Source organism: Centroberyx gerrardi, chromosome 22 (assembly GCF_048128805.1).
Source record: "Centroberyx gerrardi isolate f3 chromosome 22, fCenGer3.hap1.cur.20231027, whole genome shotgun sequence".
Classification (NCBI taxonomy): Eukaryota; Metazoa; Chordata; class Actinopteri; order Beryciformes; family Berycidae; genus Centroberyx; species Centroberyx gerrardi.
In genome coordinates, this window is record NC_136018.1 from 16998871 (window position 1) to 17143049 (window position 144179).

General features: G+C 46.5%; 3 protein-coding genes across 3 annotated transcripts; 2 read left to right on the forward strand and 1 right to left on the reverse strand.

Annotated features, from left to right (window-relative positions):
- The first annotated feature begins 2003 nt into the window (after nucleotides 1–2003).
- On the forward strand, nucleotides 2004–18245 carry LOC139914259 (kinesin-1 heavy chain-like). The gene is made up of 26 exons (XM_071902525.2): nucleotides 2004–2132; nucleotides 6712–6799; nucleotides 6935–7008; nucleotides 7114–7218; nucleotides 7327–7375; nucleotides 7599–7654; nucleotides 8216–8303; nucleotides 8868–8992; nucleotides 9540–9644; nucleotides 10191–10336; nucleotides 10466–10614; nucleotides 11611–11810; nucleotides 12832–12900; nucleotides 13265–13471; nucleotides 13597–13740; nucleotides 13996–14184; nucleotides 14561–14678; nucleotides 14933–14985; nucleotides 15131–15240; nucleotides 15333–15434; nucleotides 15528–15588; nucleotides 15694–15765; nucleotides 16564–16668; nucleotides 16785–17001; nucleotides 17731–17863; nucleotides 18239–18245. Exons 1-26 carry the CDS (start codon nucleotides 2004–2006, stop codon nucleotides 18243–18245), a joined length of 2901 nt encoding a protein of 966 aa, XP_071758626.2.
- Nucleotides 18246–27451: 9206 nt separating this feature from the next.
- LOC139914256 (rho GTPase-activating protein 12) lies at nucleotides 27452–74619 on the forward strand. The gene is made up of 19 exons (XM_078291546.1): nucleotides 27452–28126; nucleotides 62492–62764; nucleotides 64372–64512; nucleotides 64710–64790; nucleotides 66051–66176; nucleotides 67250–67324; nucleotides 67902–67976; nucleotides 68419–68480; nucleotides 68592–68673; nucleotides 68938–69060; nucleotides 70174–70278; nucleotides 70393–70491; nucleotides 70650–70752; nucleotides 70876–70995; nucleotides 71270–71368; nucleotides 71948–72025; nucleotides 72290–72424; nucleotides 73014–73119; nucleotides 74006–74619. Exons 1-19 carry the CDS (start codon nucleotides 27452–27454, stop codon nucleotides 74178–74180), a joined length of 2733 nt encoding a protein of 910 aa, XP_078147672.1. The 3' UTR covers nucleotides 74181–74619.
- Nucleotides 74620–91755: 17136 nt separating this feature from the next.
- Nucleotides 91756–143646, reverse strand: LOC139914257 (zinc finger E-box-binding homeobox 1). The gene is given in 9 exon segments (XM_078291311.1): nucleotides 91756–92796; nucleotides 92798–93591; nucleotides 94443–94623; nucleotides 95829–97579; nucleotides 98068–98173; nucleotides 98830–99032; nucleotides 100234–100395; nucleotides 105744–105899; nucleotides 143539–143646. Coding segments are annotated over 9 exon segments (3540 nt in total). The 5' UTR covers nucleotides 143597–143646; the 3' UTR covers nucleotides 91756–92667.
- Nucleotides 143647–144179: the final 533 nt, after the last annotated feature.

The window sequence follows — 144179 nt, forward strand, 5'->3', positions numbered from 1 at the left end:
CTTTCAAGATGAGCTTGGTCAAATTAAGCTTATCAGAAAAAAAAATGGCCTGCAAGTTTCTCCAGAAATGAAAATCCTGTGATTTCAGCACTATCCTGTGCTGAAATCAGTTATACAAAGAAAGAAAGTCTTGCCTTTTCTCCTCTAAACCAAATCGGACAATTAAGAATGTTTCTGGTGTTCAAAAACCTGGCTTTAGGTCAGTCCAGCAGAGTTTGAACAAGTAAAAGGATAAGCACAAAATTCTGGCCAGGAAGTTTGGATTAGAAATAGATACAGTACTTTGATTTCCATGAAAATGACTCTTGTGTCTTGAAACTTTGTCTCCAGGCGAAATCTTTAAGAAATATAGGCGTGTAAAGCCATGCAACATTTCTCAGGCACACCACTTCTCAGTCCTCAGGATAAATATCTGATTTCCAACTGAATCACAGTCAGCCTTCACCAGTGTGCTGCTGCTCAGGCTTCCTGTAGTGATTTCCTCTGGGTTGCTGCAGGCTACAGCACGAGCCACAGAGACACACACGTGGAGGTCTTGAGATAAATCTGTTGAGCTCAGATCCTGCAATGACAAGAAGGGAGTACTGGGAAGTGTACAGGACAAACATGTGTGGAGGGGAGGATGGTAGGAACAGCTCACAGGTCCTCCGAGGCACATCAAGATGTTCATTATTACTTCGATTTATCCCTCACAGGAACACACACACACACAGATCGTTTGCAATCCAATTCATTGTGAATAATCCATGTAAAACAATCCTCCTTCAAAACAACAGGGGGCTCTTATATCCAACAATCTCATCTACTGTATCACTATAAGTAATATGAAACCAACAAACACAAAGCAGAAGAAAGTGGCACAGAATATAAATATCACAGTTTCTGAGCCCCATATCAAACAAGAGCAGGTGTAGTCTGCATAGGCTACACTTACACAGATATACTTTTATTATGTAAAATATATAGATTGGGTAACATGGTTGCCAACAGACCGGATGACAAAAAGACAATTTGCCCACAGGGATCAACAAAGTATCACATTATTATTATTTAGTTATACTTCCATCAGCTGTCCCATAGATGTGACTAAGCTATTTCACACATGCGTTCTGCTCAGCTGACATGTGCCCTGCTCATCTGATCTGATGTATCAGTCAGACCCGCCCTGCCCACAGCTGAACTTGGAGTTTCCCAGCCATTTTACTCATCCATTCACTTCTTTCATCTGTGCATGACAGTGACTGCATTGCAAACTATCTCCTCTTCGTTGGATTTTCTCTTTTTAGATGTAAACCCGTTGAACACAGAAGATTCTCTGTACTATATTGTTTCTCAAATAATCTTCCTCATCTTTGAGTATCATCATCCTGGATTGTTCTAGCGACTGATGATCAGCGGTGCTGACGTCACCTTACTCGGTCGGACCAATGTCAAGCTAGCCATAACAAAAAAATAAAACATCCGGTCAGATTTTTCAAAGTAAAACCCTTATTCACGAACATAGGTTGCAACAGTTTTTATAATGAGTATACAAAGTCCGCTCATAGCGCAATAGCTTTCACTGGGAAGCTATTATTATAAGCTATTATTTTACAGCTGTAGTTTCACTGTTTGACACGTTTTTTTGTTGCCAAATTTTATTTTGAAGGCAAGATCGCTTAACTTCCGGCTTGATTCTGCCTAACTTGACGCAGCTGCACGTCGGCCGGTGGTCCGATGCGCTGCAACTGTCTGCTTCAGAGTCGGGCGGTGCAGCAGGTGCACCAGCATGACTTTAACATCTAATAGAAATTATTCAGTTTTTGCAGTTGTAAATATTTTTGAGGACTGTTCGAATACATTTTCCCGAGTCAGGTGAAACTGCAGCCGTGCACCAACTCACCAGGGCCCAGGGGCGCGGTGTCCCGTTTGCCTCCTACCGGACGCTCCCGACTTTGTCGCTTTTGTAGCTGTCAAGATCTGGACCGGCGGACCGACTCCTCCATCCACCCTCAGCGGCGAAGATGGCGGACCCCCCGGCGGAGTGCACTATCAAAGTGATGTGCCGTTTCAGGCCGCTGAACAGCTCCGAAGTGGCCCGAGGAGACAAGTACATCGCGAAGTTTCAAGGGGACGAGTGTGTGCAGATTTCGGTACGTTAGTTAGTTCATAGCACTAGGACAGACTGAACTCAGCGGTCCAGTTGTTGCGTTTAAGTTAGTAGCCAGCACTTTTCATTCAGATAGATGTCCAGCTAACGAGAGATAGCCTTGCCAGTGAAAGTCAAATTTGCACAAAATTAGCTACCCAATTGTCGATGTGTATAGTTGTATTATAAAGCGGATAGTTGTGGTCCTTAGTTCTGATTGGCTGAGTCACAGTAAACACACACCTGTGACCGCAGAACAGCTAACTGAAATATTGATGCATTAACCCCAAAATAGCTCTCATAACTGTACGTACAAGCAGCCACTTTGTTTAGGTACTGTTCCAGAGCTGTATTGATTGGTGGAAGGCTTAATTATTATCGAGTAAAATCAAATAATTTATTGAACATTTGCGCTAAATTTGCCGGTTCCTGGGACACATGACCAACACCGGCGTACATCACCTGCCGACGCCTTTGCAAATAAACTTGGTTGTAACCTAGCCCCGAAAGAAATCCCACCAATATGCAAAAATCTGGCAATTTGTTGTGGCTTTGCTTATCGGCAAACGTATATGGAGGACCACAAGTGTCACGGAAATAGTAATAAAGCATTTCATTAATTAATAACTAATTGTACAATAAAAATAGGCATTAATAAATTTCTTTACAAATTAATTTATTAATCTATGAATAAATAGACTAAATTACAAAGTAATTCATTATTTGATATTTTAATGGGCAATAAAAAGAGGAATTATAAAAAGAATTTACAAATGAAATATTAATCCATCAATAAATAGTTCAAATTAAAAAGGGATTTACAAAAACAACCATAAAACAGTCAATCAAGTACATCATTTAAAAATACATTAATGAATTCATAAATAAATAATGGAATTTAAAAATCTATTTGAAAATGCAGTTTAAAAAGAGAAATAAATAACTGGATTCACAAATTGAATTAGAATACAGATTTTAATCAGGCATTTAAAAGGGCAATTTCCTTTCCCATTTGCATTTCCATTTCCCCGCTGCTTTTCCTTTTCCTTTTCCTATTAGCTATTCCATTTGCTTAGTCATTTAGCTTCTCCTTTTAGCCTCTCCATTTAGCCTTTCGTGACACTTTGGGCCTTGCGCTGGTAAAACTAGGTAAAACAATGCAAATTAGCCATGGGATGTAACAAGCTCTCTGATTGGCTGTCACCTGACATGTCATATGCAGATGTATGACATGGATGTGGGAAGGAGAAGGTAACCAATCAGAGAGCTTGTTACATCCCATGGCTATAGCCACTCTTCAATTTGGCATACATATAATATACCAAGCACAATTTACTTTTTACTTGGTTCGCCTGTTACCCTTTCAATCCTTTTACACGAAACATACACAGTGGAAGCCTGGAGCGAGCCATGTGAACCAATTCTAAAATTGAAATTTTATTGAAAGTATTGCTGATTGGTGGGTTATTTGTATACCGAACTAAAAAGTCGTTTCTAGTGATTCAGCAAAGGTCGTACTGTGTCAGGTATGTACTTCTGCCGAAAAGTAGTGCCACTACATTGCCAAGTTATTGAATGGAGTTTGGCTTGAGGGTCTCTCCATGCAACAGAATGGAATTTATCGGGGTTGTAACCTAAGATGTCAACCTTTGTTTTGTGTGAATGAATGAAATAGCTAGCTAAAGAAGCTATGAGATAATCACAAATGTCTTTGGTGGGACTGTTCATTAATACATCCGCCATGGACCGCTGGCTTCCTGTCAGGAGCCTTTTCCTCATGGTGGTTATGGCCCATTTGATGGAGGTTTTAGTTTTATGACATTCATTAGCGCCAGACATGAGACTTGTTTTTTTTATGCTTGGTTCATGGATGCCCACACATGCTCATAAGTGATAGTGGCTGATGCATATAAGTAACGGAAAAGTAGGAATGTATTGTTCCCTGTGGAAAATTATAAACTCCTCCAGCTGTTCGTGACCATTGAAAATTAGAAGGATGAATGGCTGCTTTCTTCAGAAGTACTGACTTCCTTACATAGGCCTAGTGATAACCAATTGCTTCTAACGCAAAGGGTTGATGAAGCACTGCTAAACCAGCATTAGACTAGGTCATCTGATTTTTTTTTTAATGCAGTTAGTAAAAGTAACACAAGGGCTCTTAATAGTCGAAACCCACTTCCCAGTCTTGATCTCTAACATCATTGAGCTGGTAATCCCACTGTTACCATCGCATACCCTCATATTGCACATATCAGATACTGACCCTGATGTGTAATCTTTGGAGATAGGGGCTCTTTGTGCGTGTTTGTAGTGCTTTCCCATAATCTGACATAATACGTTTCAGCTGTTTCAAATGTGTTCAGTTGTGCCAAGGAGTAGCCTAATAACTGGACTGTACAGTAGACAGCCTGGCACGCAGAGACAAATCGACTAGTTCATCTCTCACTCACCTACAGGACACTGCTGCTGAGGTAATGGCATCAACACTTGGTGAGTCTGGCTGGCAGCAGGGATAGGGACAACGTCTAAATGCAGATTCTCCGGGAAATGGAAATCTGATGAAGTCAGTTCCTCCATCTGAGATGAAATGCTTATCCCTGCTTCTACATTGGGCACTGCTTTGGGACCAAACCTATCAAAAAATGACTCTACTTCCGCGAGAGGGTTGAAGGAATTAATTTTTGCTGCATAGCATTTGCACCTTGTCTCATATTTTGGTGACTATGGGGGAGGCATACAAGCAGATTCAACAGGTCAAGTCTGTGTAGAGTTTGTAACGCCCCACAAACCGGCAGCTCTTCTGATTTACCTTGGATACACAGTGCCACAACAACTTTTGAGACCTGGGTTTTGGTGTGTTTCACAGCATCTGAAGAGCAACCTGCCAATCATCCAAATCCCAACAGTAATTAGCTGTACAGATAGTGATGTAGACAGAGTGGGCAGTGTAGCTTCACACCAAAATAACCTGACCTCCATGAAGAAAGTGTTGGAAAGTCTGATTCTGACTGATTAAGGAGAACAAAGCTGCATCTAACTGATGAAATGAGTCTGTTTTTAATCTTTAATTGCATTTACAATTTGTAAACTACTTTATTTGTTTATTTGACAGGGACAGTGCACAATATAACATATTGCACCAGAGTATAGCCAGAGGCTAAATTGCATATGTATACAATAATACAAAGCATAATAAATACAGTAATACAAACCACATTAACTAATACACTATACAATAATTGTAATGCACTGTTCAACCTGTAAAGTGCAAAATCCATTCATATAAATACACTATAATATGCTAAAAATAAACAATGTAATATAAAACAAAATCTCACAGTATTTCACCAATATGATGACTCAGTTATCGAAGATGGGCTTGATAAGAACAGAGTCTGTTGACTTCTTTGTATTTGGTGTCAGTGATTATCATTATAATTTCTTTTTGGCTAGTCTTTGGCTCCAATTCATTTAGTTGCATTTGAAGAACTTCTATCACCATGTAAATGTCATCCAATATGAAAGAGTTATGCCTGTTGATATGTTGTGTAGCAGCCAGTGGGTTTGACAATCAGGCATCCATGCAGGCTTTTATTCTCTCATGTCCCATGTGTCCAGGTCTCCTTAGGTGAAAGCTCTATATGAGAAAATTGTGGAGGCATAAGAAATATGTCACTTGCTCTGTCTTGTCAGTCAGGTGGATTGTCTGCCATGTGATATACAACTATCTATTCTTCTCAGAGCGCCCCTTTACACCTGCCATTGACAGTCATCTTGTATCCAGATTGCATCGAGATATGATATGACTTAACTGGGTTACATTTACACCTGCACATTTAAGTCTGATGCCTCACCAAAACATACATTTCTGTAATATGTACATACTTAAAAATTGACAAAAATGACTTGTGTCATTTGTTCTCCATCTAGAAGTGCATTTTTGACAAGTATGTTATTGTCTGAGCTGTCTGCCATCTGTCTTGATTTGCATGCACTTTCAGGTTGGAAGGTTTATTTCCATCCACCTCCGGAGCTGGTTTGGATGATCGGGGAGAAACGGAGGCAGAATAGCCAACGTAATGTTCTCCAATCAATCAATGGACAATTCTGTGCCATTTCCTAAGCCACACAAAATGAGAAGGGGGTGTCTGATTCAGCTGGTAGTGATTCATATTGGCTTCTGGTAAATGAATTGTCTGGATTGCTTCTCTGATGACCGGCCAGCAAAGAGTTTGCATTTTAAAAATACACAGACAGAGACAGGACGTCTTGGCCAGACTTGTTGCTGTCTCAGTTTATTACATGCTGATTGTCTGAACTGGGAAAAGTGAGACAACAGTTTGACTTCCAATAAAACCCTTAGGTTCCATCAGTGGACAAACCCAACTATCCTGCACTGTCTGGAACTAAATGGCCTGGCTATGAGTGAGAGGGTTTTTCTCCTGGTTTTGTAAGATGATGGTAGATATATATTCTGGACCATGTTGTGAGTGCCCCACCTGTCTAGTTAATGTCTTGCAGGTTAACATAACTTACCAGCCATTGGTTTGTTGCTCACCACTGCCACCCCTTCTCCTCTGCAGGGTAAACCGTACCACTTTGACCGTGTGTTCCAGTCCAGCACCACTCAGGAGCAATTCTACAATGCTGTCGCTCAGAAGATTGTCAAAGGTAAGCTGTAGATTACAGATGTGGTCTCACTGACTGACCATGCATAGCTCTGGAGCTTATGTAATGTTAGGCTAAGGAAATACTCTTACAGCACAAACCCTCGATATTATGTCTGTTGTCTTTGTCTGTACTCAGATGTCCTGGACGGCTACAATGGGACAATATTTGCCTATGGGCAGACATCATCTGGCAAAACGCACACAATGGAGGTAATATAAGATAATGTTGTGTTTTCTAATGCATATAATTACAATGAATGAAAATGTTCTGTACTAGCTGCTCTATACCATTTTTTTAATCTTTCTCTCATAAAGGGGAAACTCCATGACCCGGAAATGATGGGGATCATTCCCAGAATTGTTCAAGACATCTTCAACTACATTTATTCCATGGATGAGAACTTGGAGTTTCATATCAAAGTATGCCATTATTAGTAACCTCCTAAACTGGTGCTCAAATGCTTTTAACTGGCAGCGAACACAAGTCATAATGTAGGCAAAGTCTAATTAGAGGCTTCTGCTTTGCAGGTTTCATATTTTGAAATTTATTTGGACAAAATCAGGGACCTATTGGATGGTATGTATTGTTTTTCTTGTGGCTTGTTACTGTTGTCCTTCAGTTTCTTTGAATGTTGATGTACAGGCTATTCCCAATACAACAGGTCCAAACAACATGTTTCCTCCAGACTGAAGTCTTCTCTCATGCTGTCAGCAGTAGTACACCTGAATTTGTGGAATTTGTCACAAGAAGAACCACATGTTTAATCAACTCGATTTTTACTCTCTCTTTTCCTCCACAGTAACAAAGACCAACCTTTCAGTACATGAGGACAAAAACAGGGTGCCCTATGTCAAGGTGAGGCACATGGTGAATTAAAAGACCGTAACAATGATGTCACATGGCCAATGTCATGTTGAGCTTGTGGAAAATTTGATGTTGAACATGATTCAACGCAGCCATTCCTAAACTCTTTGAGGTGCAGCATTTATTCTGATTAACCCTGAGGTTCCTCAGCAGAATCGCACAGTCACAAGAAACAAGTTTGTCCCAGACAGTTATAGACATAATATGTTATTGTCCATAAGAGACACAACTGTGACCTGTAGGATGAGAACTACTAGTATGTTGCATAACCTGCTCAATGAAGACTTCTTTCACATTCCATTGGATGTACAATCACTACATCTATTGGAACATGAACCATGGTTCATATTGGAATGCCAATTCCACCATGAATTTGCACACAAAGAGCGAGAAGATTAGAGAGAATATTAATAATAAATACTAAGAATTTCTCCCCTCCCCCTTTTGAAAGCATCAGCCTTATATAGCATGGTTTACTCCCCAGATACTTGTCCCTTTGTAAAGCCGGCCGATTGAAAACAGTGGTTCCTTGTGCTGTGCATGTATCCCCAGGGGTGTACCGAGCGTTTTGTGTGCAGTCCTGAGGAGGTCATGGACACCATAGACGAAGGCAAAAACAACAGACACGTGGCCGTCACAAGTGAGTAGCTACACTGAGCGCCTTCAGTGCTGCTGCCTCTCATGGGTTCAGCCTCACCGGGTCTCCTGACCGCGTCCAGGCTCTCATCAGCCACGGAGCTATCTGTGCTAAACAGGCGAGGCGTCGTCCGCTGAATGAATTTCGCGGCGGCGAAGTAAAAATAAACGTGGGTCTTTATGCCTGCTTGCACACTGGCTCCATAACTTTCCCGTGATGCCGCTTGGTATTACTTTTCCCGGAAATCTGGCAGGACTTTAAACTCTCTGGTGCATCTTCAGATTATCTTGGATTTCATAACACTTGTTTGTATCTCATTTGTGTAAAAATCTGTTTAAGACAGGAAAGCATATTGCCATTGCTCAGACAAAAACACTGTGTTGATTTTGATCATTGATAAACTTCATGTAGCTATTGAAAAACTCAGTGAGATTTCATTGATGTTGGTACACACATATCTGTTTTCAATAGCATACTCATTTCTATGATTAGCAAAATGGCTAACTGGTGTGTGTGTGTGTGTGTGTGTGTGTGTGTGTGTGTTGTGCGTGCACATGTGCGTCTCAGACATGAACGAGCACAGTTCCAGAAGTCACAGCATCTTCCTCATCAACATCAAGCAGGAAAACACTCAGACTGACCAGAAACTCACTGGCAAGCTCTACCTCGTCGATCTGGCTGGCAGTGAAAAAGTACAAGACTCTCTCTCTCTGTTTTTGCCCAACCTTTTCATTTGAGTTCTGTTATTGCTGGTTACAGCCATGGAATTAATGTGTTATTTTATTTAAGTACAACAATTGTCCGCCCCTTGGCCACCAGAAGCACAGTTGGCCTGCCACTGTATTGATAACTTTGATAACGAAGCTTCATGAGCACCCTGCTGCTGCTTCTTCGTTTCAGCTAGGGACACCACAGTAATCTGTCCATCAATATATGCTGCTGATGAGCCGAGGATAGCACTAAGCTCAGGTTGGCAAAGCTTTAACATGCTTTGTCAACCTTCTTTTCCTAAGATCTTTTTGTTGCCCGATAGATTATTCACCTCCCCACATTTTCTTTGTTGTTATTTGACTGTTTTGGAGAGTTATGACCAGATTGTGATCCGATATCAGTTGCGTAGTGTAATCCTCTTAAGCATCGTTTCAAATGCTATGATCTGGTTCCAGGCTTATCATGATATCTGTTTTGTGTTTGGCTTGTTCTCATCTGAAATGTGTGTGTGTGTGTGTGTGTTTGAAGGTGGGTAAAACTGGAGCAGAGGGCACAGTGCTGGATGAAGCCAAGATGATCAACAAGTCCCTGTCGTCACTGGGAAACGTCATTTCAGCTCTGGCAGAGGGCTCGGTGAGATAGTTACCAACCTTCCTAAGAGAAACTGTAACGGGGGGGGACAGTCTGAGATTTGGGAAGGTGTGTTTATAGATTGGGAGTGGACAATGCAGAATATTGTGTAAGCATTGGTGCCTGTGTAAGAGGTTTCTAGCGTGGTTGGTCCCATGCTACCTTCATAGTTGTCATTGTCCCTTTTAACTTCCACGTTAAATAGCTAGAGGACAGATCCAGCAGCTGTAATTAGGGTTCCCACAAAGGTCTGGAAAATATGGAAAGATATGGAATTATTTTGGTGAAATTATTTTGAAAATTTCCCTTAAAAAGTCAGACGTATAAACCAATGATTAAGTTATTTAGTTTATACGTCTGACTTAAATTAAAGTCTTGAAAAGTATGTCAAATGTATAGGAATCCTGTATAATACTGTGGCAAATGAACGTTATAGCTGTAAAATAAAGCCTGGAAATATTCATGGCGACATTAATCTCATTTCACAGTAGAAATAGCATGTTGGCCCAATAGACTCTGGGCTAATTTGTGCCACTTTTCCTCTGTCAGACCTACGTGCCGTACAGAGACAGCAGGATGACCAGGATCCTGCAGGACTCCCTGGGAGGGAACTGCCGGACCACCATGGTCATCTGCTGCTCGCCCTCCGCTTTCAACGAAGCCGAGACCAGGACCACACTCCTGTTTGGACAGAGGTATACAGTATACATACACACATACTCTCTCTCACACACACACACACACACACACACTATAAACTGCTGCTGCCGATACAGTCGAAACAGATTGTATTTTTCTCTTTTCTCACTTTTCTGTCCCACTAGGGCGAAGACCATCAAGAACACGGTGAGTCTGAACGTGGAGCTGACGGCAGAGCAGTGGAAGAAGAAGTGGGAGAAGGAGAAGGAGAAGAACAAGACCCTGAAAAGCACAGTCACCTGGCTGGAGAACGAGCTGAACCGCTGGAGGAGCGGTGAGAAACATGTCACAGTTTTATTATTTGCCATTTCAATGATTTTGTGTGGGTCAAACGGTTCCTCTGCAGGTCTGGAAATGTATGGGAAAGGAATATCACTTCCATATGGTACAACGTTTAGGTAGAGCACAAAAAGTCCTTGTCCCAATACACACACATGAAGACATATAGACCCGCTGATATTTCATATATTGTGTTATGTGTTGTCAAGAATAATCCTTAGCTAATGGGTCATGTGGCCTACTTGATAGTCATATTTCCCAGCCTCTGTCAGTATATATTATATTGAAATCCGACAAACTTTCCAACCCAGTCAGCACAACATATTCTGGGAAAAAGTGTGGTATTTTGAAATGGGAAGACGTGTGGGAACTCTGGTTTTAATCTCTTTTAGTCTCTCATGTGCTGATTGCAAATGAAACGATGAGTCCAACTGGTGATTGGCGAACTCAGTTTGGTTTGTCACAGTTTGGATAAGACATGGTTGAAGGACCTGCCAGGTCTCTCACTGATGAGAAGTAGCATCTCGCAGTCAAGCTCCCACATGTTCTTGTCATAGTGCATTACGGCTGAATCACACTGCTCCTATTTTGGGCTTCACCAGGATATGGTCGGCTTGTGGCATGGGAACCAAAGAAAGAGTCCTTTGTTTTCAAGATCCATATTGGCCATGCAATAAAGAATATTGCTATTGTTCTCCAATTCAAAATCTTCGCATGATCATGCCTAATACTAATTTTAGATTTCAGGGCTTGTGATTAGTTGTCCAGCATGTTTATTGTGTAGCATGTATTGTAATGTTTCCACCTTATGGGGATGAGTTGATATGAGGTCTAGAGTTAGATTTCGTGCCAGTTTTGACAGAATGACTTGTGTATCAACTTTTCCCTGACCCGTTTGCTGGTGAGATCAAAAGTTACCAGGAAAAGAGGAATGTGAGAATATTCAGTTCCAGTCTCTGACCCATGCTCTTTTCTCTGCTGCCCCCTGCAGGAGAGAATGTGCCGGTGGCTGAGCAGTTCGACAAGGAGAAGGCCAAAGCGGAGGTCCAGGCCCTGGACAATGTGCTCAACAATGACAAGACGGCGCCCTCGCCTGCCGCCACCAGCCTCCCTGGAGTCAAACTCACCGACGCCGAGAAACAGAAATGTGAGGCAGAGCTGGCCAAGCTCTACAAAGAGATGGATGACAAGGTGAAGAGGCCTGTACAGTCCACACTGTGGTTTAGTCAGAGAACTTCTGTTATATGGGCAAATTGCTTGTCTTTGGACCTCTGACATCCTCTAAAAAGTGTCCGTGGTTTTTTGCAGTTTCTTGGGTGCTTTCACACCAAGTATGTTTGGAGCGGTTTATTCAAACTCTGGAGCGTTTACTCCTTGAGTTTGGTTCATTTGAGCAGGTGCCATTCAAACTCGGGGGGGCACTAACTAGCCACGTTGAGACGCCTGAAAATGCAGGTCTTGGTCATCTTCCAAGAGAACTGCAATGCGGTTTGTTAGGAGTGAGAACGAAATCCAAACCAACTACAGGAATTTACACCATAACACTGACTAAACAAACCAAATACAAAAATGCTACAAAGTAAACTTTCCTGCTTTGATTTGGACCAAAGAAAATGAACTGTAGGTGTGATCACACCCTTAATGGCATACTGTCCTCTCCTCACCTCACTCTCAGAATGCTAGACATGCTCTTTCAAACACCATTGAATTGATTTGTATTATCTTTGACAAGTTGAACCCATAAATGCAGAGGACCAAAAGCTTTGAAAAAGACATAGTTTGCAATGACGTGAAAAACAAAAGGTATTTATCTGAGTTTTTAATGCACCTTACCACCAACATTTGGACAGGTATGCTAATATTATGGTGTTAACATTAACTACATTTGTAACTATATTGCTATGCGATCCAATGGGATACTCCCAAAATATGATCCTAATTGCTCGCAATGCCACTTTTGGCCAGCAGATGCCGTGGTTGGATGCTGTATTTAACATTGCTTTGGTCTGAATGGAAATAAACACATGAATGGTGTGTTTTTTTTTATTTTATAGGATTTTCCAGTCAAGACGAGGGCGTTCTGTGTTTTGAAGGCCATGACTATAAAACACTACGGGGAAACCATTCATTCACGAACACTAATCTCTCTCTTTTCCTCTCTCACACATCCCTCGCTCCCTCCTGCCATCCTTCCATCCTTCCCTTTCTCCAGGACGATGAGATCAACCAGCAGTCTCAGTTGGTGGAGAAGCTGCAGCAGCAGATGTTGGACCAGGAGGAGGTAAGCCCCCCCGCCGCCCCGCAGCCCTCCAGCCCTTCCTGTTAGCACAGGCCCAGGCTGACGACTGTTAGCAGACCATTAGCGCCCCTGCAGGAGAGCAAGCTCCCACAGCAAGCTCAGGGAAACGGGGGAACCTTACGAGATTAAACACATGAGGGTTTTATTTAAATAGAAATGTGTTTTGTGGATGCTGATGCTGTTTTTAATGGGGAACATAGTTTGGGTAAACTGTTACGTAGCAAATGAAAGATCTTGAAAGCACCACCACACATCGTCTTTTTTGCCTTTTCTCCCCCTTCCAACTCGATCACATGACACTGAACATCACTTTCTTATCTCCTGCGCTCCCCATCCTCGGCTGTAGCTCCTGGCCTCGTCGCGCCGAGACCACGACAACCTGCAGACGGAGCTGAACCGGCTGCTGGCGGAGAATGAAGCGTCCAAGGAGGAGGTGAAGGAGGTGCTGCAGGCGCTGGAGGAGCTGGCCGTCAACTACGACCAGAAGAGCCAGGAGGTGGAGGACAAGGCCAAGGAGTTCGAGGCCCTCAGTGAGGAGCTTAACGAGAAGTCGGTGAGCGGATATAAAATCGGCTTCATTTTTAGTCGTTCTGGATCCATTGGGAAATCATGGCACAAGTGCGAGTACTCCATTTATGTTTTAAGTTAGGTACTAACTTGTGTTTTCGCCCCCACCAGAGTTCCTTGGCCTCCATCGACTCAGAGCTCCAGAAGCTGAAGGAGATGACCAACCACCAGAAGAAGAGGGTCACTGAGATGATGTCATCACTGCTCAAAGACTTGGCTGAGATAGGCATCGCCGTGGGAAGCAAGGACATCAAGGTTGTTATGATATGAGCTTTAGGGTTTCAAGAGAACGGGACTCATGTCCAACTCACGTTAACACATACTGACTGCCATTTTTGTAATGTTCCATTTTGTGGCTGCTTTTGTCCAAACTGCCTTACAGTACCACAATTGCATACATTCTTCGTATAAGGCACGCAAGTGGGAATCAACCCTTGGCAGTGATTTTCCAGGTGCAGAAAACATACTTCTTCTTGGGCCTGACTGCTCTTCTTTTTTCCGCCGCCTCAGCAACAAGAGAGCAGCGGCCTGATCGACGAGGAGTTCACAGTAGCCCGCCTCTACATCAGCAAGATGAAGTCGGAGGTGAAGAGCATGGTGAAGCGCAGCAAGCAGCTGGAGAGCACCCAGACCGAGAGCAGCCAGAAGATGGAGGAGAACGAGAAGGAGCTGGCCGCCTGCCAGTTACGCATCTCCCAGGTAACTGCTGGGTTTTTTCCCACCTCTGCCTTTGCCGTCATGGATACTGTCACCATAGTGACAAATGTGGTGGTTAATTAAAATGGCAGACCATGTGGCCGTCAATCAAAAGGCAGCTTTAACAAGTTGATGGGTCTCTCTCATTCTCTCTCAGTTGATGGGCCAGTTTCTCATTCAAAGATTAGTCTTTGTCTTCGAATGGAGAATTCCTGTTGCCATGTCTAACTCGTTCTGGGTTTAGGAAAGCCGTCTTTGGAGTTTGAACTGTGTGAGCTTTAATCACAAGTGACAGTATTATTGCTCTGGGTGCATTTGCATCATGTTATCTCCATCCCCCTCTCTTTTCTTTCTTTCTCTTGCCTCTCTCGGTGCGCAGCATGAAGCGAAGATCAAGTCCCTGACGGAGTATCTCCAGAATGTGGAGCAGAAGAAGAGACAGCTGGAGGAAAACGTGGACTCGCTCAATGAGGAGCTGGTCAAGATCAGCGCCCAAGGTGAGCACAACTCACCATTACATTACTGTACAAGTGGTTTTCTTGCCCCTGTAGTTCAGCACCAAGACAGTTGTGATTTTACATGTCAGTAAATGCTTGTGTTTTCCAAATCAAAAGCTTTCAATGCTAATTCAAGATGATACAACTGTAAGAATTGACTGTTGGTTTAGAAATTATTTTGTTTTTGCAGATTTCCATAGGCTTTAACAGTGTCCTCAGAATGCTAGCACCACTTATTTTCTCTGCCCTTCCAGATAAAGTCCATGCCATGGAGAAGGAGAAGATTCAATCTGCCAATGAAGTCAAGGTACAGCTAAGATCTGCTCTGTCCCTTCAGTTTTGAACATGTGACAAAACAAGGAACTAGTTATTAAGTGAATTGAATCTCTCTTTGGTGCCAGCTTGAAATGACCATGACATTACTGACCAGTTGCATGCTTCCCTCTCCTCAGGAAGCTGTGGAGAAGCAGATCCACTCCCACAGAGAGACCCATCAGAAGCAGATCAGCAGCCTGAGAGACGAGCTGGACAAAAAGGAGAAACTCATCACTGAGCTGCAGGAGTAAGACACCCAACACTTTTCCCTCTCTAATTAAACTTCACTTATGAACTGACACTAACCGGCGTCTCCCCCCGTCTCCTCTGTGTGTCCAGTCTGAACCAGAAGATCATGCTGGAGCAGGAGAGGCTGAGGGTGGAGCACGAGAAGCTCAAGACTGCCGACCAGGAGAAGAGCCGCAAGCTGCAGGAGCTCACGTACGTATCACTTATATCATCTTTCTGACAAACTACAGGTTGTTCCCCAGTGAATGTGCTCTGGTGGAGTAACATCAATTTCTGTGTCCGCAGGGTGATACAGGACAGGAGGGAGCAGGCCCGACAGGACTTGAAGGGACTGGAGGAGACTGTGGTGAGTTATTGGCGAGTGCATTTAGATCTGTATTCAGTTAATGTCTACATACGCGTTTGTGTGACACTCTACTTCTCTGAGTTGGTTTTCCCTGCCTTCACACAGGCCAGAGAGCTGCAGACGCTCCACAACCTGAGGAGGCTGTTTGTCCAAGACTTGGCCACCAGAGTCAAAAAGGTAAAACACACAGATAAGAGTTTGAGTAGTTCAAGACACAGCAGCGTCTCGCACAAAAGATCTTTGCTCCACCGCCGGCCTTTTGCAGCAGTAGAATATAATTTATCATGATGCTATACTGTATGTATCTACATATCCTACTGTTAACTGGAAGCTGCTAATGACGCAATATTTCTGAAATCACCACCCAATTGCCTCATATTGTAATTGAATCTGTTTTTGTGCGTCTCTGGTATAATATCACATGAGCCCTTCTTGCCCTAACCACAGTCATTACCTGCAATGAGACAAATGCCCCCGTATGTCTTTCATCCACCGGCTGCACTCCATTTAATTTGCACCATGCTGAAATTTTAATGAATCCGGGGGAAGACAAAAAAAACAAAAACGTCTGCAATAAGTAGGCCATCTGATTCTTCAAAGGTAGCAGCTGTAAATAAGGGATCCAAACTCCTCCTGCCCTCAGGCTGGGTCTTGATGAGATAAGCTACGACAAACCAGGCTTTGCTGGATCGGAGAGATAATGTCTCTCAGAGTCACACCCATCCAAATTCTGCTGCTTATCGCCTCTTTTAGTCGCAAATGGGATGCTTTGGCTTGTGGGGTTTTTGGTTACACACGTCCGTTAAATCTCTTTAAATACAGACACCCGGGTGGGTCGTTTCATAGATAAGAACTAAATGCAGTGAATGAGGATATTGGAGAATTGATAAATGAGTGGAGTGGTAAAACCTGGATTGATATCAGTGTGTTGATAGGTGTTATATGGTGTTAAAGCTGTGTGTTGTGTGTGAGCAGAGTGCTGAGATGGACTCAGAAGACACAGGAGGCAGCGCCGCCCAGAAACAGAAGATCTCCTTCCTCGAGAACAACCTGGAGCAGCTCACCAAAGTTCACAAGCAGGTAAAAACCACCTGAACCTAGAAGTGAGTTTCAATCGCTTTGGTTACACCAGGCTACATCCTCTCCCTCTCCTCTCCCTCTCTCCCTCTTTCTATCTGGTATCTATCTTCCTTTAGCTGGTGCGGGACAACGCTGACCTTCGCTGCGAGCTGCCCAAACTGGAGAAGCGCCTGCGGGCCACGGCCGAGCGGGTCAAAGCCCTGGAGGCGGCCCTGAAGGAGGCCAAAGAGAACGCCGCTCGTGACCGCAAGCGCTACCAGCAGGAGGTGGACCGCATCAAGGAGGCCGTCAGGGCCAAGAACATGGCCAGGAGGGGACACTCGGCTCAGATCGGTCAGTGGAGACACACACACACACACACACACACATACAAGGATGTATCATATCCTACCTTTGTGAAGATACATTGAAAGAATCTTCTAATAGACAGGATTTCCCACACAGGTATAGAAAGCCTGAAAATGTATGGAAAATGATTTATAGGTCATTTACAGGTCTTAATAAATTTGGAAATTTCACAAAGAAAAAGTATGAAAAATATGCACAGAACTTCTCACATATCTCACATATCGTCGCTGTCGGGTGAAAACTTTCTCCCAAACTATCTCCAAAATGTCAGCTTTTCAGGAACTAAGAAAAACAGTCCTGATCTTAGCTTGACCACCATGCATTTTTTGAGTTTATCCAGTGGGGGTTTGAAAGGATTTCATGAACCCAAACAGTGTAGAATTTTCCCAGCTCACAGAAGGCCATGAAATCCTTAAATTGAAGCCAAACCATGAACATCCCAAAAACTGGAGTTACAAAGTTTTCACATGACAACAGCAATATTATATTTGTTGCTGTGAAGAATAATCTCCGTCTACAGAGTGACACTGTGTAGCTAATGGGGGCTGAGCAGTATGACTATCAGCATAAATCATATTGAACTTCAAATTCAAAACCAGTCAATAAATAAAAGTATGTAATTTTGAAATTAAAATTGCATAGATGCCCCCAAACAGTGATGTCTTACCATCTGACTGTATGTAACCCATGCTGTATTTGTGTGTGTGACCCCAGCCAAGCCCATCCGCCCGGGCCAGCAGCCCGTTGCCTCTCCCACGCACCCCAGCGTCAACCGGGCCAACGTCTTCCAGAACAACCAGCCTGTTGGCATCAAGGGAGGAGGCAACAACAAGCAGGAGAAGACTGGGTACTCTCCACACTTTATATCATGTTCTCATCAGGTTGCCATTGCTGCCTTATTACAGCTTGATGCAACAACTTTGTTGAATACTCTGTTCTGATTGGTCAATGGAGGCATTCTAGGACTGCTATTTCTTCCGGTTTCCTTATTGCTCAGTTAAGAGTGAGAACCTGCTTTGCATCCGGGTCTTGATTCAACCTTATTTTGCAATAATGACCGGCTTCCTGTACATTATCTCTTACTTAACAGCTTATGGATATAAATAGACAACGTTTGATTAAATATGAGTGTGCTTATGTGGAAAAAAGTCCTACAAGTATGGTTTGTCATTTTATCTGTTTCCTTAGTTTCACTCTGTTTCTCATCTGTCTTCCCCCACAGCTGCTGAAGATGGAACATATTCACTGACACAAGAAGCAAAGATCACCCAGAGAAGTTCGCATTCCTCAACAATGAACTTTCACATGGAACCATTCTTCTAATATCGAAGTGTGTGTATATAGTAAAACATATTTGTATATCTAAGGCCTGGGTTGTGCAGTTCCTCTTTCAAGCTTTTGGTTTTCCAAGCAACAAGAAAACACTGCTGCCCTGGCAACCGACTAAAGTTAACACATCAAGTATCACATTTTTTTTTTTTTGTCAATTACTTCCTAAGATGTTAGCCTGCACTGTGCCAAGGTGAATGTACCCATCAGGGTGTCAGATGAACAAAGGCGAGATAATGGCACTAACAGGAGGACAGACCTTGATGGAAACTCCCTGCCTTATTGTACAGTTAAGAGCACCGGCCTTGTTTCTCTTATCTTTGTATTTAATATTTCTTTCGGAGGATTTCTCTGGTTGTAGCACAGCTTTTGGAACATGCACTGGTTGATACATTTTGGTAAAAATGTGAAGCAAGTTGCAGATGTTAAAAAAAAACACGCTTTTTGCTGAAACACTGGCAAATGGCGCTGCTTTATATCACATCATCACATCCAAAAGATTCTGTCAATGTACTGTATTATAGAAACAATAACGGCTGAGCTGCATCGTAAGCTAACCAGTATATCTGTACAGTATATTATGCAAGTTGCACAGTTGGAATGCAACGCCTGTCCTGTCCCATTGGGTGGTCATGCCTTCACTGTGTGGATCATGTACTGGGACAGTTGAACCATGAAAATGTCCAGTCTCACAGGACAGGGACATCTTAGTAAGACTCTGCTGCCTCTGCATCATCATTATGTCCGAATGACTGTGATGATCTGATGTATTTAACCTCCTCACTGTGGTTGAAAATCATGTTTAACAAAGTTTCTGCTGGGTGAGGAAGAACATTTCACTCCACTACACCTATAGACCAATACTGAGTTTGTCTTTTTTTTTGTTTTCCTCTTCCAGTCTATGCACATCCTGCCTTTCTGTGCCTGTGTGGTTGTTTTTTCAGTTCCTTTATCAGCTGTTCATTTCCTTTCTTTGCCACTATTTCAAAAAGTCAGCTACTCCTCCGCTTCCCACAGACTGTTTGACATCGGAACAACACTCTTGTCTCTTATTTTTGTTGGGATTGGCTTAGGGCAAGCAAGGAGGTGGGAATTGATGTCTTGTGTTTTTTCTTTCCACGCAGTCACATTATCCATTAGAGCGTCATTCTTCCACACTACAGTAGGTAGATAGAAATGTTATTTATTACTGGCTGGCTGCAGGCAAGAGTTGGAGATCACTTGTATTAGCCTTTTTTTTTTTTTGTGTACCCTTATTGAGATGGACATGTTTGTATTTACCATAAGAAACTGGATGATTGTTGCCCTGTTTTAAATAGTAGCCTTAGTGCTCCTGACTAACACTGAGCGAGTGCAATATTGACACATTATTGTGAAGATTAACTAAAAAGCCTCAGTCCAGAGGTGGGACCTGCTTTTAAAACAACTCAAATTTACTAAAATGAAAACATGTCGACAAAACTGATCCATTATATTTTTCTTTTTTCATTTCACTGAACTTTGAAGTTAACCTAAAGCACTTTGAAATGTATCTCCGAAACGAGCCTGTCGCTGACAACCTCTCAAATATTGATTGTGCTTTCCGATAACAGAAAACGAATGTATCACTGGAGTTATTTCTGTGTCTAACTTAAGGTTGAGAACTCACTGAAAGGATTGTCTGAGTGCCTGGGCGGTTTGTCCGGGCTGCAGCAGCACTGCACATGTAACTGTTAAGAGACACTGAGGGTTTGCATTGCAGTGTATTTCCACAAGTGCTTTCTGTAGCTTTCGTCCTCAAGTTCTTACCCTCGAGATGATACCAATAAAGTCTCAGAGAGAAACCTTGCTGTGATGCTTTATTTTTAGGATTTTGTAGTTTGTATGTATTTTGTATGTTAGTGTAATGCCAAATAAGGCAGCAGAATGAAGCAGGAATATGAGTCTATAGCATTGTCTAAAACAGTGGTTCTCAGCGTGGGGTCCGGGGACCACCAGGGCTCCTTGAGGGGGTTCCAGGGGGTCCCCAGCAAATTGATGAATTGTTAAACTTCACCATTATTTAATTTACAAGAAGTTATCACAATTAGAGAATGTAGAAGAATGACTATTTTGATCATGGTTTCACTGTTATCTCTCTACCTACAATACAGATAGTCATGGCATTCTGGACAAAATCAGATCTAACAATAAGAATTTTCTCAGATTTGGGTCCAAGAGACAAAATCTCATCAAATGGGGGTCCGTGGCCTTAATGTGGACTAAATTAGTGGTCCTTGATATGAAAAAGGTTGAGAATCACTGATCTAAAACACTGCTGCATACTAAACACTAGTTATTTCAAGGTTCCCACAGGCCTTTGAAATCCTTGACACTTTGTGGATTTGAGAAAAATAAAATAAGGCCTCAGAAGTTTTTGAAAGTGAATGGATGGCCTTGAAAGTACTTGAGTTTTAATGAAAATATAGCAACCAAATTCATCAATATGCCTCAGCTCTCTGTCTCTGAATGATTTCACCATGATTTCTTGACAAGATCATAAGTAGATTTAACCAATTCCATGTCTCACCCCTAAACATGTCAGTGTTGAGTAGAAAAATAGACCTTGAAAGTGATTAAAAAGTCCAGGTGGATGTGGGAACCCTGTTATTTCTCATGCCATATTCTAGTCCACATCATCTGTTGACTGCCTCTCACTTCCCTCCTGACACCAGCAGGGTGTGCTTTTAAATAAGTTCTATTACACAATGAGAACTGATATGATTAAAATACTGTCTGGGAGTTCATACATAATTCTGAAATGTAAACTTGCAGTTTTATTGCCTGCGGCAAATCCCCTGCCCCTATAGACTGAATCTATTCCATGCAAGACTTAACTGTATTCCTGGATCATCTGAACGCTAAATCATTCATGATCCTGCTTGCACAGTGAAGCTCCCTGCTGTTAGGACCAGATAGAGCTGGGCTATAATGAGGGAAGGGAAAATCATCTTTACATGTTTATCCCCAACATTTGATCATGTTTTACAGCTAAAACAGTGGGGAAATGAAAATCCAATCTAATGATGAGATTAATAATGAGAAGAAAATGTATGTTTGGAGGGGACTTGGTGTGTTTACATTCAGAGGAGGCTCAGGAGAATAGTGGCAGACAGAGGCATGACAGATGATATATTTTCAGATGTAATATTTTCAGACCCCCAAAATAGACACATTAGCTAGGCCATGGAAACACATTTAATAAGATTTTGCCTAGGAATTCCCATATAAGAAGATTTTTTTAATGATGATTTGTAATTGCGTTGTATGACTGTCTATATTGTATGTGTGGGCGATAATAGGGTGAAACAATAGATTAAGATAGTCATTCTTATACATTCTACAACAGGGATCATTTCTAGTCAATTAGCCTATAGTGAAATTAAAACTATTCCTCATTTTGCTGGGGACCCCCTGGAACCCCCTCAAGGACCCCTGGGTGTCCCCGGACCCCAGCTTGGGAACCACCGAGCAGTGAGTTGTTGGACCGGGAGGGGGCAGGCCGGCAGCGGGGCTCTGGACGCCGTCTATCAGCGCTGACAGACGGGCGGGGTGGCAGCGACAGACCGACCGCGTCTGCTGGGAGAGACCAGAGCTGCGTCAAGCGAGCGACAGACAGACAGACTGATAGCGGAAATTAGTTGACATGGCCTTCAAAATAAAAGCGTAAACTTTGTCAAATTAATTAAATAATTAGATTAGATCACTAGATTAAATATGGATTGAAACTATGTATTAACTATAGCTGTAAAAAATATGACACATTATGTATTAATCTGGATGACTTCACAGGACTGGAGCTCCCATTCAATAGCCTTTGGGAACAATTTTGCCTGCATTGTTATATCTTAAAATGGGCTTAGTAGACATCCTTCCAAGTTGTCATATATGAGTTTTATATATGTAAAGCATCTTAATGTAATTAACTGTAAGACAAGATGAGACTTTAATGATGCCTGTGGGGAAATTGGGTCACTGCAGCAGCAAATAGTAATAGAATACAGCAAAAAAAAAAAAATAGAATATAAATAAGAATATAGCAAATGGAGGTTATATAAACATATATAAACCGACAATTTCAACACCAGAACATGTTAACTATAATGTATGGGGAAATTAGTGAGCCAAATGGAGGATAAATGCAGGATATGCATAGGTTTATTCATATGGCTGTGAATACATGCCGGGAAAATGACTTTTTTTTAACTAGCAAATTTACTAGTAGCAAATTTTATACAAACCCACCCTCTCCTCTCTATTCCCCCAAAAGCCCTCCTTCCTTCAACAACCCTTAAAGTATTCACTTTCAAAGTAAAATATTAACAGTACAAAAAAGTAATTTACAAAGTAAGCGAGACTGGCACATATGGAATGATCATTAAAAGGAAAGAAATGGCTTTAAAAACAATTATATTTTAATTTCCTGCACACCACTACTTATGTCGAATATTTACTTTCACTTAATTGGTACTTTATTTTAACCCCTGCCCCCTTCAAAACAAGGAAAACTGCAACGCTCGTCAATAAGGAGTTTTACTTTGAAAGTTCTGACCGGAAGTGCCTTGAGTTTTTGGGTCTAGCTTGACAGCGCGGCAGCGAGGCGGGGGATTGCGAACAGACGGACTGACTGGAGCTCTGCAGACTCTCCGGGAGCAGCCGACACTGAAATAGGTGGGAAAAGTTCCGTCTTAACTAGCTCGCCGGTCGACACGGAGCGAGGAGAGACACAATTCGGGGTTTTTGAGGTTAGTATGGGTCATTTTGTGTCGGGGTTTCCCCATCGTTTGGTCACTGAGAGGCTATTGGTTTCTTTCGGAGTTACTTTGTTGCCATGCACGCTGTTGCAAATCGGAGGAGGGCTTGTATCCGAGTGAACCTGCAATGCTTTTGTCCGAGCGCGTAGGCGCTGGAAATTGTCACAACATTGTCTTCCAGCGGTTTAAGTGAACCAAATCAGTAATAACACCGTTGTTTTATGATGCTAGGTTGGTATTTTTCCAGCCGATTTAACATTCCACGTGACAGGTTCAGTGTGTGTGTGCTGGTTATCTGGCAATGCACCTTATAGATTTGTTCCAGCTTATTTTCTTGCGGTGTGTTTGCTCTTAACATTCGCCCCGTGAGCAGCATGTTCAGCGGGGTGTTTTCCAGCGGGCATGTCGCTGCCCTTTCTCGGTCCTGGGAATCCTCGGTGATGCCGAGGCAGAGTCCCCTTTGTTGTAAATGCATATGGATTAAACTCTTTTGTGTTGTGTTTTCTGCAGTCTATTTAGGGCTGCTAGCCGAGGGACCCTGCCCCCCACCTATAGTTCCCCTCCAGCAGGCCAGCACCCCTCCACCCCACCCCAGGCATGCTCTGCCCCCCCCGCCTCTTCCCATCCCCACGGTTTATAGAGCCAAGCTGCTTGTTGTTGTCAGGGGTTTTTTGCATTACATAATTTGAAAACTACAGTGTTTTTCATGCAATGCATATAAACCTATGGCAGTGAATACCCACACAGATGAGTTGAAATGCAGCAGCAGCAGCAGCACATGTCTGGATGGATGCTCGGCCACATCTGTTTTGAATGAAGCACAGGGACAAAGGCAGTCCGAGTCTCGGGTGTTTTGCTACAGTGGCTGGCCAGCAGATGTATGCAGACAAAACCCCAGGTCGTGATCCCTACCTGATGTTTACTCTGATCTCTCTGTGAATGCTATTTTTGACTAGTATGCTTCATGATGATCCATAATGCCTGTATGCAATTCAGTGTAGGTGTATTTTTAACTTCATGGCATGGATTTCTATCTTCTTGCTTGTCATACAACAGCAGCGTTTCAAAGAACCCCCAGGATAGAAATGCATAAGATTTTATCCCAAGGAGCCCCATCTGAGAAGAGTTTTGTTGTTGGTTGGGACTTTGCATAGAATTGCACAACTGTCTACAAATCAACTGGAATCAAATTGTATTTATGTAGCACATTTCATATGACAGTGTAACCCAAAGTGCTTTACAAACATGGTTAGAAATAGTTCAGGGTCATGGAAAAGAAAGGCAGTAACAGAAACAAGATAACCAACATCATGAAGGGACGCAAGAACAAGAGTAAGTAAAGTTTAAAAAGTATGGTTAAAGAAGTTGAAGGCGATTGATGGTTATTTTAGAAAGTCAAGAGAAAAGAGAATTGCACTAATCTATTCTACTTCTTATAAAAGCATGGACTAGATCTATAGGTGTCTAGGTGGGAAGGCAACAGTGGAAACACTAAAACCCCCCAAATTGTCATAGTGATACATTCTCTCATTGTCTAGTGAATGAAATAAATGGCAGTTCAACTTCACTATTATTTTGCTGGGGGTCCCCTCAAAGACCCCTGGAGGTCCCACTGATACAGACTATCGAGCCCCAAACAGCATCTGTAAGGCTAAGGAGAAGGAGGATTTGACTGTTGGAGTTGGACCAGGCGGACAGAAAGACGGACAGTATAGCTGTTCAGTCTGCGCGGTGCTGAGCCGCGCCGCTCTAAGTGGCACACTTTGATTTTCCACAGAGCAACAAGTTGGCCGGAGCGCTCCTCCGAGACTTTTCACTTTTATTCTGGCTCCATGCAGCGAGGGGAATTCGTTTGCAGTGAAACTCACTCTCTCAGGTCCTCTGCCAGAACTCTGCAGAAATAAAAGACAAGCACGCCAGTTCAGAGAGAGGAAGGAAGGCGGAGGGGGTGGGGGGGGGGAGACCGAGCGGAGCTGTAAGTCTTCGCTATATTGTGTCTGAGCAGTCGGTCTTAATTTATGGTTAACGGTAGTTTTTGTCAAAGTGGGGTGACTCAGTTGTGGGCCGCTGCCAAGGTGGATGATGTAATGCTTGATCTCCAGCCTCCTGTCTGGCTTTTGAGGTTCCTCTGGGTTTTATTGATACACTGGGATGTAAATTATGTTAATGCCGCACTCCATAAACAGAGAACCTGAAGTCAAATTGATATGCCTCCAAAAAGTTTGAGTTTGAGTTCAGCGGCATCTAATGTTGATAGTGAGATTTAGTTATTTGATGATTTAACGTAATAACCTTGCTTAGTTTGAACTGCTGCTTTGGCAATCCAAGGACTTTTAATGATGACGCTGTCTTATGCAGTTGTTGGTGTATTTTTTAGACCATTAATCTTTAGGATAAGTGTCTCCACTTTTAGATGCTTATGGTATGAAGAGGGCAGTCGCCGGGTGACCCAACAGATAGAGCTATCTTTAACAAACTCACTGCATGACGTTCTCACACTCCTATCACAGAAAATGCAACACACTGGCGCTTGTCATGCCACTTACAAGAGGCTTTATCCTGTATCTGAGAACGCAGTAGTCATGCAGCCACCCAAACATCGTACCAGAACCACAGTCCATTTAATGAGGTGTGTAACTAGCTGCAGAGTCGTAAAGTCATGGTGAGGAGGTAGAGACTGTTGCTATCATGCTACACCGCTGATACTACAGTTATCATGTGTGTGTGACTGAAGCTTTGGCAGACGCTGGTCCCCTGACTTCATGTCTCTGCCACTTCTGGCGATGGTGTGAACTGTGGATTGGGGGAGGGAGGGGGGGTGACATGGGGATGCGTGACTGATTCCCAGTACTCGTACAAATACACACACACACACACAGACACACACAGACATAAATCAGACGCTGACTGTCTTCTGAGAGACAGTCATTCATAAAGGCTTGGATGTGTGTGTTGACATCATGGATGAGGCTTCTGTTGGGACAGGCCCAGAGTACTGTCAGGCACACACACACTGAAAGCTGGGGCATTACGTAACGCTGTGTGTGTGCTTTATAGTGTTGGAACAGATAAAACAGAAACTACTTAAGACCATTGTGAATTTGCAGCCCATCTCCTCATGTCTCCCTCTGCCCCTCTCTCATCTCTCACCCCGGCCCAGACGGCTCTCACCGCCGTAAATCTATTCTGGGTGTGTAGCTGTCAGTCTGCCTCTGAGGTTGAGAGTGTGTGTACATATTCCTTTACATGAGGAGGGAGCCCCTTATAGATTCAGCGGCGTGTTCTCACGCCTCGCTAAAAGCACCTGCTTTTACCGCCTCCGCTTCCAGGATGTCAGTCCGAGCCGGCTGCTATTTCAGGGAGGAAGAAAGAGAATTTGATATGAGGGAGTCGCGGCACGGCAGCAGCTCCTCTGCGCCGGGCGAGCCCCGGACCCCGGATGAAGTGGTATTTTTAGGTTAAACCGACGAGGGGACACTCTCTGACAGACAGATCAATGACAGGCCATCTCCTCATCCCAAAACAAACCCAGCAGGACCGGGGAGGGCCCAGCTGTCCTCTGACTCACATACACCGACTGACCTATCAGAGCTCAACACGCATATTGGGAGCATAGTTTCCATCCCCTGCTCTATTTTTTAACGGTTTCTAACTGTATTAATGAATAATGATGCAAAACTGCAGTGCAGGACGGTACGAAACAAAAAAAAACTTGATTTTTGGTCTCTTAGGGAATTGAAGCTCCAGGGAGCCCAGTGTCTCCGCTGTTGTCATTGGATCGCATGCAGGATCAGTGTGTGTGGTCGCGCTGTCGTCACCTGTGGCTCCGCAGAGGGTGGGTCAGGTTACCGAGGTGGATATCCTATGTGGTCGCATCGGTTACCACAGCAGTCGATGTTGACTGTGTGTTGTGGGTTTCGGTAATCAGAGGGAGGAGTTGCCCCACGGTGTTCTCTCGACTCACTGATACAGTATGACTGTCTGGAAATAGTTCATGTCATAATGTGAGTTAGGCTGTGTGTGTTACGGCAGTAATGGTAATTAGGTGAGTAATAAGGTGGGATTTGTAAGGCTGAAAGCTTTGTACCATGTGTTGAGTGCTCATGGAATGGGAGTGTGTTTGTGTGGTTTGGTGTGTGTGTGTGTATGTTCAGTCTGTGCTCAAGGGCTTGTGCCTTCAGTATCTTGAGAATGTAGCTTGTGACGTCTAACTAAAACAAAACACCCTGTCTCTCTCCTCTCCTGCAGCAGTTCCCCAGTCAGACATGAGGATCCCTCCAGGCCTGGGTCGCTGAGCAGCTGAGGTCAGAGTTCAAACGGTCCTTCCAGCAGTCATGGCAGACAGAGAGGGGCCCGTCGCCCCGGGCCAGGTCTACATCGAGGTGGAGTATGACTACGAGTACAAGGCCAAGGACAAGATGGTGGCCATCCGCCAGGGAGAGTGCTACATGCTGGTGAGGAAGACAAACGAAGACTGGTGGCAGGTGAGGAAGGAGGAGGGCACTAAGGCTTTTTACGTGCCGGCCCAGTATGTGAGGGAGGTGCGCCGGGCGCTCATGCCCCCCCAGAAGCCCACTCCGAGGGCCAAGCCCACCGTTCTGGATATCTGCCGGGCGTCCAATGAGAACCTCAACAGGCCCCAGCAGGAGATGTCCAGCTTTGGGCGTCCATCGCCGTCCTCCACCCCGTCACCGTCCTCTGACCGAGTCACGCCACCCGCTCTGCCCAAGGACGCTAACCAGAATGTGGGGAGTCCGCATCACTGCAAGGTGGTGGCCGAGCTGGTGCTCCTCCACAACAATAACAACCATCACCATGCCAATAACTCCACGTTGCCACGGACACGGGCGGACTCGCCCCCGCCCAAAGTGGGGAACAACCACAACAAGAGTCCGGACAGTGACCAGACCCCCCCACCGGGCGACCTGCCCGGGGAGGGGTCCAACAAGCTCCGCAACGACTCCGAGTCAGGGGACGACTTGAGCAGCAGCTCCACAGAACACATGCAGGTAGGAGAGGCTGCTGGCTTAGTCCGTTTGGAAATGCCATACCTGCATTATCTGCTTCACTTGTCACCACAATCCCATGAACTGGGCTTTTGTGCAATCCTCAATAATTTAAAGGAATAGTTCACTCCAAAATGAATGAATTTCCATTTTAGGGTGAATTATTCCTTTAAACACAGGAAATTGGCTGAAAGTTTATGCTTTGCTTTGCAATAGAATGGAGTGGGGGATTCTTCGTGAGCACCACTGGTTTCATTCTCGTCTTTGTCTTTCTCCCGTTTTTCTCATTCCTTTCTCTTGTCTGACTCTACGTTTATTCCCCACTCTACACTCATTTCACCCAATTCTGCTGGGACGGCTGCAGATAACCGTCCTCGCCCACCATCAGATTCTGTCATTTCAGGTGTTGAGCGATTGCACGTTCCTCTGTCACTGTCTCCTGCAGAGCTGGATTCATTCATCAGCCCCCGTGGAGAGTGGCCTGTTTTATTCCACCACACTGCCTCAAACACTTTTTTGCCTCATTTGCCAGATTTGACAAGAGCAGCAACAATTGCAGGTGCTTATTAAAATCCTCTGCCGTTGCCCTTGAAGGGGAATTCGCCTGGCTGGTGCAGATGTGTGTGTTTTTTTGGGGCAGGGCGGCTGTTGCAGTTGGGTCATTAAAGACTAAATGGTCTGTTCACGGCTCCACTGCTTAATGGAGGGTTCTGTAATTGAGAGTCTTCAGGTGGGTTTAATGTGAGGAATGGTGAAAAACAACCGTTTGGTTATGTAGCATTGGAGAGCTGCTGTCGGCTCTGATTTTGCTTTTTAGACGTCCTGATGTCCTTGTGTTACAGGAATGTGAGCAAAGTTTTTACTCATCCGGATCAGTGCTTTGAGGCAGATTATCTGTGCTAGGGGTTGCTTGCTTGGTATCTGTATAGCGACCAAGCCCTATTTAGAGATCGATTGAAGCCTCAGACCACATCATTCTAGGACAGAGACCCGACTCGAACCTCTTGATGCCCCCTGATGGAAAACTGAAAATGAATTCTCCCCCTCCCTCCGTCTACCCTCCACCTTCCATCCCCTAGATTGATAACTCGGGCCTCCTCCCACCTCCGTGATATCTCTCTCATCACCCAGCACCAGCAGAACGGGTAGAAGGCCAGGAACCGGGGCTTATCCTCCCTCGTCTGCGGCGGAGGTCGATCAAAGTGTAAAAAAGGAGGAGGAGGAGAGATCCAGAGAGCGTGAACCTAAAAACGCAGAGGCTCTGCCGTCTGATAAGCGCCGAGCCATTTTTGGGGTGGCTGTATCCAGGCAGGGTCAGCTTGTTTGAAGGCTCCAACTGCTGCTTGTGCTCTTTGTTCCACAGGCAGTCGCAGCCTCCTCCACCATGGAGCTGAACAAAGAGAGACGGGCTTGAATAGAAACTAGGTCATATCTGCCGAGGATCAGTCTGTAGCCCCCAGTCGCCCCGCCGTGGGGACCAGTGTGCGCGAGCGAGAGCGTGTGCGAGTGTGAATGCCATGTGCGATGCACCATGTGGACTAAAGGAAAGTGAGAATGGAAGCCCACTAACACAGTTTACAAATTTTAGACCCCATACGCAAGACGGCTAAATCTTCTTGGGTCGCAATTGAAATATCTCCAAACCCCTTTCTTGGGGGGTGGAGAAAGATCCTTTTCTGCGCTGCCGCCCGCTTTCACCAACCTTTTTTGAATTAATTTCACGCCTGTCAAATCACATGGGCCAAAATAAACACACATTTCGGTCTCGGGCATTTACATTTGCATGGGCGGTATTTTTGCCAGGCTACAGTCGTGGCGGCGGGGCGGATGAGGAGCAGACAGCAGACGTGATCCAGCCAAACTCCTGGTGAACCGCGGTGCCGGGGTCGCAGGGGCAGGTGGAGCCCCCCCCCCCCCCCTCTCTCTTTGTGTCTTTGTGGTCTTGTGTTAGTTTTTCCTGTTTGGCCGGTTGCCAGGCAAGCGAACGGACCCTGCAGAAAACCAATTCTTTTAACTCCCCTACTTCCACTCCTTCCTGTCATTGCTCCGGTGCAAGGCAAATTATGTCTGTGTGTGAGAGAGAGAGAGAGAGAGAGAGAGGATCCATCTGTGACAATGCCCCAGTGTTTTTTTTGTGAGAATTGATGCTGAAACAATATTACTGCCCATTTGCCTTTTTCTTTTTCCCTTTCCTTCGTCCTCCAAAGCCATCCTCCCTCAATCTCTTCCCTCCTCCGCAAAGTCAGGTCTCACTCTGTAGGGGAGAGAAGGAGCCGATGGATGGATGGATGTGTGAGAGGGATTTGTCAGTGACAAGCCTGTGCTCGAGTGCCAGCTGGTCGCCTCTAATTGATTTGATTTGATCACTGGGTGATGGTTATCGCCTCTGTTCTTTCTGCTCTTTCCCTATGTAATTTGCTTATCTCTGGGGCTCTGGCAACGGGCGAGGCTGACGGTCCGCATTTCTCGCCCTCCCCGACACCACGAGGGTTCGCTGGGTTTGCTGGCACAGCCGTCCCTCTGAATCCTATTTAGTTACCAAGTCTCTCCCCCCCCCCCCCCTCCCCACTCCTCTAAAAGCACAGCTCCTATGCTCTTAAGGGATTGACAAAATAAACCTCTTTTCCTCACTTCTCAAGAACCTGGCATTGGGATAGAGCGGTGTTTATTTTCTTAAAAGAACGTGGCAAACCGTATGATTTAAAGCCTGTTTTTCACTTAAACACATTGGGTTTCTCCATGGCCACGCTGTTTTTAAAACGCCACTGTTTTTAAAACGCCACTGTTTTTAAAACGCCGCTGCTTTGCCTATTTTAAAATTCAATTTAAACATGACCATGAAAAGTCTATCGCTACAAGGACCCTTTTTGTTTGTTATTTTTGGAGGTTATTTTGAAATACTTTTACTCATAACTTCCTGCAAATGGAGTAAGTAGAGCCTAAGTAGTAGAGACTTTGCGAAAACAACTGTTTTGATGGGGAAAAATTGTCTTTGCTTTCCAAAGCGCAGGGACTTAATGAGTGGATGAAGGCTGATCTGTGGGATCGTGTGAGAGGCCAGATTATTGTTTTCCTCCTCGGAGATGTGTCACAGAGCGGGAGATGCGGTGGCCCTGGATGTGTTTGTGTCTGTGGCTTTTGCGCTCTGGAGCCAGCGGGCCGCCCTGCGCTCACTTACTGTCTGATTATAATGATGTTTGACCTTCAGAAGCCCCGCGCCCCGCCTTGATACCGCCGCACACAATGAAGCACGAAACACCGCCGGCACCTCCCCTCTTCTTTCTCGAATCTAACACGCTTATTTGTTCAACTCGGTCAAATATAGAACCTCGCAGCTCGTTGTGTGCGGCTAATAAAACCACTAAGTCCCCTGAGATTACAAGCCGTATCAGTCACCCCCCCCCCCCCTAAAATAAACCGTGTTCCAGTATCACATGTCTCGTCCTGCCTTAAAGATGCTTATAGCTGCTGTGACATAACTGGCTTGTAAATGTATCCGGACTGATTCTGCGGAGGGAGAAAAAAAGGAAACAGCTGAGTTGAGGCTAGAGTCTACGTTTCCCTGTCTCTCTTGGCCTGCTGTGTGGTCTTGGGTAACATGCTGGCTCGCTGGCAGTGCCTGAAGGAGGGGTGGGGGGGTGGGGGGGGAGTTGTGGGTGTTGTGAGACATGGACAAAGTGAGAAGGCCCTGGGCTGTGACAGAGCCGCTGTAGCCCTGTGGGACGACAGGCGAGGCGGGCAAGACGGAGACCCGGGGACAGGAGGCCAGACAGACACGTTTTCATGTTTGGGTGAATCTGGAGATTAGGAGCAGCCTGTGAGCCGCAAACCCACCGCATGGCTGCTGCGTTAAGATGAACGACTTGAAAGAGCAACGGTACATGGTCACCATTAAAGATGGAGGAGAGCATTAAAACTGAATGCCTTATACTGTCTGAGCGTCTGTCGAACGACTTAAATGAATTGTTCATTGTGCGCTGTTGTTTTTCTGCTGTGAGCGACTTACGCACACAAGGCCATGTGTGTGCCCTTTCGCTCGCTTCTGCTAAGTTGTATGTTTTCTGACTTGCGCAACGGAGCAAAGGTTGTGAGTGTGTATCAGGGGCTTAGCAGTGTATTGAAATAGACTGCTGTGTGTGTGTGTGTGTGTGTGTGTGTGGGGGGGGGGGGGGGGCAGGGAAAATAGCAAGACACCCCTGAGCGTACCTTGAATATGGCTTCAGCCAAAGGTTTGGGCAATTCACTGCTTTAGTGCCAGCTATTTTGGTGCAGTGAATGGATCATTAATGGCCAATGACGTCTTTTTCCCAGACACAGCAGAATGTGTGCATTGTTCATATAAAGCAGCACTGGTGAGAACTGTCCTTTGTGCCTCAGAAAGCTTTTTTGTCTCACCTTGTTGCTCGAGGGTCCTGGGAAGCTCTTCAGTTTACTGTACAAAAAAAACGACCTGCTCCTAAACATCAGAGCACCACAATAACCTACTAATTACATGTTCTGTTAAATGGATTCCCCGCCACGGAGTCTAAAATTCAAACGAGCAGCACAGCGCTCTTTACAACAGCCAATTTTCAAATAAGCTGAAATCTTTGAAGTAAGTACAAGAAAGTGCATGCTCTTATTACATAATGACCTTGTAAATACCACCGAATATGAGTGTAAGCGGTGCTGTAAAGTGAAGTGCAACCTCCTCCTGTCTGCTGTGCCCCGTAATCTGGAGCTGTGCCGAGAGTCTTACTCCCCGGCCGGCTGAAAAGGAGGCCCCTGCTTGTTTTCCAGTGCATACTTGGCATTCCTGCCACAGTGCCTACACACACACGCGCACACACACACACACGCATACAGTGAGTCGACCGGCTGGCTAAGTCAATGAAGGTCTGCTTTCCCCTCAAAAGTGAAGCGCTGGACCTCTCCTAATCTAATATTAAACCTGAGCAAATACCGCATCAGCGGTGTTCATGTGATTGTCTCTCTCTGTTTGTGTGTCTTGCTTGCCTTACTTTCTCATTCTCTTTTCCCTGTCTGGGCCTCTAGTGAGCTTCTAGTTTCTCTTCTACTTTCCTCGCTCGCTCTGTCTCTGCTGCTTCCTCTTCTGCTGGCGTCATATTCCCCTCTGCCCACCTGTCTCTCTCCTCAGCCATCCTTATTGAATGATTGTTGTCAGATGTGGTCTAAGTGAAGGCCAGCACAGCGGCGAGGAAACCCGGGGCTCCCGGTCGGCAGGCCAACCTGCGAGGACCTTTCATCCCCCTCCCTCCATCCTGATCCGTGCTCCTGCGGTACGACAAGAGGATTAAACCAAGCAAGCCCCCGGGGGCTGAGCCTTCAAGACGACCACAAGAGCCGAGGTTGACGAATCAGTCTCCGGGTTAGGGAAAAATCGTGTCTGTTTTGTAATGTCCGGGATTTCTGCTTTTAATCCTTCCCGTGAGGTATGGAGGAAGGATGGGAGAGGAAGGACGGTTCTTGAGTGCCGAAGTCCCTCTTCCCCGCTTTCTCACCGTTTAGGGTTAAGTGGTAGATTCTAGGGCTAGACCAATATCTTTGGATCGAAGCTGCGGATCATGCCCCAAAAATACAATTCAGTGTTTACCCCAGTATTTAATTCTTGGCAGGGTGGAAGGCCCTCTGAAAAAGATACCTAAACTCTCCACTGACTCTCCATACTAATGAAATTCTGGTGGGGTAGCAGCTCCTTGATGCAGGGCAGGGCAGGTTTCATGGCAGATTGCCACTGCTGAAGCCGGTCGAGTAAAATCCTCTCCCGACTCCCACACCACACTGGAATGATAATTCTGCACCATCTGAAATAAATCTAATTATAATAGTAAAAGCATCGCTAGCTGCGGTCAGGGAGGAACCTCCATCATATCGGTGGTGGACGACATGACTGGCCAGTATCTGACATTTAATAAAAGGCCAGTGTCAGCCTGACATATTGGTCAAACCCCAGTGGATTCTCAGATCCTCTCCAGTGTGTTTCAGTAGTAAAAATAGATGAAGGCAAAGCAAACACAATTGCAGGGAAAAACCTGTCGCAACCTTGCAGCTCTACCAAGGTACATGAATCAAAGTGAACTGTGGACAATGAAATTGTTCAGCTACTCTTGGAACAACAGACAAAACTTCTATGCTAAAAAATACTGTTTTTCTACTGTAAGAGCCTTCATCTCCTGTAACTGAAGAGCACAGCTGACCGAGGAGAGACTCTTGCAATTCAAGCCCTCTCTCTCTCTCTCTCTCTCTCTCTCTCTCTCTCTCTCTCTCTCTCTCTCTCTCTCTCTCTCTCTCTCTCTCTCTCTCTCTCTCTCTCTCTCTCTCTCTATCTGCTGTATTGGTTTCCTCTCTCCCCTTCGGCGTCCACAGTGCCGCTCTGCCTATCAGCTTGTGATGCAGCGTGGCATTTATTCACCCAGCGGACGACCGGGATACATCACCTATTTAATTTGCTCACTCCCCCCCCCCCCCCCCTCTCTCTCTCTCTCTCTTTTTCTCACTCCATTGCTCACTGCCGTTTATTCAGTCCCTCCCCTGTCGGCCACTCTCTCTCTCTCTCTCTCTCTCTCTGGGCTTGGTAGCATAGTTCACTGGACTGGGACAGCATGTACCCAGAGGAGAAGGTAAGAACGCCTGGCCGGCCCTACCTTTTTGTTTCAGCAGCGATTTCCCTTGGCCCTCCTGCTCCTTCTTCTTCTTCTTCCCTCCCTCTCTCATCTTGTGTAGCTGCTAAGCCCCGCCTATCAGCCAAACACCCCGCTACCCTCTTTCCTCGATTTCCTGACTCTCACTACAGGCATCATCATTGCTGTCTCATCAGTCCGATGCGACTTACAATGAGAAGGATGCTTGGACAGGACACACGTTCGTCTGGGACACTCCTGGTTCCAGGGCGATTTCTCCCTCTAGCCCCTCTGACATTTAGACTTGAACGATTCAGACCGACAGCCCCAACTGTTGTTTATGCTGCTTATGTGTTTGATATGGTGTCGGGCACGTGTGGGTGTACTCATGTAGGCTTTATTTAGCAAGTAACTTTACTGACCCCCGCTGCGCTATAAGCCACAGAGGTCCGTGTTTGCATACAAGCGAGGATGCTCAGGGCGCCGGGCTCTCATTGCACGGTTACATAACCGATGCTGGCCGTGTCCGGAGTCTTTTAAACAGCTGGTACTCACTTTCCCCCAGCGGCCTCCTGCTCTGGGTGAGCGGGCAGGTCAAGCTATGCTTACAGTCGAGCCACTGAGGACAGCGATCACAGCCTGGAAACCTATTCCCCCCCAATATCCCACGCAGAGCTGTCTGTGTTATGAGACGCGTGTGGCTATTAGCATGATGACAGTGAAGTCATTTAGATATCATGTTCCGGCCATAAAAGCGTTTTTGGCCCCGGCTGCGTTAAGCGGTGCTTTTTTTGTGTTGTGTGCCATGTTTTCCCGATTTCTCCTATTACCTCTGAATCCACCTTGGGGGATCGGAGTCAGCAGAGCACTAAAGTGGAGCGCCGTTGCTCCCCACAGTGCTTGGCTTTGTGTTTCTTTCCCTCTCCGTTGCAGCTTCCCTCTTCTTTTTTTGCCCACGCTGGTGTTTAGGCTCCGCAGAGACTGACTCAAAATTTGAAAGGTTGCAGCAAAGCATGCTTCAGAGGTGAAGGTTCCTCTTGAAATGGTTCTCTTTTGTTTCTCATGTCGCTCCAATATACTGATTTTTCAGCCTAGTATGTGAGTAAAGTGATTAACAGTGTTGCATGTAAACTCATAAAGGGTCCTGTGCAGCCTGTTCTCTGAGAAATGAGTCTTTTTTCGGAAGAAATCAAATTGTAACTCAGGCAAATCTAATCCTTTGTGTGTATTATGTCTTGTCTTGCACCTTCTTGTCACACTCTTGTCTTCATTTATTGGCTACTTGGGCTTATTGTGCTCTGTCTTTGTAGATTATAGCTTGTATCACTCAAGGATAACATTCAGTGTAACAATACAGCACATTACTGCAGATCAAAGACAACATTTGGGAACCATCCGGTGTTTCTCTGCTCATCTCGCTGCTTTCCTCAGGAGGGGCACTGCCGGCGCTGGTTGCCAGTGTGTAGGAGGACCGGTGGAAGCATCGGAGCGTGGGCGTCTTTGAGCATCGAGGGGCACATATTGTCTCTGTCATATGCCATTGTTAATGTTAATTACCCAGCGTGGCTGCCAAGGAGACGGGATCAACCCTGAATTGAACAGTGCAGAAATATGAACTGCTAGCTGCCGTCTTGCCAGAGGTCATTTACTGTGAGGTGGAGGGGAGATTGGAATTGGTCTGTCACCATCTATCAGATCGGAGCAGCAGCTGCTGGTGTCTGTCTGAGTGTGCAGGGTTGTGGTACGGTGTGGAGGAAGTACTGAGGAACAGTGTGTGTTTTAGCCTCTGCTTTCTGTCAATTACCTTGCGCTGTTCCGTGTATTGAACTCCTGTCAATGGAGTGATGGACATTTGTTTTACTGATGGATGTGCCTTTGTGTTTTATGGTCATCAATCATGTGTTTGTAGATAGGAGGGGCTCTGCTGCTCCTACCAGTCCTGTGCCCAGTCCAGGCCCGTGATTTTTACCGCTGAATTGACTTTCCAGAGACTCTCAGCGTTTTTGTCCTCAGAACTTTCCACCGGCTGCTGTCGCTGAAGAGAGATGCTGCTCTCAAAAAAACAAACAAAGAGGATACAGAGAGAGGGCACGCTATTACTGTGGATCAGTCTAGATACTTCTGCCAGCTTTACAGTTCTGTGCCCAAACAATCATTTCAAACGGCAAACCACAACAATCCAATTTTAACACAGCATCAACACACATCCTGGATAATTGTACCCAGAGGGGCTCGCAGCTCGGCAGGGGGTCCACCGACCAAGCTCTCCCTTTTGGGGATGCGCTGCCAATAGATATCACTGTACGTTCACTCAAAGCTGGCCAGGAATAGCTCACCGATAACACGGAGACACTAGGAGGCAAGGCTGATATGTGTCCTCGCAGCTCTCTGGTACAAGGAAGAGACTTCCAAGGCCACAAGTCGACAGTGTCCTTGCGTTTGATTGGCAGAGAGACACTTCCCAGTGTCCATTAATGAAATGGATATGCCAGTGGTAACGGATGTCTCAGTGTTCCCTTCATGCTCCGGCGGCTCCGCAACGCCATTGGCTGGTTTGATCACCTCCTTGTCTGGTTGATTGACAGCTTGTTGATTATTCTGTCAGGGAGGGATTATAGAGTTTCAGTCATAACGCATAGACCAGCTAGCCTCTTAATGCAGAGGCAGCGAGGGAGAGTGTTGGGAAGTAGTGATGCTGTAAAATGTTGTTCAGTGTTTATTTGGCTTAAGGAATTACTTTAGTGGGTAAGACTTACAGCAGTTTCAAGGTTTGTGTATGTTTTGGGATGTTTTTGTCAGCGTGTATGCATAAGATTTATTATGAATTTAAACCCTGCAGGCGTTCTGAAGCTGTAAACAGGGAAAGGGTCCTTCAGGAGGCTGCTTAGTGGTTTCATGTTTCTCTCTCTGCCATCGCCATTTCACAGTTCTTTTTTTCTCATTTTGTGTGGTGCTTGGTCCAGTCAGCGTTGGCCATATTGAATAGAAGCAAAAAACACAAATATGTGTGTGTGTGTGTGTGTTTGTGTGTGTGTGTGTGTGCCAGTGGTCTTCCTCTAACTAGTGGTTTCATTATTACAAAGAGCTCACACCTGACCCGGACTCTCCAGAGCTTCATTTAGAAAGCAAGTAACGTTCCTCAGAGCTGAAATTCTTATTGAAGAAGTCAACACAGGAATTGGATTGTCTAACTCTTGATATGTCAGGTACGCAGGTTGACCTGATTTAATTTCTAGACCAGACGGGGGGAAAATTAGAGGCCTAATTTAGGATTATTGATCAGGACTCATGATCATCTAAAGGTAGCCTGCAGACAATATTTGCTATATAAATCATTGCCAAAATGAACTATGACACTAACCATCATTGCTACAGTACTGAATACAGTAGTGTCCTGTTCTCCGTGCTGTCTTATAGGCCTTTGTGAGCTGCTTTCTGTTGGCATAACTCAATATTTCCCCTCCCTGCTTCTTGTGATGCGTTCCATACCAGTTCTTCAACCCATTAATTCAGTAATTGGGACCAATTCAAAACAATGCAGATCATACTGAATTCAACAGTGACAGTTGTATGTTTCTGCATGCGTTAAATTGTGTCATCACAACTAATCTCACTGAGGTATATTAATGAGACAATCCTTCATGTTGCATCTTTTAAGAGGCTAGCTGGTCTCAGATCAGCACTCCTGTTCTGGAATACGCCCAGTTTTACATAACCTACTTACAGAAAGACAGACGTGGTAATTCTAGCTGGATGAAATGCTCTGACAGAGTATTAGGAAATTGAGGAGATTACCCAATTTAATACAACACGATTAATTAATTAATGCCATGATTAAAACATAATTGGCTAAGCCTCTCTCACTCTTCCTGCAGGCTGCTGCTACTCTTTCCCTCTCTGTTTTGCCTCTCGGGGGGGCAGGCAGTGATTGCTATCTGCCGGTAGACCTTACATAGACTAAATCCATTCTGGTAATGTATCCACAGTGGAAGGACATTAGATAGCTGACCTCATTTGACCCCAGTGCTGCTCACCATCTGCTCAGACAGACCCAGGCACAGCACAGTGATGCTTGTTTACATAGACCTAGCTGACCCTGACTTCTGTGCAATCCTTTCATGTCATTTCCCCATTAGAAGCAGTGTTTCAGTGATTTTTCTTCAGGGGGGTTGGTAGGTGGCGTTGGTGGGGCGGGCCGCCCCTCCAAGGAAATAGTAGGGGAAACAGTGAGAAGTGTGTCAGTTTGACTATGCTGACTGGGAATTAACCTTATTCCCAACAGTTCTCACATTCGCTAGCAATCTAACTAGCTTACTAGCTTACTAGCTAGTTCACTACTAGCTTGCTACCAACACTATTTTGGCAGCAAGATAGTCGGCAAAATATCTTACCTTAAAATGTGAACCTATTTTCCTTCGGGTTCTTGAGATCCATTTGTTTCTCATCCATTTGTTTCAGTAGGGAATGATAAATGATGATAAATGTCTGATTGTTTGTATGATGTGTATTGGTACAGAGCAGCAGATACGTTCAAAACAGCCGGCGTGTGAATAAGGTGCATTATGGTGGTGCGTCTCTTGACTTGCCAGACTAAGCTCTTGATGCAACAGGCCATGATGAAGGTCAGTTGTCTGAGTGCAATGTACTTGCAGTTTCAGTTCCCTCTGTTGACAGCCACTGTTACTTTCTATATGAGTCTATTGTTTGGGGGCCATCAGCAGATAAGCCAATGTGTAGTATGCATGCTACACCAAAGTGTTTGTGGGTTTTTTTCCCCGATGAAGGGACTACTTAGAACATTGTTTTGTATGGATTAGACTAGTAAGATGGGCCAGGCCGGAGTGCGATAATCATCTAAAAAGTGCTATGGGCTTTATGGGTAAGCTTCACGCACCAGTAACTGTAGGACAGAGGGGCTTACAGGTCAGGCCAAGCCTGGACAGACAACCCCCGCTTTTGTACACACACACACACACACACGCACTAGAATGCAATCTTCTTAACATATCTGGATTAAGGGGTTGTGTTGTGTACCGTACATTCCTGGGTTACCCCACCCATCCCCCCCAAACTCCTGTTCATCCCATACTAACATGTTCCAACATTTCTCATCTTGGTGAACAATGTGTTTATGCGCTCTGTGCTGATGGGCTTGACCCTGATTTGTGGGGGAAAAAAACAAAATCCTCTCTCTCCAGCACCAGGTCTAATGTACCCTTGATTCCCCAAGTCGGTTAGGGTGCCAGACGTCTGTAAATGTTTACTTTAGGACGAGTGCGAGAGGGCATTGGGTTTGTAGATCTGTTTAGTTCCATGTCGTCGTTGTTACTCAATTCACAGAGTCCACCCTCCGTATTTGTGTCTCTTCCCTCAAGCCCCTGACATTAATTGAAAGGCGGGTAATCTGTCTTTCTTAGCATTAGGGGGGGTATGTGGCGGCTGTGTGGCCCGGGAAAGGACCCCCTCCCGGTGGCCAATAGAGGTTCGTTGTTGATCCGCCAGCCAATCCCCAGGCTCTCAAGCCCCTATTGATCTGAACTGAGTGGGTGTTTGCAACCATGGTGACATATTCAAATCAGACAGCAACCACTCCAGCGCCTTTTGGTTGTGGTGCTTTGGCTATGTTTAGTATTGTTTGTCTGTGATGACGTCTGAGAATGATGTCAAAGGGTTAGGAGGAAACCACTTCACACAGAGATCCTTAAATTAGCTTTGATGCATCATCTAAAAGGGAATAAGAGGGGAACTGTTATTAATTTTGAGCAAAGGCGTGAGTGTCTTTCAGGCATGCTCCATGTTAGAGATGGGATATACACTGAATGCACAAAATAATTAGGGACGCTCTTTTCATGAAGTCCACTGATGAGGTGAATCCAGGTAAAAGCCATTATCCCTTATTGATTTCCCTTATTTAATCTCTACCAATCACAAAGGAGGAGATGTAGATAAAGAAAAGCAAACAAGTTAGAAAAGGATTTTTAAGATTTGAGACAATTGAGATGTGGACTGTGCAAAAGGGGCTGTAACTCGGTATCAGAATTTTTCTCAGTAGAAAAAACTCTGGCAGTATATTGCCATTCTAGCCACAATATTACCCAACAAATCCTTGATTTGGCCACTGCAACATTTGGAGATCCTGAACTCAAAAGTCTGGCTGCATTTCCAGATCCCTGTCAGCAAACGGCACCAGGTCTCATCCCAGCTCCTCTGGACCCATTTCTACATCTCTGTGCCCATTTGGGCCCTGGTCCAGTGTCCCTTTGTTACTCCCACGGGTGCTGTGTGCCAGGGTTCCCTCTCAACCCACCGACCCAGTGTTCACTACTATCTTCCAACCCAGCAGCACCCATTCTCCAGACCCCTCTCACTACCACTCAGCAGGACAGCACCGCCTCACGGTTCCAGGTTACCGGGCGCCCTAATTCCTGCCCCGCTCGGCACCGACTCCACCGATGGATCGTGGAACATTTGGCAGACAGAGTTGTCTTTACGTGCCATGGCTGGCGGGGCAAGACAATAGCAGCATTCTCACCGATGTGGCAAGACATGCCCGGTGGAAATTGAATTGCCTTCTACAGAAGCGGCTCTATGACAACCAATTACCCGACCAAGACCCTTTACGGGTCACTTAGAGGACGAGAGAGAACAAGGCTGTCCGCTTGGAGATGTTAGAGCCTGGGAAAGTGTGGCTGTTTCTGACAGCATTGAGGAATTTGTGGTTGTACTTTCGAACCGTGTGTTTTTTACCTGGAATCTATGGCATTTTGTTCAGAAAAACAAAGAAATGAAAATGACAAATGCATCAGCTGTCTTGCATTTTGATTTTTCATACCATTAGACTCTTATTTCAAGACACATGCAGGACAGGTTGTGGGATTTTGCTGAATCTGAAATCAATATGCGCTGCTTGCGGCAGGCATTGCATGGTGGATCAGATCAGCCAGAATACATTGACGGTGTAAATCAGGAGGTGGCAGGCAGTCAGAGGGTTCAGCATGTGGTCATGTTTTCAGTGTGACAGGCGGGTCGGTGGCCAGCTGATGATGTGGTTCCTTTTTTCTAAAGACCCCAGGCATGTGACTGGGCAGTATAGATGACAAGGCAGGCCCTCTCTCTGGCAGAGACTGTGCAGAACAATGGCTTTACAGTGGCTGGCCTGCTACTGGAACTTTTCTCTGGATGGATAGAAAGAGGGATGGGGGGCATGGAGGGGGGGTTGCTGGCCAGCTTGGCAGTCTCTGGGTAGTGGGCTGAGTGACCCATGACCCATATGAACGGGACACAATGCCACAATGCGTCTCTCTGTCACTGTGCCTCCGCCCCCAACCCCGCAACACGCACGCACACACACACACACATTCAAACACCCTGAGTCATGGTATGTGGGCTAATGGGTGCATGGGCTAGAGATTTAAATATGTCCTTATAATTGTGTGTGGCTCAGTTGCTCATTTTCCCATATTTGTTTGTCACTGTCACCACAAGGCCGTGGTCCTTAAGAATCACATTCGGGATGAGACACTTCACTCCTCTATACCTGTGAGCAATCAACCTTCATCACAGTTTACAGCACTTGAGAAAATCAATCTGTTCTTTATCGAGCAGTATCTACTTAAAGGAATAATCCAACATTCTCGTACAAATAAATGCCCGTTTCGCTACTCTATCACCAATTGATGGAACATGATCGTGATTCAAACTACACCCAGTTTATGAAAGCATCTGATGTGATGCATCTTACGTTTCTGGCAGCAACAGTGGTTTGAAATAAATGGAAGAAGAGTTGTGTAGTTGATTGTGATAGCCACCATGGCTGAACAGACAAAGAAAAGAGCGCCACCTACAGAAACTCAAACTTCATCAGCAGAAAATCCAAGAAAAAAGACGTCACAGTACTGGACACACTGTTTGATTGACAGGTGATCTCTGGGAAGTGCAGTGCAGAAACACCACAGTGATGAGCACTGGGCAACAAAGATGTGACCAAAAACAAAAAACATGGATCTTGTGGATTGCCACTAAAATTAAAAGCTGTACAAGTTGTATTATTGTGAAAATGTAACATTAATTTACAAATCAGATTCAGAAAGTGGGACTGTACAGAATCTGAACTTTCTCTATTGTTAATATGTATGGCATGATCAAATGTAAACACTACATCAACATAAAGTCACCCCACAGTGAAAGGTTCTGGTGGGTCTGCATAGAGTGGGATATGTTTCCTGCCATGGCTTTGTATTGAAATCTCCTTAGAGGGTTAGGAATATTCAAATTGCTAGCTATGATTCTGTGAAATCACCTTGCATTGTGATGGCCTTTTCTGTTTTAATCGTAGCTATGTCTTCCAAGATGATGACAATTCCCTTATCCATAAAGCAGGGGTCACCCTCCTGTGGTTTGAGCAGCAGGATAATGATGTTCATCATATACCGACACCTCTAGAATGAGATATGATACTACTCCAGCTTTTATGGCAGATTGTTGAGTGGTGTCTAAGATGGTGCTTTTTTCCATCATTGTACACTTGTAGGGGCTCAGATGATCAGCCCTGATCAATATGTTGACATGTAGTGAGAAACATAAACCTTAGCCTCTAGGTGATGAGTGGGCCTGAGCCAGGAAAACCCCCCACTCACACCCCCACAGAGCCACTGAGTGATGTCTTGATGCCGTATTTTTCCCATTTCATTATTCCATCCCCTGTACCAACACAAGCTAGTTCCCATCCACATAATTTGTTCTGCTAGGCCTCAAGCAGCGCTACTTTGTAAATACGCTCACGCATTTATTGTAAAGAATGAATCCCATTACGTTTGATGAAGACTGGCAGAATGGAATTCAGCAGTGTTGTAAATATGTCGTTTTGTCGAATTATTATTTTCCTCGTAAATCCCTACTATGCCTTCCATGAGGCGAGGAGATGGAATGAGTTGTCCTAAACACCCGCTGTGCTCTGGATTCACACTCTCTCTCTCTCTCTCTCTCTCTCTCTCTCTCTCTCTCTCTCTCTCTCTCTCTCTCTCTCTCTCTCTCTCTCTTCCTCTCTCTCTCGCACTCCCTCTCTCTGGTGAGGTAATTCCATTTTCTCTTTGTAGAGGAGCTGTGTATGCGGCGGTTGCCTCCATAGGGGGTCTCCGCTATCAGCCTCTCCCAGCCCAGATGTGCTGTTACTGTCTGCTGGCCTCCAAAACAACCGGCTCCCTCCATCCTCTCCCTCCCCTCCCTCCCTCAGGCTTCCCCTCCCATCCCTCCCTCCTCCTTTTAGCACTGATCTCTCTACTCAGTAAATGTCACCACAGCTGTTAATCTTATGCGATAATAATAATGATTAAAAGACATTTATTGTGTCTGCTTTCTGCGTACAGTAATCGCTATTATATCAGGTATCTTACAGATCTTTTAATAATAATAATAATAATCTTTATTTGTATAGCGCTTTTCAAAACAAAGTTACAAAGTGCTTTACAAAACATGATAAAAGAGTACAACATACTCAGGAGTCCAACATTGTCATAAATAAGATAAAAATAAATAAAACATGAAGCATAGACACCAAATAAAACAAAGTTTATAATAAAAGTAATAAGATAAAAGTGATAAAAATAAATGAAAAACAGACAGAAATACTGTAAATACTATGAAAAAGCCTTCCTGTAAAAGTGGGTTTTAAGAAGCGATTTAAAAGAATGCAATGACTTTGCTAGCCTAAGATCCTCAGGGAGGGAGTTCCACAGCTGCGGGGCTCGAACAGCAAATGCCCGATCTCCTTTTGTGACAAGGCGGGCTTTTGGAACATTCAGGAGGGTCAAACCTGAGGAACGCAGGCAGCGACTAGGCTCATATGGAGCTAATAAATCTAAAATGTAAGTAGGAGCAAGGCCATGTAAGGCTTTAAACGTAATCAGTAAAATCTTAAAATCACATCTATACCTAACAGGTAACCAGTGAAGAGAGGCGAGGATGGGTGTGATATGGTCTTTTAGCCAGTGTTGTCATTTTCATGTGATGATTGATCACTCCTCATGACTGAACTAGGCCAAGGTTCCCAAAAGCCTCTCAACAACCACAGTCATCGTTATTCGCTTATATTTGAGCCCGCGTGGCTTTGCTTGCACAGGCCAGTGTTGTTGACAACAATTTGACACCTTCCGTCTCATATTACCAGGAACCCGTCTTTCACTTCCAGTCGAAACACGCCGAACACTTTCTGCGTGTCTGACTGTAAGCTGGTTGTGGGTGTATAGCACCCTGGTGGGTTGAGGGTTTTTGTCTGGGAGGAAGTTGCCATTTCCCCTTGTGGGTGGCTGTCACCCATCGAAGTAGCACGCGCCGCCCGCCCCCCGACGCTCCGCTCCTCCGTCACCAACTAGCATTCTGGAGAGTGTGATACCGACCGGGGGGCTTGAATAATTTAGGCCGTGGTCACATGCACACACACACACACACACCTCTTGCAAAGGTATCCTATAGCACTGTGCAGAGGGTTAAAGGGCTACACTGGAGTGTGCAGGAGAGAAAGAGAGATGGATAGAAGTGTGGAATTATGCCACTTGAACCTCCAGGGCGGCAGGGTGGCGCTTATCTGGGTCACATTCTGGAGAGCTGGATCATTAAATCTGGAGCATCAGAATCAGCTTCATGAGAGCAGACACACACACACGCTCATGCATATGTATGGCTCAGACACGATCACACAGACACAGTAACGCTTACATGTGTAAGCGACACACTAACTCGGATTGCCATCCTCTCCACTGTCATAAAGCTGAAATTGCATTGTGTGATAAAAGCTCTCCTCGCTGTGTATTTGATTTTCAATTAACCCGATTCACTGGGGTTAATACCCCAATGCGCTGCAACCTGCGTGCATGGCAGCTCTGAGGTGCTCCCTCTCTCTCTGTTCCTACCAGTAATGAGTCATCATCTGTTTGAACACCAGAGACACAGATTGGAAGTCTCACACGCAGACACTAGTCTTTGTCTCTGCTCACTATGGCGCACTATGGAGACGAAAAGCATCAGAAGCTCACAAACGGGCATGAAGAAAATAAAAAATCTGCCAGTCGGCCTTGGCATTTGCATTTGGTTTATCGCTGCCTTAGACTACAAACAACCGTCAGGTTTGGCATGCTGGCACTGAATGAAAGGAGGGCCATCTCTGCGCCTGCAAGATGAGGTTATTGCGATTACAAGGCGGTGCCCATGTGGGCCGCGCCCAATTAAACGGTTGAAATTGTGTCTTCAGGGATTAAGGTTTAGGGGATGACTCCTCCTTAATTGCCATTATATAGTTTCATTATTTGCATGCTCTTGCAAGTAACCTGAAGCTATAATCTTAATAATAATTGAGCATCACTTTGCATCTAAACTTGAAAGAGTGAAAAGAGCAAGGTCCTGAACAACACGCACTATACTGCACAGTCTAAGCAACTGGTTCTTTCAAATGTTTTTGTAAACTCTGCTGTTAATTGTTAACATGGTATTTAATCGCCTTATCACTGATGGTTCCTGCCTGTGTGTGTGTTTGTGTGTGTGTGTGTGTGCACGTGCGCTTGCTTGCAGCAGGGTCTAGGTGTCCAGTTTCACACCACTTAGGAATTTGACCCACATTCCACATCACGGACACACACACACACACACTCTCACTCTCCCCTTCTCTCGCCTGGCTCACCACTACAGCACCGCGGCCAAAGGTGTGACGTTCACATGTGTGATAACTCCACCTTTTCCAATCTGCTTGACGACTGATGCGGTAGATAATGATTCTAATCTGTCATCATCATCCCCGTCTATTTTGGTTGACCTTTCCGTCGCCAGAACACGAGGATCCATTTAAACGGGTGTCGGGATCAGCCGCGATCATTTTGTTTTCCCACACAGCTGGTGGCAGCATTACCCAAACTCCAAAATCTAATCTCGATAATCTTCTCCCAACTCTCCAGAAAAAAAGCACCACTGTGGATTTTGGCAATTTGACGCTTGCCGTTGGTTGGATGTTGTTTGTTGTGTGAAATGGGGGGTTTAGATGGCTGTTGATGAAATGTTTTTGTGTTGCTCAGCCGCCGTTGAGAATGGCTCCTTTGGGCCCAGCTGTTTGTCACTGTTTTGAATCCATCAGGCTTATTCCTCAATTACATTCGGAGCAGATTTCAGTGCAGATTTCAGTGCAAACGTCTGCCGGTGTAACTGGAGCGTGTGAACCACCGACTTTATGACCCCAAGGGATCGCGAACTCTGACCTTTTACGGCCTGTTGGGTGATCTTTGAGTACGGCCACCCGTTTAGCAATCCGTTCTGCCTCTTTGTCTCCTGCTCTCTTTCGCTCCCCTTCATCTGGCTCTGTATTCTCTCACTCTCTGTCACTCTCCCTCCCTCTCCCTGTCTCTCTGTGTGTCTCTGAGAGGCTCAGGTCATTCAGCTAATGAGTGCTCCTATTTAAGGCGAGCACCGGGGCTCTAAATAGATCGCTTAAGATCCCTTAATCGGCCGCTGAGGCCTCTTCTGTTCTATGTGACGGTAGGCTGGATGCAGTGAGGCTGTAACAGCACACAAGGCAGGATAGATTTGGGGAAAAAGCTACCAGCCACCACCTCCACATACCTGGTTGGGACGCCCCTGCCCCAACTGGACTTTTCTCTGCCGGGACCATGTTTTCCTACCTGAGGAGCCCCCACTACATTGTGAGTAGCCGTGGTTCTGTACTGTTCAACAGTAGGCTTAGTGAATGTGACTGGGTGCGTCAGGGCTTAGGCTACTTGGCTGAGGGAAAAAGTAGAGCGGGTGTTAGCACGTCTTGGTTCTTGTCATGGTTTTTAGCCTTGGTATACAATTGCTACAGAGCTGCTGTAACAAATTGTGTCCCTTTGTTTAACCATGTGCGTTTGTCTTGTCGTTCTGTAGCTGTATTGTTGGTTTTCATTTGATTGTTATGTTAAATGGGAAGAGCATGCCACTCTTTATGCCACTAACAGAAAAAGGGTATTGAACATATACTAAAAATATACTAAAAAAATACAAAAAATGTAGAAACTCATGGCATGTGTAAGGCACTTTAGATCAAAGCATCTGCCACATGGCATATGTTTGATTCTATTGATTTACAATTAACTGTCCTTTGTTCACTGGTGATAGTTGATATTTTTGTATATCGTTTTTTTTTGAAGGGGTAGAGCAGATTGCCCTCAGGCATACTGGCAAGCCACGGCTGTCAATTGTTAAGGCTTTGGGTTACATAAGAGAAGAGGTTGATGGTTGTTTTCCGCGGGCCCTGTCAGCATCAAAAGGAATCTGTAACTGATTCAAAGGGAAGGGAAAGAGAAGATATGACCTTTACTTAACTGTGGGGCAAATGCAGTTCAACTTGAATGGCTCACTGACAAGGATAGGATCTGTCAGTGAACAGAGCTGATATTGTGAGATGTGACAATGGCTTGAGGTTAAGCGTGTGCGCGCTCAGGTCAGCGCACTTAACGCAGGTGATTGTATTCATTCATGAGCATTTGATTAAAGCTTTTCTTTAATATCAAATAGGTTGAAGCTTTTTTCTCCTTAACCCCGCCGCTGACTCACCTGCTTGCCCAGTGAATAGTAAAGAGAGAAAATCTGAGACATGACAATGCAAAGACATTTCCCTTGTTCCCTTACAATAGCAGCCATGTTGGCTTAACCCCCCCCATCCTCTCTCTCTCTCTCTCCCCCGGTAACCACAGCTGTCAGTGAAAGCCCCGGTCTACCTACTGTGGCTTCATTCTTCTCTATTGTCCCAATCCTTTCTCTCTCTCTCTGTCCCTCTGCCTGTCTCCCTCCCTCCAGGAAGAACCAAATGACCGTGTGACACTTCACACCTCTCTTTAACCCCCCTCCCTCTTCCTTTCTCTCTGTTCTCCTCCACCTCTCCTCTCCTCCTGTCATTGTCAGCCGGTCAGCTGTTGTGACTGGAGGGCTGACTGGCCATTGTTTCCCTCTGTACCAAGAGCCCTTGTGTCCCGCGCCGTCTCTGCAGTTCATGTGGCACCGCATCAATAGACCTCAGCCCTATTGCCACCAGGCCCCCTGGGTCTGTCCCGTCATGCCTCTCACCCCCCCCCCCCCCCTCACCCACTACCCCCCGTCTCTCTCTGGCACCCTGGTCTGAGGATAGGACAGGATAAAACTAAATTAGGCCTAGTTTAAAGGGGCATTAAGTATCGCATGACCTGCGTGGACCACAGTGTGTTAGTTGCAGCTGCACTTTGTAATTAGACTGATAAGATGAGTGTATTTTAACATACAAATCTTGCCTAGTATGTTAATGGTGGTAAGTGTATTTGTTCTACTAAAAAGGCTTCAATGGAAATGTTGGTTCAGGGAAAATATTCAGTGTTATCAAAGTGTGAAACACTGGAAGATAAACTCTCAAGAATACACAGCATTGGCAGTTTTTCTTAGGTGCACAGAGCTGATTTTGTTTTCTGTTTGATGCCTTTCAGCATGGTGTGTTTCTCAAAAGCTGTAAGGCCCTAGCATGATGATCAACAGGGTGCCATTGTGGCGGATCCTTGTTCACGACAGGTGCTGAGGACTCTCTCGCTGTAGTTTATTCTTTCCCAGCATCCGGACCATGTAGACTTTACAATCTGAGCCACACACTGAATCTGATGCTCTTTGATCCTTGCTATGGTGTGAGGTTATTAATACGTTCATATAGGACGTACATATGCAATATCTGTATATGCACTGATATAGGTGTAGGGTATCAGGTTAAAAGCAGGCCAGTCTGGGCTATCTAGAGCCACGTGTGACATGACACAGAAATCATCAAAGCATAACAATGTGATTTTCTGTCTTTTTCACATATAGAAGGATGTTAAATCTCCATCTCTCAAATTTAGGACAGCAGGATGATGTCGCGGTTAGAGAGACCAGGCTTCAAGCTGAAGGTCTTGACTGAAGCTCTCATGTCAACAACCATCTGTCCTGCTGAAGTATGCAGAGTATCACAAAAAAAAGAAGTAAACTATTCTATCTTAATCCTTTCTCTCTACTGACCCCAAACCGATGGTTAAAATTCATAGATCTGATCAGTATGGAATCAGCCAGTACCGGTAGAATTGGTACCAGCAGTGAAGAAGTGGTAGTGGGGCATCCCAGTTACATAACATGTTGATAGCTCAGCTCAGTCTTTGGCACTTGTACTGTTAAGTTAGTAACTGGATCTGTTTTTGTCAAAGTCCCAGCTTGATGTGTTTGTATATGGGAGAGAGTGCCGAAGCTCTTTTCCTGGGGGGGATTATCTACACAAACTCAGACTTGGTCAAACAAACAAGCAGAACACTGGCATGTATCTGTGTCTCTAAAAAGACATTTTTTAATTATTATACTATTTATCATTGATTTATTTGTCTATTTATCCATTTAGGCTATATATTTTAGCTTTTATACTGACAAGTTGAAACCTAACATGGCCTGTTACGGGGCTGTGATGGTGTTGAAAGTGAAGTCATTGATTCCTGGCATCATGCTGGCTCTAACAGTGAACTGCATGACACATCCTGTTATTTTCTTTTCAGCTGCTTGGGATTCTCAGGAACTTCACCAATTTGATCTAAAGCGGAGTTAGACGATGAAACAAAGACACATGCACACACACTGGGAAGACTGCAAGAGATGTAATAATAATAGCATCATGTTTACAACAGTCATTATTTCAATCAGGCCAACACAGGAGCTTCACTGCTGCGCGTAATCTGTTTCTTCAGATGCAGTTGAAACCTAATCCATAAAGCCAGGGAATGTTAAGGGACTAAGTGATATTTTTCATTCAGCTTTCCTTTTTATGTTGAAGCTTATATGCTTTTGGTGGATGTGAACAGGGCAAGCATGGTTTGATTAGGAGAATGCGTGTGTGTGTGTGTGTGTGTGTGTGTACTGCAGATGTGTGAAAAGGATGTGTGGATGTGCCTGGATTCTCCCTCTCTTCTCTTAAAGTCGCAGTGACTCATGGGAAGTCTCATTGATGTGTAGGGGCGGCCGAGACTCGGCTAACAAGGCAGACTGAGGATGAAAGGGACGTTAGGTGCAGCGATGCTTTGTTGTGCTGCGGAGTGGGAGCGACCTCTGGTTCACGCTCTGGTCAGGATCGCTGGAAATCAAAACAAGCTTGTTGGGACACACACACACACACACACACACTGCTCTTAAACATGATTAAATGGAGAGCAATGACAGTTTTCAGCGGATAGAGTAATTGACCCAAACAGAGCATTATCCCTGCAGGGGTTGAACTAATATGGGTTTTTGAAGACTGGCACCAATATTTTTGGACTGAAGCTGAATGCCAGTAGCCAATATTTTGTGCCGATATTCAGTGTCTTTATATTTGACCATTTTAATGCTGAAAAATTCCCCCCAAAAAAACAAGGATTCAATGTTTCCCCTAGAATGTTATTCCTGTCAGGGTGGAAAAGCCTCTGAAGGCGAGCTGTTTATGCTTTATTGTAGGATGGTTCCCAATGCTCTGTAGCCTTTATTGTCCTTATTCTTATTAGTGCAATTGTGATTATTATTATTAGAGGAGATGTTATCATGCCACTTCAAAGGGGTTGCGGAGTTGTTCTGGAGGAGAGGGAAATCAGGCCTCCCTTCCTCCCCCTCTTCCTGCCTCCTCCAGCCCTCACAAACCCTCTGAGTGTCTCTATCTATGTTTCCACATAAACAGAGCAGATTAGCAGGGAAGATTTGGGGGAATATTAATAACCTACCATAAACGGCAGCCAGCTGCCTTCCAGACCAGTGCTAAAGACAGTGAAAGAGGGGGAGGCGGGTGGGGGGTGGGGGTTTGGCTCATATTAGCTGCCTCTCAAGTATAATGTGCTGTCCCTTTGTTTGATCATGGAATGATCTTGTACTGTTATTATGTGATTTCTGCTACCTGGTTATGTTAAAGTATTCAGTAAGTCATAATAAGGTTTATTATATCCAGTGTGAAGTAATAAAAACTTATGAAATCTTGTCAAGCTAAAACACAATTGGACCTTGAGTGTCCATTGGCATGACTTGCTCTGTGTCTGGGAAACTGGCTCTTACTGTTTGGTGATTTGTACTGATACTGTAGCTAGTATCCTAGCAGTATCCAACTAGTAATGGGCAAAATATGGGTTGACTCGGATAGGCCGACCCCGCAAAACTATTCCAGTTAAGATCAGGGTTGACAGCCGGGCCAAACTCTCCTCTCCTTGGTGTGAAAGTTCAGTGTTTAACCCGCTCCATCAGCCATGTCATGATCCACCATCTTGAACACAGAATGTAAACATGTCTGCCTTTGATGGTGTTCCTGTGTGCGAGGCTCAGTGTGAATTGCCTCCTACCTGGATCTGGACCTGGATAAGCATGCCGTTTCATGTGTGTGAAAGGGGTAGAAGTGATTTAGCTGGCCTAAAAGCAGAGTACCTATCCAGGCCAGCGCACCACTGACCTTTGGCTGACTGTTGTTGGTCCTGGATACCTGGACAGGTCCACTAACCTGCAACCAAAACACTGCCCTCACCTTGGCCCCGCCCCGTCCTGCCAGCCACTCACCGCCCGGGGGAGTGAGCTCACGTAATTAGCTGGAACCAATCACGCTGAAGGCATTAAGGCAGGATTAGCCATTAGCTGGGGGCTTAGCTGTCAGCTGTCGGCCACGGAGGAATGCTGCTAAGTCTCTGCTCCAGGCTTTTGCTCCCTGCCACCAAAAAATAGAGAATGGGATTCTGGGAGGAAATGTTCTTAAAATACAGTGGCACTATCTGGCGCTCTGTTCTGTTAATAGCAAGTGCCACGGGTGGACGGATCAGACACCGGCTATAAATGTCTCCGGTGCATATGTAGTCTGGGTGTTGGTTTCATCATCATGCAGCTTATTCGCTTTGTTGGCAGTGCGTAAAGCGTATAGGGCATTTGTAAATGTACAGCAGTGAAATACCAATTTCATTATGGAAAGTGCTGACCTGCAGACAAACTGCACCGGCCCTGATAACCCCGGTTCATATTGTCCTGAGTGCCAGACTGTAAGGTGTACTGGTTGGTCAGGTCAGCACAGAACAGAGCCTGTGTTTGGTTTGGCCCTGCAGTGGGAGAAAACCCGACAGCAGCGACTTGGAGCACAGAGAGGCTTTGTACGGCGAGGACCATTCAAAATGAGTAATAAGGGAGAGATTTGGCAATGCCGGTTCCATTAAAGAAATTGAATTTTCCTTCGGCGTGTCGTCGATTTTCCAAACCTGTCCGCGGCTAAACAGAACAAATTGATGCTGTCAGGCTACTGGCAGGTCGTTTGACTTCTGCAGCCAGAATTCATTTATTGGGCCCCGTTCCCGCTCTGTGTTCTCTCTCAGGAGTGCGCGCACGATCCATCAAATCCCGTTCTCCCGTTTGACTGGATGGTTGTGCGGCTAACAGATTGCGGCGCGGCTCTGTCGCTCTGTCCCTCGACTCTGCCTGTCCGTCTCACACTTTGATCCCGCGGAGCGCAAAAACCTTCTTACAGCCGTCAGCTTTTAGTGAACTGGTGTTTCTCAGCCCAGGTTTGGCGGAGGATGGTGAGAAAGAGAGGAGGAGGATAGCTTCACCCAGAGAGAGGATAGGGTGCTAGGGGTCAGGGTGGAAGGGTGGGTGGCCTCCTGCTGTGCGGATGGGCGGCCTTTGACCCCCGGAGGAGAGACACACAGGCGTCTATGCATATGCAAGCGAGCACATATGCACAGAGTCTCTTTCCCTTTGTCTCCCTTTCTCCCTCTCACCCACGTACTCCTTCATATTCTTAATTTCTCAGCGCTAGGAGCTGTGCGTTCCTAGTCTCGACAGATCAGATGATTATTTTTGAGAAACGCACACCGGGGGGACCAGCTTGCCCAGGTGCCGCGGGGACACAGGTGGCGTCTGGTCTGCGCACCGGCCCGGCCCGAAGCGACGGGCTCGTTACACAACTCAGACCACGCATGTGACAGTAAGCAGACACATGCGAAAACACGGTCTCTCGCAACTATGCCTCCTCAGCAGCTGTACGCTCCTCGGCCGCACAGATCCAGTGATATTTGAGCAACGTCGGGAACACGCACCCAGACACACACATTCTTCAACCCTCCAGGAATGTCTACATATGTTTTGGAAGACAGGAACGGGACAAAAAAGGAGATGTCTGGGTGATTCAGGCACGTTCGGTGTTTTGCTTTCACACTCCCCGACTCTCCGGTTCAGCCTCTAAATAGCAGCCGAGCCGTGTTGATCCATTTGGTGCCTATAAAATAACCATGGACACGTTGTCCCAGATATGAATTGTTTGATCCCCCCTGCTCTAGTTAAGCTTGCTTACTGGCAGGCGCGCGCCGCAGAATCTGTGGCCCAGTACGACAGACTGGTTTTTGGACGGCGGCGGCGTTCCCATATGCACAGGAGCGCCGGGCGGGCAGGGGGACAGAACATGGCTGCAGGCCTTTCCCTACCCTCAACATACGCCCTCTCCCTTCCTCATTAACATTTCATGAAGTGTTTTTTATTTTTTCATGTTTTTTTGGGAGAAAATAAGGGGAAAGTCTGATTGGAGAGCCACTATGGCGCACAGTAAACAGTCTTCGGTGATAGCGCTGCATTGCTCAAATAGAAGACAGTAAGATTGGTTTTGCTTGAACAATCCTTGACACGAAAATACTAGTTCAGCTGCCGATCGCTGCTCTGTTCCTATTTGCTTTTGGTCTTTCTTGTATCTCATCTGGTAAAGTTTCTCCAGCCTTGAAGTCTCTCCGCAGTATCCCAAGCAGCGAGCGAGTGTGTGTGTGTTAGACCAGCTATTCTCCACCAACGCAGCGGTGGTTTATCAGAGCCGGCGTGTATTTCCGCAGACACGAACTGACATTTTAGCCGAGCTCTATCAGCTCAGGACCAAAAGGTTAATTGGTTGCATCTCAGTCAGGGTGTGCGCCACGCCGAATCCTCTGATCCGTGAAATGAAAGTAGCTGTCGTCATCCCCGCCGCCGCCGAGGGAAAACATGCTGACTCACGTTCATCCTTGGGTTTCTCAGAATTTTCCATCTTTAAGTCCCCAAACCCTCGTCATGTTTTGCTGACCTGTGTGCGTGTGTGTGTGTGTGTGTGTGTGTGTGTGTGCGCGCATGTGAGTGACTCAGCTTCCAAGGATTTAGTCGATATTTGAATTCCATTAACATTTTTTCCACCCACTCACTATTCAACCTTTTTAACAGTTTTTTGCCAAGTTGAATAGCATGATCAGTCTATTTTTAAGATGATGTCAGACTTGATACTGATGTCCTGAACTGGAGTGCAGCCCTGGAACTGGTTGCTATGGGAAGAGAAGAAAAGGCTCTGTGTGTGTGTGAGAGTGACTGTGCATGTTCATGTATCTGTATGAACGTATATCCTTTTGTTTGCTCGTTCATGTGTGTATCTGTACACTTGCATATGTCTGTCTCTGTATGGGTGCATGTCTGACTCTGTGTGTACGTGTGTGTATGTATGTGTGTGTGTGTTATGGGGGTGGGGGGCAAGTTGGCATGTGAAATGCCACAGATGTGATGATGGGGAAATTGGCGAACGTGGTCTGACTGGCGCCCAGCGAGGTGGAAATGTAGGTTAATCTGGTCATATGGACACAAACCATCAGCATCAGCATTGTGCCTCCTGGAGCAGAGAGAGAGAGAGAGAGAGAGAAAGAGAGAGAGGGCAGAGGGGCGTTGGCTGAGCCTGGAAGGAGAGAGAGAGAGAGAGGGAGAGAGAATAGGAGAGCGAGAGAATGGCTCAAGAAGGACGGCGAATGATTATCGGAAGATGCATCGGAGGAAAAGGGCAGGGAGTGTTTGCTCAGAGCGCGCGTGTGTGTGTGTGTGTCTGCAGAGAAAGGAGGGATGGAAGGGAGGAGCAGAAGTGAGAGAGGAAGGAGGAAGGGAAGAGGTCAGCAGAGACAGATGACAGAGGAATGAGGACAAAAGAACAGAGGAAGGGGAGGGGGTGTTTGGATTGATGCACTAGGTTGGAGGTGGTGCCCCCCCCCCCCTTCCTCCCCCCTGCGGCCTATCATCAAACACTCCTCTGCCTGACCACGTGATTGGCCCGGGTGTCGCCATGGTCGCCGGACGCGGCTCCCTCGCCCGCCCACACGCCCCACCCGCCACCTCTCCAGCCACCCTGCCACACTTTCTTTAACCCGCTTTCATCTAATTCAATTACACAATCACATTATGTAACCCAGTTATTGGGAAGACGCAGACACGCACACACACACACACACACACACACACACACACACACACACACACACACACACACACACCGAGGTGAGGCACTGGATGCAGTCGCCTTGTGTAGAATGGCCTTTTTAAAGAAATCACAGAATAATCATTTTAGTGTTTGCATTATTTTAGAACAGTATACTGCTGTAATCATTGTTACCAAGGGAGTCGTACAGTTCTCCTTGTTTATATGTGATTGTGGGAAAGCGTTTTGTTCAGTGAGCATGCTTTGCCTCTGTTGTATGTGTGTGTGTAGTCTTTAAGATCATATGCATGTTTACGGTCTCGATAGGTGGAATAAATCTGGGTATCGGTGCGCAGTAAACGCCCTCAGGTCTGTGTGTGTAAATGTTGAGGCAAGGTGACTGAATTACATTACAGCTCTGACTGAGAGTAAGATAAGGAACATGAATAAGGCATTTAGACCGGCGGTGCATGTGCGCGGCAGACAGCATGCGAGCGGATGATACTAATAACGCCTGAAAGTGCGGCATGGAAGCAGGATGGAGATGCGGCGGAGTGGGGTTGCCATGTGTGCGGCGGGAGAAAACCCCTCCCCCTCACGCTACCCTCCTCATGGCCAGATATCTGACGGAGACCCCCACCCACTCACCAGCCCCCCGACCTCCTCCTGTCCTCCCTCACGACCCGAGGGAGACACCTAGTGGATGTGGGGCGCAACTACCGCCCGGCCTCCCTCTCTCTCTCTCTCGCTTCGCCCTCACCCTGACCCGCGCTTCTTTACACACCTCGAATTATTTATGGTTTAATTTACAGCAGAGGCATTGGCGGCGATAGTACAGGCGCAGTGGGACAGGAGACTGGATACAATGAAAGGGGGCTGCAGAGTGAGCGGACAGCCCCAGCAGTATTCCCAACACGGTGATAAATACGGCGGTTGCAGTAAGCTGTGTTCCGCGCAGCAGAACAAAATCTCACCGGGCTCCATTAGCGGGCCGGTTCTCATCATCGGCCTTGCGTTCGCTCCGCTCGTCCGTTTCCCCCCTCCGCCTTCAAACTCTCCATTAGACCCTTCTGAGTTGAATTAATCATTCATTTCCACCCTGGGTGTGCCTACAGAGTCTACAGGCCGCATAATGCATTCTAATGCGGCTGTGGGGATTCTATACTATACCGGCCTGTAGTCTGGAACTCATTTATCAAGGCCTGGCAGACAAGCTGCTGCTGCTGCTGCTGCTGTAAAGACCGTTCTGTATTCAACAGCAAGTCTCTCCCTCTCTCCCTCTCTCCTCATTCTTGCCTCTCTCTCCATCCATCCCTCCCTCATTTACACCTCTCTCCCCCAAGCTAAGAGCGATACCCCCCCCCCCCAGGTCCTTTCTATTTTTAATTACCTGTCAGAGACCCCGGGGCTCGATCCCCTGCTGCCTAGCCCTCTGCCACATCTCATTCACTTCAAACTAGCCAGGAGTCGTCGGCTACGAGAGGAGACTCTTGAATGCGGTCGGAAGACGCGGCGCGGGTCATTGAGAGCATCGGCACTGCATTGTGGGAAGGGCTCATCCTCGGTTTTGCGGATGTGAGCGACTTAAAGAGGAGCGGGTTGTCTGTTGAGGAGTGGAGAGGGTTGCAGCTGGAGGGCATGAGCTGGCTGTTCAACATGCAGGTTTACTGTCTGCAAGTATCAAGGTCTAGACTCTATACGATAATAGGTGTGTGTTCCTGATGTGTGTCTATCACCAGTGATGTAGTTGTATAAGAAAAAGTTATAGATATAAATAATATTTTTTTCCTTAATGGATAATACCTGCCATTCAGTTTTGTACAATATTTCAAACGACTTCCACAGGCTTTAAAATAGCCAGAGCTAGATAATCCATCACGGTAAACATGACTACTTCATTTGGTTTTGTCAAAGTTTCTGTTTTATTGTTATTTCAGTGTGCCTGAGTTGAGTGTTTGCATATCAGCGCTGCATTACATCACACTCTGCTTCCTGTCAATCACCTGACTCCCACAGGGAGAAATGGAAGCCTCCGCAGAGAAAATAATCCCTCATAAACATGTCACTTCATAACCTTAATTGTCACATCCATGCGTTTTTATTTAGGGCGTCTTTTTTAGGCGGGACAGCAGTTCATTTCAAGCTGGGTTTGACTCTGTAAAGTTTGTGAGTAAACGACAAGAAACAAGTAAATGTTAAAACTCAAGTTGCATACGGCATGCATTGCAAAATGATTTGGGGAAATGTAAACCAGACAGACAGTACTTTGCTTCCTCTCCCTGCCTCTCCTCTGTCTCTCTGCTTATCCCTCAGTCTACGCTGCACCTTATTCACTGCATCATTGACTTCATGGACTCCCTCCGACTCGACTAGCGCTCATTCGGCGGGCCGTAGTGCAGTGTGGGACTGACCAGTTGCACCGGCGCCGATAGAGATCAGTGCTGTTATCTGTCCTGGACACATTGAGTCCCTCTCCTCCGGTGTGTTGAATGCAGCGGCCGGGTTAAATATAGAGCCTGGACTCTGGTGAAAGGGCCAGTGCGTCCCGAGCCGCTAGTTTGTCTGTCAGCGCCCAGTTTGACACACACACACACACACACACACATTGGGCATGCATGAAGGCGCGTGCACACAGAAACACTAACGCATTCACATACCCACATATGCACACACATACACACACTATGATAGAGGAAGCACTGGGTAGATCTTCTCAAAACCGTTTCCTGTTGTGTCAGACAAGTTTGTGTGTGGGTGTGTTTGTGTGTGTGTGTGTGTGTGTGTCCATCTGTTTATCAGCCTGAGGTAGAAAGATCTTGTTCCCCTTTGGCTCTGACCGCGTCGCCGTCTCGAGTTTCTTCGTACCTTCAACTGGAATGTTAGAGCGACTGAACCGGCCAGAACGAGAGACAGAGAGAGTGTGTGAGAGAGAGTGTGTAAGAGAGAGAGTGTGAGAGAGAGAGAGAGTGTGTTGGGGGAGGGAGGGAGGTGAAGCCACAGGTCAGTCCGCGTCCTGTCAAACTTGATGGCCGCGGCGCCTTGCGTTGCATCGCCATGCGTCGTGTGCTCAGCACATTCAGAGGCTACAGGAAAGCAGGGGAGGATGATGACGACGTGTTTGTGTGCAGCCCGGGACACAAGGTGACGTTCAGACCGAGGCATGGGGAGCTTAGGTGTGACATGATGTCTAGAAGGTGCCTTGATGTCTTGAATACAGTTTTCTTTGCAATGACAGGTTTGTGCTGCATGTCCACTCTTGGATAAATACAGAACAGGGTTAGTACAATATGCAAAAGGCTTTTTTTTTTTTTTTACTGAATCTGCTTTGCCAAGACAGTTGGACAAACGATTTGTTTCCTGGTGTCCTTTTTCTTTTGCTGCCCATTTGTAGTCTCAGAACTTTCTATGTTCAGTTGGTAATAGGCGGGTTTTGACAGCTTTGTTTCTTTATTTTGGTTTTTAAATTGGTTTTAAATTCAATTCCAGGTAGCATTTAAAAAAAAGTCTTAATAAGTCTTCAGTTTGGTTTCTGAAACTTGCAGATATCCTGTAAATATAGTTCTGCTATCTTGCTATTGCAGGCTTGCGTTCGGCTGCTTTCTTTCAGCACTGTGTTCGGTGCACCTTGCATGAGGGTTTGCTCCCATCTTATAACGGTACATGCCATTTTTGTAAAAGAGGGCATGGAGTGTCTCTTGACATTAGTCCTATTTCGAGTTTGAGTTGCGTAATTTAAAGGCAGCCGAGAAAATCGTCTCGCTTTCCTAGAACACGACTGTTTTTGGCAGGGATGCACAGTAATTATAAAGCAAGCATCTTCTCAGTGGAGGTGTGTGTGTATGTGTGTGCATACATCTTTATTTTCTCCTGCTAAGTACATTTCTAGACTTACTCCCTGTGGAAATAGTATGAATAATATGAGTTTAAAAAATAATGACGTGGGGTGTGCATGTCAACAGCAGGCCTGCGTTGCCGTCTTTGCACGGCAACAGAATGCGTGTCCAAAACGATTGTGAAATGACTGTCAGACTGAAACTGGAGAAGCCGACCTCAGGGAAATGCTTGGGTTTCCTCTAGTTTAACTCATGTCAAAATGGACATTAAAGCCTGTTAATTATTTCTCCACCGGACGCCGTTTGGTTTTTCTGGACTGAGTGGAATTTAAATGGATTTGACCCCAGCCTCGCTGCGGGGCCGCACTCAATCACTCTAGGCGACGGATCTGCATATGGACTTGATCATTACCAGATTATTCCCTAAAAACCCAATTAAAACTCCGGCACACCGGCTCCATCCGGGTCTTGACTGATGGATTCGAACCTGGGTTCAGCCAAACCATCGTCCCTCAGCAGATTGCCTCCATGCTAGGACACTTGCTGTCTGTTGGACTGAAACGAGGAAACGGCGGATACACATAACTGAAAGCAGCAGGGTCCTGGCTCAAACCTCGCCTCTGTTCGTGCACATTTTCAGGATATTAAATAATTCCTTTTGTGAGAAAATATTCCTGTTATTCAAAGACCGGCAGGAAGTGCCATCTGTTTCCATGTGACCGTGCGTCCTTCTGTCCTGAGATTTGTTCACATTTTCTTAACTAAAACGTATTTCCTCCCACATTCCTCACCTGTCGGGGAACATGGCCACCCAGCGTTTGTCCTCAATAAACAGAGGGGAGAGGTTTGGTGCTGGCACAGGCTCCTATAGCTCATTCTGTCTCGGTTAGGCATCTATCTGTTCGACTCTGCAGAATGTTTGGTGCTGGACCCACTCCAGAGAGACAGGACACTGGCATCCACTTCAATCTCAAACACTCAGTGCTGCTCCAAAACCCAAAATATTATTCACAAGCACTCACAAGGACTTTGAATGCTTTGAGCGGTAGCCATGGAAACTTCGCTCTCTTGCTTTTGTTGAGTGACCTTCGGACGGCGCCAACTTTTGAGTTCCTCTGACGTCACAAAGACCACTTTAAAAACCTGCTTTGAAATGTGTCCTCGTTGACGCCATGCGGACACATTTGTGATGAAGTTTATTGCATTGGCGCTTGGTTAACTTGCATAGGAAAACTGCAATTCAAGTCCAGTCGATTTATATTAGTTCTTATTAAATCTTCACAGGGCTCAGAAATTGTCACCATGGGTTTATAATGTGGACTTGGTACATTTTGATCAATGGTTTGAAATGAGTCTGATGTAATTTTTGTGGCTCTTAACTAAATTACTCAACATGCATACACTCAAAATAGAGGATGCTTTTGTAATCAATAGGCTAACCGTCTCCTCAGGCAGTTTAATGCTTCTTATTGAGCTTTCATTTCTCACCCACTTCCTCATCAGTGCATTTAGATCAGCACCAGATACCAGTGCAAGTCATTTGCTCAATAGGAAGGCTGTGTCTAATCTACCCATGCGCTTCCTCTTTACTTGTTCTCGCTCTGCACCATATACTGTTTTCTCATTTCCCCATTCTGATCCTCTTATCTTGGCTAAAATTGGCAAAATATTTACCAAACATTATATTTGGCAGCACAGTGGCCAGGGCGTTAGAGAGGTTGCAGGTTCAATTCCTGCAACAGCCATGTGTCCTGCTGAATTGTCTTTGAGCAAGATGCTGAATCCCCTATCCACTCACTCATTGTAAGTCACTCTGTATAAGAGCGTCACCAAATACCTAAGAAATACTGTTCGTTTTGAAATCAGTATTGATGCACAATGTGTGGATGTCATGCAGTGTAATACCAGCAACCTTTTATTCATTGCTCCATTTGTCCCTCCATTTGTCTCTAAGTGCACAGATAGGATAAGTTATTATGTAACGTGTGCTGCGTGTCTCGTTGGAGGACCTGATCAGAATCGGGCCGGTACAGCTTTGAAATGTCTGCTAGCCACATGTGGCATCTGATTTCATCAGCGGCTCCATCCTGCCGTGCAGACTGTCAGAGAGGCTCTTACTACCCTCTTCTCTCCTTTTCATGCCCCGTTGCCTCACTTTCATGCTCCTAGATGGTCTGTGTCTTTGCAGCTGACTGTGCACGGTTGTACTTGTTAACTGACGTACTTTGCTGCAACAAACAGCTCAGCTCAGCTTCCACAAATCCAATCCAGAATGTGATCGCAACTGGTGGCTGTGCTTGGCTGGAAATGAAATTCCTACACATACTTGGATCTCTGGAGTATTTGCTTGGCTCCAATTGGTCTTGAAATTCCTGGAATATCATGGACTGTTGAAAGGTGTATTCCAGACAGGGAAAGTCAGGGAATTTGTTGAATTCTCTGTGCAAGTCAGGGAATATCAAGTAATTTTGCAAATGAGTCACATTACGAATATAGCAGAACATATTTTATAACTTGTTTGACATGATGCATTGGATTACATGATTTTTTTTCTCTACAGCAAGTCCAACTGTAGAGGAAACCAGGCTGTTTAAACCTTTACAACTTTTCTGAGCTGATCAGAAAGGAGTACAATTCGCACCTTATTCCACCCACTGACCTCCTCTCTCTTTTTCTCCTTCTCCTCCAGACAACGTCGCCCACAGGTCAGGGCCGGTCCGACTCGCCGGTCTACACCAACCTGCAGGAGCTGAAGATCTCTCAGTCCAGCCTGCCGCCCGTCCCCTCCAGCTCCCCTCTCCACATCCTGGGCGACTGGGAGACCCACAAAGACCTGAGCGGCAGGCACTTCTACTACAACCGGGCCACCGGCGAGCGGACCTGGAAGCCGCCCCGCACCCGGGACGCCAGCGGCAGCACCAGCAGCAGCCGGGGAGACACCCAGGGCACAGGAGAGAGCGAGGTGAGGGATGCTGGGATGCTGTCCAGCCTGGTATTCAGCCTTCTTTCATCATCCTCATTACCTACAGATACTCACCCACCCAATGTTAGTATCTTCTCCACACACCAAGCATGTTTGGAGAGGTTTATTGAAACTCCTTCAGTTCATTTGGTCAGCTGAGAACAACGGCATTCAGTCTCGGGTGGCACCAAATAACCGCACCGAGAAAATGTGGGTGTCCATCCTCGTAAACGTAATCCAAACTAACTACAGGAAACGACCCCAAAATGCAAAGTTTTAAGGGTATGAAGAGACAGATGTTGACATCTGATAGCCAGCAGTTCCTCATGCTTGGACAGCCTAGCATAACGGCAGTCTGGACTGTCGCTCACGTTCAGTTATTTCTTCAGTTGTTAACTGGTATGAGCACCAATAAAGGTAAATTACGGCAAAGACGGCAGACAAGTTTGAATTGGAAATCTCTAACCTGGCAGGATTACAGATTACTAAAACTCTGTCCAATAAACAAGCTACTTATGAGTCCATGTGACTTTTGTTTACAAGCCCTTGTTCTCTTGTAACTGGGCGGTGTGAACCTAAACAGCATGGTTCAGACCAACGAAAACAAATTTAGGTGTGATCACACGCTGAAACATACAATTAGTATCTAGGATTTTATGCAGTCATTTAGTTGGCACATAAAGATAAGTCTATTACCAAGCTGAGATGCTGATGCCTGTTAATGGAGTACTGCTGTAGGTCATGGCTGAAAAGGTTACAGGGGATACTGTTAATGCACTGGTAGAGATTCCTCCAAAAATGTCAGATTGGCCAGAGCTGAAGCCCCAGCTGAGCGGCTGAGGGCAGAGTGTGGTAGAGGTGTGGTGAGCCTCAGAGGGGTTTGAAGTCGTGTTGTGGTTACTGAAGGTAGGGAAACAAGAGAGAGTCGCTTTGATGTGGGGAAATCGTGTTTCCCTGCCAGGTTGTAAAAGAAAACTTGCACTCTTGTCAAGTTCTCATGATTAGCTAGCCAACACTGCCCCCCTGTGGTGTTTTGGTTTATTGCAATATTATGAGAGAGGGAGAGAGAAGAACTCCTTTAGCCATAACATCATAGTCTGATATTGACAATATCTATATATTGTCTCCATAGTTGACTAATGGCTAATTTTCTTCTTAAAGATGGCTTTCTCTTATGAAAAAGAACTACAGGCATCCTATAATAAATTGTAGGATGCTGTACAGGTATCAGCAATAATATATATAGCCCCTTTTTTCTTCACATGGGTGTTTTGCCTGACGAAGACTGTACTGGTCAAAACGTTGCAATAAATTCTTTGGGAGCTTATATTCAGTGTGCGGACATCCTTCCTTGTCTCTCTATGACAGCAGTACTATCATCCCTAGTCCCTATGGGAATATGACAGAGATACCATAGGAGCTAAAAATGCCAAAGTACAATGTTGTCACTAAAATAAATGATAGTGATTTTTTTTCATCAGGGTTACAGTGGTTTTCCTGGGTATTTTTTGTTGTTTATTATCCTCTCATCAAAGTTCTGATAATGTGCCATTGTAAGCTTGTGTCATTTACCCCTCCGTCTCTTTATCTTCCCTCTGTCCCTGCAGCCGCTGTCTTCAGAGGAGAACTGCCACAGCACCCACTCCAGTCAGTCTGACAGTCAGTACGGGTCGCCCCCTAGAGGCTGGTCTGAAGAGCTGGACGAGCACGGACACACCCTCTACATCTCCGAATACACTCAGGAGAAGGTAGTTGGCTATTGATTAACCCTGCTAATAATAATTCAATAAACTGACATTGTGCTGGGAAGTATTTTTTGGTAATTTTGGGGGTTTTGGTCTCCACTTCTGTGTGTTTACCTTGCAATCACTCCTGCAAATCTTATCCACATCTGTATATGAGTTATGAGGCAGCATTGAATGCTGACTGGTGTTTGTGTTTGCAGTGGATAAAGCATGTGGACGAGCAGGGGCGGCCCTACTACTACAGTGCCGATGGATCCAGGTCAGAATGGGAATTGCCCAAGGTAAGGCTTCCTCATGAAAATAGATTGTTTATGCTTTATATTTTTTTTTCAGGGTTTGAGGCGCAACATTTTCCTTTTTCTTGCTTTTTGTCTCCATATCTCATCGATAATTACCTCTGTAAAGTTATCTCTTTCACCTCAAAATGGAAAACGTCTGGCATCGCGTCACCTAACACCGCTATCCGGTAACACACCCACTTTAAATCGAGCGCTCCTCCCCCTGGTGTGTACTCTTAAGGCTCGTCCCGTTAATTTAAGTGGACATGTGTTGTGCACCGAGGAGCCAAGTCTGTGTTCAGATCTTGGTAATGGGACTATTCGTGGCTGTTCACCCCCTAATCTGCTGGGTTTAGAGCAGATCAGAATAGGCCGGTCCATTCTCAGAGTGAATGGACAGTGGTACAGACATGGACACACAGGCAGCGTCTGGTGGATCTTATTACCGGTGACTTTAGAAGACAGTACCGGGCCTGTGAGGGAGGTCCTGCTCTCCAATGGTGCTGTGGCCGGCGAGAAGAGAGGTAGGGGAGATGGAGAGACACCGATGGGTTGCACTGTGTCTGTGGTCTAGCTTTACATGCTATACAGTAAAAATCTAGTTTTTAAAAAAGTGGTGAAAAACTGGCAGGAAAGTGGTGAAAAACTGGCAGGAAAATAGCAGAAAGGTGCTGTAAGAAAAATCAACATATATTAACTGCAGTAATAGTGTCATTTACTTCACCTCAAACAAGGTATATTACTGCAATTCTTACTGCAATACTTCTTCCCAATTGAAAAGCTATCCTGTTTGGTGGTATTGAATGTAAAAATGTCCAGAATAATTCCTACAAAAGACTGCCAGTTATAGCTAGTATACATACTTCCATTAGAATGACAAAAACCTATTCTAAAATCAGCACTTTAAAAACCAGGAGACTAATTTTCATGTAAATAAACATTCAGAAACCCCTGTCAAAGAAACAACAAAAAAAACGCAGCAAATGACTAATACGCAAGAGAAAATATCTGTATAATAATAGTAAATATAGATGGCTTTGATATTATATAATGTTTTTGCAGTCAATATTTGTAAAAAATTAAATGAATATCTGAATGAATATATAAAAAGTATAACATTTAGAGATTTTTCCTGTTTTTCCAGTTCTACTATAAACATGTTTTTCTCTCTCTCTCTCTCTCTCTCTCTCTCTCTCTCTCTCTCTCTCTCTCTCTCTCTCTCTCTCTCTCTCTCTCTCTCTCTCTCTCTCTCTCTCTCCACAGTACAACATCTCCCCTCCTCAGTCCGGTGAGGTTCCCAAAAGTCGCAGTCTGGAGAGGAAGCAGCAGGATCCCATCGTCCTCACCAAGTGGAGACACAGCACCTACGTCCTAGACCTCAACGACAAGGTGGGACGCCCCACTCTAGGTGTTCAGTCTGAGCTTAGTATGCGTTTATTCAGACTCTGAATGTATCTATAGTTAGGTGAAAGGACAAGGCAAGTGGAAGACGGAGTGATGTCTTATAGATATAGAACTGGAAAACTAATATGTGGTTGAACAAACTGCAAAAACACTCTGTTCTGATGGCTGCAGGTTGTCTGGCACGCTCTTCGTGTTGTCTTTCCATGACCGGTGTTATTGTCAGCGAGTTTAATCCCTGAGTGCTAATGACGCCTCCAGGTCAGAGGAGCAAAGGCTCGTCAATGGCTTAATCTCTCACTACAGTGTTTTTGGAGTGCCAAGGAACAAGGCTGGTGGATTAGTCGAGTGTAAAGCAGGTTTACCTCCCTGTGTTTTAATGAACACGTTGCTGTGAATGCTTTCCCCAGACTGTAAAGAAACACTTAAAAGGATAATAGTGTTGCTTTTTTTGCTTAGGTCTAGCTTGCCCCTCTCCTTTCCATGGTGTCAGTGTAGTTGGAGATATCGGGACTTGTTTTCCTGCCTTCAGAAGAAGCCATTTGCTGCCATTCGTTCTCGTACAGTATGAAAAACAACGTCCACAGACTTGAAAATTGAGTAAACATGAAGCCTTAATTTAATTTTGTCAAAATTTTCTGTTTTATTGTTATTTCATTGTTCCCTAGTTGAGTGTTTTCATATCACTGAGTGCATTATGCTACACTCTGCTTCGTGTCAATCACCTGACACCCACAGGAAGAAATAGAAGCATCCACCAGGAACTAATCCCTCAAAAACATGTCACCTTACAGACTTTATTGTCTCATCCATGTCTTTTATTTAGGGCGTCTTTGTTAGCCGGGACAGCAGTTAACTTCAAGCTATTGTAAAGTTTGTATTTTAAAAATGAGTAAATGTTAATAAATGTAATTGCATGCGGCACGCATTGCAAAATGATTGGGGGAAATGTAAACTAGACGTAGACAGAAGTAAATGGGCTGTAACTCTACATGGTCTCCTTTAAAGTTTTCTGGTCTTTAAGGTGTTTTAGGCTAATGCTGTAAATGGTTTCGTTGCAGTTCTCTTTCAAACTGTGGCGGTTCGGTTCTGACCCGCGCAGGAGGAGATTCCGTCTGTCTGTGTACCGTGATAAAGTTGGTACCGCCCCTATAGCCTCTCCTCTCTCGCCCCTTCTCCTCCAATCCAGCGCTCACATGATCTGTTTTGATTCGTTGCCGTTGATTGTGTCCGACAGAATGCAATGTTTAATAGCTGTGTCAGATCAATCAGGTAATATGATAATCAAAGCGAGGAGTTGACTCAATCAAAGATGTCTGATTTCCCTCTGTCGTCGTCATGGTTTATACTTTGTCTTAGCCGTTAAGCTGCTGATACACAGATGGAAAGAAGCACTCTCTCTCTCTCTCTCTCTCTCTCTCTCTCTCTCTCTCAATTAACACACTTTCCTCAGTGGCTGCTGTCATGGCCGCCTGGACCTGAAAAGCATGTTCTTTGCCCATTGGCAACACAAACCCAAATCCTAACCCGCCTTCACCGTAATCCTTCTCTTCCGACTCCCTGAATTAACACCCAGCACACTCTTCTGATTCCACACCAGGTTCCTGATCCATTCTCTTCTCCTCACTAACCATAGACTGTCTTCACATGTCTTGTAGCTAGTTGTTAGATTATTAGTCTCATCATGCTGACCCTGTTGCCTCTCGTTGGTAGGAGTGTGCTCCGGCGCCCAAGCAGAGCTCTCCAGACTCTGACTCCTGCCCCTCATCTCCCAAGCACCCCTCGACCGTTAGTATCCCAGCTGGCATTGCACCGCGCTCAGTCATCCCGCTTCTACCTGCATCCTATAGTTCTTTCACTCCATCTTCTATGCACTGCATCCACTTTCTCTCATCCCCTGCATGTCTCAGTATGTCACATTCCACTTCTAATTGCTATAGTGCTGCATACAACCTATCCCTGTGTCATGGGTGTCATCTTACCATGGCAATGCAGATAAATCAAGAGTGTTATGGTGCCCCCTGCTGGTGGTGTTGTGGCATTACATTACATAGGCAGCACAGCCGTTTTCAGTCTTGCTCTCTATCCCATTTTGCTCCTCAAGCTTGTGCGTGTGTATGAATGTGTGTGTTTTCATGTTTGTGTGTATAGTAATCTTCCCTTTTTGTAGCAATTCCTTACCACCCACTGTGTAAAGCTCATGGCTCTCTGTGTGCGTCTCCCTCCTCAGCCTTCAGAGAAGTGCGGAGTCCTCAATGTCACCAAAATCACAGAGAATGGAAAGAAAGTCAGGTAGGTCTCGATGAGCAGAGAACACTTTGCATCTTGTTAATGATACTGTGTTTAATTGGTGTAAATGTTGTTTGCAGGCCAGTAATGCCTATGTTTCATTGTGATTTACAGGAAGAACTGGACCTCGTCGTGGACGGTGCTGCAGGGTTCCTCTCTGCTCTTCGCAAAGGGTCAGGGGGGCAGCACCAGCTGGGTACGTATCCCATCAGCCCCCTGGAGGCCGCCCTCCTGTTTGCCCCAAGTTTCTGAGCTTTTGATCATTCCATTCCTGTGTTATTTCTCTGTCTTCCCTCCTTATTTCTGCATAGTCACCTGTCCTTTTAGCTGTTTTCTGTGAAATTCGTCATCCTTTCTTTATTGCTTTTTCCCCTCTCCTCTCAAATACTCTATCCTACACTCCTCTCCTCTCCTCTCCGCTCCTCTCCTCTCCTCTCCTCTCCTCCCTTTCTTCCTGAAGTCGTACTACCGTAGCGGCTCCATCCCAGAGTTGCTCCTCACGCTGCTTAGCAACTGGAAGCGCTCGGTCAAGCCCCGCCCCGCTGTCTCCTATGTGAACTGTAGGCCTGTCCAGGCTGCCGCTGTATGTCCCCTCTCTCTGCATGTGTTGCTTCCCCCTGACTGTCTTTCATCTCACGCAGCCCTGTTCCCTCACTACTGCCTCACCTAACGGGGAGACTGTGGGTGGGTGGAGGGGTGGGGGGGGCCTTCAGCTGATCCTGATGAAAGTATGACTAACTTTTGTTTGCCGGAAAGAGGGAAGTGTACAAAGAACAGGGTTCCCACGGGCTTTGAAAATCCTTGGAAGTTTATGAATTTGAGAAAAGTAAAATAAGGCCTTGAAAGTCTCTGAAAATGAATGTGGCCCTGAATTATTTATTTTATTAAACTATAGCATCCAAATTCTTCAATTTGCCTCAGCTCCTAGGATCCACACTTCACATCCTGAGGAAAACCCTGTGATGGATGTTTGTGTTGATACAGCAACAGTTTTAAAATGAATGATTTCACCAGGATTTCTTGACAAGATCATGAGTAAGAAATAAGGCCTCTGTGTGCCTAAAGTTGACCAACGTCATGTCTTACCCCAAAACATGCCTATTTTGAATCCTTGAATTTCACCAAACAAGACCTTGAAAGTCATTGAAATGTCCTTGAATTTGATTCCAAGTTAGTGTGGGAACCCTGAAAGAATAAGCAAGAAGGGAGATATTGCCTGGAGCAAGCATTTGTTTATTGATATGCTCATTACACCAATAACAACAAGAATTAACAGTGTTTTTGCCTCCCTTGTAACACAATACTAAAGGTTTAACACAGGTGTGTGTATGTGTGTAAATATGAAGAGTTCCAAAATGAGTGTAAAATGTGACACCTACTCAAAACAAAATGCTAGGATGAAAGTAAAATTCATTATTGAACATTATTGTTGTTATCTTGAGCCCTTTATTTAACATTTTAAAGCATTAAGTATCTGTGGTTTAAAATATTGAGCAAAAGACATCAGGCAACAGTTTTTATCCACAAATGATATATATCATTTTGGAGTTAAACTCTTCATATGATCTCTTGTTGTTAACTTGAACACACCCTCCTCTTTACTGAAAACGCCACCTGAAATAACAGCGCTCTCCTCTCATCTCTTCCTCGTGTTGGAAAACCGACTCTGATTCCACTTCCTGGCTGTTGATTTCAGAAGTTCGGCAGTAACCAGTCGAAGCCCGAGTTCACTGTTGATCTGCGAGGCGGGTCGGTGGAGTGGGCCTCCAAGGACAAGTCCAGCAAGAAACACGTCATCGAGGTACAGCACAACTTTGCTTGTGACATGTTTAGGGATTTTAAAGTGGTCGTTTTGATATCTAAAAGCCTCAGAAAATACTAGATCATTCTGACCTTTGACCTCCTCCTCCCCCAGCTGAAGACCCGTCAGGGGACGGAGCTGTTGATCCAGTCGGAGATAGACAGCGTCATCAACGACTGGTATCGGGCCCTGACAGAGACCATCAGCACGCATGTGAGTGGACGTTCATGTTGATTTCTATTAGAATTCGTAAGAGAAAACACTCCTGAGGTCAAATAAACCGCTCCAAACATGCTTGGTGTACAGCTGTTCCAAGCGGACCTAAAGCTGACTTGATCTAACAGTATGTCTGTCTGTCTCCTTGTGTCCAGGCCTGGGAGTCAGACGAGGCCATCGAGGAGGACATGCCCGAGTCCCCAGGGGCTGAGAAGCAGGACAAGGAGAAAGACCACCGGGACTCCAAGAAGAACAGAGGTGAGACGGGATGAGAACTCAAGGAAGACCAACAGTCCCTCATGTCCAGTACACTGCTATTTCAACCTGCAGCATAAACTTGTCCATTATTAGTTGCACTCACATGCTGCCTGCTCTCCTCAGTGATGAAGACCTCTGTGAGTATGGACTCGTCAGACCAGAAGAAAACCAGGGTGAAGCTGAAGAAGTTCCTCACGCGCCGACCCACCTACCAGGCTGTCCGAGACAAGGGCTACATCAAAGGTACGTAGCCTCTGTCTGCCAGGCTGTAGTAGAGACATTAAAGGGATAGGACACCCTAAACTCACTTTTTACAGCTGTTAATCAATGTCCATGGCAATCATATAATGAAACACACACATCCTGGTCACAATCTCCTGGTCACAATGTTTGTTTTCTGGATTTTGCGTGAAAATCCTGGCTCTGTATTGCCACCTAGAGGTTGAAATGGCTTTATTTTTTGGACGTTTTGACTAAGCTTAGAGATGAATGTACCTGTGTGTTTGTCATATCTCAGATCAGGTGTTCGGCTGCAGTCTGACCAGTCTGTGCCAGCGGGAGAACACATCCGTGCCCAACTTCGTCAAGATGTGTATCGACCATGTAGAGAACACAGGTATGAGCAGCACCCGTCTCACTGTATCTCAGTTCCCATCTCATCTCTTATCCCGCTTAGTCTTTGCAAAACGCAGTCTAAATAGTTGCCTATGCAAATGATCAGGGATGTGATCATAGGCACAAGAAATCAGGGAAATGGTAATATCCCATTCAAAATGAATGAAAACTGTGTGGCCAAAAAACCTTGTCGGCGAGGATATTTTTATGATATTTAACTGCATTTGTAAGGGAAAACGCATTTTCAGCCTTCCGACCTTCATCAGTGCCTGTAATTAAGAGTTCCACTTATGTCTTAAATAGGATGCCTGTCCATTCAGCTCAATTTTCATGTAAACTAGGTTCACATCAGTTCATAACATCAGTGCACATTCCAAAAAAAACCTTGAAATTCTGAGGAAAAAATCCCTGAGAAAACACCTTTCTAATAATACATATAGAGAAACTAAAAACGAGGCTTTTAGTCCGTACTCCCCTTCCTCCTTTTCTCATTCCCTCACTCGCACTGCTTTCTCACGTGCCTCCTCTCCTCTCCTCTCCTCTCCTCTCCTCTCCTCTCCTCTCCTCTCCTCTCCTGCAGGTCTCAGTATCGACGGCTTGTACAGAGTGAGCGGGAACCTGGCGGTGATACAGAAGCTGCGCTTTGCTGTGAATCACGGTAGGGCTCCGGTCTCCCTCCGCTCCGCTCCTGTCAGCTGTCCACCGACATGCTAAACAAACACACCCTCCTCTATGCCGTCACACCGTTCACAGCGGCGGGGCATATGCCGAGCTGTCAACACGCTCCGATCCGTACACACGGCTCCCCCGGCCACGCCGCTTCACGGGGGTTTTGTTGTAGTTCACACTTGATTTACATCCCCTCTTCTCTTCCTCATTGTCTCTTTCTCCATCTCCCTGCTTCTTTCCCTCCCCGCATCAGATGAGAAGGTGGATTTGGATGACAGCAAGTGGGAGGACATCCACGTAACCACCGGGGCTCTCAAGATGTTCTTCAGGGAGCTTCCTGAGCCGCTCTTCACATACGGATCCTTCAACGACTTTGTCGACGCCATTAGTGAGTAGCTAGGACCAGTATGCAAGTATATGGCATGTCATATATGGAATACACAGGGTCAGAAATTAACATCCGGCAAGTGAGAAATGCCGGTAAAAATGTGTGTTGGGTGGATAAATCAATAAGGATCGCCTGCCGCTAAGCTTGGATCCGTTACCTGGTTCCGCTTTGGAACTGGTTCCAAGTTAGGAAATACCCAGATTTGTGAATCCCCAAGTTGAACAAATTCTCTTATGGAAGGGTTAGGGTTTAATCTAAATCTGACCCTGTGTCTTTACTGAATGATTCACACAGTACCTGATTCTATACACAAAACAGCATTGAAAAGAATTAGGGTGACATGTTTCTATGAAAAATATATATTCATCAGGTAAATTCTTTTGGGTTAAAAGCCCTTGGCAGGTGAGCCAAAAAGTTAATTTTGGGCACTGGGTTATACGGACTGATATCATGATTATCTAAAACCTTTAACTGTTCACACACCTTGAGAGCGACTCTTGAAGCATGCTTGTTGTTGCCGAGGCGCCCACAAGATGGCGCTCCGCGCATTTGCATTCATTTGAAGGGTTTGCCTGTTTCTCTGCTACAGAATCCTCCGACTACAAGCAGCGGGTGAACTCGATAAAAGACTTAATCAAGCAGTTGCCAAAACCCAACCACGACACAATGCAAGTCCTCTTCAAGCACCTGCGCAGGTAAGAAGCGGGTCCACACCGGGGAAAGATGGGAGGGGGGGGTAGTGTAATCCGAACTGGGGGGAATAGTCTAATCAGATTGACACCCATGTATTGTTTAAGATGTACAATGAGTTTTAAACGAGCTTCATGGCTCCATGAAATGTACTCGGCTCATAAAAGTCATTGTAATTCGATTCGATACAACAACACTGAATCCTTTTTTATATCCGCTGTTGTCTTCGCTGTTTATCGGCTGTACAATATATTTCTTTTACCAACTTCTGTTTGACTCGCCCCCCTCCGCCCCCCTGCTTCACCTGTCGTCAGATTGATCAGCCTCTGGGCCCGGCGGAACCACGGCTGGGTTTAAGGTGTATTCTTAGCCCGCCGGAGCCGGGGGCAATATCATACGTTCCCGATGACATTTGCCTAGGTTTTCCAATTTGCATTTATATGGCACTGTGTTTGCGGTAATTCAATACCTATGAAGTGGTGTTTCTTCGGGAAATTTATAGCGTGACATTCAATGTATGGAGGTCTGCGTATATCAGCGGGCGGATTTAATCGTCTTTTTTTTTTTTTTCTCTTCCCCCCATGAATACGTTATTGTTTTGTGCATCTGCATGCCAGGATGTAGATTCTATTTAAAAATGCTATTACGTTTTTGCCCGGAGCGTTCAATATTGTTGCGGTGTGTGTGTGTACGTTGAGAGGCTGAGCGAGCTCGAGCCCTCAAGATGTTGCGTGTAAAGACCGTAGGAATTCCTTGTAATGCTTTTTCCTCTAGATGAAAACCCTGAAGGTAGATGGAAACCAAAACAACAAAACACTCAGAGCCGTTTATGACACATTACCTGTTGAAATCCCCTCATGTTGAGCGTCTCTCTCTCTTCCCCCACCCCAGGGTGATCGACCACGGCGAGGCCAACCGCATGACCACCCAGAGCGTGGCCATCGTGTTCGGGCCCACCCTGCTGCGGCCCGAGACCGAGACGGGCAACATCGCGGTCCACATGGTGTACCAGAACCAGATCGTGGAGCTCATACTGCTCGAGTACGAGGGCATCTTTGGCAGGTAGGAGGCGCCCCGGACGAGAAGAGGACGGCCCGGCTTTTCCAACACGGACTTCTTTTTCTTCCCCCCCACCCCCCCCCCCCCCTTTTACTTTGACTGAACTGAACATTGCCGTGGACCAAGCAGTCGAGAGAAACACGTACGTTTGTTGATAATAAGGTAAAAGAATTAAGAAAGCCACAACGCGTGACAAGACTTTGCACTTAAAAAAGAAAACGTTTCGGAGATGAGTTTAAAAAATAAAATGTACAGATTTCACTCACTTTTTTTCAGTTGCCATTCCTGCTGCAAGTAGCGGGCTGGACGTTGGACTTTGGGGGAGTTTAGGCGGGTGGGTCTCGGCGACCGGACGGCGGACAGTATTGCCGTGACTGTGGAGTTCAGAGTGGTGCGGTGACGACGTCTGTGTGTGCGTGTGCGTGATTTGGTGGATTTCGAGTATTCAGGTGTTTTTTTTTTTTTTTACATACACTGGACCCCCTCCTCCCCCCCCCCCCCCCCCCCCCTCGGCCAGTAATACGAGCTTCAAAGCAGAGCCGCACGAAAACCGCGCCCTCGTGGACGAGAGGAGCGCGGCGGGACTTTCGGCGGCGCGCTTCTTCTTCTGTGGTATTGGGAGGCCAAAGCCCGGTCGGCCGCCGGAGTCCGACGGGACCCGCCGAAGGAAAATAAGCTGAATCTGAACTGGATTAGGTATCTGTGTTGTGGAGCTTTGTCCGTGATGTGTAACGTAAAGCCCTCTGTGGTGATGGACTGGGTGAGAAAAAAACTAAAAATCAGTGTTATGTTAATGGGGCTGTCTTTCATTCTATGAATTAAGGAAGAGGCACTTGGATGAACTGGAGCATAGTTATGGTTTGTGTCCCCCTCCCATAGATCACTGTTACCCCCCCCTCAACAGTGTTAACCTTTAACCCCGTGACATGATCAGCGTGTTCATCCCATGACTTTGAATGAGGGAAGACAAAAAACCCCTTATTTGTTTGTATGAGTGAATTAACGTAAATGGAATAAAACCCGAGCAGAAGAGTCCCTGTCTTGCCACTGTGTACAAATGTGTGTGTCGTGTAGTCTAACGTGCTTCGGTGGAGTTTCTGTTTAGTGACGGGCCGTCGTATGAAGTCAAGTTCAGTAAAGTGTTTGGTTTCTCAGTGACGGGCGACGCCACCGAGCTCCTGGTGTTACTGGAATAAAGCGAAATGGAGAAAAGTGGACTTCTGGGAAGTGCAGTCCTAACGTTACCACTTCACCTCCGTTGTTTCTGATCCTCGGTGTTCCGACTCGATGACCCTTCTCCTCACCTAAGCTAATATTAATAAAGAGTATTCGGAGAGGGGAAATGGTACTGAAATCATTTCAAAGGTTGTTGTATGGGAGTGTATGGAAGGTAGAATGCAAAAAAGAGCCTTTAAAAAAAAAATACTTTCAGAGCATATGTACAGCGAAAGAAAATAATTGTTTAAATTTGCTATAGTGTTTGAGGTATGTATGCTTTGATGGTGAACCAGTGAAAGACGACTTTGATTTTGTAAATCTGAATTAAAACATAACAATACACAGATTGTGAAAAAAAGACATGATGGACTGTTTCTTTTTTGAAGGTGTATCTGGACTTTTTCCGCATGGTCAACTGCACATTTTGAATGTAATTTTCAGGCTAACTGCTGTTTGTGACATTGCTATGTCTAATAAAAAAGACAAAGTAAATGTGCAGACTCTTAACTGGTTTGTTTTCAGTGCTTTTCCTATGTGCAAATGTGTAGATAAATGTTCATGAGAGAGTGATGAAGTAAAGAAAGTCGGCTGTTTAACCTTCAATCAACCCTGAAGGTTCACCTTTCCCTCATATTTAATTACATAATTGAATTCATCTACTCAACGCTGATAAGTTGGTCATTGAATTGAGTGGTTAAGCTTTCATGTCTCAATCAATTATGTCCCTACCTGTTAATTATGAAATGAATTGCGATATATTTCTTGAGATTTCTGAGACGCACCGCAACCCCTAACTGCTCTGCCTCAATTAATCTGATTCCTTCGTTCTTAGAAGGCGGGTTTTGTCGTTTCTCCTCGGGTCAAACGCGGCTACAGTCCTGAAGGGTGTGGATTAATTGATGTCTAATTAGGTAATTGCCATGGTGCCAGTTTTGATTAAGAAGCGCGACGCAAAGCTGGTGCTGAGCGATGCTGCTTCCTGCGGCCGCACGAGAGAAAGGCTCCATTTAGCTTTCCCTTTTATTTTCCTGCAGGGTGTGTATATATGTGTGTGTGTGTGTGTGTGTGTGTTGGGTCTGATGTGCCCTCTGCCTTACCATCCAGCATGAGTGAGGAGAAATGGGACCAGCACAAGGTTGTGCCCTGAATCTCTCGTCTGGCGTCTGGCTGGCTGGCTGCTTCACTGAAGAACCAGAATGGAACCGTTCATCAAATCCCTGGCCTTGTTATGTGTGTGTGTGTGTGTGTGTGTGTGTGTGTTTACCACCACATGCGCCCACCACCCTCTTGTGATCAGAACCATTCCTCTTTGAAGTCCATTCTAGCCGGCTCCCCCCCCCCCCCCCCCTGCCTACGTGTTAATTTACTGCAACAGGTTTGACTTACACCTTGGCTGCGGCTCTGTTTTGACAGGACGGACCACCTCGGAATAAAAAAAACGAGGGGGGGGAGGGGGGCGGGCAGGCAGGCAGCGCTGGAAACCGCAGGCCGTTAAAGCCGAGACACACAGAGAGGAGAGGGCCCCCAGAATTTCCAAATGAGAAAACAATTAGATCATTTCTATAATTCATGGGTGCGACCGCGCGGCGCAGGGCCCGGGGAGGCCTTGAGTGTTTGAAGTGCTCCATATGCTCGCTGTGGTTTCTGTTTTTTTTTTTTCTCAGGCCGATCTCGCTCCGCTCTGGCCCCGGCCCGCTCCGTGGAGGCTGAGGTGTGGGCAGGTAATGTGAACAAGCCATTACGGAGCATAAAAGATTTATGGTACTTCAGTGCTCCCCCCCCCACACCCCCACCCCGCCCCCTTCGTTTTGCAGGTGGGCTGTCAGCAGAGCGAGGCAGAGTGGCTGGATAGGGAACAAAATGGTTGGGAGGTTGTTGTTTTTTTGCCGCACTGTGGTAAAGACTTCTGTACTTCACCTTGTACTTTTTACTCATACCTCACTGAACAAATGGCTATTTATCCAAAGGCGTGGATGGAATTTGCTATTACTTTGTGAGCAGAGCAGAGTGAAGTGCAGGCACGCCGCTTCCGAGAAGAAATGACACCAACACTTTGAAAACACTCCAGATATCAGAGCTCGGGTCAAAACAGCATCAACAGCTGAAGTGCCATTATAGGAAAATCCCTCTTCCAAAACAGAATCAAGTTTCACCGTCGTTTAGTTGAAGAAGTGCGACACGGGTGCGCTACAACCTGATATACGCTCACCCCCAAATTCCCTGACATTTGTTTGAGAAGGTAATAAAACCATTTGCATATGTGGGAGGCTGCATGGGATATTTCATTTGACACGTTAACTGCTTTTACAGCCTAATATATAACGGCAACCGGAGCCGGTGGCTGTGCTCCCCCCCCCCCCGGGTTGAGCAGCTGGCCCGACAGTTACGAGGACTGATGCCGCTGGCTCCCGTGCGTCCGTCTCACCGGCGTTGGCCCCCGCCGCCAGCGGCCGGCAGAGCGATGGCGCGGCGGTAGCGCTGACCTTCTGTCGGGCTCTAATGGTGTTACGCAACCGGGCCCCGCTGGCTGATGTGTGATCGAGCCGCGGCCAACAGATGCAGGGGCCACATTTACCGAGGGCCCGCATGGCTCAGATGAGCCATTTGCTGCGGACTGAATGAGAGTCATTGCCGGTCATTGTGTGCGCTGCTGTGGCATCATGAATCCTGTTATGATCCATCACACGCTTTGATTAAAAAGCTGAGCTGCATTGGTGAGCCTTCAGTGCAGCTGGATGTGCGTTCAGACCCGGTAAGCAACAAGACATGGCAGCACCCAGACCATTACAAAGCCCTTTGAACCCGACTAACAACATAAAAGTCTGGTACAGTTAACAGGGCAAGAGTTAGTTTGAGGTAATGGTGAAATTCAGTGGAATAAACCTATTTCAGCAAACGCGTGGGAGCCGGCGCAGCCCTTGCACTGCTCTTTCTGCATGATCAAAGATTGAGTGAGCACTTACAAGTGTAATGTCTTGTGCAGGAGAAGAACCGGCTCCTCTTCCAGAAATAACTCATTTGCCGGTGCGCTTAATTCAAAGCCATCCTTTTTGTAAATGTGCTGTCACAGTCGCCGCGCGTGGCGAACTCGGGTGTGTTCTCACATGCATGGCAATGCTAAGTAAGCGTGTAAGTATTCCAAATGTCAGCCGGCTCGTCGTCGTTATTAATGAGCTTCAGGCGGCAGGAGTGGATCATTTTCCATGGAAATTCAATGCATTTTAAATAGCGGTGGATCAACATTCCAGGCCGGGATTTACATAAGGTAATTGCGGGATGCTGAAAGTACCCCGAGCTGGCATTGGATTTCCCCCCCCCCCCTTACCTTCAGTAATACAATCAAGTCCATTAAGTAGGCAATAAATACACGGCAAGACTGTATCAGCGCTCCATGACAGATAATGGCCCCTCTCCAGAATATCTATTTATTTACCCCTGGACAGTTACGGCTGCTGCTGTAGCAGAACGCAGAGGCGTGCGGAAGACACGCAGGGGTGCGGCACCTGCGGGCCCGGGCCGCTTCCTCTGCCTCTTCACCTGGCAGCGCTGGAAGGAGGATTTGGTGGAAACGGTATTCTCCCGCTGTCATGTGCGTCCTCGGAGTCGTGGAAATGAATCGGGGCGGCTGTTAAAAAAAAAAAAAAAAAGAGGAGGAGTGTGTAGGAGAATTGAGATGAGCTCTTCCTGTAAGCCATCAAACACAGACCCCCCCCCCCCCCCTTGTTACACCTCTCAAAGGTCTACCTGCAGCTGCTGCTATGGGGGTCTGGGGAAATTAACTACAGAGAGAGAGAGAGAAAGGGAGAGAGAACACAAAGACAATAGTGGTGCGCTATATGTATGCAGAGGTGGAGGGGGATTTCATAAAAGGGAACACCGGCTCCCTTCCGCTACCTCTGCAGTGAAGAAATCTACATGTTGTTTTCCTCTCTGCCTGCGTCAACTGGTGGTGAGAGCATCTTTTCCTCCCGGCTTCCCCGGTTTAATGGCACCTCAAATATATCGTCCCGCGCTCATAATCGGTGTTGCGCCTTTTCCGTGGAGTGGAGTGCGACGGGCCTTGAGGCGGTAGTTAGCCCGTGTAGGTCTCTGACACGGCCTATTCAGCAGCTCATTAGAGAAATGGGCTCCCCCCACCTCCCTCCCTACACACACACACACACACACACACACACACACACACACACACACACACATACACACATACACACACACACTTCCCCCGGAGACCTTGCGATTATGTGTTAGTGGAGTATATGGGTTTTTGGGGCTGTTAAGTGATGATCACACTCAGAAAGAGCGCAGTGTATTTCTTTTAATTAAGACTAATGGAGAAACAAGGTGCAGAGGGGATCGAGCTTCTCGTTTGCTGTATTGGAAGTGATGCAGGTATAGGAGCACCTGTCCTCCAACACACACAAGTGCAGAGACCCTGGGTGGAGGTGTGAGGTTGAGGTCGGCAGAGGTCAGCCGTGATGAGAGCTAGACGACGAGACAGAAAGAACGAGCCGCTCCGATTAATCCGAAAGGGGATGGCTCTTTTTTTTTTTTTTTTTCCTTCTGTGTCTCATTAACACTGTTGGCTCCAGAATCTGTTAGCTAACAGCACATGTATTCCCCCCGGTGGAGCTTCTCGCTCTCCGCTGAGGCTGTAATTAGGACATTTCATCCAGGGCCTTTTCCAACACAGCTGCCTGACTGGAAGGCTGGAAGGAGAGCCCCCCCCCCCACCCCCCCGCGTAATTACAGAGGCCCCGGGCCCCCTGACGCTGCCGGGAGGGGACCCTAAACAAATCACAAACAAGGATTTAATTAAAGGATCAACAGCCTCGCGCGCGGCCGTCGACGTTTGGCGCTCGACTCGAGATCGCGGCGGAGATCGATGGAACTCTTGATCACCGATATCTCCGCTTCTGATTTGAAATCGGGGAAGCATTGATCTGCAGCTACTGCTAATGCATGAATGTGTGTGTGTGTGTGTCTCTCTCTCTCTCTCTCTCTCTCTCTCTCTCCCTCTCTCTCTCTCTCTCTCTCTCTCTCTCTCCCCACAGGTAGACCTTTCGGAGGGGAGCGCCCGAGCACTTTGCCAGCTCTCCCCTAAGCTCATTGCATTTGCTCCCGTGCCAACGTCTTACTTAATTAGCCTGCACATTTTTACGGGCATAAATCGCTTTTACATCACTGCCAACGGAGCGCACCGCAAAGTGGGTCGATCATATATTATGTTGATCCTCCTTGGCGCAGTTAAAGCCATACATTACATTTGAATTTGTCGAAGAGCTGAGGGGCCCCTCGGCATAATTCTTCTTTGTTGTGCTGTCAGCGCTAATCTCTCCCCAGGGGTATCAGCTCGCTCGCTCTCTCTCTCTCGTCGCTGCCCCCAGATCGGATGAGTAAAAGGGATGCAGGGATGAGAGATGGAGGCACGCGGAGCCAGGGCACCCACACACGCCCTCCTACCCAACACCTCAACCCCCCCCCCCACCCACCCACCCACCCTCCATCCTCCATCCTCCATCCTCCAGCCAAAGGCCTCGACTGATGACACGCTTGGAAGAACGTGCCAGCTCCGTCGAAATTTTCACAAAAATCTCTTTTATAACCTCCCAGTCCCAGAGATTCACCAGTCTCCCCTTCACCTGTTCCCGTGCAGAATTGGAAATTTCTGAATTGCATGCGCCGCAAACTTTAACAACTGCAGCGAATGAGAAAAGGCCATGAAACGCTCCTGGCTGACGCAGCTGGATGTCCAGCAGCTGTACATGAAGTCTGCTCATTCCAAGTGAGGATTTAGTTGTGTGAAACTGCTTCATCAACAGTGTTCCTCTTTATCTGCGCTTTGGCTCTGTTTGATTTTGTGTAAATCTTTGACTTCTGACTTGATTTTGATTTCAAAATCTCTCATATCAAACTTCCCATTTGCCGTTAAATGCATCAAAAAGAAGAATTGCTACAGCACTTCTACTTCGTTCCTTATTTTCCAGGGGAAGAAGACGCAGTACAGGTGTTGTGGTCCGCACTGTTCACTGACAATCAGCCTCCCTGTAGTGTCTTTCCTCTCCCACTAGGGTGTAGTGAAGAACACGGTTTCTCCCCCTTCTACCTCGACCCAGATGCATGTAGTACCTGCTCCAGGCTGTGCTGTTTATTCTCCTTGGATTAACTTCCCCATCGTCCACCCTCCTCCTCCTCCTCCTCCTCCTCCTCCTCTACCACCTCCACAGAGGGAGAAAGAGGAAGAAAAAAAAAGGAGAGACTTGGCTCTTCAGCACATGGCAAATCTGCTCTGACTGAGCTTGTAAACACACACACACACACACACACAGATGCAGACACACGCACAAAATCACGGTTTTTGCCACCGTTCCTCTCCCATCCCTTCTGCATTTGCATGGAAGTCATCCATATTGATGCTGGGTGATTCATGTGGTGCCAGGCTCTTTGTTTTTTTTTCTCATTTCTTCTTCTTCTTTTCCTCGCCCTCTTTACCCAGTGCAACGCTTTCTGGGATCAGGGGGGTGATTAAGGCGAGGCAGGAGGTGGGTGAGGGAGGGTGGGGTGAGGTGGGGGTGGGGGGTGGGGGGTGGGGTCGACCAAGCACCCCAGGGTTTGTGGGGGTGGAGGCGGGCAGGCAGGCAGGTTTGTAGCCCCAGTCCCCCTGCTGATGAGGTGGAGCCTAATTGATTTGTCAATGTGGAGCCATCTGGCACAGAGGAGGGAGAGAGAGAGAGAGAGAGAGAGAGAGAGGGATGGAGCTCCAACCTGTTCTCCTTACAGAGGAGGTGGGGGTGGGGGGGGCATCAGACCACTCAGGAGAGATGGTTTCTATTACACACACACACACATGACACACACACATCCACTGTGCCATGGGATTCTATGATATCTCTTTCTTATTCTCTCTCTCGTTCTTTCGTTCTCTCTACACACACTCACCTTCATTAAGGACAAAGCGCCTACCCAAAAAACTCTTCCCAGGGATCTTTTTTTTGGGGGGAGATTTTTGGATCGCTTACACCCATCCCAGCACTTCCTCTCATTGTCATGCAGCTCCTCAGTGCTCCGGTGCGGTCCTCCATAGCCCCCCCCGCCCCCCCCCCCCCTCTCTTCTCCCAGCACTCCCAGTGAATGATGATGGGGACAGAAGGCGTGACAGAGCCTGGAGGGGTCGGACTGCCAGCCAAATGGAAACAAACACCTCTCTTAACCCCCCCGCATCATGGGGCCCCACCGGGGGGATCAGGGGGTCAGGGGGGTGCTGATGGACGCCGGAGCAGAAACGAGGCCTCCGGTGTCTTAATGAAAAGAGCTGCAGGAAATGGGGACAGACGGAGACAGAAGGAGAGAGAATGGCCGCTGCCCGGACTGATTAGGATCCCTCCTCATCATCTCATTTTATTCCCTTCCCCTTCTTCTTCTCCTCCCCCCGTCAGTTCCTCTTCCTGGGGGCCTCATTTGTAGGATCTCTGTAAAGGTTATGAGAAAAATAAATCAATGTGTGTCTCTAAGATTTATACTTTGGGTAATGAGAGAGATTAGTTTTAGTTTTTGATATGTCAGTGGATTTAAAAAAAATCTGTGTGTCAAAATCTGTGTAACCTGCTGATATAACCTGCTGATTCAGCTGATTTTATGTGTCAGATTTGGTCTTATTCACATTCACATTCACATTTTGGTGATTTTCATGCTTTCACTTCAGTTGAAGGATTACATGGTTCCTCTATGGGTTGAGAAAATTCCCCAACCTCTTACAGCTTATGAAACCCTTTGAAAACACATTGGATGTCAAAAATGCACCGTCAGGCTAAAAACAAGGCTGTTTTTCTTAGTTCCTGAAAAGTTGGCATTTTGGTTTTCACCTGAAAGCACAAACAAGGTTCCTGATCTTCCTTTCTCTCTCTTGCTCCTTTGACAAGTCTCACACGTTCCTTTCCTTATTCCCTCTCCTCTGACTTCACATCAAAAAAAAATGTCTGCGATGGCCATACCATGAAAAACTGCTGGCCCCTGAGATAGATACATGGTTATGTAAAAAACCTCTTTGGAGCCTTTCTCCTAGACACAACAGCAGCTCCGCCAGAGCCGTGTTCCTCTCCACGCTGTTAACAGAGAGGAGGAAGAGTGAAACTGTTGATAATCGCTGGATTCAAAACAACAGGTGCTTTCCAATCCTCTCGGTCTGACTGGACCGGATAAGCAGGGGAAGCACATATTTGATGATGAAATGTGTGTGTGTGTGTGTGTGAGAGAGAGAGAGAGAGAGAGGAGAGAATGGACGAAGGGAGTGATGTGAGATGTGGCGAAAAGGTGGAAAGGTAAACGCTCTGGTATCGGCGGAAGGGAGGGGCAGCGATGGCCAAGGTTGCAGAACATCCCTCCTGTTAACCTCCCCCCGACACACACACACACACACGTACACACACACACACTGCCATCTCCCAGCCGGCTCACACAAAGGCCAAGGTCAAAGGTCATCTCTACCGAGGCGGAGCCAAAGGTCGAGCAAAGCAGGATGGAGATACTGGACACATTCCTAACCAGAGAAAGGGATTAGAAAGGGTGCTGTAAAAAAAACAAGAGAAGAAGAGACAGACAGAAAGATAGAATCTCAGTGCTGAGCTCAGCTGTCCGGTGCTGAGTGACTTCACAGCCTCGCAGCCACGTCTGGATGTTTGGTGCCTGACTTCCCTGTCTGTCTTTTCTTGTCTGCCGGTTCACACAGCACTTCACATCCTCAGAGAGAAACTGCAGACTCTTTTTCACTCAGTGCGGAGAGAGGAGAGAGACACTTGAAGGAAAAGAGTAGTTCCCAGAGATCAGCTGTCCATCTGACAGTGTGTCCAGCGCTGTGACGTCCTTTTTCTTTGGATGTTCTGTTGATGAAGTTTGAGTTTCTGTAGGTGTGGGTGTTTAGAACAGCAAATGTAAAACCTTTCATGAACTGGATATACAGTAGGTTGAATCACTGTGTTATATCAATGTGTGATAGACTAAAACGGACATTTACTTACTGAAAGTGTTGTAGATTATTACTTTAAAGGAGCATAGGAAGAAAGTTTTAATATAGTAGACTCTTCTGATTCCCCCAGACCAGATAGACCTATGTAATACCTACTGGCCAGATCGTGTTACATATTGGTTTATATGAGAATCCCACAGGACAGTACGCTGTTGAGGTGCAATGATAAGGACAGAAAAGATACAGCAACAAGGCCTCGTGTTTCTCTTCTGTCTAAATGAACCTTTTTAGCCTCTTGATCAAAGAGAGGCAGCCTGATAAGAGACGCACAAACACACACACCGCCACCACCACCAGTTGAAACCCAAATACACATCCCATTACTCACTGATGTATCAGGAGGAGGAAGAGTGATGGCAGCTGCTGCTGGGTAATACTGACAGCAGTGAGCAAAACACTGTACACATTACTAGAAAACACTTCTGCCCATTGGTGGAATGTCATCATGATATTAAACAGTTGGATGGACACTGTCCCATGCTTTCCCCTCCCAAAGCCCATGCTTCAGTGCTGTTATCTATTCACTATTCACTGTAGCTGATATAGTAATGTAATGTATGCTGATTTTTAAAACACACTTGGAAGTACCAGCTGTGAGTCACACTGTATCTCTCTGACCAGTATAGAGGGCTCTATAGTGTCCCAGTTGTACTGTTGGTCCAAAAGTGGCATTAATATAGAATGCAAATGGAGATGTATTACAAAGGTCTATGTCTATATCAATATGAGGGAGAAGATGATAACAGCCTGATCATGGCTTTAGAAATCTAGTTCAGCACTGCTGCCAGCCTGAGAAAGTCACACTGACTTCATGAGATTCTGTAGAACTCCATAAAGTTTCTGCCTTCAGCGCCAAAAACAAAAGTAAACAACAACAAACACCATGAAACTGCGACACTTTAACCACCTTTGACTGGAAAGACTTCTTTCTGACTGTTGAAATGGCTCCCAACCTGTCAATAGAACCAGATGGTGGTGAGTTTTAGACTTTTTTTTTTTTTTTTACTGTTCCAGTAAACTAACTCAAAACATAATACAAGTGTGTGTCTGTGGCCCATCAAGACAGGATGTTTATCTGACATTTATCTGACAATCCTTCTACCTGTGACTTTACTGGTGACCTAAATCTCTTTTTGTTCTTTTAGACTTATACTTCATATATACCTGGAGCACCCAACCACCATTTGATAATGAGGAAGAGGAGGATTCTTATGAGTGGACTGATGAGGAGAGCCAGTCATCAAGCTCCTCGTTACAGTCAACATCAGCAGGGGAGGAAGAGGAGTGGGATGACAAGGAAGAGGAGGATTGGGAGGGCGAGGAAGAGGAGGAGTGGGAGGGCGAGGAAGAGGAGGAGTGGGAGGGCGAGGAAGAGGAGTGGGAGGAGGAAGAGGGGGATTGGGAGGAGGAGGAAGAGGAGGATAGAGGAGGATGGAGGTGTACGGAGAATTGCAATTTGATGTGAAGAGCATTTTGAATAAATGAGTGAAGACTCAAATTGCATGATGTGTGCCGCACTTTTCTAAAACGTATTGATATGAAAATGTCATGGATCGCTACGGTCCTTTGAGTCAGTCAGATGGGAGTCAACTAGAAGGCAGAGGAAGGGCACACAGGCGGAGGGAGATGCACTCCTCCCTCCACGGGGGCCCAGTAAGGACAAAAAGGTGAACGTATGAGGGAGTGTAAAGAGATGTCACGCCATTTTATGGGCTTATCCACTGACCTCCAGCAGCCAATGAGCTGGGAGAGCTGGAGACGACACGTGAAGGTCCAGTCTTCTCCGAGGAGGACGAGACAATGGGATTACACAGGACACACACACACACACACAGAAGGGAATGAGAGAGGAGAGGCGGGAAATGTATATTGTGTGTGTGTGTATGTGTGTTCGTGCATGCTTTCCTGTAATAGGTGTGTGAGTGGGAGGACCAAAGCATACAAGAGTTAGGTGGATGGGTGGGGGGTGTGTTACTTACAGTACAGTGTGTGTGTGTGTGTGTGTGTGTGTGGGTGTGTGTGTGTGCGTGCGTGCAGGCAGGTGGGCGGTAGCTTTTCAAAGAGCGCACCATTTAATTGAATTCTGTGGAGCTCCTTGTTATTCTAGTCATGATTGAGAGCTGCTCCATGTTGTCCCAGCAGTGTGGGAGGGCCAGCCAGCCGTACCTGGAAAACGCTGGCTTGGTTTTGCATCGTGTGTGTGTGTGTGTGTGTGTGTGTGTGTGTGTGTGCAGAGGCAGGGCTTGTGAGGCAGTTGTGGTTGCGTTAGTGTTTTTCTAGCGCAACTCGAGTCCCTGTGTGGTAACGAGGCGGGAAGTGGTGAAAGTCAGACCTGAAACTCACCCCGAAAGGAAAGCATGAAACTGCGAGAGCATTAATAGTGAATGTGTGTGTGTGTGTGTGTGTGAGAGAGAGAGAGAGAGAGAGAGAGTGATTTTGAGGAAGAGAATGAGTATATACAGAGCCGTCGAATCATTGTCCTTATAACAAAGAAACGCAAACTGCACAAAAAGGGGAAAGAATAACACACATTTACTAACACACACACGGTGTTGTTTTTTTTCCACCTTTATTTATTCAGGGGAGTTTCACTGAGAGCAATGCCCTCTTTTTCAGGAACGCCCTGATCACATTCACACCTGGAAGCTGATCAGTACAACCACAGTCTGATCTGCTGCCACTGAGCAGCTCCACTGGAGCGGGTGGGGTTAAGGGCCTTACCTCAGTGGTGGTAATGAGGGAGGGGCAAGCGCTGCTTTTCACTTTCCCCACCCAGATTTATCCTGCCGGTCCGGGGGATTGAACCGACGACCTTCCGGTCACAAGCTCGCTTCTCTAACCTTTAGGCCACCACTGCCCATCCCTGTGGGCAGTGGAGAAGGTGATACGCAATAGAGAAGGTGATACGCTTCCTAATAAAATGAATAGAGTCTCTTAGCAATTACAGGCTTAAACGATGATGCATAAATTTCATTTATAGATAGATTTCACCAGGGCTTATCTCTATGAAACACTGTAATGGGATTCAGCTGGAAGGCAGGAAAAGAAAGAGGCGTGGACAGGTGTGTGTGTGTGTGTGTGTGTGTGTGTGTCTCGTTTGTGATTGAGGTGATTGGTAAAAGGTGAACAGGATTCAGGGTAATGACTCGCTGCTAAACAAGGACACCTAAAACCTTATGGATCCCAGCAGCTAACGATCGGTGTATTCCTTGAAGGGTAATTCTCCTGGGAGATCTTTAAGGTATGAGCTAAATACAGCGCAATGACAATCCAATCAACCCCTTCGCTCCACACACACACACACACACACACACACACACACCCACACACCAGGATGTTCTCGCTGACCTCCTGAGATGGCTGCTCTGGAATCTTTGGACGGCCTCAATTGGACACACACTTGATCGCAGTGTGTTCTGTCTTCATGTGTGTGCTTATGTTTGAGATTATACCTTAAAATCAGAAGGAAATGGAAATGTGAAGGAAATGTCTTGTTTCCATAATGTTATGTAATTCCGGTTGAAACAGGATGTTAAGGCGGGACATAACACAGGGAGAGACTGTTCAAAAGTCTTCAAAAGTTTAAAAATTTTGAGCTGTCACAAATGTAATATTCTTCAAAATGAATAAATTCAGACACCAGAACCATGGAGTTTTAGGAAAATGAAACTTTAGGAAATTGGGTGAGGCGAGGTGAACACTCAAAAATGCACTGCTGTGAAAGTGAAAGTAGTGGGATTTTGTTATAAAAATGTGAGAAAATGAAAGCAAATATTCTTTTTCACATTTATTATTAGACAGGTGTATGTTATGATGTGGAGAATCAGCTAACAAGAAAAAAAAGCCATTTTTCATTTCGTTGTGACTGGTTGGCTGACAGTGACACAGATGTAGTCTTCAGGTCTATCGGTCTGTAAAGCCAAGCAATATTTTTAGAATGTTTTTTTTTCCTCCACATCTCACAGATTATATAAGTAGATTAATAGATTTCCAGTTATGCATGAGCTTCTGCTGGACGGCCGTGTTAAAAATGGCGCTCTGAAACAGCAATTTGTCACATGAAGTGGCATATTAACCTGCCCCCTTTCACACATACACACACACACACACACACACACACAAGGTCTCTGTGTACGTTCTGGTATTTAGTGGTTGAGTAAATGAACATGATATTTAAGTGACTGCTATTTCCTGCGCGCGGGGGTTTTCTTTCCTCCTCCTCCCGGCTTTTCTCTAAATTTCCCCGGGGAGCGTTGCCCCTGGGTTTGGCTCCGTGTCAGAGCCCCGGCAGCCATGATACTTCATCAGGCTTTTGCGCCATTATTGGCAAGAGCACTCCATATCCTCTTAGCAGTTATAGCTTTTCAATTTTCCTTTGAAATGCTGAGCCCAGCAGAACATATGGCAATATCTTGGCTTTAAGTCCCCGGATCCGACTGGAAAGCCTTTTTTGCAAAAAAAAAAAAAAACCCAGCCCCGCAGCAGCAGCCCGAGCCCTCGGCCACAGCCTGCAGGAGCGTTATGATGTTTTGGAGTTTCAGAATGGTTTCTCGCCACCGGTTAAAGCGATTTATAATAGGCACAATTACTAGATGCTGTTGGGCTGTTTGACACAGTAATGTTATGGTGTGAGCTGTGCTATAAAGCATTATCCCACCCTCCCCTCCTCCACTCCCACTGTCTCTTGGGAGCCATTCAGCATGATGGCAGAATCAACAGCTCAAAACCTGACAGATTACTCTCTCTGTCACACAACCAAACCCCCCTCCCCAACACACACATATAAAAACACACACACTCATGCAAAGTCAGGCAATTACAGCGACACAAACGCATGGACGTGCACACACAAGCTCATGCAAGCCTACACACACACACACACACACACACACACAGACACAGACACACAAGCTCCTTTTCCACATTGATCACACCGATCCCACTCCATCCACAGACAAAGGGAGACTTTGCCGTGCTGAATCCCCTCCCACTCACGCCCACACCTGCTTTTCTTTCAGGCACATAGGCACCGAAACAGCAGCACCTCTTTGATTTAAGGGACTATCCTGAAATTCCCCCCCCCCCCCCCCCCCCGAAACCCTCTTTGGAAGCAGAGAGACTGCGAGGCTGTTTCCCCCCCCCTTGCCAAACCTCCTGGGAAGAGAGGGCGAGGGAGCCGACTATCAGTTATGTTCACCAGCTATTGTATCATTTTCAGGCTCCTCAACAGGCTATGGATTTTCAGTCCATTCCATTACTAATTCATGCCGGTGGGGGGGAGGGGAGGTGGGGGGACAGGAGGGTCGACCCTGTTGGAAACCTAATCTGGATCAATAGGGTTGACCTTGGGCTGCGCTGCTACCAGGCAGACTGGCTGGACACACGGGGGGTTCTGACTGATCACTGAGGGGTGCAGGCTGGGTCTTGTGGGACGGGGAGAGGCCGGGTTCAGTGGAAAGGTTCCTGAAGACCAGCGCTGCAAGAAGTATCCAGTGTAACAAGTGATTTCATCTTGTATCAAGTGTTAGAATGGTATTTTTCTTGGAGCAAGCGATACACTCTACCAAGGGATTGAGACATTTTCCCTTGTTTCAACAGCAAATCAACTGTAAAATTGTATTGGAAACATTTTTTCACTTGTGTTATGAAAAACAAGATTTTAGGACTCAATTCTAGTTTAAATGAAATTTGATAATTTCTGCAGTCACATTTTGCAGTGATATTGTGATTTGAGTTGAGGAGTGACAAGAATTTTCAGATATACAAACTTATTCTTATCTGTGGAAAAAGCATGGATGCTGAACATTTAATTTCATCGTTTTTTTTTTAAAGTTTATTCTTTGAAATGATTGCAATAGGGAATCGTTTCATATCTTTCATACCTTTTTGTGTATCCTTTGGCAAATGTGAATGGCTGTTTGGTTAAATGATGCTGTGAACTGCATGGGTGTTAACTGTAAACTGTTCAGTGTCATATTTCTGTTATTGTTATATTTGCTTATATATCGCATACCAAGCAACACTCTGACAACGCATGATGTCAAAACTCATTATAATGACATTACCATCACAAATCCAGCAGCTTGTAATTGATGTATTTTATTGTGAGATGGGGAGTCATAAAAAAATGAACCAAAAAAAAAGAAAACAAACCAAAAAAAACAAAACAATCACTATAAAAAATGACCAATGGGGGATGTTAAAAGAGGGAAGGACATATAAAAGAGGGCGTGGTCTTGACACTGACATACAAAGTAACAAATTGGCACAAATAAAAACATAAGAACATACGTCAATATTATTTTGGCTTGGCAAAAGGACAGTTTTTGTGGTTAAGGATCATCCTTCAATACAACAGCACACTCATGCTATTAGACATACAATTAGTTTTCAAAAGTTCAGTAGCTTCATATTAGAGAGGGGAAAGAAAACTAAACTAACATGAGAATGGATGCAGAGAGGTCACAGGTTCCAATTTCAGGCTTGTAGGGTGCGGTTTTCTTTTTTTCCCGAGGAAAAACATCATTTCATTTGTTCGGAAAACATACTTCAGTATGCCGGAGTCTCATTTTTCCAGCCTTGTAGTCATTTGCCTTTGACTTGAATCTTGTTTTTTTCCATACTAAAATATATTATCGTATTAATACAAACTACAGTATTGTACACTACATAGTGTAATAAATAACCATAAAGAAATATAAAAAATAAGACACATAAATATAAAAGTTCTCTATAACTAAACAGACATACCCATATCATTGGGGGTGGGGATAATACTGCCATTGCTGAAAACATACAGTACGCACAATGAAACAGAACAGAAAACATGAACAGAAAAAAAAACAACACTGACAAAATAATACTGACAGGTAAAAACATTTGTCTGAATTAAACTCCTGGGATTCATATTTGCCTACATTTGTTACCTGAAGAGAGAGAGTGAGCATTTTCACGGTGTGTTAAACAAGTGCACTGGACAGGGTCTGAAAAGGTACGTTTTGTAAATGCAATTACAAATCATACTTCATCATCCATTTTTTGAAAACATGTGCATTTGTAGTCCTTTTTAGTCTCCGGTGCGCTCAGATTAGAAATAGAAACAACTCATGTCAAATCTATGATACATGGATATGCGCTATGGGCTAAGTTCTACTCTATCAGGTGTGGTGGCGAGCCAAAGTCGACAGTATAGCGGTTTATTAGTTGACGGGTCGAGCTGCGATCCAATGTGGGGCCCCGGCAATACCTGATCACACTGCTAAGGTTCAACAGCAATATTCAATGGCACTTTTGATATGCATGTTTCTCTTGTTTTTTTTTTGTTTTTTTTTGCATAAGGCTCGGAGTGGGGGTGGGGATGGGGGGGTAGGTCTGGGGGGGTCAAAAGGTTTTCTACGTCCTCTTTCTGCTCGCTCTGAACATTTAAAACACTGATTTGTAAATGAACAAAAATCGACGCTAGTACCTCCAGGAACTAGACGCAGAACGCGACGGAACGCGCCCGTTCCGCTCTCCGTCGTTTTTTTTTTTTTCTTCTTAAGGCTCACAATCCGTTCAAAACAACAACAAAACGTCATGCTAACGTCTGCTAGCTGTGATGGCGTGGTAGGTCTAGTGCGGTAATACTGAAGGGTAGACAACATAACTCAACTGCTCCATCCATAGGTAAACCAAGCCACTTGTAGTGCACAGGATTTTTCTTATTTTCCTTCCAACTTAATAAAATACTGATTTTTTTTTTTTTGTTCATTGGCAATAAAAAGGTATAGAAATATCTCCCAACTGTACAGCTTTTTAAAGGTTAAAATATGAGTGATAAAATTAGTAACACTGATAAAAAGAAATGACCCAAGGTGTTTTAGTAATAAAACATTATCTAAAACGTGTCGGCTCTAGCTTCCAAAGTCTGTATAATGCATTTCCTCCGTTGTTAAAATTCATGTTCGTCTTCGTCTTTTCATTTTTCTTTACAAATGAATTTTTTCGAACAGCGAGAAGGCGTTCTCCTGCAGGAAAAGTCACTAGTATTTTTTTTTTCAGGCACACCTGGATTTCTACACAGTAGTGAACTGAAACAAATTTGTCCGAGGAACCAAACTTCCGTCTCCTGCGCTCTCCTTTTCCGCCAGTTTTCATGAGGAGGGGGGGAGGGGGGAGGAGTGAGGGGGGGGGAGGGGGAGGGGGAGGGGGGGGGGGCTGGGGTCTGATTGCGTCTCATCCAGGAGAGAATATACCGTCGTCGGTCTGGTTCCTCTTTTTATTCAGTATCTCCTTCCTCCTGCGGCGTCTGGTTCTTGTCTTCCGAAACCGTGTCCCCGTTTGTTTCGCCTCCAGTCTCCTCCGTGACCTCCGCTTCCGCCCCCGCCCGCTCCTCCGTCTCCCCCTCCCCCCCCCTGCGCTGATGTCACCCCTTCCTCCGTATCCATCGCCTCCTCCGCTTCCTCCTCCACCTCCACCTTCTCCCTCTTCTCTTCTCTTCTCTCCTCTCCCACTTCCTCTTGCCTCGTGTCTGCCTCCTCCTCCTCTCTTTCCTCCTCTTCCTCCTGCTTCACCTCTACCCCTCTCTCCTCCTGCCCTCCTCCTCCTCCTTCTCCCCCCACCACTACCCTCTCCACCTCTTCCTCTCCATCTCCGTCCTGGCCCCGCTCTTCCCTCTCCCCCTCTCTCTGTCCCTCCTCTTCCACCACCTCCTCCTCCTCCTCCTCGTCATCCCCCCCTTCGTCCCCAATCTGCACCACCTGGATGTCGTCCATATCCACGGCGCCCTCCTCCTCGTCCTCCTCTCCGCTCACTGGCCTCCTCTCCTCCGCCGCCGCCTCCTCCTCCTCCTCCTCCTCCTCGCTCTCCTCGTCCTCGCGGGCGCTGCTGCCCCGCTCGTCCGAGTCCAGCCGGGAGGGGGTCCGCTGCGCCCGGCCCAGCGCCTCCAGCTCCATCTCGGCCCGGGCCTCCCCGTCCTCCTCGGGGCTCTCTCGCCCTCCTCCCCCCTGGCCCGGCGCCTCCTTCTTGCAGTAGGAGTAGCGGTGGTTCATGTGCTGCGAGTAGGAGCCCGAGTGGGAGAAGCGCTTGCCGCACTTGTCGCACTGGTACGGCTTCTCCCCCGAGTGGAGCCGCATGTGTTCGATCAAGTGGTGCTTGTGTTTGAAGGCCTTGCTGCAGATGCCGCACTCGTGAGGTCGCTTCCCTGCGGAGAAAAGAGAGGATAAAGCACGGCGTAAATATACAACGACGTCGCTGTAAGAAATGAATGAATGCCATGATATAGAGTGAAAAATGCTGTCGAGTGAAAAAGCACAGACACGGGAGGAACACATTAAAACGCTCTGAAATGTACCAGTGGCAGTGAATCCCCCACGTAGCTGCGTGAAAGGGAGGGTGCCACTGGCTGAGAATCCATAATAATATCTATCATCAACGTATCCAAGGAGAGCATTTCAAAACAATACAACAAAAGTGCAACAATTGTGCCTGAAAACCTTCAAGGAAACTTTATCCAGGCAGGGAACAGCGGGTTTGAGGCTAGGTGAGGTCATTTGGAGCTGAACACTGCGGCTCATAGCCAGGTATCAGAGTAATAAAGAAAAAAAGAAACAAAAAAAAAAAAAAAAACGCCTCTCAGAGTGTTGACCTGCACTTGGCCGCGGCATCATCCCCGTTCGAGCGGTCCAAATCACTACCAGAGCTCGCCTGTTGCAACATTTGGTGCTTCACATGAGAAGGTAATGTAGCTGGCAGTGCAGAGGAGGGGAGTTGGCGGAAAGAACTTCTCAGACCTCTTCTGTGCATGTTGAGTAATACCTGCTGGAATGGAAGTGTCCACCCTCTGCTGCTTTACACCACCGAGCGCTGCAGCGTGCGATAGCTCAAAATCCCCCTTTCACTTGCACTCTGACTCATCTTTTCCCAGGACTCAACAGTGAGTGATGGTGAGGGAAGTTCCGGCAATGCGTTTTATTCAGAGTCCATCTGTGATTGTTGGCCGCGTTCGCGCGTAGGTTTGGAAAGTACATGGGAAGTTTTATTTTGATGTTTTACCTGTGTGTTCGTATTTGTGTCGCAGCAGCGAGCTGCTCTTCTGGAAGATCTTGTCGCACAGGTCGCAGGCGTACATGCCGCTCTCCGTCTTCTTCATCTTCTTCCTCGGGGGGCCCGAGTCCGAGTCGTTCTGCTCCTCCATGGTGGACACGCCCTCCGAGCCGGTGTCCTGCTTCTCCTCCTGGAGGACATGAGACACATGCATTAACACAACGGACGGCAATTCAAAACGAGATATTTCTGTTTTGTTTTTACAGAAAAACACAATGAATGACTCATTAATAACAGAATACCAGTGAACAGCGTGCGTGTGCATGGCAGGAAATCGAGTCATGTCATATCCTGCTCACGGCTCTCTCTGGCAGAACTTGTGAAATTAAAATCACTCAGAATTCAGTTTATGGGTGAGCAAAAACACCCAGTAGACTCCACCAGCCCTTTCCTTGGCCTGAAAAAACAGCTGTGATTCAACAATGAGTAAGGCACTTAGCACACTCATGCTGTTCACTTATGAGCACACCTACAGCTTTCTTATATCACTGGACCAGGAGGAATACACCCACTGATGCAGCGGGAGGAGATGTGAGGCATTATTAAGGAACTGATATATATACACAGGGCTCTTTTTTACAAGGCAGGTCTATGCCAATCCACTTAACACGAAAGCATAATACAACAACAATAAATCAATGGGGCAGGCAGAGGTGCGGCGTTTAAACAGATTCCAGCGGATCGATAGGGGCTCTGCAGTAAAGTGCAGCCTCATGTCCTCTGGGTGACAGCCCAGGAAGATCACTCACACACCGGGATAGATCTGGATCCATCATTATGGGCCCATTAGGTGTCTGCACAATGAAGAACTATTAGGGGCTATCATTTTACAAAGAGCTGAATTCTGACATTTCTATATATGACTTATTGATTGGAGTTTGGATGGTTTCAAACTATCTATCATGTTCTAGCGGTTTGGAACGATGAGAAGTAATGATCTGGACTGAAGGGTTTGACTGATCGCTCCAAAAAGAGAAAAGCCAACTTGATTCCAATCCACTTGCCTCTCAAAATGGCTACCGTGTTAAACAGTCTTTCCTATCTGTAAATCAATAGGTAGAGTTTAACCTGTTCACTGTGGCTGACCTCCAGTGGAACTAGAGCCAAGAAACAGACTCTCAAATGCTGAGGGAGCTAATAAAGCTTGATGAAACAGTAAGAATTAACGGTAGGTTATTCACATGGGAAAAAATGCCACTCAGTTCCTCCCTTGCATACCACAGCCCATATTCACTGAGTAATTGGCAGGGAGAATGAACAAAGACAAGCCACGCCTCACTTTCAGCTTGCATGGAAGCTCATTTGTTGCTAAACGGAGAGCGAGCGGTTGCACACCTTGATTCCGTTGAGGTGGATCGTCTTTTCCTGCGTCTCGGTCCCAGCGGGGCTGCTTGCTGTAGTGGTATAGGTGTAGGCCAGCTGGGGGATCAGGATAGTCTGTTTGTTGTTGGTGGTGAGCGCCCGCAGGCACGGCATGCGGCCCTGGTCGGCGATAGCCACCAGGGTGGGGAGCTGAGTGGTCATAATGTTGATGGGGTTGGCACTTGGCTGGCTGGCGTACAGGGTGATGGGGCTGGAGAGTGGCGATGCCTCTTTCTTTGTGCAAGTCAAGTTCAGGGGTTCGTCCTGATTGGTGGAGCCAGAGGGAGGGGAGGGGTAAACGCGGGCTTTGGCCGCCGCCCTCTCCGCTTCGTCCCTGGTGGGCTTTGGCAGCGACAGGTCTAGGGGTCCCTCAGTGCTCTGGGGGGGCCGGGCTTGGACGGGACCCCCGGCCGTCAGGTTTAGTGGCGAGGGGGAGGCCGGCGAGCTGTGAGAGCCGTTGACCTCCGCCGGGGTGCCCTCTGTGGGGCTGCCCTGGGTCGCAGAAGGGCTCATAGTGGCCATGTCCTTCCCTGGGACCAGAGACACCACACTGTTAGATTCACAGGTATCCTCCTCCTCAGAGGGAGGTGTCGGGGCGCCCAGCGATATCTGACCCTCCTGCATTTTGTCAAACCACTTCTTGACCACGTGGGTGGGCAGGCTGACCGAGTCAGAGATCTTGGCCAGCTCGTCCTTGGTGGGCTCTGCATTTAAGGCGAAGTAGGCCTTGAGCAGGGACAAGAGGTTCTTGGGGTGGTTGCAAAGCCCTCCTTCTGACAGCAGGGCGGCGATAGCGGACTCAGACTTGTCCAGGCCCGTTCCGTTCAGCCTGAGACCGTCCTTCTTGCAGTGCTTGAGGGCGTGGAGCGCTTCCAGCCCCCCGGGACAGTTATCACACAGGAGACAAGTTTTAGTGGTCTTCCCCTCCTCTTCAACCTCTTTAGTTTCTTTGCCCCTGGTGCTTCTGACGGTGAGGTCCTCTGGGAGTTTCTGGGCTTTGCAGGTCTCGGTGGCGGCCTCGGCTGGTGTGATCGGCTGCGGCTCTTTCTTCAGGTTCTGGGCCATGAGCTGGGCCTGGGCCTGGTTGGGGTCCAGACTGTAGTTGATTATGATCTTTGCGTTACCATCCTGGCCCACAATAGGCAGGCTGATGGCTGAGATGAGTTGCTGATGCGGGGGGTGGAGCGTTCCAGTGGTTAAACCCGAGTTCGCCAGCCCCTGGCTTTTGGCGTTGCTCTCCAGCACCTGGCGAATCACGTTACCGTCCACGGCCACTTTGAGAACGTTCTGCAGGTCTGCCAGGTTGATGCTGATGGGCGACACCAGCCCCACGGTGGGCAGGACCACAGCCTGCACCGCGCCCTGCAGGGGAGCCGCCGCGCCCCCGTTGAAGATCGCGCCGTTTATGCCGGTCACAGTCGGGGACGTCATCACCGTCGGCTTGTACTCGTAGTCCACCGGCTCGCTCTTGATCTGGTTGAGGGGCAGCTGCTCCTGCAGGGGCTTGCCGTGCTCCAACTTGTCCCTGATCTGGGTGCGGAGGGTGGAGGGCGAGGTGGGCAGGGCCGGCGACGGGCACTGGGTCTGGGTCTTGGCGTTCCCCGAGCGCGGCCTGCCGTTGACTGAGATGACGCTGATGCACTTCTTACTGCTGATGTGGGAGCTGTAGGAGCCCGAGTGGGAGAAGCGCTTCTTGCAGTTGGAGCACTCGTAGGGTTTCTCCCCTGTATAAAAACACAATGTGTAGGAGAGAGAGAAAAAGAGAGGCGGGGGGAGAGAGCCACAGACTTCCATTAGTGAATGAAGCTAAATGAGCAGGCTAGGCTATGAGCTATAAGGCAGGAAAGAGCTCTAATGCATTTCAATGATGCTTAAACGCTGATGTAATGGCACCATTGGGAAATGCCCCTCTCTAATTGCTGTCCCATAATGCCAAAAGAAACACAATTACGGCACATTAAGGAAGAGCACACAATGGACTGAAACACGATCATGGATATCTAAATACAGGGAATTGGCTAAAACATAAATAAAACATAAATATTTGTTTGATGGAGATGAAACATCTGTGGCTAATAGAGAATTATGGCAATGAATCACTAGCAAGTACACCAGCCCTGTTTTTCACAGGAACACACACACACACACACACACACACACACACATATGCACACACAGTATGCTGCCATGGTGACAGGGGTTGTCCACTCACCGCTGTGAATGCGTAGGTGCTCCTTCAGGTGGTGCTTGTATTTAAATGCTTTGCCACATTCAGTGCACTTGAATTTTCGGTTGCCTCCTGACTGTGTGACGTGTCTCTGCCGGACAAGGGGAGAGGGGTCGTTCAGACAGACACACAATGACAACACAACCTTTGAACTGCTACTAATTCACGCCACAACGTCATTAATCAATCGAGGACAAAAGGTCATGTTTATTTATCATGTTTGGAAGCAGGCGTTTACTCATGCCTACAATAGTAATTGCTGAGGCAACAGGAATAAGTTTACACATCATGTTACATAATTTAGAATTACTTTATCTGTGCATAATTACTGTAGTACTCCACAAGTAGTGTGCGATTAAAACAGGATTTAACAAATCACAAGTAATCCAGCTGCAATGACTATTTCGATCTTAAATTAATTTAAAATACCTAATGGAGATGAATCAGAAATATTTGGGCTTTCAAATTGAACCAGTGAATGTTTTTACAGTATAAGATACTGACTAGTTTGTAGTTTAATATACTTCATTACCACAGTACCACACAAGTAGTATGCTGCTAAAACAGGATGTAACTGATCACAAGCAATCCAGTTGCATAAAGTATTTGAAACCAAGAAGGGAATTTTCACTGAAAAGTGCAATGCCACTTAACACTTAAGAAATATTTGAAATATTAAAACAAACTGAACCAACGAACATGTTTTTACAGTATACAGTCCTGAGTAGTTAGTCAGTTGGTCTGTACCTGATCTCGGCCGGCCTTGTGGGCCGTCATGTGTCTCTCCAGTTGAGTGCGGTATGCGAAGGTGTAGCTGCACTGGGAGCAGCTGAAGTTGTCCTCGCTCTTCTCGTGCCGGTACTTGATGTGCTCCTTCAGGGAGCTGTATCGCTTGTAGCCACGTGAGCAGTAGGGGCAGGTGAGCAGCTGGGAGAACGCATCAGGGGTTCCTGGGTGACAAGACAGACGGGGAGAGTGTGATAATGATGTATGTGAGAGTGAAGGGGGAAGGAAAAGAGGGGGTAAAAGGGGCTGTCTAACACAGGGTCAATAGGGAGGGCCCTTTGATGTTCTGGACTGCCGGCCGCAGTAACACTCCTCTGCTATTTCACCAATCACTGACAGATCCTCCCCCTCAGGTAAACAGCACCCAGGTAACCAAATGGATAAAGGCTGATAAATGGACCGCAACAACACCTTCCTGTCATTATCAACACAGCACATGGGTGACCATTACGGTGAAGTACCACAGGAGTGAAATCTGCATTTTTTTTCTTTTGGATTCCTTTGTATTTCTTGCTAACACAAAGCCCAGCAAAAACAGCTTTCACATGTCTGAAATCCCATCATTTGATTGCCTATTGTCTGTCAGAAGTGTTTCAAAATGAACACCCACACATCTTTAGAAAAGCGAGCTCGGTAAACAACAGTCGTCCGCCTAGATCTATGCTGGCGTGCAGAGGGGGCTCAGTTGCCCGGCTCCCACACAGGTAAAGCATTACTTTGTTAACAGGTGATGTATTAAGTTTCCCTGCGGGCCAGGTGAGGGCCTCGGGAAGGGAACGCACACACATTATCGCCCAGGTAGCTGTGAGTCAGCGCTCGCACAGACGTGACAAATTTACTCAGGTGTTGCTGTTTCTCTTCCTCCCCTAAACACCCCTCCTCCCCCCCTTCCTTTTTCCCTCTGTGGTAGCAGGTAAAAGCCAAAAGCCCGTAAGCCATAAAGGCCCCAGTGTGTTGCACTTAACAAATAGCTGTGTGTGTAATGATGTCGGAGAGCGGCGTTAATGGGGTGGAGTTAACACCTGAGGTGAGAGAGGGAGCAGGTAGAGCGATCCCCGGGGGGCAAGTAATTACTGGGTAGGTGCAGTAATGGTGTGAGAGCTCAGCGACTGAGAGCTCTCAGGTGGAAATGATGGTGTGTGTTTTAGTACGGCTCCATTCAAGTGAGTCACTATACCTTGCTTGTGCGCGCGGCAAAAAAAGGTAGCAATTGCATTTCAAGCAATTAATACACCAAGTACATAATGGCATTTCTGGATGGGGTTTTTACATGCAAAATGATTTTGATAAGTGCTCGCTTAGTTTTCTGTACCTGCTGTACCAGTGTGAAATGTACGGGCTGGACTGTGTGGTTATGCAACGCACCGTTCTCGTCGTGGCCGCTGGCTTCGGGCGTGCCCTGGCGCTGCTGCTCGTCCTCGGGGGCCTCGGGGTAGATGACGGCCGTGTCTCCCTGCTGGAGCATCTCCTCCACCAGGGCGTCTGTGCTGACATCATCCTCGCCGTCCGACACACACTCCTCCCTCACTGGGATGGGACAAACACACACACACACACAGGCACAAAGAGAAGAAGCTGATTAGAATCTTAGCCATCAAAACATGTATTATTGATTACTCCGTACTTTTAAGAGTTTCTTACATGGATGCTTACTGTTTTAGTATTGATGTATGAAACCTTTGTGTATTAAATGCGATAATCCAATAATGCCACGATGAGTGCCATAATAGACAAACCGGATCTCACTAACTAAGCCCTTGATCACGACATGTTCGCCTGTATGGAATGAGGTGTGCAGTGGCAGGGGAAAAAAACAACCTGAATGTCATGGTTGACAATAGGATGAGAAAACTAATTAGCATCAAAGGGCAGAGGCTACTGTATGAGCATCAAGGAGCTCTTTGTAAGAACTGAATGGCACGCCGCTATTCACAATGTTAGGTAAGGTACTTATTGAGACTGGGACTGATAATTAGATGATGAAACTTGCCCCAATGTATTGCGGTAGATAGATATCATGCAGGTGCTGATGTATGCATACACGCTCACACACACACATGCACACACACACACCACGGTTTGCTCTCCGGAGAGGCTTGGCCTTCAGACTGTGCTTAATATCCCAGCAAATGAGAACCTCTATGTGGGAGCGGAGTGCGTTTTTACAACACATCACATGAGCCCAGCTAGCTAGTCTAACGAGCGCTAATTACCGAGCCGTGGCTTATAGGAAATGTAACCTGAGGACAGAGTTTAGGATGTGCAAAAGCTTCCTTCCCTCTTTCCGTCTCTGCTCTCCCAGCGCTTCCTGAAGTGGATACCGGAACCGAGTATAGCGTGTCGGCGATTAAACTGAACATTATTCCTCTATGGATATGGTAGTGTGCCTGTGCGTATCGTTTACAGTGAAGAATTACAAGGGTGAACTATCAGCTAAAAGCAAAGTTAAACTACTGAGGATACTGTGGTAGTGTTTACTGGGCAGATGTTTTAGGGATGGATGTCAGCCCTCCCCTGCTTAGTGGAGATTTGAGGATTGGGGTTTGTGAATTGTGTGTGTGTGTGTGTTTATGTGTGTGTTGAAGGACTGGGCCAGCTGTGTTCTCCTTGGAGATGGGAACAGGTGTAGCGCTCCATGACTCACCGAGGCCCAGTGAATACCAGTACTCTTAAATAAAAAAAAACAAAACCCTGCCCCGGCTTCCTTTGGTGCACCTTGAGAAAGCCGTGAAAACAATATAAGCGTGATGCAGTCATTTGTTACTATGGTTATTAAAGACCATTCGATGAACCACCCACCATATAACAAACCCGCGAGAGGGAGGAGAGCGAAAGAGGTTGTCTGTTGTCTGAACGTGTGTGTGTGTGTGTGTGTGTGTGTGTGTATGTAAAGCGGGAGCCAACAGCAGGTGCTGAGAAAGTGGAATTGTGGGATTACTCATCCCACAGTGGAGTCAGGAACACATTAGGGGCTGCTAACCCTCACATTAACACACAGCTTTTCTCCCATGACCTCAATAGCAGCAGTCACACCCCTCTTTATGCTAGCTCCACTGTTGACAAACGCCTTTTACCTTAAATCTTCCATCTTGTATTTTTCACCGCTCTGTTTGCCACTGACAAGAAGGGAATTGTCTTGAAACATGTGTTCCAGATGTAGGATTCATTTAAACAGCAGACAAAAAAGCTATGGGACTTTGAAATTGCTGATCTGACAGTCCCCCCCCCGTCCCTCCATCCCCAGCTCAAAGGCAGCATCCACACACACAAACACGCCTCTAGGCTACTAAATGTCGAACATGTGTGTGAGGTAGGGTCCCAGCAGGGGGTCTGTGGTGCGAAGGTATGACAAGTTGTCGTTCTCCCTCCTCGTGTGTGTGTGTGTGTGTGTGTTTGTCTCTCTCAGCTCTTTGGTAAGTAAAGACCGAGGCCAGAAGGGTTCACAACCAGGCCGAGGTGGCTCCATGTTATCAGGCTGCTCCCCCGAGGTGAAACATCACACAGGCCATTTATGCGCTGACGCAGGGATGTGAATGCACCGCTGCACAAGTGGAAAATCTGTTAAAAAGCCCTGGAAAACAGTCCCCGCGAGGTCGAGGCAGGACAATCTGTTGAAGCTTGTTTCGCGAGCTAAAAAAGTAGTTCGTTTTTTATTTTTCATATAGCATAACATAGCTTTTTCCGCTATTCTTGAGCAAAATCACCAGACCACCCACTCTCTCCCTCCCTCCTTCCTCCTCCTCCTCTGCCCATATCTCTGTAACATGACACAACGGTATCCCATGATGCACTTCCTGCCCTGGCTGACCTTTGCCCCCGCTGCTTCCTGTGGTCGTGCATCCAGACCCGTTTATGGGCTCTATCCTCTCCTCTATCTGGGATGGGAGAGACACATATCAGCGATAAGCACTCGCACAAACACCGAAAATAAAATACAATCTTAGAGCGACAATGTTACGCTTTATCTACAAACAACAGGAAGTGAGCCAGAGAATAAACGCGAGGTATTTCCAAATCGAGGGTGATTTACTCAGCCTTGGCTTGGTGCTAGCAAACCGTCTGTTATGGATGCGCTGGACAGCGTTCCCAGCTCTCTGGAGAGTCTTCCTTTCCTGTGCAGAAGGGTGGCTCAGTTTAACTTCACATCACATCATGACATAACCCGCACAGGAATGTAGGTGTTCCCGTGTGTCCGCGCAGTCCCTGCTGCAAATATCATCCGGATGGCTATTCGGTGTTTTGAGACCCATTCTGAGGAGCCATTGTGGGTATATCATCATGGCATATCAGGTCGACAATGAGGAAGACAGAGAAATATAGAAGTCTCGTGGTGCCTGGGAGCTTCGCAACTTCACTGCTTGCCGGTGTGATGCAGTGCTAGTGCCGATCAAGCCCACTCAACATGCAGCCAGCTCATCTTCTAAGGGCCTTAGGCTATATTTCCAGGTAGTTAAACCTAGCCTCTTGCTGTCGCTGCCATTAAGTGCCTTTGCTCCCTCACGATATCAAAGCTCTCCAGCTCCACCCTGCCCATTCTCTGAGATGTAATCACGCTCTGCAACTCATCAAACACGAAAGAGAAGCCCTCCCAGGCCAACCTTCTCACTACCTTTCCCTCCCCGGGAGTCAGTCAGCCTGTTCTTAGCGGAGGGCAGGCTGCAGTTTACTGCACCAACCCCGGGCTGCTCCACCACTACATAATCATTTAGGAGTGAATGAGTAATGACAGCGAGCAGGGGGACCATGATACCATATAATCAAGAGGAATGATTCAGAACAAGTGGAACAGAGAGAGAAAGAGAGGCAGTATGAAAAGGGGATGAAGGGGAGGAAAGGAGGGATGGCAACACGCTGAAAAACCACCTTTCAGTTTTGGAGCGCAGCAGTCTCAGGAGAGGGGGTGTCGAGGCTTTAATTTGAAGCGAGCCGGGCCACGCTGAGGAGAAGATTAGTGGGTGGTGGTCGCTTTTCAAGGCTGCACCAGAGACTGAGGGAGGGAAGGAGGGAGAGCGAGGGATGGAGGGAGGGATGAAGGGAGGGATGAAGGGATGAGAGAAAAGAGAGGTGTGCTTGTTTAGAGAGAGCTAGGACTGCGGCTTGCTCCATGTTTCATCAGTCCAGTCCCTGAGAGTGACAGAAGATATGTTGCTTGATGTATGAGACCAGGCTAGAGAGAGAGAGAGACAGAGTGAGAAAGAGGGAAGTGTGTATGTGTGTGTGGGTGTGTGTGTGCGCGAGTGAAGGCAAAAGAAAATATGCCTGATCAGGCATAAGTCTGGAGCGCAGCCAGCTCGCTGAGCTGTTTCAGTGTAACTCATGCTTTTGAAGTGTTTAATGTTCACGGGCCCTGGCCAAAACCAATGACATTATTCTTCCTCCAACTTTCCCTTTATGCGAGGAGGTACAGATGGAGAGGATCGAGGAGATGGGATAATGGTGATGAAAACGACAGCACAGACTGGGGGAGAGGTGGCTACACTGTGTGCAGGTCTGTAGTGTGTGTGTGTGTGTGTGTGTGTGTGTGTGTGTGTGTGTGTGTGTATGAAAGGTAATTTAATTCTGAAACTGACCAAACTGAAACTGAACAGTCTCATTGGACAGGAATTTGAGCGGATTCCTGAAAATCCCTCCCTAAACTGAAAGTGATAGGTCGCTGGACATTTTCACGCGTGTTTACTTGAACTCTTGCTTAATCAAAGCCCCCCCACCCCACCCCACCCCTCAGCCTAACACATCTCTCACCGGCGAACACATCGAGCCAAAATCCACCAGCAGCAACGCCCCAAAATAAACATGCTTGTGGCTGACATATCGAGTCAAAGTGTCTTGTTACATTACATGTGGGCCCGTCACACTATTGCACATACTGTACTTGGCGCGGGCCCCAGACCAACAGCGGCACGCGCGCACACACACACACACACATTCAGATTCATATGCACAGACACATACATGCAGCATGAGGTCAGGAGCGCGGTGCGGAGGCCTTGGGCCCAGGTTGAAAAACCAACATCCTTCAACACCTGCAATTGTTGTGTTCTGGAGGGAGGAGGGGGGGGGGCGTGACGTCAGCCCTTCCTGTGGGGGTGGGGTGGGGGCTCTGATGTCACTTCCATGCGGTTTGAGGTAAAAAGAAGTTCAGGGCGGCCCCTCCAATGCCCACCAGTGCCATTAAGCTCTCCACTGGCTCTTTGGTCGCAGGGCTATTTTCTGTACTTGAAGGTCTCTCCCTCTATTGGCATTGTCTTTGTTTAATATCGCATTTCCTGCCTTAGTTGGAAGCCCACCGTGTGTAGTACCTGCTTCCTTACACTTGATCTTTCACAATGAGACAAAGCCGGGTACTTTTGTGCTGTGTACAGATGTCAGTGAGACAATTCTTAACTTAGCCCACATCACCTCAGCTAAGGTCAAAACGTCTACTTGACAGCAGCAGTCAAATAATTTACGGTGTAATAATTTCTTTTTTAACAAAGGTTGCATGAGAGATTCCCATTTACATTTTTTAGGCATCTGTAGCTGATGCTCTTATCCACAGCCACTTATGAGTGAGCAGGTAGGAGTACAGCGTCTTGCTCAAGGACACTTTGCCATTGGAAATAGAGTAACAGTGGCAGGACAGAGTGAAAAGAGACACACACACTGCAAAAATACACATAGAAGAAGTCATTTAGTCTAATATTGAGTCTAGAAATCGGATTTTTCTTGAGATACGTGAAAAAAATCTGCCAGTGGAGGTGAGATAATGTGATTCGTTTCCAATGCAGATGAACTTGTTTCCTGAATTTTCTTGACTCGTGGAATTTTGATGATCCTAGTGGATATGTGATCATGTAACCCGTATATTAGTATGCCGAGTGTGTGTCTGGTCTCACCTCCGTCCCAGCAGTGCTCCCTGGGGGGCTCGTCGTCCGGCAGGGTGCTGTCGCAGTCGGCCCCGTCCGCCAGGCTGCCCTCCTCCTCCACGATGTGCAGCTTGTCCTCATCGTCCGAGTCTGAGCCGGCCTCCACCACATTACTGTAGTTGGTCACTGCACAGGGAGAGAGACGGGGCGCAGAGGTCAGAATGACTGGTCGAATCGTGTCTAATATTTTGCGTTATTCTTAAAAGGAGAGTCAACGGTGCACACATCTTTTAGTATTTTTATTCTTTATTTAGACAGCCGGGGAAGAAGCGAGGGAGACACAGGACAGAAAGCTCTGGCGAGATTCGACCCGGGCCAGTGGAGGCGTACATGTGGATCCACAGGCGGAGGGAAAATAGAGTATAAGCGAACCCGCTCAGCTGATGACAACACTGAGGGAGTACTGTATGTGAAAGGCCACGAGTCGGAGAGGTTAAATACGCTTTGTCATTTAAATGTCAAAACTATTAAAGCGAATGGTTGAGGGGGGGCAGGGAGCTGGAAACACCAATTACATAGACCTCTGCCTAACTTAGATAGATTAGATGAAACTTAAATGATCCCTGTGGGGAAAGTGGGCTGTTAAAGCAGCAGAGAATGAAATAGCCAACAGCATAGAGAACAGAGCAAATCGGGGGTTATTAAATATAATGCAACCGACAATTTCAACACCAAAACATAGCAAAAATATTGAAATCTGAAAAATATATGAATCTATAGCATGTAAAATGGTCTGCAAAATAGGCTGATACCTTTCAGAATATCATGATTACATCGATCGACTTGATTTTTAAAAATTTTTCATGATGATCACGTTGGACATGATCCCAAACGAGAAATTAATGTCATTATATTAGTTCTCAGTAAGAGGGAGGAACAACAGATGATAAGGTATTGCTGCAGAAAACGAACTACCGGAACAACAGGCTCCATATCTTGCAGCCACAGAGAAACAGAAAAACTCACACTTAGACACTCGCCGACACACATACCAGTGTGAGATCATTAGATAGCAGGCTGAGGTGGTGTGTGTGTGTGTGTGTGTGCTGTGTGGGAGTCGGTGTGACCTGGTCGGCTGTGTTATGGGCTGAAGGAGCCAGGAGACACAGAGACAGCCAGCCTACAGAGAGGGTTATTACGGGGAGTAAATTTTCCTGACCGACTGTCTGCTTCAGGTGTGTGTGTCTCTCTCTCTGTGTGTGTGTGTGTGTGTGTGTGTGTGTGTTCCTGCGTTCTCTTTTCATTTCCACCCGTTTCCTCCATCTCTCAATTCCACCTGTGTTACTTCCACCCACTCTCCTTCCCTTTCTTTCTCTCCCTCCATCTCTCTGTTCCACTGTGAGAGCTACAGATCCTCTCGGAGGCCAAATCAATTCTCCAGTGAGAGCAGCCCAGTCAGCAGAGGGCCCAGGCTGCAGCACTGAAACTACCTCTCCGGCTACTTTATCACACATCACACACACACACACACACACCGCCCTCACGAACTGTCGGTACACGGAGCCCGCGTTCGCACATACACACACGCACCACCTGCACACACACGCTGAGTACCGCCAGTACAAAGTACCTGAACATGCGCACGGAAACGCGTGCACATTCTCTCTCTTTTTCTCCATCTCCATCTCCACTCACCCCAACCCCACTCGCCCACCTCTTTCTGAAGTGGCTGCTAATGTTTTTGTCGGGAGGAGGCGTAGCTGGGGGAATAACGATCCCCTGTTTCAATCAATGAGAATTGTTTTGGTGAGGTCTCTTTCTCTCCGCACTGTGCAGGTCACTACAACTGGTTGGTATTCACACAGACTCAGCAGACGTGCAGGGTTCAGGCTGAGAGGGAGGTGGGAGTAAGGAGGTGTGGGCGGAGGGATGAAAGGTGGTGGAGGAGGAGGGAGAAGCAATGTTATTTGGTGAGTTGTTCATAGGGTCAACACTGCTGTGCCGCATCTGCAAAATCCCATCGGGGTTCATCAGGAGAGCTATTTCGCTCTCACTCTCTTTCCTCTCTTTCACTCCACAATATTTTCTTTTTTTAGCGTGGAGTGATCGCAACCACATTGTGGTCTTCAAGAGGCAAATTTAGGTCAGTCAGTCAGGGGTGAAATACATCCTCTATACCTATGCTATAAGCTATGTTTACGGTTCAGTTGCTGAAGTTAACTAGCAAGCCAAGTAGCCTAGTGTTGCTGTATTCTCCATAGAAGAGATGAAGGCTGATCAACTAGGGAGCCAGAGAGCTGAGATCACATTCAAATAAACTGTTAATTAGATCTACGTAGCGCCATGAGACTGTACAGAATCTGTACTTGTTCTCTCTCTTCCCTCTCCCTTGCCTCCCTCACACACACACCACCCCCCCCTCTCCTGCCCCTCCTTTCTGTCAGAGCGACTCTGCCAGGTGATGTATTGTCCGTTCAGCAGTCGAAGCAGGCAGCGACACTTCATTCTGAAACAGTGGGTACTTTGGGACGAGTCTGAGAGGCTGTTTAGGGCCACAGCCACTCAGGTGTGGAGCTGAGGTCAGCGATTACAATGGCAACACTCTCCGCCGGCGGTGTCAAGAGAAAATGATCAACTATAAAGCTGTAGAGAGAAAATCGATGCGCTGGTGTGCAGACGAACGGTGGCAACGGCGAGGAGGACAATAAAAATGGGAGATGCGAAGACAGAGCAAAGTTAGGGGGTGAGAGAAAGAGCAAAAGAAGGAGGGGGGGGCTGAGCGGGAACTGTCTTCCTGTGCCAAATGGTCGGCGGTGTTGTAACTAAAGTGCGTGTTCCAACAGGAGATGTAACACCTAGCAAAAACAAAGGCAGAGGTCCCTTCTGGCTGACCGGCTCAGCGTTTAGACAGCTGGCCTCATTAGCGCTAGCATGCTAACACACAACAGGAGGACGACTCCTACGCATCTAGCAGAGAAAGCATTGGTTGGAGGAGGTGAGGAACTCATTTCTCAAACTTTACTTTCCAACGTAGGTCGCAGTGTGTTGAACACCTGAGAAAATAATAGCCTGTAACCATGGCTCATGCTTTTAGTTAGTCCCTAACCCCTGGCCGTAGATCGAACCTTCACAATACCCTCCCACACACAAGCCTTCTATGGATCTGGGTAATAGGAGACAATCAATGCAGGCCAGAAATAGCTTCAGCACAGCATGTCTTCATTACAGCTAACCTGCCCATATCATCCATGAGAGTCGGCACACAAAGCACCACAAATCAACCCAGTCAGGCCTTTACCTGGGAAGACCTCAAGCATCCTGGTGTTCCTGACAAAGATCTCGGTGCTGGCTGACGAGCCGGTGTGAAGTGAGAGCCTCTCAATATGCAGCGCCGTTCTTCACTCTTCACCTACACATCTTTCCAACATATGCTGCCGATCCCTGCTGTAGCCGGTGACCACTGAGGTGACTGGGCATCCAAAATAAACCCCTGGTAAATTGAATGAAGCCAACGTCACTTGCATTTCTCCACCCTCACCTTCACCCATCACCCCTTTTTCCCCTGCGAAGCACCCAGAGCCTATTTAAAGACACTGCCAGGCAGCCCCATGTCAGCCACCCCTAAAGATGCCTGCTGGCACTGAGAGGGCTGTGTTGTTATGACACCTGCCAGACCGCATCAGTAACTGGCAGAGGAATGGGCGACAGGGCGGGTCACTCGGGGGATCGCCCCACTCTCACACCCCAAACGGGCCCCGCGTTACCCCGCTGAGGGGGGATCACCTCGGCAGACGTGTCGTCACTGATGTGACAGCCAAGAACATTATGTCCCTCATATCCCTTGACACCGGTGCATGCTGTAGATTCCAATGGTGCAGTTTCTGTCTAGCTATGTCAGTTTGTTTTGTTTTTTTTGAGTAGCCTAATGACTTGCCAATGTATTTTTAGACAATGCAGTCCAGTATGGATAACAAACCTGGGTTACACGGTATTTGCAAATAATTCTTAGCGTTTATTTTAACCTGGATGGAGTACCAACTGTGTGGGATTTACCGAATCAGGACAGATCAGATGTCAGATAAGTGGTCAATCACAGATAAGTATACTAAATTGACTTTCAAATACTATCCTGTAATTGTCTTGGCGCATATTGTACTATGTGGTAAACCCCACTTTTCTGGTATACGAGCAGGCTTAACCAGACAAAAAAACACACACACACACAAAAAAAAAAACCCAAACTAGGCTCAATCAATCCATGCTCGGTGACCCTGATCTGGCTGATGAGTAAGGGACATTTCAACAACTTAAAATTAAGAGGAGGATTACTTGTGCAACAGCGGACTGCTTGGTTTGTGGTTTACTACACTGAGGCGTGCCAGATAGTCATGGCAGTATAGCAGCCTCTGTGGGAGGGAGCTATCTCTGTGCTTTGAGGCGCTCAAGGTGTGACTGACTGGCTTAATAACTGATCTTTACATGGGGGCACAGAGAAACATATAGCCTGTGAACAAACACATTACAGTCTGAAGCGAGCTCTTATCTTGATTCATTACCTATAGGAACATCTGTAAGGAAGCCAAAGCCTATACATCTTATATGCAAGCCGACAGCCCCATACCAGAAGGTGTCGAAGGTATGCGTGGAATGTCCAACCAAAACACTTTCCCCGAGTTTGGCTCTTAAAGAGACAGATCAAAGGGTGTGCTCTCTCTCCGCTGCTGATTTCATTCAACTGACACACATTTAGCCCTTTGGTTGTTCTGTTTGTGATTAGACAGAGATTGACTCATCATGAGCAGCGGCAACTATTCGTCTGCCTTTCCACCTCTCCTTCTGTCTCTATATTTAGCCTTGGTACAGGCTCCCTCATTGAGGTACACCACTTATCTCATTCAGAGCTCAGGGCCAGGCAGGCAGCGGTGAAAATACCACAGGCATCCTCAAAGAGTACAGACCCTGCCGTCACAGAGTCTGCCCCTGCGGCCCCGCACTGCCATTTTCTCAGGGAAACCAACCACTACAAAAAAGCACAACGAGAACCAAACTAAAACAAAGCCGTGCCATTCAAAACCTCAAGTATGCCGTCTCAAGGTGAGGCGCCTCATTCAGCGCTGAGGTAAACGCTGCTGGTTTTGTTAAAACAACAGCCTTCCTCCCACAGAGTCAGGAAGGTCAACTCGAGTGCCGATAAGAAAACAAAAGAATTGGGGATTTTTCACGGATAGCTTGTTCGCAGGCTGCCTCAAACTTGCTACGCCGTTTAGGTCAGGCTACACAAATGCTGCTTGGTTCCAGTAGTTGAGAGATATACTGCAAGGATATGAACCGTTAACTCCCAACAGTAGCCCTTACACAGAGCCAGGCCGGCCAGTTAGCTGTAGAGGGCACTAGGGGTCCCAAGAGACTGTTTCCTAGTCAGCTTAGCCTAGCATAGCAGCTAATGCCAACTCTCTCCACAGGTGTCTGCCAACCATACCAGAGCAGGCCAGTCACAGTTAGGGCCAGTCATATCCTGGAAGGTCTTTCTCCATAGCTACATGGCACAACACTCAGCCCCATGTCTATAAAAACTCCCTAGAACAACATCATATGAGTCTTACTCATTGTTCTAAGTTAGGCTGGGGAGAGCAAAAAAGCAGAACTACTAGTATGGCCTTGCAGTAAAAAATAGTACCAAGCAATCCAGAGAATTAGTCACTACTGATGCAAAGTGCTGTGAGTTTACTAGTGCCAGAGCTGCAAGAGATGTGAAGTGTTTCATTGATTGATTTAGGTTCATTCAAGGAGGCCAATAACAATAGAAGGCTAACGAAGAAAATTGGTTAAGATTGTTCCTTCAGAATCAAAGGATTTCAACAACCTGTGGAGTGGAGCTCTTCACAGTCATCACTTCAGAGGTGAGCTAGAAGACAATGGGCTCTTGTCTTCCTAATGACGCTGATCAAGGTTTTAGCACTAGAGCTAATGGGCCTCTGCAGGTCACTCATCTCCCATCTGAGCACTTTCCATGATAACACTGGAGCTAATGGAGGCTATTGTTCTCGTAATCTGCATGATGAGTCTTGGAAGTGTAAAAGAAGTCAGTAGGTGTTAATGAGTCTTAGGAAAGGAAAAAAGACTTAACTGCACCTTAGAGATTGGGCAATGGCTTTCAAAAAAAGAGATACTAAAGTTAGTCATTCTGATTCTGGGAAAAGAATATCAGTAAGCCTAGGCATAGGCTATTATGTGCTTTGCTTATTAGGCCATGTGCTGTTACTACTCAGGATTAGTCCTAATACTGCTGCTGTGCCTAAATGACACCCAGATAATAGACTGCATTTCTTCAGAGGGAAAGTCATAGGCTGTTCTGGGTACGAATCACAGTGGCAGGCGATGGTATTTCTCTCCGGGGCTAATGAGCATCGTGATGAGCCACACACATTCTGTTAGGCTGGGCGTCCTCGGAGAGTTGCTGCTTCTGGCTCCTCTCAGCTCTTCTAAATAAGGCCAGGTGGGCTGGTAGGGACCGGAGGGCGTGATCACACCACACACACACACACACACGTTCCACAGAAATGCCCCGGCCACCGCGTTTACACTAGGCTCCCAAGCGCTGTTTATATTGGAGGTGAGACAGCCCCATCCACGGTAATAACAGCAGTACACCTAAGTGAGAGTGAAGAGTATGTGTGTGTATGTGTGTGCGCACTGTACATTAAGCCGTTAAAAGGCACGCTTGGTATGCAGAAAGCTCTCCATCACTATCAGTGGTCACGTGACCTCGGCTGCACGTCCGTCACAGCAGGCCATGATGAACTGCTGCCTGATCACAACAAGTTCACATACACACAACAACACATACATGCACACATGCCAATGCCCCTCTACCCAAATCCCACCCACACACACACACACCTAAAGGCCATGCTATCCCACTTATCTCCTCACCATCCCTCCCTCCCTCTATCCCTCCCTCCCTCCCTCGGTGGGCAGGCCTGCTCCAGTTCTCCGACACTCAGCAGGTCTGTGGTGAGAGAATGCCCACCCGGCCAACCAGCCTGGCTATATACAGTATAGACAGGTGCCCGAGAAAGCAATGACATAGAAGGAGTGGAGAGGAAAAAGGAGGAGGTGGATGAGGAGGAGGAGAAAAAAACACAGAGGTGAGGAGAGGAAACATCTGCTGGTTTCTGGTAAGCCCAGAATACCTGCAGCCACGCTTCCACCCGCTCCCCCTTCCACCTCTCTCTGCTCCTTCTCTATTCCTAGAACTCGGTATCACCTTTGTAAGGTTGATCTGTCACTTGACTCTTCAGGCCTACGCAACCCATTTCAAATTCAAACCCTTGATACCATTCGGTCAGTGAGACATACCTGATGACTGCACTGGAAACCGAAAACAGAAACGGCACCAAAACAGCAACACAAATATTTAGCCGGCACAGGAAGGCATCAGCACACACCTGGGTAAACAGTTGTTTCCCTTCCAGGAGCGACCGTTGCAGCTACAACACCTCTGCAATACCAGGCATGCAACCATAACAAAAACCTGGCTAATGTTGCGTTAGCCTATGTCACACCTCATCGGGGTGTTGCAGACAAAATGAAAAGTCCCTGCCACCTCTGCTGTCAGACTCCATTCAGGCTGCAGTTACAGATTGATAGATTTTGAAAGCTGCACAGTAGTATAATAGTCTTTTTCCCCTTTGATTTTCCCAGTTTGTGTCTAGGGTTGACATTTTGAGTGGAGGATATTATTAGAGCAATGTCCTGAGGTTATTCAAGCCATGTAAATGTAGTCAGTAACATCAGTGGCATCAAACTTCATCATGTAACCTGTTTTCTACTGCTCTAACCACTTCAAAGCCATTGACAACAGGCAGTAGATATGAGATGTACAGGCAGTAGATATGAGAGTGATTGATTTTTCACAAGAGTGAAAATCAATCACTCATGAATTAAGGCTGGACAATGTGCAAAATAATCCAGAGGTGTGATAGTCATTAGTCCTCAACATAAGTGGTAGGCCAAATTGTTGAGCCTGTTCTATGTGTTGTCAGACAACAGCATCCAGTTTCACAGCTTCATCCAAACACTGTCATAGATACACGCGGGTCAGCCGGCGGAGTGCTTCTGGGCTCCAGCTAACTAGCTAGAGATGCTACCGGTCTCTCTGTATGCCTGTTAGCACGGCACAGCTATCAGTTCTTACTGTACAGAGAAATACAGTATGTAACCCACACTGCAAAAAGAATCATAAAAATCAGTCCAGAATATGCACATGTAGATGATGATTTTCTTCCTTTGCACTGTTGACAACATAGGCTATATCTCCAAATATATCAAATTTCTTTTTACTTTTGGGAACTCAAAATAATAAAAGTCATTTATTTGTACAAAATATTTTTAGAAAAACATATCCTTAAACTTCTACAGTATATGTGTATTTTTGTCTTTTTTATGGGAAAACAATAGGGCTGCACAACATAATTTATAATTGTATAGTGCAATTTCAGTTTCCACAATTACTGATCATAGAATATTGGCATATCAGCAATGTTGAAGCATTTTGTTTCATTTAGAACGGCTGCTACAGTTAAAAGTTTTTAAGATGTTGATATGAAATGCAAAAAATGCAATTAAAAAATGCCTTTTCCTTTACCATTTCAGAAAATCAATTTGTTCCTAAAACAATTGAGACTAAAAAACATGATTATAACATTTAGCAAAATAATCTCTAGTTTCATTTTGACCATAACTGTGCAGCCCTTCATGACAGGCTAACCCCCCCTCTCTGTGTGCATCTATAGCGGTCTATGCAATATGCATTAACCGAGTTAACCCAACTGCGTGTGCCGCGTGGGCCTATATTAGGTTAGTGTAGCACTGGGCTGTTGCATTTTAGGAGCAGGTGACTGAACATTCCTTCCTGTATTAGGCTTGTCAGTTTACTGTGGGGGAGTGCGGACCAGGGAGAATTACACTAGCCCATGAAGAGGGAAAGTGGTGCACTGCCAAACAATTCTCCGACTGGAAAATCTCATTAAATCTTGCTTACCTATACGTCTAAGTCTACCTAACTGCACAGGTTTGTCACCTGGCTCCAAATCCAACATAACACCGCAGTTCATTAAGGAGGCCGGATAACATCATTGTCATCAGTACTGTCACATACCTACACCGCTCAATTCATCACACTACACTAGTCGAGATTGGTGATCTATGCAGAATGCACTTTGTTATGTGGGTTAATACAGGGATTGCCAGTCAGCAGCAAAGACGTGTGCACACAAACACAACAAAAGAGGGCAGAAAAGGTAAACGGAGGGGAATGATGGCAGGGTGGGAGGAGAAGAACTGCTAATGGCTTAAAAAGACAAAGCTGGCCTGTCACATACAATGCTCATCTGAACTGAAGGCTGCCCCAGGGAGGGAGTGTCACAAACTGTCAGAGACTGAGAAAAAGAGAGACGGAGAGAGAGAGAGGAGAGAGAGAGAGATGGTGAAAAGGAGAGATAAAAGGTTGAAAGATGGGTGGATGATGAGAGAGGAAAATCAAGTAAAGAATTGCGACAAAATGGTGAAGATAAAGAAAAGAGACAGCTAGGAAGCGACAGATGAAGAGAATAGGACAGAGAGGACAGTCAGGGAGGAGAGAAAGGGAATAAGAGAGAGAGAGAGAGAGAGAGAGAGAGAGAGAGAGAGAGAGAGGGACCAAAAAGAGTGAAGGTGATGGACAACATTAATGGTAGTGTGTGTGTGTGTGTGTGTGTGTGTGTGTGTGTGTTCTCTCTGGTTGCCTGCTCCTCAGTAAAGGTCAGGTGTTGACGCTGTGGCTCTGCCTGACAGATGTCTCACTGAGGGGAGAGGCCGCAGGGCGACAGGCTGTGCGCACACACACACACACACAATTATACACACTCATACACACACACGGACAGGTGGAAGTGCAGAAATAACCCAGAAGTGACTTTTTGTTTATTGGCTACATCTAATTTTACAACCATTGCAAGTTTCCCATTTATAGGAATCAGCAGGTCAGCACACCTCAGCGAAGCCGCGGCCAGGATCCATGTTGACAGCCTACTGTGGCTTCACTAATTCTGACACTAACACGCAAAAGTGCCAAGAGAGCTGTTCCTTTTCTAGAAATGGTGGAAAATCCTGCGCTACGTGCCATTTTGACAACGGCTGACAAATCTCTCATTTCTCCAGAATGTCAACTCTGTCACAAGACCCTCCCGAGGCCAAACATCCTGGACAACCCCTGACACACACACACACACATCACAGACACACAATACACACACTCACAAACACACCGCCTTGGGCTGTTGCTCAGTTGTCACGGCGGGTTCTTGTTATTCATGTGAAGTGGGGAGGGAAAGGGGTTAACGCCGTAAACTTTCATCCACAAAAGCCCTTTTGTCACCTCAATCCTCCACTAACCCCCCCCCCTCCACCAAATGTCCTTTCCCTTCTCCCCAGGCTAAGTGGCCTTTCCCTGTGTGACCAGGCAGGGTTAGCACCCCCACCCCCCGCCTCCAGGGCGACTGCGGCTGAGGGAGCAGTCAACCAGTTCCACTCACACCATTACCCCCCTGTTAAATGACCAAGAGGACGGGGTACAGACGGCCTGTCGGTTGGACAGTCACAGAAATCCGTCTTGTTCAACCAGGCGAGAGAGAGAAAAAAGTGTACATGTGTGTGTTTGCGTGTGTACGTTACAGGTTGTGATGATGGTTGTGTGTATTAAGGGGTCTTATTGGCCAGCCATCCCCCTCTCTTTGACCGCTGTGTTACGTAAACGGCTCGAAACCCTCTCTCCAAACGGCTGTCCTTGGCTGTGACTAACGCGCAAACTATGATTTGTAGAACTGGGGCGGACAGATGAAAAATCGCAGGGCGAGCGAGCAGCGCTGTTGTTAATGCGCCCTCTCAGTGCGGCGCTGATGGGCACGGGGCGAAATGGCTGAGACAGCAGGTAAACGCAGGTCGTCGCGTATTGATGTATTGACGGGCCTCCTTTTGTCCATTACACCCAGAGGTGCTGGGATGGTGCGTGGGTGTGTGTCTCGCTGCCACCGGCCCGGGAGACCATTAGCTTGCTGTGTCAGAAATCGAAGGGGAGCATCGACGGTCCAGCGGGGGCAGTCGATAGGCACAGATCTCTCACTCCCCACTGCCAAAGAACATCCACACTAATGGGTTGACTGTGAGTCTGTTGCTCTAGGACTGTTCTGTACTGATCTCCTGTACTGATCTCTACTCCCGTGTTCTGTGTCATCTTGTTCCATTTCCATATTACTGTTTTTTGTGTAATTCTATGTCCTAGACAGGATAAAAATGCACTGCCTGACTTGCTCTGTTGAAGCTCTTCTCTCAGTATGTCCTGGTAGTTGTTTTGGGTGTGGAAGGGGTGGACAAGTACATTAGGTGTGCTCCACTGTAGGATTGATTGACTATGTTCATCTTGTGTCAAAAGGTGGGGCTAACCACAAAAGATGTTACTTTCTGACTGTGGTATGCAAGTTACATCCAGCTCTAGTTTCAACTCTTAAGATGTCTTGTCCTTCATTCCACTTAGCGCTGTTCTTTTCTGCTCTGGTGGGACGCTGGTTAGTGCTCCCTGAGGCTCGAAGACAGAGGCCAGACCGGGGTCTCGTAAGTGACAGCCAACAGGGTGGGACGCCGTTCAGCCTAGCACACTGCGATCATTGGGCTGGGCCCAGTGGACTCTCCCATGTGAAGTCACCCAGCATGTGAAGTCATTCAGCGGGGATCAGCCAGATGTTTTCTGGGACAGAGGCTCTCATACTTTTTCATGACAAGGACACCCAAGTAGATACATTTTAGACCCCCATCTGACAAAGGACATCTATCTTTACTGTAGGCAGGGAGATAACAGTAGGGAGAGTGAAACCTTTGATCAGAATACTAATTTCTAGCAAATACATAACAATAGAGCTCGCTTAGGGGTCCCTGGAACCCATATTTACTGTATTATTGTATTATATGTAGGACAATCCCCCGTTTGAGTGGTAGGGATTCAGGGACGAGGACTCTTCAGCAGGGTGGATATTGGTCGTCACGGAGGCTTGAACCTGAGTCGCACAGTTTGAAGGACGGTCTTGTTTAGCACTGGTCCATCCTGTAGCCCCAACCCCTGCTCTAGGGTAGTAAACGCCAGCGCTGATACCGACCCATCACAGTGCTGTCGTTATCAGTTATGACATGTTTCCTGACCCGCGTCTGTATTGGTGCTTTCCAACTTCGCTCTTTGCAGCCGAGCGGGTGAGATTATGTCAGAGCTAAGATGATTTTTGGGGAAATGGATCGAAGAGGTGTTTTCGCTTTGTTTCTGATACCGGTACGGTGGCTGACTTGGTTCAAACAGAGCTGTGTTTCGCCTGTGTGTGTGTGTGTGTGTGTGAGCTCCCTGCGGTTCAGGGGAATTCCACTGGGCAGTGTGTGACCCTGAACACTGGCCTTCCTGTTCGGCAGTGGTGATGTGCTGCGTAGCCGAGAGGAAGAGGAAAGAAAGACAGCTCTGTCCAAGGACTAGTGCTTCTAGTCACACCACCAGCATGAGTATGACTAGTGCTGATGGTTACGGTGGTGTAGGTGCTGGTGGGATATGTGTGTGTGTGCGTTTGCGTGTGTTTGTGTGCAGCTGTTGTCAGACAGATCAGTGATCACACTCCGGCTTTTAATAAACTCAGCAGGAGTGCCTGGCAGAGAGTGTGTGTTAGAGTCTTAGTGTGTGTGTGGCTTGCTGAAAGGTCCTGGGCGTGTGATTGATGGGAGCTTTAGCACCGTAAACGCATGCACACACACACACACACACACACACACACACACGCTTATGCACACACACTGCAGGGGGGTGGAGAGGGGAGTGGTCATACCCAGCGATGCTCAGCTAACATTATTCATCCTGTGTTCATCTGTGCGAGCTGAGCCCACCGTTCCCCATATTGATGAGCACGCTGTGTGTATTAGTCACTTTATTTACATGGGTTCACACACACACACACACACACACACACACACACACACACACACACACGCACACACAGAGAAAACACACATCAATGGAGGGGATGCAGCCTGCGAGGGGTGAGATTGAGAGTGGAGAAAGAATAGAAGCAATTTGGAGCATTTTGGCTCTTTTTCTTTTCTTTTTTTTAACATCTTCCGCTGTGCTGTGTTATTTCTATGATGGGGTGAATCAGAGACAAGGAGGCTGGGAGAGAGAGAGAGAGAGAGAGAGAGAGAGAGAGAGAGAGAGAGAGAGAGAGAGAATGCAAGAAGGGAGAAAGCAGGGAGGAGGAGAGGTTATTTTGGAGTCTCTGAACTGTAATCACCACCTACAGCTGCTTCCTCCCAGGTGCTCCAACTGGATGTAAATAGAGGCAGGGAGGGAGAAAGAGGGAAAGGGAGATAGAGAGAGAATCAGGAGAGTGAGAGAGGTATGGCCCTCAGGAGAACAGAAGAAATGAAGTCATGCAGTAGAGGTGATGGAGACTGCAAACTACAGCACAGTAACAGAAACCTATCCGGATGTGTGTATAACCTCCAGAAACAGCCAAGACCAGGAATGTAGTGGAGGGTAAACCACCTAAACGCAATTTACGCAACTATTTATACATCATAAAAAATGACCAACTTTTTCAAGTGCACAGCAAATTTTAAGAGCTGATTTTTCAGTGACAGCTATTTGGAGTTGATAAGTGTTGATGGAGTGTTGTTTGTCCATTCATAGTGCTGATATGGCTCTGAGGCGGCTGTTCAAAACTATCTAAAAGTATTCAATAAACTCTGATGGGTGTGGACTTTTTACAACCTCAGAGTTAAATCAACTGATGATTTTGCTGTGTAATACAGAAATTGTTCTTCATCTGATACCAGAGTGTATATATATGTATTCTAATATATTCTAATAAGAACTGAGACATGTAAGTTACATGAAAAGGTCTTTTCATCAAAATCTAACTATGAATATTAGCATATAAAACATATAAATATGAATACTCTTCTGAGAATATAATTGTTTTCTTCAATGTCTCAGTTTCTCTTATTCTAAATGCTGCTTTCGAATTTACTGACATCCTGCACCTTTCAATGCTTTCAGTATAAGGATGTATAGCACTGTTTTTTTCTTTTTTTGTTACATGTGATGGGTGACAATTGTACTAGTGTTCATGTCACGATGTGTAATGTACATTTGATTTATTAAAAAAAAAAAAATTCTTTATATTGGTGGTTGGTGCCTTAGTTAACCTACTTTTTCATTTAGAACTACATCACTGACCATAACCACAACCTAAATATCTCCCTCTTTTCCAAGTCATCCAGCCCAGACAGACTACAGTGTATTTCCAGAGCTCTTCTCCTGCTGAGCCCCTGTAGGCAGCGGGAAGTTGTCTTAGCAGTAGGAGGAAGTTGAAGGGGCGATCACAGAGCTGACACCACACTTCCACTACCTGCCAGGGGAGACAGGATGGTGACTACCTTCAGAAGGAAGCCAGCCTGGCTCCCAATTCTGCCAGACAGCATGTGACTCGCACAAAAACAGCTGCTGAGCAACAGGAGAGACTAGCCAACCGGCTGAGTTTAGTCTATGTGGTAACCTTGTGCGCACAGTGCTTGCTTAATCCACGAAGATCATCAGTACTAGAATAAAAGGAAACGGTTAGTCATGAATTCTTGGAATTTTATTCCGCTGAAAATAAATTAATTCATATTGTGTCTACGCTTCAGATGCGTAGCACGTGTATTTTATTCCACACTGTGTGGTAATGCTGTGGAGGTGCTTGTCTCGGTTAAGCTGATAACCTGATAAACACTAACACTGTTAAATCAATAGCTGCCCCACTTCGTCCCAAGACCGGCTAATGAACTGATGAGGCCTGACTTGTTGAACGGCTTGTTGAACGGCACGCAGGACTCTGCAGCATAACCCAAGGTCCTGTCACACATGGTGGAACTAACATCGTAACAGCTTGTCATATCATGAGATCTGCATGTCCATCCAAACTTCTGCATAATTCGATTTACACTGATGACTGTGTGACATTCACAAGTTATACAAGAATCAGGCCCTTTGAAATAGAATTAGGTGTCAACAATTATCTACTGCTGGGTGGATAGTTCAGACTGCCTGGTTACTTCAGTTGATTTCCTCATATTGTTGATGTAAATGGGTATTAATTCTGTCTCCAAACAATCAAATGAGATTTCTGACTTGTTTGTCTGCAATAACTAGGGCCTATGGGGTGTGATTGACTTGCACACATGCACAAACACACTCACAAACTCAGTTAAGTGTTCATGCAGTGTACGTACAGTTATATGTGTTCTTGTGTGAAATCGTAGAGGCCATAAATCACACATACTTCTCATAGACTACGGTGGTTCACCTATGTGGTATGATGATAGCAAAAGCTTCCAAAACACACTCACGCACCAAGCGACTCATGTTCAAATAAAACCCCTCCATATGGGAGGTTGTGGGTGCGTCCCAGTAAGTCATCCATGGCAGCCTCCCATTATTGTCCCATAAAAGCGACTGGCGCCCTGCGAGCTGTACATGTCACCACCTACAGCTCCACTGTCTGCTCCACTTCCAGCCTGCACACAGTAGGGTGGTGGGCACACCAGCAGATCTGGATTCATAACACCACTACGGTAAATACACTGCTGTAGCAAGCCTCTATTACAGATTAGACTACAGTGAGAGAGAAAGAGAGATGGGGGATGGAAATCTACCAGAAAGACAAATGAAATCAACAATGCTTTCTCATGTATAATGTATAGGAGGCAGCCTGCCTCAGTGTTCAACATTGTATCACCACCACTGGCTGGGTATCTGTACTAAAGCCCAAACAAACAGCAGAGGAAAACACTCACTTTGTCACTGTCCCAAATACTGGCTTTTCCAGCATCATGGCCATATAGCAAAAATGGCAGCTTCCTCTTTACTGAAACTGGATAATAGGGGTGTAAAAATATGCTCACTGTATGATACAGTTTAATATAATACTGTGTTCATGACATGATTGCCGCAATATTAGAAATGAAGCTAGAATTAAATTTAAGTTACACTGACTGACAACTACATAAGAAGAGCAATGATTTACTATTTTCAGGTGTAATAGTGATGTTAATTTGCAAATTTTGTTATCCAGTTGTAGTTTTCAGTTGTCATTTCAGATTGTGCTATAACTTGCATGATTAATTCTCAGCTTCGCAATGCATTTGGGGACATTTTGTATGCTATGATATATTGTTTGCACTGCAAAACATATCCATCTTAACAAGTGAAAAAATCTGGTTGGGTGAAATAATTTTGATTCTTTCCGATGCAAATCAACTTGTTCCAAGAATTTTCTTGAAACAAGACCTGTGAAAACATGATTTTAAGCCTCAACTCTAGACTTGTTAAGATGGGTATTCTTTTGGAGTGTGACAATATATGGTTACCTACCTACTGAATAAAATACACACCAGCTCGCACACCGAAATGCCTGTGCACAGACACACACGCCATAATACTATCAACACATTCATTCATGCATAAACAAAGCAGGGGAGATGATAAAAGAGCAGTGTTGAACAACAATCAAAGGTTAATCGCACAATGTTGTCATCCTGTTAAAACCGACGCTCCGAACCTGGCCAAACAAACCTGGCTGATAAGCATGGCGGTGGGATCAAAAGCCTTACAGATTATAGATTACCATCAAATCAGCCTGTGTACCGCTGCGATGGACAGGCACCTGCTACTTTACTGTAATGCCCCTCATCCACGGGACTGGTGATTAGGGCAGGACAGGGCAGGGAGGGGGAGGGGGGGGGGTATAGGTGTCTGCAAGGCCACAGCGATCCAGAGCTCTATTCACAATAGCTTTTCATTAATGAGAGAGGTCTCTGCTAAACAATGGGATGACGGGTGATATCTGAACAAGCTGGATTTGTTGTGTAAGCCCTCTCATGTTTGTTTGCGTGTGTGTGTGTGTGTGTGTGTGTGTGTATGTGTGGCAGTGTGTGCTTGTATGTTTCCTTGGATGTCAGGTTCTTTTATGCACCCACTCTTTGCTAGGTGGCCATGTGTGTGCATGCGTTCTCGGGTGTTTATGTGTATGTGTGTATGTGTGTGTAAATAAATCATGTCATGTAACCCAGTATTACCCAGTGTGCTTGCTATCCCTCTCAGTACCATTCTGATGCATTGTAACTGGTCTCCAACAGGAGATGGGGAGCTCCTTGCTAGTTTTTTAACACACAGTGTTACAGTGGCACAGTGCCAACCAACCCCCCCCCCCCGCCCCCACATACACACACACACACACACACACAACCCCCCCCCAAAATACTGTCACAACACCACAGTTCGCTGCCTCCCTGCCCCTGTCGCTCTCCTCTGCCAGCAGCAGTGCAGGGATTAAGGGAAAATCCTGACCTCCTCATTCCCCCTCTCTTTGATGCCTCCTCTCACTTTAAATGGCTCCTCCAAAATTAACTGGCCGGATTACTGCTCAGGTGCTCGCCGCATCCGCCGCCCACCTCCGCTGTGGGCTATGCTAATGCAGACACACACACACACACACACACATACACGCACAGATACACGTACGCACACAACGCACTGACAAACACCGACACACACGCTGACACACAGACACACACGAGTGAGAAGCAGTCCTTTGTAGCATCCGTGATCTTTGTTCCCAGAGGTCTCCAACCCGTTTTCCCATTAAAGCTAATAGATTGAGATGCAGCCTGTACAGTCCGGCGAGGGTTAATAGAGAGAGAGGGACAGGGTGAGGGTGACGGCCCACAGGATATGCTGATTCAATTTACTCCGCTCCCCCATCCCCCCCCCCGAATTCCACCAGCGGGGCAGAAACGCTCACTCTTGTCCGTCTCACAGCCGGAGTCGCTGGCTTAGCACTTTTCTCCATTTTCATCGCCATTCTTCACCTTTATCTCGCTTCTCTCCTCCCATCGTCTGCTGTCCTCCTCTCTTTATCTCTCCTTTTTTTTTACCAGGCTCCTCAGAGGCAGACAAGGTTGTAAAGGTGGGAGAGGCTGATATTGTTTGGCCTGTGTGTGTGTGTGTGTGTGCGTGTGTGTGTGTACTGTACATGTAAGTATATAAGGGAGCCTGGGGGCTTATATCCCATGGAGGACTTTGGCACACTGCCTGCTCAATGGCGCTACTGGAGGCACTGGCATGTGTGTGTGTGTGTGTGTGTCTGTGTGTGTGTGTAAGCGTGCCTATGTGTATGTGATTGTTTGAGTGCCTTTGTGCCTTTATTTGTTTTACAGTATTAATATTTAAGGATGTCTGAAAGTTTCATCAAGTGAGATTTCAGACTTTCTAAGACCTTTGTAATGCCAGTTGAATGGAATATGAAACCAATTTTACATGTGAAATAAACATGAAAATGGTAACAACTATAGACTATACAGTAGGTCTGAGCTGAATATGCACTAGGCTGATTTCTCACCGGAAAAAAACAGTGCATCAAGAAACTGTAACATTTTTAAAACTTCTACAGAACTGAAATTTTGACTTAAAATACTTTAAATACATTGTGTGTTTGTGTGCATGTGTGTGTGTGTTCCTAGAGCATTGTTGAGAAGATGCTGTCCTCTCACCAGCCATGCCAACCCATTTGCTCCACCCTCCTGTGACCAGTGGGACCAGGTGATACCATATGGTCTGTCTTGTCCCAAACTGGACTCAGAGGAGTCAGGAGCGACCCAGCATGCATATTTCATTCACACTCGCCCATCAGTTATGCACGGTACACTAGGTAGGTACACTCACACTGCGGCCGTTTGTCTTTCTAATGGAGAGGGAAACAGCAGCAACCACTGGCAGAGAACAACTCTCATGCTCCTTTAATGGGAATGAATAAGGGATGAGTCGAGGCTCAGACACCAGGTTAAGACGCTGTTTAGCACCTCTGGCCCAGCGCCCAGTGATGGAGGCAGGGATGGAGGGCAAGAGGGATGGAGTTTACAAGGTAGAGGGATAGAGAGAGGGATGAGTGGAAATGCGGGCAGGAGTAGATGTAATATCAGGACGGATCGATGAGCTGATAAAAGAATGAATAGATGCCGCTGGCCTGACTATAAAATGGGGTATAAGAAGAGGAAATCCTAGCAAAGACGCATGTACAAGTTTTCAGTGTTAAATACCTAAATGCTCCCTTCAGAAGATGTAAAGTGCTTTTTTTTCCCACAACAAACCCCAGCTGAGCGCAAAGCAGAATAAGAGAACGGCCTTCTGCGGCGCTAGAGAAAGCTACTTGTTACACTGAGTCTAGTTCCATACGCCTCCGCAGTCCTCTTCTCTTTGATCCACCTTGGGAGAGAATAAAAGGCATTGGAAAGGGCAACAGCAGAAAAAAGGGGGAAAAAAAGCAAAACAACAGAAAGAAAGAAAAACAGAGAGAGCGATTGAACCTGCTTTGTGCCTTTCCCAAGGTGCTGGTGTTTTTGCGGAGGAGGGAGGAAGGGACAAGTGGTAGCAGAACACTGTGCCGCGCTAGCTCGGCTCAGTCGGCTCAGTCAGCTATGTCAACAGTCGTCCATCGGTAGCCGCTGCGGGCTGGGAGAGCAGAATGGGCCGTGGCATGCCGGTGGCTAAACTTGCCAGTCTGCCACCTCAGACAGAGCCGTAATGGCTGCCACCTGCCCCGGGTTACGGTAACTAGAAAGAACTCACGGCCGCAGCCGCCAGCACCTGTGCTCAACAGTCAGATCACCACATCAAAACAAGTCCGCAGGATTAGCCTACTGCTGGGGGCGGAGTCCAAGGGCGCCTGAAAAAGCCACAGGCAGACGGAGGCTGGGCGTGGCCAACAAGAGGCTGCGCTCCCTGGCCCGGGGCCAATGGAAAGCAGTCTGTGTGTGCTGTGAACCCTCCTTCATACAGTAAGTAAAGGCCAAACTTCTCTATGACAGGAGACGTAAACTATCATCATATCAGCATTGTAACATCACTACTCTAGGAATCTTAGTGGTCACGGGGCCAGAGGTTATTCTCTTTTTGTGAGCTTAGCCCATGTTCACACTATTCCGCTTTTTTCAAACTGACAGCACCTTTCTTAAAGTAAAGGGGGAGTGGCCACAAGGTAGATGGAAAGTGTCCCACTTTGGTAAAAAAGCACTGCGTCTAGCTTCTTTTTAGACAGAGCAGAGCAATTTCTGAAGTTGAGATGAGTCAAACTTTTTAGAGGGGTGCACATGATGTAGACCACTTTTTGTGAGCCAACCAATCACAACAAAGAAGAGGTAGGGTTTCATGGTACATCAGCAGCTGACAGTTTACAATAACAACAACAACCATAATGAAAATGGAGAAAGTATCCTTAGAAAAGTGGGCAGTAGATCTGATCATAAAGAGTCAGATCATAAAGGAGTTGCTGGTAAGTGTTTGAGTTGCACCTGATGCTAAATACTGTTTGCTGATAGCGGCAGCTACCGCAGCTAGTTGTGATGGAAACAAAGTGCAGTTGAGGCAGCACTTTCTCTACAAAAAAATGCAGAATAGTGTGAACACAGCCTTCTTTCACTGGGCTTTGAAAGTCGGGGGGAGTATTTGAGAAGCTGTGGGTGATTGCTGCTGCCATGTGACATGGTGTGAGTGCATCTTATTTTAGAGTGAGAGGTCGAGATAAGGTGTTAAAGGGAGGGGAGGGAAGAGGAATGCCGAGCTGTCCTTGTAGGCCCCGATACCTCTCAAACACACGGTGGATGTCATCTCCCCTCCCAGGTTACATTCTTTGATTGCGACCACTACCAGTTAAAGGTGAAAGAAAAACCTCTTTATTGCATTTGTCTTGATCCAGACCATTTATTTGCAGTTGTATTCTGCTTAAAACAGGGAAGATTTAACCTGTAATAGTCTTAATAAGTCTGGCCTTTCCCTTTAGAACAGTGAGTGATCCTGACATCTCCAAATTCTCTCTTTCTCTCTCTCTCCCTCTCTGTCTTGTTCTCTCTCTGTGTGTGTCTCTCTCTCTCTCTGTGCCCCACACAGCAGTTTATTTAGCTGCCATGTTTACATTCCTGTTCAGTCGGCCTCTCCCTGGGGAGGATGAGTGGATCTGAGCGCTGTGGCTGAGCTGCTCTCTCTCTCTCTCTCTCTCTCTCTCTCTCATAGCTCAACTCAGCTCAGCTACATGACGCTTACTACAGATAGACTGACTGACTGACATGGGAACACACACAGACACACAAACACACACTCAAGACTATAGGTACTGGCTGACAAAGGAACACACACATACAAGCACACACGATTGTAGGTATGTTGTATTGGCTGATAAAAACACACAGACACACACACACATCTTACTGTAAAAGGAATAACTCCTGTTCAAGGTGCAAGGAAATGCCCAAATGTTGCAAAATTAACAAAGACCGCATGTGGGAGGAGGAACTTCTTTTCACTACACACACAAACACACACACGCATACAAACCAGACCTCTCCTGCTAGAAAACACTCACTCATCAAAAAGCAAAGGACAAAGAGATGAGCAGCGCAATTTATAAAGAACGACACATCAAGCAGAATCCTTCCTCTCTCTAACACGGCAAAGAGAAACTCTGAGTGGGTTTTTTCGACAGCGGGGAGGGAAGCTTAACGGAGCGCCCGTCGCTCAGCCGTCCTGCAGGTTTAACGGGAGCGGACGGGCCAACTAACAGCGAATATGGGCGAGGGGTGGGGGAGGCTAATTGGAAGGAGCTATGGGACGTCCTGAGCGCTCAGCTCCCCGACGCTTCACAGGCCTCACCATTAGACTGACTGGCTCCTGTGGCCTCCGGCGGAGAGCTGTCTGCACGCCCTAATGACCGCTGACTCACTCAGCGCGCAGCACTGCCGCCACATTAGCCCAGCCCAGAATAGCCCCAAATAAAGAGAGATGAGAGGGGAGTTGGGCTGTTAGGCGCCCCCGCAGTCATGTAAGACGCTGCTTAAGGCCTCGTTCGATTTTGTTGTTTTCAATTCCATTCTATATAACCTGTTCTGCTCTGTTCTATTCAACTCTGATTGGATCTATTCTGTTCTATTTAATTGTATTCTAGTCTAACCAAGCTACTGTTGCAATAGCCTAGTTGGTTAGTTCACCAAGTATAGCCCTATAGTTACTGTTGTGAGTTATTAGCCAGTCTTCACATTATCGTTTAATATAAAGAGTAGTGCATCCCATATTATATTTGGGTGCCCACACAGGTAAAATTAACAGCCACCCAAGTACATTTTTGTTTTATATTTGTTTTGGGTGCTGTGATGCACTAAGATGGTGTTCAAACCATATAATTTAACACTGTTAAGAACTGAGAGTGTGTAACTGAACTACAATAATCACACAGCAAATTTTCCAGTGTTAATAAGTTGATTTTTCAGTGACAAGTATGTGTGTAGAGTTGTAAAATGTTGATTGGAGAGTTGTTTAGCCACTCATAGAGCTGACATTGCTCTGAGGTGGCTGTTCAAAAGTATCAAAAGTGTTAAATTAATTCTGATGGGTTTGGCCTTATATCAACACTAGAATTGTGTTGACGTTTAAGACTTTGGTGTTATATTAACACTGACAATTTTTCTATGCATAATTGATTGTGATGCAGTGCATGCCATTGGTCAGGCCGCGCTGTCTGTGCACACACAAACTGAATAGACAGGCAAAGTCTGAAACAGCCTACTTGATATGAACTGTAGGATGAATTAACTGTAGGATATATTTGCCTAGCGATAATCAGACGGGAGTGTAATAGTCAGCTAATGTTGCAGCAGCAAGTTAGCCAATACTAGCCCCATTAGCTTATAATAGAGACTTAAGTGCTTGAGTAAAGATGAGATACTGAGCTCACTAAATGAAACACTGAGGGAAGCAGTATAGAGCCTGGCTCGGCAGACAGTTATGGGTTAACCAGGCTTTAAAACCCACATGATGGCAGGACAGAGAACTGCTCTGTGTTCAACTGACCATGGGGGGTAGGAGGACACGAGGGAGGGAGGGAGAAAGAAAGAGTGAGAGAGAGTGAGAGGGAGAGATGGAGACAGGGAGAGTTTTGTACTGTCTTCGTTCCAATAGGAGGGAAGCAGCAAATCTCCTCCAGCAATGCAGTTTCCCTGTCTAACAAGTGTTTTGTTCCTTGGTGGCAAAATGAGATTGGCTTGGAGGATTGATAGGATAGGCCTTGACAGAATCATGATAATAAAAACAAAAGGCTATAGACAGACAGGCACTGTGTTGTCTTTTTCTGGATGTTCACGTGTGTGTGTGTGTGTGTGTGAGGGAGAGAGAGAGAGAAAGAGAGGGGAAGAGAGAAAGAGATAGAGAGGTGACACATCTGCTAGGGATTTGGGACTGGGCGAGATCACCTTCTGTGAGGAGAGAGAGAAAGAGAGAAAGACAGAGAAAGAGAGGGGGAGGGAGTGAGAAAGAGAGAGAGATGGCCTGTCTAAAATACACCAACTGAGTGCAATGTCAGCCAAAAATACTCCTCCTAACAAGTCAATACTGGGTATCGATTACTTCTGCGCAGGGCTTATGCAACATCACCACCTCAGTGTACAATTATGGTGAAATCACTGTGTGCAGGCAGGAGTTTGCAGAGCAACCCTCCTGCCCAGCAGAGACGGAAAAGTAAACTCTTCATGTGTGCCACGGGGTCCTTAAATCAAACGGCACAACGTGAACTAATGCCCTGGAAACACGGAGAGAAAGGTCCTCTCATACACCCATATATAGAGACGGGCCGAGGGGGAGAGCAAGAGGAGGATAAGAAGGGGACACAGGAGGATGAGCGCTGAGTGTTTGCAGTGCGCACTTCTGAGAATGGCGAAACCGTGGAAATCGGCGCCACTCGATGATGAGAAATATCCTGCATTCATAAATCCAGAGGAGATTCGGAGCGACGTGGAGCTGAGGCGGACTTCCAGTCGAGGAGGACAGATGTGATTTAAGGCTGAGCTTTCGCAGAGCAGTAGAGTAGAGCAAACAGTCTTTTTGGTGAGACACTTCTGAGAGAGGTGCAGTCATCTGTCCCCCTCCTCCTCCTCACCTCCCACTCCTTCTCTTTCTCCTCCTCCCGCTCTTCTTCCTCCATCACCGCCTTCCCATCCGCTTCCCCTCCTCCTCCTCCTCCTCCCCTGAAACCCTACGCAGCGCCATTTCCACCGGGACGCTGACGTGAGCTCGGGAGACGGCCGCGCTTAATCAATAGCGCCAGGTTGCCACGACAACCTTGATTTCCTGTCGCCGTTTTTGCCGAGCGCCAGTGATTGCGCCGGGTGTCCGTTGCACCTGCCGCCCTCTCCTCCTCCTCCTCCCGTCTCATCAAGCGCTCCTTATCCCTCGTCTCCCTCCCTCTCTCCTCACACCGTACGGCCGCCATAGACAAAAGAGGAAGACAGATATACAAAGGCGAAACGGATTAGACCCGAGAGGTTGGGTTCACACAATCAAAACACAGTATTGAATGGGAGTGAGCGGGCGCACGTACACGCACATACCGCACGCCGACACGCGTACGTGTGCATGCAAACACACTTAAAACAAACACACACAAACACACACACCCTGTCATCCCTAACAAAAGCGAGCTGTGACGGCTATCATATCTCCCTCGGAGGGTGATGTCATTGCACCTGGGGAGCGTTTACTATCACCACCCTCACACACACACACACACACCCCTCCCCCTTCTGTCTCTCTCTCCTCCAGGAGGGGTTGGCACCTCCTGTTTTTTTTTCATTAATGGAGAGCTCATTAATCGTGGCCGATAACGAGGACGTGGGACAGGGACATGATTAAGGGGCTCGCTCTCCTTTAGCTAGGCGCCCTTGGGGATAAACAGCCATGGTGTGTGTGTATGCGTGTGTGTGCCCGAATGTTAAAACAGCAGGTAAAGGACACACACACATACAGAGTGCTATCTCTAGGACATCTGTGGGATAGGATACTACACATGTTTTCACTTAAAGGATACAAAAGCAACTTTCTCTGTGATCACAGCCATTATCAACTGAGTAGCTCTTATCCCATTGAGAGTTGTACCTAGCCTTTACCTAGGCCTGTGTATTAGCCCTTCTTCCCTTACTGATCAAGGTCTATCTTAGATACTATTCCCTTAAGGCTATAGTTTAATGCTGAGGGAGGGAGGGAGGGAGGGAGACGGGGCACTCACAGAGAGGAAGCTGGGACTTAAAAATAAATCTCTGGAGTTTTTCTCTGCTTTTGCAGGATGTGAGGATGGTGACTCCTGGGCTGCCCAGCGCATGGCCTCTCTCTCACAACTGCTGGTAGACAGAGGAACATCTTAGCTGGCAGGTCATGAAGGAAATGCTTACTACTGCAAGAGTCATACTCTGTCTAATAAAACCGTACAGAAATTAGATTATGTTGTATAGTTGTGATTACTGCTCTTTTTATGAACGTCTGTGCTTTTGAAGGAGTCTTGTTTTGTAAGTGAAGAGAGTGCGCTAGCCTGCAGGCAGCAGAACACACTCTTTGCTTTATGTGTGAGTGTGTGTGTGTGCGTGCATTTGTCTGCATTCATACCTTCAAGATGGGTCAGCTGGAGAGCAGAGATCAGTCTGTACATACATAAGGGCTTTGCAGTACAGCAATCATTTAGTCTTACACACACATTAAATCCAATCTGTCTGGACCGGGGCCCTAATCCCCTCTCCACGGCCATGGAGACAAGCAGACAGTAATCCTCCATATTTGTATATTAATAGCCAGGCGCTCGAGGGGGGCCTCTCTATATCGTGATGTATGCTTTATTGGTTGGTTAATCTGCTTGTCGATCAGAGGACCCAGTCCATTTAAACCTGGGTTTTAATAATAATATAGCTAGCGCTGCCTGGGGGATAAGCTCCCCAAGGACAAGGGAAAGAGCATGACTGGGCTCAATAGACTCATCATCAACAATAAACAGCTTTACATCAACGTTATCTGTCATTGGACAACACAATTATAAAGGTGGAATTCAGCCTCAGGCATCTGCCCTTCCCTAAGAAGAGGGGTAGATAAAGCCTAACCCAAATATAGGTCTGCTACCTTGTTACCATAATGCATGCTTCAATCAACTCTAACGTTATTTCTGAGGGTCTAGCTCAGGATCACTGTGTGTGTCCTTTATAATCTCCCGCATTCGCCCTGAGAGATTCTCCCTGCCCTCCTTAGGAGTTGACCCTCAAAGACATTCAGGTGGAACTGATTTGGTCAAAATGCCGTTTCACGTCGACAGACATAACCGGCGGAGTACGGGAGACGAGAGAGGTGAGATTCCTTTGGATCTGAATCACGTTGTAGCTGTCTGGCCTCCTCTCAACCCGTCTAGACGCTGTGTCACTGCCACACCCCGCCGGACATCCGTCCTGATTCAATAGATTTATCAGACAGCCATTCGATTAGAAGGGCACTGCTTTAAATTAGCCGGCGAGTCGGGGAGTGATGGAGGCTGGCTGAACAGGAGGGCCATTACAGCCTTCAGGGGACGGTGTCCCTCTTGCTTACCAATGGCCTTCAGTCGCCAGCGACCGCTCAATTCAAGAAAATTATGTCCGTAATCATTTAAACTACCAGGCCTGTGGACGAGACTACTGCTGACACAATTAAATTTGGCCAATTTGTACATGATTCTCTGATCAAAGCATTTTACTCTTTACTCTTTATGTGGCATCAGTGTGTAAGCATATTTTTTTGTTATGCATCAATCAAAGTTACTTCCACTGATTAAAATGAAACTGACATACAGTAGGTGAAGTGAAGAAAAGTAATTCCTTGTGAAAAGTTTGGGTCAACAAACAAGCAGGGTCAGACATCTGGCAGAGAGGGAGAGAGAGAGAGAGAGGGCACCCTAGGGAGATCTGTGGCTCTATCCTGAGAGCTGTTGGATTGGAGGAAAGATGGAGAGACGAGAGGAAAATGAAACGAAAAAGGGAGGCATGGGGAGAGCCTCCGAAACGGTTCACGCACAGGTCAGCATTCAGGTGGAGGTCAGGAATGCGTTCACAAACCACATCTAACGCACTCTGAGACACATGTAAACACACACAGACACAGACGGACACACACACACACACACACACACACAAACAGGGCCTTAGATGCAGTACAGCCAGACCATGTGACTCTCACGGGGTAATCTCATGGGAGCATCCCCCACCCCTGATCTCCCTGATGGACGATAACAACAGGAAGTCAGCTTGGCCTGCACAACCACGCCACACCACACCTACAGATAACTGCTCTCTCTCTCTCTCTCTCTCTCTCTCTCTCTAAAACACACACAATAGATGTACAAACAAACACGCGCACACATCCATACGCAAACACACACACACACCCCTTCCTCGCATCGCTCCCGCCTCCCTCGTCAGCCATACATTACATTAGCGGCAGTCATTTATCAGTCATCACACTAAGTCCAAGTTTAATCCCTCTAAAAGTGCACTGTGTAGGGCGGATGAATCGAGGGCGCGACGCCCACTGCTGCTGGCATCGGTGGCGAGCGAGACGCGCTGCATCCTGGCACTGACACAAGGATAGACCAAGGCTGGCAGGGGGGTGGGCTTTTCAGCGGCTGAATGGCCCTTGTTTATCTAGGTCCCTCTGGGAAGTCAGGACACTGCAGTGAATAGGAGCCAGTTAGCAGCGATGGCATAATAAGGCCTGGGGGGGGGGTGGGGTCATTGAAATTCATGGCAGGCTACTGTCAAGGCAAACCACCCATGCCAGCGGTGGCAGCGACTCAAAGGAGCAAGAGAGCCTTGGCTGTTTTCTAAGGCTGCGGCTTTGGGTTAACAACACAACATTAGGTAACCGACGAGCTTTAATCGGCTGCTGCTTACTCATCGAAAAATACCCCGATGAGGAGTGGAAACCGGCATCTGATGTTGAAAAGGAGAGGGGAAAACTTTCAGAAGACCCGTCAAACTGTCTTTCACTGAAGCTGAACAACACAGGCAGACAAACCTGGCTAATTTAGGTCATGAATTCCCTCAGAAGAGCGACACTGACATGACAGGCAAACAGAACCGGGCTATTTTCTCTTAGATTTCTGTGTCACACTGTGTCCAGGCGCTCTTTGTTCTTTATGGGCTAGTCAGGAGTGACTGGAGGCACCGGGAGTCAGGAGGGGGGTTAAGAAGGCACGCCATGGGTAGACACAGTCACTGTGTTCTTCAGCCCTATTTCCAAGACTCAGCTGGAAAGCAAGGTGCTCTGCAGAAAAAAAATGACCTTTCGTTCCCGGGCTCACCCTTCAATTTACACGGCCGATTCTTTTTAGTGTGTCTGAAAAGAAATGTTGTTTTTCTTTGCCCTCAGTGCGGTGTGAAACAGCCGAGCCTACATCTCAGTAATAGCGTTGATTCTTTCTTCCAGGTTTTCATGTTTTCTGCCTGGTTTGTGGTCTCCGCAGCCCCCGATGAGAGGCCTTAAATAGGCTGCCACAGGTGCTGGGGGCCGGGGGGCTGAAGGGGGGCCTGGATGGGAGCAGGGCCGCAGGAAGCCTCTTGTTTTCACAGAGATAAAGGGCTTTCAGGTTGCATCCTGGGCCGTAATCTCTCACACACTTCCTGGTTTTGTTCACGGTGAGACAAGAGAAAATGACAAACTAACCTTCGCCCTGAGAGGCTGATCGATAGCTTCTGATGAGACAGGATGTGTGTCTGGTATTTGTGGATTTGAACAGCACAAAATGACAATGAGAAACACTGGATTTGAGTTTGAGCCATGTTCATTAATGGCCCTCGATCAGGGCTGATTTATGGGTTCATTTATTCCGAGTGCCAGTTCATTATTGACGGTGATTATAGTGTGCATATAATTTCTGTCCTGACCTCTTCATTTGCTTTTAGAGCACAATTAACATTGTTCCAAGCTCTTATTTCCTAATTACAGCAAAGATAACGCTGCCTTTCTTTCAAATTCAAGTTCCTCCTTAACCAGTCACTTAGTGCTGGCCTTGTATTTTAAAAGATCCATTTACCAGACATTTGCATGAAAGGGTTGATAGAAAAGTTGGCATTGAGGAGGGGTGCAAACTTCAGAAGGACAGGCAATGCATTTCATACATTCTCTCCCAGTAAAAAGCTCACATTCCTCCCCTCTTCTCTCTCGCTCTCTCCTTTTCTCTCTCTATTCTGAACATGTCCTTCTTGAGGAGGCCAGCATTTGACCGTGAGCCACACCCTGTTCTCCTGCCAGAGGAAACTTTCAATCTCTGCCTCCCTCTCTCACTCTATCTCTAGCTCTCTCTCTCTCTCTTTCTCTCCCTCCTCCTCTCTCTCTCATACTTTTGTCAGGTGTTATTTATGAGTGGTGTAGCTGAGTTGCTGCGTGCCTACAGCACCTGCTGGTGTTGGAGACTCGGAGCCAAGGCAGCTGCCAGAGAGAGAAAGAGAGAGAGGAGAGAAGAGAGGGATACACAGAGAGAGACAGACAGGGAGAGAGAAAAGGAAAGAATAAGAAGGAGAAAGAATGAGAAAAGTCATGAGAAAGAGAGAGCTGGAAAGACAGCTGGGGCGAGCATGTGAAGGTGGGGTAATAGTGAGCAGTTTTCTCGGTGTTGTAAGCACAGCGGCGTGCAGCTAACAGATGATACGACTAATGACGGGGCCATCCTGCGCCCTACGCACCAGCGGTGTTGTGCTGGGAACAGCGGGACAAAACAAACAAACAAGCGACGAGCAAGCACTAATTAATAGTGTCGTACAACTCCAAACATGATCAATTAAAGGCCGCGCTTCATTGACTTGCAGGCAAAAGCGCCGGCGCCAGTGTAACGAGAGAGGGGAGGGCCCTGTCAGCATGAGTAAGAGGACAGATGTACGATCGCCTGGCTACGGAGATCCTGGGGTATCTACTCCCCTTCCTGCGCTACCCGCTACACACACATTACACCCACACATGTATTTATGGAACGTGCTTGGTGAGGCCGCAGCGTGTTTTGACTGTAAACACCTGAACAGCGACAGCGGTGAGCCGAGCCAGGACAGGTGGGCTGAGACGGGTCAAAGGTCACTGGCTGAATTCCAGTTCCCAGAGTTGACACAGACAGAGTCATAGAGACTGAGTGTAAAAAAAAAAAAGCACTGTGTACTTTGCTCTAGAAGGCCATCTATCATGTATCACAGGTGGCTGCTGGGTAGAAAAGGCTAAATTTACAGGCTGGTCAGCAAGAGCAGTAATATTTACAAAACTCTCAAAAGGCTCCCTCTTAAAGGAAAAATACAAATGCAACATTTTGTCTAAATCAAAGAAAAAAGGTTAAATGTGAGATTAACCCAAGCGTTACTGCAATGACGTGTTACTACCAACTTCCCTGAAGGCATCTTAGCAGAAAGAACAATGACACTGAAGCAAGAAACATATGGGATGACGCAACAAGGGAATAAACTGTTTATAAAGCACCGACGCAAACGCATTCATCACCCAATGGCAGGTATTTCTCTACTCAACACAGGGGCCAGCCCTGTTGAGTCTCTTAAAGAGGGAAACTTGATGAAACCACATACAAACGACAGGAAAAAAAGACTACTAAAACAAAACGGTGACGTCTTTAGTAAATACAGTACAACCCCATATTTAACCTAACCTAAATAGTGAATACAATTCTTTTATCCTCCTTATTTGATTTCCTTGGTACTGAGAATGGACAACAAAACATCATGGATCAAGGCACAGCATAGATTTAGCCCAGGTGGTAAAATAATCTTATTCCCAGGCCTTTTGCCTTTTTTCTGACATTGTATTCATCTTCACAAAGACATACTGTAGCTCCATCCTCATAACAGTCAATGAATGCGTCTGGGGTTGGCTCCCTCCTTAGGTTAGGTCACACTAGCAGGGTCATGGGGAGCTCAACAAAACGCTCACGGGTTAAATGGGGCGATGCGGACGCTCCATGCCTCCCTCTATTCTCCCCTCCCTCCTTCCCTCCCTCTGTTTTCAGGCCGGCCATTCTCCTCTCATTAATCCTGTGTGGATGTTTATCCATGTTGACATTCAGCGTAGCAGCCGGCCCTCTCTCTGACTAACAAACAGGGTGACTAAGGTTTTCTGCCGGAGCCGTCACAGGGCTAGCCTAACCCGGCTAGCTCAATGTGAGGGCTTGGGGGACAGAGGGCCGCTCGATTTGTTAGTCACCGCGGCCCTCGGGACATCACAGCCCGGTTGTGCAGTTGGAATCAGCCCGTGAATATGAATGTGTCCCCCCTCAGGAGGGCCATTATCAGTTCTGTGTGCTACAGAGAGGAAAATCAATATGGTCATCATAACAGGCTGGCAAAAAGCCAGCCGCTACACTGTGTTCAAAGCGCAATATGTGGTGGTGGAATACTCTGTTGCCTCATCTGATGTCATCTGATTTCATCTCTGTAGACAGAGACACTGTGGGACGTTAATAAGGTCAAGCACGTCTAAAAGGGACAAGGCCTCCAACACAAACATCTAACTCTGAAAAATGAAAAGTGCAGGATTTTAAGGTGGTGAAAAAAGCCCAGAAACACACACTAACAGTCAGGTCTGAAGCGAGAAGGAGCAGCAGAGGTTTGCCCTGATGAGTTTTTGCCACAAACACAAGCTGGTGTAAGAGCCCCTTGCAGGGCCCGCCTTCTGCCTATTGTGTCAGTCCAGTCTTTTTCATTAACCGCTCCACTGAGGACCACAAGGAGGGGAGGGGAGGGAAGAGAAAGAAGGAGGTGGCGGTGGTGATGGGGGGATGAGGAGGGGGCTACAGACAGACCCAAAGGGACTCGCTGAGGGCCTGAAGAGCAGCCACCGAATACATGATTAAAAAGACACATCAACAGGCAGCGCTGGGCGCACCGTACACAATATTTACCTCCACGAGGATGGCAATTTAGAGGTAATCTCTCCCTCAAGTATACACACTACTAGAGAATATTATCTCTCGCCCCCACACCTGTCTCTGTGGGGAGGGGGAAGAGAAAGAGAGACAGACCAAGAGTAGGAGAGGGACAGGGAGAGAGAGTGTGAAATAGACAAGATAGAAACAAGAAAAGAAAAGAAAAGAAAAGAAAAGAAAAGAAAAGAAAAGAAAAGGGGAAACTTGATTTCTATTCCTTGCCAGGCAGCACACAAAACACATGTTCTGGGGGCTAACGGGGGTTGAAGTCATCTAGCTGAACACACCTGTCTGCCCATGACTCACTGTGTTGGAGTCAGGAGAGGAGAGGAGGGCAGAGGAGGCATTTCTGCTTGGTTAGCTTACATGATACACTTAACTGAGCTCTCCTCCCTGCACTGTACTGCGCTGCAAACAAATACCTGCCTACACCGCTTTCTGTGTCAGTATCAGTGTTCGGGTCAAGGCTGTCTGAGCTGATGCAGGCCTACACGACTCACTCAGCAGAGAGCCGGCATGTCAATATGGACGCTGTTCCTCGTGTCATGTCGCTCTGCAGCAGCAGCTCCGGTTAACTAGCTAAATGATCAGAAGAAGCCCGGGCTGCTATTCTGGGGGGGGGGGGGCATGTTTTTGCTCCTGAGCAACCGTTGTGTTTTTATTCAGTTCAGTGAGCTGACGCGTTGCTACATGCTCCCACCGATTCGCCCCTGTATTACCCCCCCTGCGCCCACCCACCCACCCCCAACTCAACAACTCCGGGATATTTCTGTCCTTTCAGCGACAGTGTTGACGCTCGCTGGATGGCTGCGTCATCGTCAGTTAGGGAGCCTCCGGGCGTGCGGCCCCCATCACCTCGTCCTGTCACGCAGACGGACCCCTCATGGCCCACGCTGGGGATTTTTTTTTTTTGGGGGGGGGGGGGGGGGACTCCTGCCTGCTGTGCCAAATTAAGGCCCTGACATTAAAAACAGCACACTGGCTAGCGCACATCGGCCCTCTAAAAGGCGCCGGCGTTAACGTTGAGGCGAGCGAGCGTGACACAGGCGTAGGCTACATTTCCGAGGCAAAAATGTCAAAGTGAGTGCTGCAACGCGGGCCCTCGAGGACCCGAGGAGCGCGTGAGAGAGAGATTTGATGAATTCTGCGAGCGTTCCACGGATTCCTCCCTCGCGGGGACCTTTGGGAAGAGAATGGGTCATATGCAAATGGCATGCACAGTATGGAGGAGAAGTTTCCCACAAGCAGAGTGTGAAAAGGGCTCTCCCTCCCCATGCCGGGCCCGCTGAATGGGCCTTTTCTTCTGCCACTGAAAGTGTATGAGGTAGAGCGGGCAAACTGCAAAGGTAACTAGGCTCTTTCTCCTCGGGCTTTCTCACCAAAGCCTGAACACACAATGGCTCATTTAAGCATTCAGCCACACAAACCCCAATAAAGCACATCCCAGCGCAGTTAAGGGGGTTAGTGAAACTGACTTGGGGTTTAAAACTCCTTCTTTACGGAGGGAGAGCACCTTTTTATAGGCTAATGCTCTCGGCCTCCATGGGAGCAGCTAATCATTAAGCTGCCTTAACAGAGGTGGGAGTGTGGTCGTACATCACATAATTTTCATTCAACCACATGGTCAGACGAGGACGGGCCTTTTCCCACACTGACCGACATGTTGAGGGATGGAGCTAGGCCTGAAGCAAACTTCACAGATTTTTCCAAAAGGTAAAGAAAAAGCTGAATTTTGGTCTACAAAAACAAACTTAAGTGAGTAAAAATGGCTGCGCACTTCGCCCCATGGGGTCCCTTCAGTCTCACTTATCATAAAATTCTATAAAACTACACCAATTACAGGGATACAAAGAAAGACAAGGGAGAAGGGAAAAAAAGTTATTTTCACTTATACATGAGCCAAACCGTGCTTATGCTTATGTGTGGGTCTGGAGGATAGCTGCCATGTGTGTCATGCTTTTTGCCTGCCAGCAGCCGTCCTTCAGTGTCACCTGTTGTAAAATTCTCTGGTCACCTCAGCCACTTCTCACCAACTCTCTCCCTCCCCCCTTCGGCTCCACAGGGAACATGGAGCCTAGAGTTTAGGGGTCAGAGAGGAATGGACGGACAGAAGGAGGGAGTGGAGAAGAGGCTAAAGCTGTAGCTCGAAACACTTCCCCCCTCCCTTCTCTTCCCCTTTCATTGAACAGACTTAAACACAAACACAATTGGACATGCTGGAAAACTCACAATGGCACAGGGGGGGAAAGTGAAGTCATACTCTAGGCATGCATGGGTGCCTAGGTCAGGGGGCAATCAACAGCACCCCTGGCTACTGTGTCTCAACCCCCGAATAAAGGACAAGCTCTGGAGGGAGGAGTCAGAGGGAGAGAGAGAGGAAAGACACAGAGGAGTGGAGGCGGGGGGATTTTCTTCTTACTTGGCACTTTCAAATGAAGCTGCTGAGGAAGTTGGTGAAAAGCAGTGAGATAAATGAAAAATTTCCTCCTCTGCTTAACTCCTCACACAACAGGGGTGGACCTTTTAAATGTAAACAGATGTCTTTTAAAACACTGAAGTGGCATGTGGAGCTACAGAGCCCATCCCCACCTCCCCCAGAGCCTTTACTATGGCCCAAAACATTGCATTTTTCCCCAAACAAACTGTAGCTATAGCTAAACCACATTGTTTCTTTATTGTTCTCCCACAAACTTACAGCATGTGGTTGCATTCAATATTTTCTGGAGGTAGAAAATGAGTCCAGGGCACTAAGTATAGTTTTACCAGGCCAATAAACATGCTCTTCAACATCACATGAGTTTTTGGTCGCCAAGTGCCAAGCCCGCAACCTCATTTTCCTTATTTGATGGATGATTCATCAAGGTGCAAGAGTGTGTGTGTGTGTGTGTGTGTGTCTGTGTGTGTCAGAAAGAGAGAGACAGAGATAGAGAGAGAGAAAGAGACAGAGAGCAAGGGATAAGATGAGACAAATGAGCCTTGTGATCCTGTCAAATAAACAGAAATCCTAGCTACCTATATGCACAGTCATTTCAAAGTTCCTCAGGAACACTGCTCCCACAACCTCAGCCCAGCGTGGCTACAAAGCTGTCCCAGCATGGCCCTGTTTATTTTTGCTAAGAATGTTAATACCGGGCGCATTCCTCTATTCCCAAATTGCCGTGTTAAATTACCATTGCGGGGAACGGCTGCTATTCCTGAGGGGAGCTGACTGGGGAGAAGTGACAAAGGAAGCTGCAGTGTCCCACGATTGCAAACACCTGTCGTCCTGCAGACTGTTAACACCTCTCTGTTTACAGCAGGGACTGGAGCTCACCTTGATCTCGGCTCTCCTTGCTAGCCAGGGAACTGGCAAGGCAACTGATACTGACCAGGGCAAGCTGGGCACCATTTGAGGCCTTGCTTGATTACAAGAGCCTACACCCCGCACCTTTTCCCCAGGCAATGGCTACTGAATGGTTATTCTCGCCATCTGGAGACAGCTACATAGTTAGCCCCTGTGCTGGGGTAGGTTTCTGCAAAGATAGCGATCCACATTAAAAAGCCTGTTTAGATAAAAATGGAATCAAACCACAACATGACCCTGCACCCCCATCCTCAGCTTCTCCCCCAATATCCCCCTCTCTGGGCCTAGGACTTCCCAAAAAACAGCAGAGATGCTGATTTACATGACAGATCAGCCTTGTCAGAAGGTGGTAGGAAGTGGGAAAATGTGGTCCTTGACGGCTCTTTGAAGCGCATGCAAATGAGACAAAGTAACAGGAAACATGAACTCATAACTGAAAATATCAATAGGCGTGTTTCATTATTGAAGAATCTAAAATAACACCCGGTAAAGTAAAAAAAAAACCCGTGAGAAATGACAGGTATGCTGAAGTCTCTGCAGAGCGCAGTGAAATATGAAGCTCCCGTTCACACTCAGGCTCAGCGGCATATCCGCACCTTGACAACAGGACCGTTATCTAAGGTGTGTCCGCACCTTGCACACATACACCGTCCACACGCTCCACGGTGACTAATGTATCATCTGGTTGAACATAGGCCTACCCCAAAACAAGCCAAAAACGATAGAGAAATTAAACAGCTAGCCTATAACAGACGGCAAAAAAGCCACTCTTCATATCAATCATCGCAAATCCATAGAAAATCCACACGACAGCCAAACCGCACGAGGAAAGACGTTTGGTTGCATTTGTTTTCGACCTATAGAAGTTGCCGTTTACTATAGCGCACTACAAGGAGCTGCTTTCCCAACCACAGAAACTACCTTCTCTTACTGAGCGACGTCACCCATCCCACATTAAATGGTACAGGTTTGTTTTTACCAAGATGTTTTGACAGTCCAAAATCCCCCCGTTTTCCCCGCATCAGGTAAACATGTTCTCAGTTCCTGTAGGCTACACTGGGTGGCACAACACTTGAGTATGAACGGCTGATAGGCAACATATGTCGTCGGAGAGCTGCGAAACAAATCGCTTTCGTTCTCAGTTAAGAAAAATATAAATTGTAAAAGTCGTGCTAAAGGGTCGCTCGACGGTTGCTCAGCATAGCTCAAAACGGAAGGAGGCAGCAGGAAGAGATAATGTTAATGAGAAAGAAAAGTCTTAAAAGTCTATCCTAAAATTAAACCAACAGCGTTTACATTTGTCATACAAACAGAACAGAATACCTAAGAAGCAGCCGGCCCAAAACAGGAACAAAACCATCTGACTATTCCTAAAACACTTTTCAGACCAGAATAAAGTGGGGGAAACTCGTTGAGCCCTGCATTTCAAAGCTATAACGCGCACATAAATCGATACTAAATAGGCTAAATGAATAGTATAGACTAAATGGAAATAGGCAATAAGAGAATGAAAAGAAAAACAGAGTAGGTTGTATGGAAGGCTCGCTCGCGTCCACTGTCCTCGAGGAAGAGAACAAAATCAGGATTCCCAGCGCGCGACTGGAGAGGATCCGCTGTCCTTATATGGGCTGCGCTCGCCCTGCTCACAAACAGCGCGTGAGATATGCCCCGTTCTCCGGAACCCTATAGAACCCATCCATGTTTCTACAAAGCTTCTGCTTTTACTTCACTGTGAAACACCGTCATGAAAATACTCAACACGGGCAATGTAAGCAGCACTGAATCAAAATATCTCGTCACAAGTTATAGGATCAAGTAGAAACCTGCTCACAACGAGGCAAAACTCAACGTGCGTTTCTTCTCTTTTCTGCCTTAAAATCATAAAACGACCTCGTCGGTAATATCAAAACTGGGCATAATTTCAAACGCATAGCAGGCAGGATTAAACCAAGCGAAATGCGTTTTTTCAGCCCTCGCCGCACAGCAACAGTGTCCTATCGCTACCTGCTACGAGTGTGCAAAAGAAAAAAAGAACAGACAAAACAGTTGTGTTTTGTTCGTTCGCAAAACACAGAGGATGTCCACGACGATTTAGACGAAAACATATATCTAACGTTATTCAAAACAAATTGACAAAGAAAACGAATCTGTCGAGGACCGCAATAACAATCAGGTAGGCTATTTCCCCCACTGAAACAGGTCCGAGTTTGGTGGTATAAAAAACGGCAGAATGTGTATAATTCAATGAATTTGGGATCTATAAACAAGGGCAAAGTGCACTAAAATTAATAACAACGAGAGAGAAAGTAGAGACAAAAGCTGGTCCACTCATAACGGGGTGAGGTGCGTATAACGGTCGCCGGTGCAGCGGACCGCTAGGCGGAGGGAGAGACGCGACCCAGGTATAACGGTACACCACATAGGGCTGTAATACTGCGCTCACTTGCTACTTCCCAACACTTTCAGCCACTAAAAACCGGACTTCTGGGCTGCCAAAGTTTTCGGAGAAATTACCCGCAGATAGAGCAGCCTCTCGGCCGTTTCACCACACGGAAAAATCAGCGTCGGAAGTTGTTTTACTCACCGTTGTTCCTCCTCGGGTTCGCCTGCTTTCTGCGCTTACACCTGGGGCCATCCGCCATGATCCTTTCGCTGTGTCTAAATGCTGCCGGAGAGTCACCTCCTCTCTCACCCCCTCTCCCCCTCCTCCTCCTCCCTCCCCTTCACCTCCCCTTCTCCGCACCTGGTTTACGACACTCCGCTTTACGACATCACCTTCCCGCACCTCCCAAACCCATGTTGCCAGGACCATCTACCGACAAACATGATGGAAGTGTATGTGGGCATGAGTCCCCATCACTCATCTCAACATCATCTCTACCTGCCTAGACTGCACTCTGGAATTCATTTGAAATGTATTTCATGCAGTTTGTTTAAATTAGGATGAAATTATTTCTGTTAATTTCTTTTTTTTTTTTTTTTTACATGAATCCATAACAGTAGGTGATAGTGGGTGGGACTTATATTAGTTTGCATTGTTTATGTTACACACAGTACTCACTTCATGTACTTCATGTTTACCTGACCACTATCTGCTGGCTGGAAACATTGTTTTGTTAGTTTTTGTCATTAAAAAAAAGTGTGAAAAGGCAGCTGAAATTGTACTGCTTTGATCAGCTTTACACACACACACACACACACACACGCACACACACACACACACAC

What these genes read in the sequence shown, in the direction of transcription:
- LOC139914256 (XM_078291546.1), top strand. Translation starts at nt 27,452, where the DNA reads ATGGCAGACAGAGAGGGGCCCGTCGCCCCGGGCCAGGTCTACATCGAG. An exon ending in GCAAGAAACACGTCATCGAG is followed by an intron (nt 70,279 to 70,392) that starts GTACAGCACAAC and finishes CTCCTCCCCCAG; the next exon opens with CTGAAGACCCGTCAGGGGAC. An exon ending in CGACCATGTAGAGAACACAG is followed by an intron (nt 71,369 to 71,947) that starts GTATGAGCAGCA and finishes CCTCTCCTGCAG; the next exon opens with GTCTCAGTATCGACGGCTTG.
- LOC139914259 (XM_071902525.2), top strand. Translation starts at nt 2,004, where the DNA reads ATGGCGGACCCCCCGGCGGAGTGCACTATCAAAGTGATGTGCCGTTTC. An exon ending in CGCTCAGAAGATTGTCAAAG is followed by an intron (nt 6,800 to 6,934) that starts GTAAGCTGTAGA and finishes GTCTGTACTCAG; the next exon opens with ATGTCCTGGACGGCTACAAT. An exon ending in AGGGACTGGAGGAGACTGTG is followed by an intron (nt 15,589 to 15,693) that starts GTGAGTTATTGG and finishes GCCTTCACACAG; the next exon opens with GCCAGAGAGCTGCAGACGCT.